Source organism: Anomalospiza imberbis, chromosome 1 (assembly GCF_031753505.1).
Source record: "Anomalospiza imberbis isolate Cuckoo-Finch-1a 21T00152 chromosome 1, ASM3175350v1, whole genome shotgun sequence".
NCBI lineage: Eukaryota > Metazoa > Chordata > Aves > Passeriformes > Viduidae > Anomalospiza > Anomalospiza imberbis.
The window spans coordinates 128141170-128285348 of record NC_089681.1 but is presented as its reverse complement, the minus strand read 5'-3'; the positions used below and the strand labels follow the sequence as shown (position 1 = coordinate 128285348).

Below are 144179 nucleotides of genomic sequence, written 5' to 3'. Positions count from 1 at the left end.
CTGCTACCTGTCTCCCTGATACCAAGAGCAAAACAATGAGTCCATCTCAGAAATTTCCCTGTGTCCTGGTTGAAAAAAAGGCTGTCCCCAGAACTTTAGGATGTTCTCTGAGTCAAGAACGCATCTGAAATATGTCCTCAGGGCTCACGCTGGAAGGGGAATACTGCTGATGGAAAATTCCTATTGAATCAGTTGCAAATATCTCTCTTTCCTCAAATAATTTTTGTTCTGACATACTCCAGTTGTGGACGAATCAATCCTAGTAATTCTAGGTGCAATCCTAGGGCAATTTCCATGCCTAGTAATCCTAGGTCAAAACGAAAGACTTTGTAATTTGCTTTATAGCTGTGTGGATAAGTGAAACAGTTGAGCTAGATGTCTGTATGTGCAGATGTTGAATAAATCTAAGAGCAAGAAGAATATTTTGCCTCTTGTTTTGGCACCAGCAAAGGATCTGCTGAGATGGAAGTGACGTATGTCCAGCAGTCCCCAGAGTGCCAAAAAAAGCTCTGGGTGGTCCATGAGGTTGATTTTCCTGAGAATGAGAGCTGAAGATGCCAAAAAAAAAAAAAAAGGTCAAGCAGAAGAGTTAAATCTGGCATGTCAACCTTTTCTACACTTTGAGACATTTTCTCATATTTCTTAATAGAAGTAAAGTTTAGGTCCCCCTTTGGCAGAAACAGGGATGGAATGTGGGTTCCCTCTATATTAAGAAGCTCTCACATGGCTCAGTCAGCATCTCCTGCACAAGGGGTTCCAGGTCTGACCCTGGCAAAAGGGTATGCTTTGTTCAGCCAAGGGATCAGCAGATCAGCTGGAGCCCTGAGAATCACTCACCATGAAAACCAAATGCTCTAGAGGTGAATTCATCCTCTTGGGCACAGCAGGATGTCACACCAGGACTGCTGCCCATGGTGTCTAACAATGTCATCCAGAGACTGGGTTCTCAGGGGAATGTGGGCACTCCCTTGGGTGAGACACCTTTGCCTGCAGAGCATGGGTTCCTCAGATGCCCTTTGCAGACTCCTACAGCCCATTTGGAAGGGGATGGGCATCCTTCCTTTGCCCCAGAACCAGCCCCAATGTGCCTAAGTTCCAGACACCTACATCCTCCTGTGCATCTCAGCATTCTGCAGTTGTTCCCTGCCTCACAGATCATGGTGAGTTCTTCTCTCTCCTTTCAGAGCTCTAGATCTTGCTCTTGCTCTTGCTCACTCTCTCAATGAAGGTGTTACCTGGGTGTTTTTTCAGAGCCTCCACGAGGAGGCTGTTTCCAAGCATTCTTCATGGCAGCTGTGTGACTTGAGACACCCAACAAATGTGAAATGGAACAGAAAAAACAGAAGCACTCATAGAATTTAAAAGAAAACAATGTCTTCAGGCAGAGCTCAAGCTAGGCCTGCCAGACAAAGTGCTTTCCAGCACGGAGAAAGTTTTTAGCCTTTGATCCCTGCTCATCAGCAGACTAACAACCTCCAGTTTTACTATGCCTATCAGTTGCTCCTAGTGATTCATCTTCAGTGTGAAAACTTACTGACTGCAGCTAGAAAAAAACCAATGGATTTCCTATATCCATCCAGCCAGTGATCTCTGCACAGAGCATTCAGTGGCTTCTTAAACCTTCCTTTTCCTGCTTGAATCTATGTTGGGTACTACTACTTCTTTGAGACGTAGGAGGGCAGCTAAGGAAATCATCCTGGGGACAAAGCTTGAAAATTGTCTATTTTGCTCTAACGGTTCAATACAGACTAGTGGTATGAAAGCCTGGGAATTCGAGCTAATACCCTCACTCATCTCTGACTCGCTTGGCTCCTGGTGTGCATTGATGTCAGAGGGAAGAGAACAAGAATCCAGCAACTCTCCATTTCAGTGATGCCATATCTAATCACAAATAGCACATATCAGAGGCAGAGACAAGCCTTGGGAATATGCTGGATCAGTCACCTGGTAAAATATAATGACTCACACAAGGCTGTACTTGGAGTATTTCTTCTGCTTAGTCCATTGCATATGCTGAGCATTTCTGTAATACATATGAGGTCTGATTTCCCTCACTCCTTACAAAGATTTTCACCTCCCAACAGTGAGTCTGTTCAGACATCACTCTTTGCTATGCCTCCTGAATCAAACTCAAGACTTCTCCTGAATATAGACAGCTGAGCAGATGACCAAGTCAATTTATATAGTGAAACTATTATGAAACTCCGAACCTTGTTGTACAGTGGATGATCATCCTTGTACTCAAGGGATGGGAGGAAAACTTTTCCCTTTTGTGAGCACTGTGAGTATGACTGCAAAGATTAGCATGAAAATTATTCCATTTGTAGCCCCTGGGATACAAATGGCATCATGCTATTACTTTCAGAATGCTACACTTTGACCTGTATATCTTTCTGTATAATGACTGCTTTCTTTTAACAAGTCAGGTGTCAATAATAGTTCCCAGACTTCACTAAAGATGAAGAAAAGATAGCATTTAACAAATCTGGTTCATTAATCTGGGAGCATACTTCTAAAAACATAAATTTCTTTTGCCTTCATTCTCTGATGTGTCCTTCCACCTTCTGCCAGGGACAACCCAACACTCAGGCATTCAGTTTCTCAGTGACTTTCAAGATTTATATCCGTATTAGCACCTCATTCCTGCCCTTCTGCTGTAGGATATGGCCTTTATAATTCTGATAATTCTGCTTTCTGCTTTTTTTTTTTTTTTTTTTTTTTTTCACAGGCATCTTATGGAAAACAGATTGAGGATTGATCTGGGTTAAGTTCATAATATTATGTTTTTTTTTTTTTGAAAATGGTTCTAATTCCTAACTTGGTTTCCAGCACCAAGCAGCAGTGAAGGTGAAGGGCGCATGTGGTGCGGCAGCAGTAACAAAGCACCTGGGAAGAAATAAGAGCACCCAGGGTAGAGAAGGGCCATGAACTTCTTAGTCTTTGTCACTAGGTGCAAAAACTAAAGAGTCAAATCTGGGGTTTGTGCCTGGATTGACAGAAAGAAATTAGGTTTTGCTCTTAGAGATGCAAGAGCCTGGATTGTTTCTATAATGAATGAACTGCTAAACTCCAGAGGATGTATAATCCACAGTTAAATATTTCTGGCATGGAAGAGACAGTAGGAAAGACATTTCAGACTAGTTTTTAGCCAATATTATTTAGGATGAGAGAATAAACTAACCTGTTTTTCAAAGAAAGTGTTCCAGAGCTTCTAGGGAAGAATAGCTTTTGTTTGTCAGAGAAAACCAGTATTTTATATAGATTTTCTTAAAATTACTTTCTTTTCATGATGATGATTGTCCATGAGTCTGTACATAATTGCACATGAGGCATGGTAATGAAAAGTTTAACCTTTCAACCAGCATTCCGGATTTACGAAGTCATTTAACCTCTCTAGGAAAGGGGGATGATTCATGCCTATTTGTATACATACATTATCTGACATGGAACTGCCAAGCACTGACTTTTCACCTGCCTAGGAGTTCCACAAAGCACCTTTGTGTCCATCCTGAAAAAGAAATCTTATTTAGATTTTGACATTCAGCATCAATTTCTCACTAAAATCTTGGTTTTTTTACCTTCAGAGTGCAAAATTCCAAGCATGACAGAAATTAACTTGAAGAGTGATATCTTTGTTCTGTTATTTTCTTGGTACCTGCAAAAAACAAAAGTGCAACTCTATTCTAAAGTCGAGAAAAAATGTTTTATTAAGGAAAAATTAATTTGCATATGAAATGGTTCAACTCTTAAATTCTGCATGAATTCTAAATGGAAATGGATGCATTTTATTTTAAACAAAGCAATGCTGCTTATATTTTCCTTTTCCTGAAAAATAACACTATCACACTGTTTAGAGCAATGCTACTGTAGATTGACATCTGACTTTACATAGGACAATTAATTTATAAAATTTAAGCCTGTCTCTTGAGGTATTACTGGAACAAGGCAGTAGATATCAACAGCTTGAATGGAGCCCTGCTAGCAAAAATCAGTATTGGGCAGTCTGAAAGGTGCAGTGAGCTGTGAATTAATGAGTGACCTACAGAAGGCTATGAGAGACTTTCATTTCTCAGTTTTCCTTACCTCAAAGAAAAGTTACCGGACCCTGCTCATTTGTTTCATGGAAAATTGGCTTGGTGGCTTCCTGATCTGCTCCCTTCCTTCCTCTGCTGCTTTCAACTTGCCTCAGGCTGGTAGTGAAAAGCCCTGTGCAAACACAGAGGATGGGTTAGGCTATGGTATCAGAAAAAAATGAGGGAGGGAGGGAGGGAGGGAGGGAGGGAGGGACAGAGAAGGGGCTGTCTCAAGGGTTTGAGGACTATTTCAGAAGCTGAAAATATCGCACAGACTGTGGGAGTGCCAGAAGAGTCTCCAATATCCTGAGCAAAACAATACACTGTAAAACAGGTAAACCATGACTACCTGCACTGATTCCTCAAGAAGTAAAAAGACCCCACAATAGCTGTTTCTGCCAAGGTGAAGTTTTTTTGGGTAGGTCATTAATTGAACTTCTCAACTTTGCTGTGAGTATATTTACGAATTCTGCAGACTGAGGAAAACTTGCAATTTACTTGGGGAAAATGGCAGATTTGTTATAAAACTTTATGTGGGTGATTTTCTCAGTGTTTATTCTGCTATTTAAAAAAAATAAAAAAAAAAAAAAAAAAAAGGAGGAAAACTTCCTTTCCTTTGTGTGTGAAGTTGGGAGGAAAAATGGCACTTGCTTTGTGATAGACTCAAAGGGGCTTACAAAATGAAGAATCAATAAAAATAATATGTTTTTAAAGTAATGTCTTTTAAACAAAAACAACTTCCAGGACTCATTTAATTGCAGAAGTATGCAAGTTACTGCAATCATCAGCTAGACATGAGAAGATCAAAATAAATCTCGAATATGGAGTCTAGACTCAGCTGCTCATCAAGAAATTTTTGGACACATGGTCTCAAGTCTGCTGTTTCTGTGGGCTGAGTTCATATCTCTGATGCCAACTTTCTCCTATCGCAGGCTGTCACATAAGTGAGTGAGTGAGGGACCTGTGCTGATGACAGGGCATGTCATCTCACATTCTCCTTTACATACACTAACATAGCAGACTTTTCAATTTTTGACACACAGTAATAACAGTTGCTTTCTGCACTGTCTTTTCCCTCCCTTGACATGACTGAATCAGTCTCCTGGGATCAAAGCTCAGCCATAACCTGCAGGAATGAGGCATCCTGGATCAAATCTTTAGGCCTTGAAAGACCTAAATTCAAGTTCTTTGCTCTCTGCCCAGTGGTGGGGAGAAGTGGCAGACGACAGGTGACTGCTACATAATTCATAAAGTGAAGGGAGTAGCATTTTTTCCCATCTCTCTCATGCTTCAAAAATAGGAATTCTTTGTCCTGCCAAACACATATATAAATAACCTTATCTGTGCTTTGCACAAATTCCTGTAGTCAGCTAAAATACATGATTATTTACTTATTTTTCCCCAATGTTCAATGGATGTTATATAGTCAAAGGAAAATATATTTTCAGGTGTCAATTATCATTGCCAAAAATTTGCATTTGTAAAACTAGAAAAAAAGTACTCAGTAGAGGATGTGAAAAAAACTCAAAAAATTCATATGAAGCACGCTGAAGATGGGGAAAAAGCAAGGGATTTGGTAAAATGTAAGAGACTCTCTGCAAATATTGACCCTGGAAATAACAGTGCTTCTGTGATGGGAATATCAGACAGTGAAAAGGAACAGGCTTGCCCATCACATTATGGCTTACAAGCTGGTCAACCTCTGCCTACAAAGTTGTTCTGAAAATGCCACCAATACAAATGTCCTTTGAGAGACAGGAGCCTGCTGTAAGCACCCTTGAGAAGATGAGCTTCAGGTGCCCAGATATCTCCAAGGTTCAGTGAGATGCAGACAGACACCTCATTTTAAAATTCACCATTTTGATCTTGAAACTTGACAAAGTTTATTAATTTTTTGCTCTTGAGTCACACTGTTATCCATCTGTAAGCCAGTAAGGCCTTCAACTTGTCATCTGGATAAAACTAGAGTGTATGCAGTTACAATAGCCAGGAAAGAGCTTACTTTAGTGGCATGTTTCTTTCTGCTCTGTGTCAGGGTATGTTTTGTGTTTACTGATTAAAGATAAATATTCAATATGAGCATTTTGAACATTTTCTCTTTTTTCTTTCTTTTTTTTTTTTAATTTTTAACTTTACCATGGTTGAAAATTACTTTCCTTCACACCCATATATCTCTGTGGTATGAAAATTTTGCTGTACATCAGAATTGTAAGCAATGCCCAAGACTCAGTTGGCATCTAACAGTGAGTGTTAAGATCTATAGTCTAGTGCAGAGGCAATGCAGACACACAGAAACTATTGCCTAAAGGTAATCACATGAAAAAGAACTGATTTTCACCTTTCCAGTTTAAAGCAGCTGTCCCTTTTCCTTATAAATATTTTCAACTTTCTCTAAGGTCTATGCCAATATTGTATTCACAGACATCCTTATTCTTCTTCTAAATGTGAGGATGCTTATTTTAAGAGGTTTGAAGCTGGAGACTGTAATGTGCATAAAATAATTTCTTATGCCAAAATATAAAATATATTTAGCTGGACAAATAGCAGCAGCAACCACTTCATTAAATACATCTTAGGTATACACACATACAAGCTTATACAAATTATTTATTCAACTAAATAAAACACCATATGTGTGGATACCTCTCTACCTCAACAAAGTATGGCAGGTTTCCATCTACCTTCTTTCTTTCTAGAAAAGAGCTAAGAAAGCTAAATTATAGGCTTTTGTAGCTGCAGAAAGAATGAAAAATCATCCAATATCAGTTGCCAGTAAAACAAAATAGAGATAAATGCAAGGCTTTCAGGTCCTTCAGACTGTGGGCGGGTGGAAAGGATCTGCCTCAGTGCTATGGACCTCATGAATCTGCCCCCCAGCCCCCACTAGATAGGAAGCTCACATGTTTTCAGCAGTTTTCTTTGGCTTTCTAATCATCTGTACCTGGTCCTGTTGCCAGTGCTGGAGAAGTGACATTTTAAATTTATAAATGTCACTTTAAAAATTGTTTTAAAGTGACATTTCTTTGTTTAAAAAAACAAAAAACTGTCCAAGATCTAAAGTTTTTACCTCCTATTTTTTATTTCTATATAACCTCCTGGGACAGCAGCATAGTTTTATAGTTTTTCAATGCTGTTGGCTGTAGTTAGGTACAACACAATTTAACTATGTAAAAACTGGAATAGGAGAGTTCATGCTGTGTTACCAGAGAACTGCCCTGCTACCTGCAGCCATGAAATGATTCCATGAGCAACAAGTAAGGTATGATGGTGGGGAGGGAAGAAGATTAGAAAGGAGACATCTGAGGAAAAAGAAAGATGTCAAACCGTTGTTACTGTTTATTTCAAATTTAAATATTTGCTGCTTTCAACGCTCCCTGAATTTCCTTATATCTCTGCAATTGCTGGTGGAGGGTGACACAATTTATTCACGTGAAGGGCATTTCTTGCAGTAACAGATGAGTGTTTACTAGAGGAAAAAAATGTGTCTGATGAAGATGATTTAATTGCAGCCTTTCAGTACCTTAAAGGACTCTACAAGAAAGACGGAGAGAGTCTACTTATACAAGAGTAGGTAGTGACAGGGCAAGGGGAAACAGCTTCAGACTGAAAGAGAATAGGTTTAGATTAGATTTATGGAAGAAATGCTTTACTGTGAGGATGGTGAAGCACCAGAACAGGCTGCCCAAAGAAGTTGTGGATACACCATCTCTGGCAACATTCAAGGCCAGGTTGGATGGGGCTTTGAGCAGCCTGGTCTAGTGAAAGGTGTCCCTGCCCATGGACAGGGGTTGGAACAGGATTATCTGTAAGGGCCAGCCTGGCCATTCTATGGCTTCCTCTCCCCAGGTTGGACTGCCAGCACCCTGTGCATTTAAACAGCAGGAAAATTAGCAACTCCTCCTAGAAGAGTGTTGAAGGACAGGAAGGGGTACTGGAAGAAGAAGAGAAAGGGTGACTGAACAGAGCACTATCCAGTGGGAAAACTGCCTGGCTTTGCCCATGGGAGCTGGGTTTTCATCCAGGACAGGAAAGTCAATTCTGCAAGAGATGGTGTTGCCAGTAAAACTGCTGCTGTTGTACCCAGTGTGCCACCCCTTTGCTTCATCAGCACAAGTGTCCTGAATTTCTTAGCTGTTCTGAGAGTGGAATTCCTGTAATAGCTATTCCTCTATATAGTCAGCATATTTGCTTTGTAATGCTGACAGCTGTAAACTGAACTTCTGCTGTTATTCTTGGCACATTTCCTCCTCCCTGAGGCACAACTCACTGTCCTAGAATTCAGAGGCTCTAATTGTCCCTGATTGACTTGTTTTTTATTGTGTTTAACAAGGATTTTTAAAAAAAAATCACAAAAAACAGTCTGAGTGAAAATGATCTTGTCCTGATAGAGCTCATGGTTGTAAGAGAAAGGACTGTATCTGAGTAGATTATGGTTATTAGCACTGTGCTTCAGAAGGGCCAATGTAGCAAGCTGCAGACTGGGAGGCAAGGTGCTTATGCAGAAAAATACCAAAGGGTAAAAATATTTCAGGAGAAATGCTAATTCCTATATGAAGCAATATCAAGGAGACAAAATAAGTCTCTCCTTCTGTGGAATAAAACTAGGAAAATGCCATAGTGGGGAATTGATAAGGACTGGATAAGGCATACCTGGAAAACCAGAAAAACCAAGAGAAATAAAAAGGGAAAACTGTGCTAGTAACTATAAATATCTATAGTTGATTACCACATGAAGGGGGTGAAATTTATTTCAAAGTGAAAACTGCAGAAGGGCATCAAGTAAAAACAATGTTGGCCAAATGCATTAAAAAATTAAATAACCTGCTATATTTTCATATTTTATGTGAAAGGGAGAGAAAATATTCATCAGGAAGAGGTTTAAACTGCTTAGAACCTATTAGATGTCACTTTCACAAAAATTTTGTTATTTAAACAGTTGAGGAACATTGAGGAGGAAAGTCCACACCAGGAGAGGGGAAAGATCAGATTAAAGACTGTTTAGGTGAGTGGGATATATTCAGACTGAAAGCACAAGATGAACATATCCTTGATTTCTTACAGACCTGGCCAAACCGTATGTGTTTGAATAATTATGATTTTTAACCAAAAAATGCATTTAGCAAAAAATAGTGAAGTCCCATAGAACACTGAGAAGGAGAAATACTATAAAGAGAAGAACTTTTTTAAAAAGTGGAAGAAATCTAGAGAATTACACCTTAGGCAGCTTAGATTTAGCACCCCTAAAGACTAAAAGAAATTACATATAAATAGCTGTAGAAATTATTTGAAATTTAGAAAATATAAACCTAAAAATGCGAAAAATATAATAATTTGGTATAGAAAAGAGATATACAAATTACCACATTACTGAACAATACAAAAATATGGTGAATATCTAGGCAGCCTATGGGGGTAGAGCAAGACAAAAATTCAGTTTAAATAGAGGCAGAGAAAACACGTGTTGGATTTTAGAACAAACTCGCAAATGATAAATATGTTTGGGTAGTATAATTTGCAGAATAGGTTGTAGAATTTGCAGCTGCAAAGTCCTGAAGAAGAAAACCATCTGCCTTTTCCTACAGAAAGTTTGCTTTCACACCTCCCAGCAGTGACCTTTGTTGTATGAGCAAGTTCCCACAGACTGCGCTTGCAAGGCCAGCTTTGATGGGTTGCCTCTGCCTGTGGTTGCTTAACTTTGAAATGGAAATAGATGTTTCATAGAGAATCTCTCAGACTTGAGTTGGCAATACTCAAACAGACCAACGCCCATTGGAAATGGTCTGGACAGAGGTGAGCCTGCTAGGGCTTCTGAATCTGCTCAGAGAAATTGCCCTTGTCTGTCCTACATCAAAAATGACCTGGCACCTCTATAGCTCTGCTTTGCATGTGTTGAACTTAGGGACAGTCCCAAGGGTGGTTTTTGCACATGAGAGCATTTCCTTTTTGTTCCTCAAACACTGCTATCAAAACGTACAAGTGTCGCACAGTTCATCTACACAGAAATGAGACTGACCTCAAGGTTAGGTGAATCAGTATGTCCTTTAGAAAACATTAAAGGGTTATGATTTCTGCTAGGTAAATATTCCTAACATGTACCAAATATAGAGGGCAATGGTTTTACTTTGACCTAGTTAAAAGAGGTACCTGAGATGCAAGAAGAAAATAATAGTTGAGCCTTGTCAGCAGATTTATATTTAATTGAGCTCCTCCAAGAGGGGCTAAAGCTGTGCAAGAGAGCAGCAGCATGACACATATACAGTGATCAGGTCCATGACAGCCTTGGCTGTCTGGAGAATGTGCCATTTGTGCACATGAAAAAAAGCTTTATTGGACCACCAGGCAAATTTTCATCTGAAAAATGGTCACATAAAAGTGGAGATTGGGAGGGAAGAGAAATCTCCCAACACAGCACATCTGACTGGAAGTGACTGAGACTCTGGCTGCTCAGTAAACCACATCTTAAAATCTCTTTTATTAAAAAAAGGCTAAAATCCCTCCTAAAATAAGGACTTTTTGCTTCATTTTTTTTCTAGGTAGCTGTTCCGAAATCTCACTGATCCCATGATCCACATCACTTTTGAAATTCTATCCTAAACTGACAGTATTTTGCTATTTCATTTCCTCTTTTCTAGCAATTTCATTGAATTTTCATGGTCAGGAAGGAGCCACATCCTGTCTCAAGCTTTGTTTTGCTCTTTATCTGAGGAAAGCACGTATCCTTCACTTTCAGAGCCATACACAGCATAATAATCCCTATGGTAATGCTTGAAGGAGCTGGCTTGACAAAACAGGACTGATGCTGCAGTGCCACTGAACGGGGTAGAGTGATGGTAGTACTTCTGGGGTCATTCAGCTTTTCCTGGAGGATGTTATGAGTGAAAAAGATTCACAATATGAGTGAATTTGGGCTGTGGTTAGGGATAAGGTTAGGGTCTTCCCTGAGACACCGGGATGAGGGGAGCCATCAGCAGTCCACATGCTGTAGCTGAAATCCAGTCAAGGACTTTTTGGCAGGAACTTGATCCAATATCCACATCCAGAGCAGCAGCTCTGTAATTCTCAGGAAATATGCAGGGTAGCTTTGGGTCAGTGACTGGCCAACATTATTAACAAAGACAAATCAGGACAGAGAAAAAATCACAGTTCTGTGTTGCTTCTACTTCTGGTTCATATTCTTTCATGGACAGGTAACAGCTGGGGAAAATTCAGCAAAGGAGAAATGTTGCATTTCTATGACTCTTGACCTTCCTGCAGATAGGACTTTTCCCTGTCACACTATCTGCATTGCTACAAGGTCTAGGCAGTCCCTTACCACATGGTTTTTCATTAAATAGTGAGGTCAGTCTTTCTATTACATCTCACTTATAACTCCGATAAAACTTGGATGTTTTCATCTCTACCTCTTGCCAGCAGCAATGTTTACATTTCCAAAACTTTAACACTTGGCTGCTAAAAATGCATTCCAAAATCTAGATGTAGATATCCACATAAATACAGGCTCAGTCACAGAGCTCTGACTTCAGAGGGCTGATATCTGAGAAAACCAGACCATTTTTGTTAGCAATGAGCACTGCATAGAGCAGCCTGATTTCTCTGAACACCTTTCCCAGTACATAGAAGACCATTGCTAAAGCAGTGAAAATATTATTCAAAAGACACAGGATAAATGTTACAGATCCTGGATTTTTAAACCCTCTCTTCAAACCAAAACTTAACCTTTATCTTAAAAAACTGACTCTTTGGACTCTTTGGACTCTTTGGACTGTACTCTTTGGACTAAGAGTACCAAGCGATATTTTTCTTATTGGATGTTTAAAGGGAGAATTAATATGTGGTTTTTATTCTTTTCTTTTAGCTCTTGGGAAAGAATAACACAATATATATACATGGAGAGAAAAAGCACAGCAATCTTTGCAAAGAGCAAAAACACAGAAATCTTTGCAGACCCATCATTTTTTCTCTTCAGGTATTTATTTTTGGTGATGTCTTATCTGGGTGACAGAAAACACAAATGACGAACAACAGCAAACAGTGCAGAGACTGGCAGTTGTCTGCATGAACTATGACAAGGTTTATGCAACCAGCTCTGGCTCATTTCTCAACCCATTATTCAAGAAGTGTTACACACTGAACCTGCGTGACTCTGATGACCAGCATGCATTCAGATCACCTCCAGGGACAGAGCACCAGGGCTGCAAGTCACCAGATCCAGGATGGCAGATAAGGAAGTCAGTCAAATTGTGCACTTAACCTTTCTGTGTGCTTCCAGTTCCTTGTGAATTAGAGGAAAATACAATAATTCTTCAGCAACTTGGGAATAAAACTGAATTAAAATTACCATACTCTTTTCTGTTGTGAGGAACCACAAAAGATAGGGTTTTTTTCTTTATTTATCTTTTATTTATTAAATAATATGTGTCCATCACTACAGAACATATTCCACTAGGGAATATACATAACCATTTTGAAAAGCTGAAAAGGCGGAGGAGAGATCTGGGCTGACCTACCAGAATCATAGTATAATTTAGGTTGGAAAAGATCTTTAAGGTCAGTAATTCCACTGTTAACTCAGCACTGCCAGATCTACCGCAAATCACATTATCTAATAATTCTCCCAAGAAAACATCCCTGAGATAAAATATCAGCAAAAATTTCCTATGGATTGCAGTTTGTAGACTGACAGCTGAAGAGAAAGCTCCCACAGATAAGTGCTGCAATATTCCAGGGAAGCATTTGGATGTTTGGATAACTACTTGATGAATAAGTGCAAGAATCTATCTGTATTTCCATCAGAAACCTGCTTTGTTTGGATGCAAATACAGTCCAAGCTGGACCCTAGCACACAGGATTGTAAACAGGCCAAGAACTGGATCCTGATGGGAAGCAAAATTTAGTATCATTCCATTCTTTAACAAATATAGATGTTCAGGAAAAAGGTCTGTAGGGTAACTAAGTCAAGCTTCTTCTTCAACATGTCTGGCATCTCCTCCTGTCAGGAAGTGTATGTTCTGTAGGCAACTGGCTGTTGAAGTGCATATCCTTGTGAACTATGTGCTTTGTCATTCTCAGGCCCACAGCCAACAGTAGCTTAACGCTGCTCTCGAGGTGAGTCTCCTCTCCATCTTTAACCTATAATACCTTCTTATCTATAGACTATTTCTAAAGATTTGTATGCTGGTACCAGCTTGAGAAGTTATAATATTTTCAGATTCTGCTCCCTTAAGCCAGCTGCAGTGTGAAATGCAAATACAACACAGTTAGCAATGGACTAACTGTTTGATCCCTATTTGCATGTCTGGCACAGTGGTCAAGGAGTGTCATTCCAAGAACAGCAGTATTTTCAGGCTTTGTCCCAGAGCTGTTCAGCACCCCTGAGGAGGTGGTGACACCAGATTTATAACATCCTATTAGTGTTAGCAGTAAACAGCGAGACCCACACAAATGCCCCAGAAAAGCAAAACAGAAAACTTGCTTCTGAAGTCCAACAGGTCAGGGGAAGGGATTCCACCCCTCTTCTTTCTCCTGATAAGACCCCATGTGAAGTACTGTGTCCAGCTCTGTGGTCATCACCACAGGAAAGATATGAATCTGTTGGAGCAAGTCTGGGGAAGGGTCACAAAAGTGGTCAGAGGGAAAGACTGAGAGAGTTGTAGTTGTTCAGCCTGGAAAAGGGAAGGTTCTGGGGAGACCTTACTGCAGCATTTCAATACTTAAAGGGGGCTTATAGGAGAGATGGAGAAATCTTATGGCCTGGGGTTCCCGGTGTCCATCTGACCCTGGCTGCCATAGGTGTCCCAGATAGCACTGGGCTGATAAGCACAACCTGTCCAGGTTCCTCAGGCTAGCTCCCAGCCACAGGCAATCTTAGCAAGCAGCTCAGCTCTTAGGTGAGATCAGCTCTTTGGTGAATTCAGCTCTTTAGTGATTTCAGCTCTTTGCTTGCTAAGTGCCACAGCAGACGCATAGGGAGAGAGACAGGAGAAGGCTGTATGAGGTTCTACAGCGGTGTCTTTATTGGCAGCTCCTGTGAAGGGTCTCAGTGACAGCTCTTCTGCTGAACCAGGCAGAAAGGGGGGTTTATATAGGGTACAGAGGTTTTGGAAATGGTCCAATAGTAAGGATCAAGGTGAATATGACCTATAGTCTTACAGAGAGATAACGAGGGTCCGAGGGTGGAAGAGGGGCTGCTTTGGTCCAGTCATCATGACTAGGCATTTCTTATCTTAGGCAAGTGACCGCCAGGGAGGCCTTGCAGGGCCTCTGGCTGCCACAAAGGCTTTTTTTAGCAGGGCCTGTTGCAATAACATAATGGGTTTAAGCTAAAATATGGTAAGTTTAGGCTAGCTCTAAGGAAGAAAATCTTCACAATGAGAGTGATGAGACACTGGAACATATTGCCCAGAGAAGTAGTGGATGCCTCTTCCCTGGAAGTGTTCAAGGTCAGGTTGATCTAGTTGTCCAGAGAAACTTCATCTAGCTGAAGATGTCCTTGACATCATTGCAAGAGAGTTGGACAAGACGACCTTTAGAAGTCCATTCCAACCCAAACTATTACATGATTCTGTGATAATGTCTGGGCCTAGAAAGAAGCACAGTACAGGCTTGGCCCATTAAAATTACTTTCCTTCAATAACAAACAGAAAAGTCATTTATGTATCCTTCCTGTTTTCTGCTCAAATCACTAATATAAAAAGTTGCTCACATGAATAACAGGCACCCAGTGGAACACCTCCGAGCTTCTCATTTTCTTTCTGCTCCCACTATAATTAAAATAAAACATTTGATCTTCTAGATAACACTTAGACTTGGTTTTCTGCTATGGTTTGATTGGATTCTTGAAAATTTTTTATCCCACTGTTGTACAGGTGTAAATCTATATATTACAATCTTTCAAATTAATAGTATAACCCTCTATGTTTGCACTAGATAGTGTCTTTTCTACAGCTGAAATGACATGAAAATATATGTGTAGAGAAAATAATATGAACTGTCAGTCATCTGCTAAGCAGAGAAAGCCCACAGACCTGTGGGCCTGGAGAATACTATGTGAAGAATGAAATACTAACTTTTGAGGTTGGAAGGAAGAATAGGTTCAATTTTATTGATGCATTTTCAGGTGCTGACTGATCACTGCTAAGCTTAAGCACATAAACATCACAGGCACAGGGAAGAGAGTCTAAAACAACTCTGTGAGATTGCCAGCTCTGTATTTCCTCCCAACCATCAAACACTTGATCAGCTCCTGACGCACAAGTTACTCCCTTCTTCCAAACCCCTCCAGGTATTGACTCACCATGAGGTGCAGAAAATCTGCCAAGGCAACTCCTGACACAGATAGTAAGTACCAGGATACATCACTGGGTTTGAGCAAATATTCTTTATGTCTTGAAAGATTTTTTAAATTTTTAATGCACTTGCACCATGGTGTGGAGTTAATGCATTGTTATTCTGTGTTCTCTATGTACCATCCAGGTTTGTCCTTCAACAGATCTATAATACCCCTAGCTGGTGTAACTGCATCTGAGAAGGTGAATGAAACTTCCTGGCCACCCCTTGTCGTGGATTTTTTAGATGACAGAATTACTCCAGCTTTACATTTTTTTCCTTTACAGAAAGGCTGTTCTTCTTTTCATAGTGCTTTTGCCAGGGAACCAGTTGGTCTCTGTTCACAAATTTTTTGTTCTGTACCTATGAGAATTTCAACAGCCAAAACAAACTTAAACATCTTAAGTCATCAGAAGGATCCTTTCCAAATACCTGGTGGGACTGAGCATGTAGTTCATGTTATAAAATGCTGGTGTAAAATGCTCATGCAGTCCAGCTCTCTCATACCTAAGTTAGTATGAACTGGACTGCAAGAACTGGTAGTTCCTTACTGGCCCAAGTTTGTAACAGAGAAGACTCCTAGCAGCTGCCAAACAAAAGCTGCGCTGGCATTGTGGCTATAGATCCTCTGACATGTATTTAGAAGTTTTATTTGTGGGAAGAATCACATGAGGGAGAAGAATGACCAGGACATGCCAGAGGGGAACCAGAGCTGGAGAAATAATGAATCATCTTAACAACACTGCCAATTCTTTGCCTGCTGCTTTCTGACACAAAGGGAGCAAGTTCAGCACTTGCAGCCCCCAAAAGAGCTGCATTTTGTAGCAGCAGTATTTCCCTTCAACAATGAACTTTTTATTCTGGAAAGGGGCACCTCCCTTATTGCCAGTTTAAATGATGATTCTTGTCTGACTCTGATCCCTTTTCCGAAAACCTAAAACATTTTCCTCCCATGAGGGGAGCAGCAATGACACCACTACATCTGACAGTCAAAACTCAAGTGCAGAATATAACCCATGCTCTGGATCCCAGATATTACAGCCAAATGTGTCATATCACTCTCTTAATTAAGTTTTTTTCAAAATTTATTTTGAAACTACTAAGGCTTCTCAATCTATTATTGACCTACCATTTCCCAGCAGGAGGCTGTTAAGGGTTCAACCCTGTTAAGGGTTGAATTTATGCAACAGGAAGAAATCTCTTAATCTCTAGTCTGTCCTTTCAAGAACAAATTAAAAGTACTACTGATAAGCTCCGGCTTATCTTGATGAAACATTTAGGAATATGGAGAGATATGTATTTCATCCATAACTATGTAGTAAAATTGTTTGCTTAAAAATTCTGCTTTTGGTCAGTTTGCTGCAACATCCAAACAGGTTAAGGTTAAAGAATAATTGTACCTGATTTTGAAATATGCTGTACAATAAATAGCCTTAATTTACAAAAGGGTTGGAATTCAAAGCCTTCTAGAAATTTGAGTGCTTTTAAGATGTCCTACTTTTTCTTACCCAAAAGTCTGGAAATGCATTTCTTCACAGATTTTCCTTATCTTATAAGCTTATAAGAATTGCTTATAATTTTATTTGCAGTGTTTTGTTCATGCTTCCTGTGCATCTGAAAGTCTGCCTTCTGGGATATAATCCCTTTACTAAAACAAAATTAGCATCTGAAATTGCTTTTTTCATTGCACTTTTTAGTCCTGTTTGACTGCACCACTGGCGTTTTCTCACAATCCTCCACTTTTAAATCCAAGGGAACAACAATTATCCTGTGCTCCAACAAACCCTTGTAAATGAGTTCAGGAGTGATGCCGTAGGTTCTACTCACACATATGGGAGCTTGGGCTCTTCCAAGGTGTGTAGTGCAGCACCCTCTAGTCCAGAAGGCAAGTCACAGTGCTCAACCCCATGGGCCAGCCTTCTCAGCAGTTTGGGGGTAAAGTATCCAGTAGGTCACCACTTACCCTACAAACCGAGAGCGTATGGACACTGTGTCCCAAAAGGACAAAACCATGATCAGAACCAGTGACAACAGCTGCGAGTTGAAGAGTTTAGAGTTCTTGTTTCTTTCTTTTTTTCTTTTAAAGGTAAAGCTAAGCATGGACTTCCGTCACCTCTGTCTTGGGTCACTGGTGAAATTCTCCAGTTTTCAGGTGTTGAAGCAGGCGAGTAGCTTTCCCTGCTGGTGGGTTATGGAAATAGATTACGGATCTGAAAGGTAAGTGATGCCCAGAGGAGAGTTTGCTACCAAGGCTTTGCTGACAGGTGCAGGTACAGAGCTTCTGTCTGAGCTCTGCAGGTGTTCTGCTAATTTTCAGAGGCTGCCTGATAGCTTACTTCTGCCTCATTCAACCTCATTTAATGCTGAAAAACATTTATCTCTATTTAACATAACTCCCAGTCTCTTTAACTTGACAGTGGTAATAGACACTCACCTGGCTAATCTTCATATAGGATTCCCAGTTTAGATTTTATTTAACTTCTATTTGTTCAAATACTTTCAAGAAACCTGAAGGAAATTTCCACTGAAATGCCCTTGTGAAAAATAAAATGTCATTTTTGAAAGATAAGCTACCCTTTTTTCGACTTTCAAACATCCTACATAACTCACACATGTCATCCAATGTAAATATGATACTGGAATAAGCAGAGAACAAAAGTTAAAAGGAAGCTAGGCAATAAAGTTTGCATCATAGAAAACATTTTTATATTTGCAAAATAAAAGGAAAAAAATAAAAATGAACTTCTGAAATTTCCTCTGAGAAAATGCATTAAAATCTGATCATCTTCACTTTTAACCTTGCTGTGAATAATGTCTGCTCTGGGTCAGCTTTGCAGTAGTGACCATCACTCACCCTCCTTTCGTCTGCCAACTGTTTCATTTCCTTTCTTGGATTCCACAACAGAGCTCGCATTTCTCATATCTCTGCTAGTCTTTCCCACATCTAAACACGTAATTTCCTCCCCTAACTCCCCCAGTCACCAACTCCTGGTAGATCACGTACTCTCTAAATAATAACTCTCGCTGATCTTGGCAAGCCATGTTGCTCTTCTGGCTCCTTTGAGTGCTCTCCAGAGCAAAACCGGGTGCAAAGCAACCAGGCTTGTACCAAAGCACTTTCCTATATTCTCTTTCCTATGTCCTGTGTTGCTGTAAAAATCAGTCTGTAAAATGTTAAGTTGTTCTCTATTATTTCAATAGTGGCCATGAAGTTTTTAGTTTTATAGAAGAAACAAGTATTTTAACCTGCTCTTTCCCTTTTGAAAATGGCTTCAATTTCATATTACTCTTTTCCTCTAATTAATTCCTTAAACTGTTAGGATATCACAAAGCAACATCCTCCGCATGTTTGCTAGAAACATGTTTTTGGGAGACCTATAAAAATTAAGTAGAAAAGTGATCCTAGACACAGGAAATGTAAGAAAGAACTGCCCAAGAATGCATTTCTATATGCTACCAAATAGGAATTAATTTGATATTCAACAAACAGCAAATTAATTTATATGACTGGAGTTTTTTGCCAGGATTCTGGAATGCCTGGGAGCTCTCACCAGAGCAGGGCACTGCTGTGGGAGGTACTGTGCAAACAAAGGGGGGAAAAAGACCTCTGAAAAACTAAGTCACACAATAAACCACGTGGGATCTGCATAGATGTAATTGCTGAAGTAAAACCACGCATTTTTCTGTCTGATTTTGTCAAAATATAATTCCAGCTGGTACAGAAGAATGTCTTCCTTCAAGGAAAGCAGACTCTTAAAGTACCGGGCATGAACTCATTAGGCAAAATATCTGGCTCCTCACAGTCCAGCCTGAACTGTGAAATCCAACAATTTATGTTTGCATTTTTGCCATGGCTATCAAGACGACATTATAAAATAAATCTAAAAGATAATTAAGTGGGATAGAAGGGCAGCACTGCTGTAGAAACAAATGTAGGAGTGACATCAAAAGGTAGTTGTGCTTAGTCATGAGACCAGACTCCTTACAGGACAAATGTGCTACCCTGGCTCGCAGCTATGACTTTTGGAGGCTGTGGTTCCCCACCTATCCAGCAATAATATTGACAGGAAATGAATGCCACGGATATTTGACAAACAGTATTAGGGGTTCCAGGTGAGGTATAATGCTGAGTATTTAAACAGCTTGGTCTGGGTTGGTGTGGATTACTGCTTATTTCCTTGAGACCCAGAGCTAGAAGTGGGTGCTTAGACCTTTCCTGTTCAGCAAATGAGAAGTTCCTCTTGATTTAGAGGAAGTTTTTTGGTAGAAACCGAATCTTTCTTAGCCTTTTTCCCTCTTTTTATTTTTCTGCCCTCTTTGGTACATGAGGATGCTGTACTCTAAATAGCTTTTTCCTGTAAAAAAGAAGAGATGAGAAAGGTCTTCTACATGTACAAGTCTATTAGGGGCTGAGCGCAAGTTATTTTGAAGGAGAAAACTTCACAAAAGCTTTGAATTCACAGGTTAACTCTCATTAGCTGTTAAAGCCTGTCCAGTTGGTAGACACAAATCAAGAATTTAAGCCATTTGCTCTTCTTTTTCTTTGTCCTTTAACAGATGACCCAACTGGAGTAAAAAACATAATAGCATAAATGTGTATAAAATAAGGAAGAAAGGGTAAAGAAAATTATTTTCTTCACACCTCCAGTGCAGACCATAATAGTACTCACAGCAATGACACTGTACAGTCCTGTACACTATCCGTTTCAGGCAACTTGTGGAGCTTGAAGCATGAAGCAAAACAGAGATGGGTTTGGAGATGCAAAAAATCCTCGGGCAAGATATTTCAGTTTCTGACATTCCTCATCATCTGAGATAAGCACTGAATCACTTTTTGTCTATCAAATGCTGACCATTTTACACACAGTTACTATCAATCAGTAGGAATTAATCAGCATTTTATTGTAGATCAATCATCACTGGAGATTTTATTCATATGTGTTCAATTAATCATTTTAACATGAAAATTGATTTAGTTTACAAGAAGATACCTGGAGCCTACTTGGGTAGGTGAGGTGATCAACTTTTCAAGAAGCAGGGGAAAATGAAGGGAAACACTAGGATCAGTTTGGGCAGATTATATTCATCCTCTGACTCCAGTAACAACACCATTTCATCCATGACCTGATTTCTGTATCAATAAATACATTCACTATTTTACTAAGTTTTATTTTAAAAATTCATTTGAGAAAAAAAATAGGACATTATTTGTGCGATCTTTATTGAGTTACTTGGGAATTAACTTATCATGGCAGTATTTCATTTGCCAGAATTCTTTGCTTAGGTTTTCATAATATGTCTTCCTGATTATTCAGGGAACACAGCTCAGATTTATGTATAATATAAGAAATCACTGAGAAAGTAGAATTTTAAATGCAATCAAGTTCTTAAAGCCCACAAAATCAAGAATCTTTTTACAAGCATTTTTTTACATAGATTGTTTTTCAACAGTTAAAATAATTACCTCCGCAAAGTGACCTGGACTCATGTAACCTAGTCTTCCAAACTGATTCATTTAAACCTCTCCCACTTCTCACAACTGACAGAGATTAAGCCTAAAGGTGCTGTGGCAGTGTAAGGTAATTAAAACCACAACACAAGATGACACCTTTCTTTCCATGGAATTGATCTAGCAATTGGCCTGGACATACTGCTGTAAAAACAGTTCTTTAGAGCATGAAGAGGAGTCCTCAAGTTAGCATAGGTGTCCTTACCACAGGGAAATGTGAATTACTTTGAATTACTTTGGCTGAATTACTTTGGCTATTTCTCTGCATTATGCAATGCCCAGTTAGAACAGATAAACAAGGATTACTTAGCAGCTGGAATTATTTAACCTATGGGATTTATTGCATCTGAAAAATGAAGTCAGTTCTCTGGAAGGAACAAGCAGTTACTTAGAAATACATGTGAAATATTTAGGGTGAAGTAATTCATCTGGAATGGAGAACATTTAATTTCTGTAATTTAGTCCTAGGTCTGTAACTGTACTTTTTTTCACAGGCAACTTCAGGAATTATTTTATTTGACTAGTAGTATGGGATCAAAACCTGAGAATATTTAAAAGAGGCTGGTGCTGCAAAAAGTCTGGTGCTAAAGCACAGCTGGGGCATCTGTGACCTACCCCACCAGCAGAGCATGCTGGTGTAACAGTACTGGCCCCAGAGGAGTAACACTGGAGAATCAGCCCAAGAAATTGTTATGAAAAGCAAAATTAAAGGGCACATACAAAATATTTTGTTCATTTGTGTTCTACAGCTTTCTGTATTCAAAATTTTGGTCCTCAGATTTCCAGCTAACCTAGGAGATTCTAAATTTTGCAGATATCTATATTTTTTCCTTCAAAGTCCTAAGTGAATAAAGATCCTTCAAACATGGTTAGAAGTAAACAAACATCTCTCTCATAACTACCCTGGTGAGATTTACTAAGTTGTCATTCTTTCATGTCTCATAATTATCTAGACATTGGCATTCTTAGAGCACATAAATGAGGAAGCCTTGCACACAAAGGGGCTATGGGAGATGGGAGATTAATCAGATGCTGGAATCTGACTGTAAAACTGGTTTCTTTTCTTTTGAAGAGGCAGAAATTTAGATGCCAAATACTTAAACTTTTCTCACAAAATGTTCCCTGCTGCAGGTTTGCAGGGTGGTTTTTTTTTTTTTTTTCTGTTTGTTTGTGGGGTTTTTTTTTTGCATTCCATTGGGATATAGATATGTTTAATAAAATTTTTCTCTTTCAATGAATACCGAATTATCAAATAATTTCAACAAGAAAGATTGGAAGGGATAGGCTGTACTGTGAGGCTACAGCATTTAAGAGGAATGTGTGTGTTTATAATATCTTAGCAGAGGAAAGAACTGACTCTGGGTTTTCACATCTATGCAAGGGCTGTAACCACTGAGCTGATGGCTGAAACAGTAGGAACAATATTATTTAGCACAAAGTTCCCTGCAAGGAAGAGCCTAGTGGGGGATTCCTTGCCAGAATGGCAGGCCAGTACTCTGCTAAGACTGAATTGTTTCCCACTGGCCCACTTGAAGACTGCTTTTCACTGGCTACCTTAAGTGTCAGCTGTGATAGATACTACCTGTTGTCTGTTAACCTTCCCCATGTACAATTTAGGGGCCTCAAGAATGCCATTGGAAGTTATGGGTTTCTGCACTTCAACTGTGATAAGGCTGAATAAGTATTCTTGAATTGATTTTTTCTTCTAGTGAATCATCTACAGCTAAGAATGAAGATTTTGAACATAGCTGAATCTTTCCTGTAGAATTGTAAGCTTCTGCTGGCACCCAGACCAGCACACATCATGATATTGGCACCCTGCTCCTGGCAGGAGGCTGCATGTAGACTCCCACAACAGCAACAACCAAGAGTGTTCCAATACTTGCCTGGCCCACGGCCATAATGTGTTTTTGTCATCTCTCTAGAAACTGTCTAAATTAGCTTCAAAATGTTCCCAGATTCTTTTTCCTGAGGAGCAGAAATCTGATAGCAACACTGAAGGACAAGACTCCCACAGGTTTCTGTACATCAGCCTGTCACAAGGCCCTTCAGCCAGAAGTATTTCTTTTTTGTCTTAAGCTTTTATGTGGCTGTCGGAGCATTGGTTGGTAGGGTGGTCAGGATGGACGGAGACGAGAGATCTCTGAAGTCAGGTCTTGGAACATGCAGTTTATTACAAAGGGCGTGGCTGCAGGGGCCCTGCTTGGAGCTCCGAGCCGCAGCTCGGAGCAGGTCCGAAAGAGCAAGAGAGAGAGAGACGCAAGAGCAAGAGAGGACAAGAGTGAGAGTAAGTGTAAGTGTAAGAGAGAGGAGTTCCCGTTACAATACAGTAAATCTTCTTCTGTGCTGAACATTCTAATTTTCACTAACCAATCTAGTACAAGATACAAATCCTATAGCATTTACCTACCGCCTATAAGAATCATGACATTGCCATACTGTGTTACATTTTAAACCCTAAAAACTACTCTTTGGACCCTTTCTACCAAGCTAGTAGGGTCTGCTTTGACCCTTGAACCTGTCTGCAAGCAGAGGGTATTGTTTCATCAAAAGGGGATTACCTTCAGCCAGCCATACCATTGTTTTCCAGTTGTTCAGTAACTAAGGCTTGGTATCTCAAAGCTTGCTTTCATTTCAATCTCACTTATAGTTTCTATATTCTCAAAATCTTTTGCCAGGCAATCATATTTGTAAGGCTTTCCTGTTTCATCTTCCCCAACAGTGGCCTTTTTACAGCTTGAAATAATGTTTTCTATCAGTTATAGAAAATATTATAATATCCTTATAAATGTTTATTTACTTGTTCAGTAAAATAGTGAGATCTGGGACTAAATGCTACAGATAAAAAGGAGATAGAAGTAGCATGCACAGAGATGCAGCTAATACCTCTAAGCAAATGTCATGTTCACAGTACTTGTGGTGAAATTGCATTAGCCAGAGCAGTGTCTTTTCTCTCATGTCCTCCCAATAATCACTGTTCCTTTCTAATCTGAAATTCTTCCTATCCTCTCATTCTCTCTATTAGTGACTCCATAGCTAGGCAGAGACTTTTCATTGACTAGGCACACACTTGGCAGAATATCTTCAGGTGGGATGTTTACAGATAAAATTAGATTAAAAAAATTAACTTACTCTAATGAAACATTTCCTTCTCTTTCTTTTTTCTTCGTTCAAGACAAGCATTCAAGAGGTTGAAGTGAAGAGGCAGCAAGGAAACATTCTGTTACCTATCCGTCTTTGGGGTATTCCTTGAGATAGTGTAGTTACTCAGAAAGTCAACAGTTCATGAAACTAAGAAAATGTAGCTTACATCTAGGAAAACACTCAGGCAGAATCTCAAGTCATATTGCAGGTATTTATCCAATTCAAAAGAAATCAAATTTTTTCCAAACAGTTCCTTGCATTTTAAGCCACCGAGTCACTAATTTCCTCATCAGCAGAAAAGCAGCTCCTATGTAAAATATGGCAAAAAAATCAGAAAATTTGCTAAAAAAGGGATCGCTACTACTATTTCACTAAGGATGTAGTGCAGGTTTTAGGTGGCCTATCCAGCTGACCAGTGCTAATCTGTAGCTGCTAAGGACCTTTTCACAGCAATACTGTGAACAGCACTTGATGTGAGCTGTCACGGACACTGAGCTGGGATTTTTAAGCAACTAAGCCTTGTGGAGTGCATGCATTACAGCCTAACAATGCTGTACCTTGCTAAGTGATGGGCAAAATTAGTCACTCACTATATGGTACTAACAGGTCATGCTCAAGGCTCTAGGTAAATTTTCATGGCCATGAAATATTTATTGGTCAGATTACTTGCATATGAGACAAATATCCATCACTTGAAAATAGGACTTTAATTTGTCTGGACAAAAAATAACCTCAAAGGCTCTAGGAGCTCTGAAGATAAACTCCTTAGTATTTCTAACAGGCTAGAAGAAGAAGAGGAAAAAATTCTGCCATGGTCTAATTAGAATCTTGCCTTTTTGATCCCCATTTTCAAGCTGTTGTTTTTCAGGACCCAGTGAATTTGCACTTTGGTCACATGGCATACATGCCTGTGTGCAAGCAGGGAGCTGTGGATGTTGTAATGAAGGGATCTCCTCATCAGGTTTTGGAGAGTGCAAAGCAGTCAGAAGAGGGGGATACTGCAGCAGCTGGGGCCAGTGCTTATTCAGGTGAGAAACAGCACATTTCAGAGTTGCTGATCTGGAAAGGAAGAATACAGCCCAGCCCAGACTCTGGAAGGTTTCCAAGTCCTTGCAGACTGATAGGGAGGCACAGCACATAAAGTATGTGTCTAGCTTAGGAACAGGAGGTTCTTGCTGTGTTATAATGTGCAGACTGGGTGTCACAGAAAACTGGCTTTCCTGAAAGATGAGGCAATTCATACTTTGAAGCAGTTCATCATTTATGAAGGATCACCTCTGATTGTAATGAGCAATGATATAAATTTACTTTTTTATTGATTTTCAAATTGAGTTATAGTTTGTATTTTTAAAAACTTCTTAGTCAACCTTATTGAGTATATTTTCCCATTCTATTTTCCAGTAATTAGTGAAATGAATCTGACTTCATCGTGGGGTATGACAGCCCTGTGTGGCCTGGAACCAGAATGGAATAAAAAGAGGAATTATATGGGGGACAAGGTAATGTCTGCTCCATAGTGAGCACATTCAGATTGTGTAGTTGTCCTGCAGAGCCACATGATTTCTCTGTCCAAATCCAGCCCAGCATGGTCCAAACCTTGTTTATAATAACACATGAGGTGATTGATCCCTTAGCCCAGTCTGCTGCTAAATCCCGGTGAAAAAAATGGTACCACGGGGGCTGAGCTTCACACCATTGTGACAGTGGGGGCTGGCAAATCTGACGGACATCAATTGTTTAAAGTGAGTTTATCTCCTTTCTGAGCCATGAAAATGTTTTCTCAAAACCAATTCCAGGCAACAATGATTTTACAGACAGAAATGCTGTGTTTATTGAGACTGTACATTATAACATTTTGAGGGAAATAAAAAAGAAAACGGACAGTCCCCAGGACAATTCAAAGAACTTTTTGAACTTGGAAAGATATCCTTGTTATGGTAACAAAAGAGTTATTTTATCTTTTTTCCTGGGTGTTATTTTTTAAGAACATTTCCTGGTTTTATTGTCATTGCTAACTGGTTTTCATTTTTTTACCAAACCTGTGGGAAGAATTATAAATACTGTCTATCAATAGTAAAAAGCAGTAAAAAAGAGCTGAGTTACAAGGGGTACAAGAGCGCAAAGCAAAATTTTAGGGAAGCAAACTAGTGGAGCAAAGCTAATACAGTTTTCTGAAGGATGCTGTCATCATATTTGGTTGCAACAGGGCATGCCTGAAATTAAAACTGATGAAGCAAATGGAAATATCAAATTAACTAAGAATGTTTGAAACCCAAATTCTATGGAATTCCCAAGAATCTCAGTAAGAGTATTGCCTCAAAAAAGACTGGAAAGTTAGAATTTTGGCTAATAAGAACATGTGGGATGCTTCTGGGTTAGTTTTACAGAACATCATAAAATAGTGGGCTATAAAACCAGCAGTGTATAATAACAGCTAACTGCAAACACTGTAAGCCACTCTTTCTGTTTTAACTTTAGAGGAAAATGTAATTTCAGAAATGAAGGAATCATCTATGTTTCTTCCAAATACCTCTAACTAGACAGTATTTTATGTAGTAAACTAAATGGGAGACAATAGCTTCTTTAGACTACAGTATGATAATAAACCTGAGTTTGAAAAAATAAATGCTTAGTCCTAAGATTATGACTTAGCAGGAATAGCCTGTTACCCATATTTAGCTTTCTAGAACCACTTTATGTGATTAGAAAAATGAATAGAAGGGAATTAATGTATACACTCCTAAATTCCTCAGTATAATTTGTGCTCTATACATCTGACAAATTTTAGGGACCAGTTCTTTTACAAAACATAAAATAAGCTGTTCATCTAAGTGGAAAAGAACAGTATTGTGTAACAAGAAAAACTGCTGATCAGTCTTAACTTTGGAAAATAGCATGGCTGTTCATGCAGCTTGTAAAAAGTTGGTGAGATTTTATTTTTTGAAACAGTTTTGATATACAGGAATGGGTCAATGTGTGAGAAGAATCCCACTGGTGTTTGCCTATGTCGAATATTACTACTGTGACTTTGCTTTCCATTATACAAGATTTCAAACCTTTGTGTTTAAAGAGAAAGAATCCAAATATTAAATGTGGAACAGAAAAATTATATGTAAGAAGAAAACAAAATATAAAATAAATTTGCATTGATATATAAAATATTTGGCTAAACAGACTATATGTATGTCCATCTTTCTTTTTGCAGATGGCCCAGCTTTGCCTTGCTCATGCTGTGGTCTGGCTGTACATGACTGTATTAATGCTAAAACCAGCTGCCTATTTGAGAGCTGGTTTTCTTGGCATTAGGTACCAGAACTAACCAAACTGAAGTTTCCCTGCTATCCCAGTCTTTCTGTTGTGTTTTAGGCAAATCAGTTAGGTCCTTTATGATCCAGCTTGCAAGCAATTTCCACTAAATTTGTGAAATGTGATCATGAAAGAGCTCCATTGTTCACAGGGCATGGTGAGTAGAACTGACAACTTATGACTTGGGAGACTGTGCCTTGAGGCTTAGCCATGTGCTGGGTGTTGAGATGCCCCCAGTTTTCCTGTTCATTTCCTAGCTTAAGTGCAGTGTCAAGAAAATGCAGCTTCACAATGTTTTTAAAGTCATGCAGGCCAGCAGCAGCCTTGGTGCTTTCATGCAAGGCTGGGGTGGTATCTCCAGGCTGAAAGCCCTGGGGGTACAACACAGAGATGGATGATATGGCTCTGCAGGATCTGGGCAGCTTCAGAAGCTGAAACAGTTTCTTTATGTTCACTTATCCACTCAGCTTTAGCCCCAATGCCCTAGATAAAGGGCACCTCTCTATAGATTAAGCATCTCTGATAAACGTTCACCGTGGACGTATAAGCACCCTGAAAGGACTCCCAGGCCTTGCCTTCAAAAAATGGAACACTGGGGCTTGCCTGTATTTCTTTGTGACTTCTCAGTCAAATGAACATACCAACTTTTCATCTACCAGGCTTCCAAAACTTCTCATTGATATGGAAATTATATATGTGCAAGGTATATAAAAATCTCTGACTTGGATTTGTCAAAGCATTACAAAAGAAACAAACTTTCTGTTAAGAAATATCAGTGTGTGTGAGACTGGCTGTTTAGTGAGAACATACTACTCCACACATTTTATAGGGCAGAAAGGAACAAAGCATTTTGTTTCTTTACATGAAGGATGTTTTGGTTAGACTTCATTACTCTTGTTCTTCTTGTACTAAAAATGATACATTATTTTACTAAAAATGTTACAAGAACATCTTGTTCTTCTTTTACTAAAGATGATACATTTCAATCTTATAAAAACAATATTCATTAAAATCTGATATTTATACTTTTATTTTTGTTCCAGGCCAGCAGTAAAAGAAAATATTTGGAACTTGGAGATTACCCAAAGGACAGAAATTTGGGGTTATAAGAAGCAGCACTGCCTACCAGGCCTGAATTTCACATGTATTGAGTGCTTTGATTGCTTCCAAACCAGTTCCTTACTGTGTGGCCTCTGTAGGAGAAATTCCATCAGTTCACCGTTTACTCATATATTGGTCATTCTCTACCATCAATGCATTTGTGAACTCCCTGCTGTTTTACCAGCATGACTGGATCCACATGAACCCAAATCTCTGGGCTTTCCCATAATCTGCTACAAGGCTACCCCATCAGCTTTCTGATTCAGTTGGTGCAGGGAACCAACGCAAGAACCATTTCACAACACATGAGGTGTATGTGTATTTTCCCACATTACTCCTCACCCATCCCAGCCACTAACCAAACATGAGGTGTAACAGAAGACATATTGTCAAACATATCTAAATGTGATAGATCATTCATCTTTCTTGTCTTTGCTGTAGGATTATAGCTGTCCTGTTTTTTCAGTAGTCAGTGAGTGAATTTAAGTCTCAGAGACTGATTGTGTTCCTTACAGATTTCCAAAATAAACAAAACCTCGAGCAACATATCTAGCAACTTAATTCTCTCTTTTGTGTTGAACATCAAAAAATATATATATGTATTTCCAGTTATATTGCAGTCTATGCCAAAAATGTTAGCAAAAAGTCAAGAAGTCAGTAGAAGAAGTTGTGTTGGATCATGACAGGGCCTAATTCAGTGCCACAGTTACATCCATTAGCTGAAAGGACCGATCTTGTGGGTGAAATGGCAGAGACTTTTGAGGGTTACCACGTGCTCTTCTCAGTCCCATTTCTGAGATTTAGTGACATAGTAGCAGAGTCAGACATAAGCACAGAGAAAGTAAAAATAACTACTCCCTAAGGACAAAAAATAAGAGATTAAAACCAGCCTGTTTATCCTGGTTGATCTTTCAGAAATATTTTAATGTAATTGCATCATTTTGAATAGAATGGTGATGGTTTTATTCAGTAGGTTTTCTGGATTGCCTTTTAATTGGATGAGAGGCACATATGAAATTCATCTTCAATCCCACCTTCCTCCATGAAACCATCACCCTTACTTTATACAGCACTGTAAAGCCTCTTGATGTGGTATCACTCCCTTAACTGAGCTGACAGACCAATCTGCCTCTTCAGTCTGCCTCCATCAATTCTCCTTCTCTTTCATGTATGCAAATACATGTCTATGGCATGAGGCATCAGTTGAGTTTTAGATCTCATGAAGAGGCCAAACAATAGCACTCAGATCTTTGAATATCTGCATATGCTTTTAGACAGTTCTGTTCATTTCAGGACTGCCGCTTAGATGCACTTGAAATTTCAGCTTTCTTCAAAAGAATCTGTTCTTCGTGTCCCAGCCTCAGACCACAAGCTCATTCCATACTGTGCATCAAGTAAACTTGGATATTAAAAATATTTTGGTCTTGGGTCTTACTGGAATTGGAAGTAGCAAGGCAAAGGCTGTATATTACAGGAATCCAAACTATTCAGTATGTCGACACTATTTGAAGAGACACGTGTGCGTCATGCTCTTGTTTGCAAGCTAATTAGATTGCTTGTTTTGAAAGATGGATTAATGAATTAATCACAGGGTGCGGTAGATGTTTTTTCTTGGCATTCTGAGACTGATTGAATATAAAGTGTTTTATTTTGTTCTGTGTATGATTCACTTCAGAACTCAAAAACACATAAAATAGAAATGTGAAAATGAGAACTGTGCTAAAAAATGAATATTATAATCACTTTGGCACAGTCAGTTTTCATTTATGTTATCTGGAAGTGTAGATAGTACCAGCAACCATCTGAAAGAGGGAACGATATGGGAGCTTTCTTGTTAAGAAATCAAAGCTGAATGGAAAAGGGTGTGGTTTTGATTGCTCAAAATATCAGACAAGTTTCTGGTTTGCAAATATGAAAACAGGAGTGGTTCACGTTTTGATGCTTTCTCATACTGCAGCATTTATGGAATTTATATTTTTTCTTTAGTCAAATCAATTAAATTTGGCAACTCCTAATATTGCAAAATTCACAGCCCCAAATTCACATTCAAAAGCAGAAGGCAGCAGAGACTGGGATCTGGTTAAGCCTCTGACCATTTCTGGCCAACTCACCAAGCTGGGCATTCATATGTGCACTTTCCACTTATTTTCCTGGTTTTCAGCTTTCCCATTCTAAACAACTGCCCACCTAATGGGTAGGATTATGCACATCATTTTCATGGTGATCCATCCTGCTGAGCACTGCATGGTGAGTTCCTGGCACTTGGCACACAAGAAAAGAAAGAGTCTTATGTTCAGCAATGCCAAGCCATGCGATTCTCAGCAGGACATTTAGCATGAACTATGAACCACCTGATCTTCAACCACTTTGAAAATGAAACATGGAGCCAGATTTTCAAAGGTATTTACCTTAATAAATAAAGATAGATATAAATGTCCAAGGACAGAGATAAGGTGCCCTAGACACTTTTTAAAAAGCTCCTGGGAAATTCTTGGGAACTCTATCAGTAGGGGTTAGAAAGCTATGCACTTACTAAAATCGCACATATCAAACCTTTGCAAATGCAATCTTTGTTTCCTGATCCCTTCTGTTTTCACCTTCAGCTATACAAACACTCTGTGCAGATACAGGACTGTGAAGTTCCTTCACCAACAACCTCCTTTTCATTCTTCTTCAGTACTAAAACTGAAGAAATGTAAGACCAAAGTAAAATCTGCAAAATCTGCATTACAAGTAAAGGGGACATTGTACACCCTAAACATAGCCCATAAAGTCATGCACTGAGTCAAGGCAGAGTCCCATACCTGTTGATTAGGAAAATAAGCATTTTTCTTGAATATTGAAGAACAGTTAAATGGAAATTAACTGTTAATTAATAAATGGAAGACTGAGTCCTAATTATGTATCAGAGCATGACTATACAAATATCTGAAAGAGACATTATCAAACCATAGTGAGTGAATGTTACCAATAACCCATACCACTGTTATAGTGGGTTAGATATGGGTTTAGTTATGCATTGCAATTTCTCTTCACATCTGCTTTGTTTGAAAGCAATAGAATAGAGAAAACTGTCATAATCATCCGCCTGTTCCAAAAGCCTCAAAATCATGCTTTAGCATGTTTTATGGAGCTCTCACTGCTGCTGAGATTTATTGCATCAGCTGGAAAACAAAATTGTCATTATTTTATGTTTTCAGTTGTCTGATGGTGAAAAACACTCCCTTTTAGGCTGTTGCTGAGTACAGTGATGCATTTCAAAACTCGATTAATACCTTATGCTCCCACCTGAGAGTCCACACAGCCGATTTTTTAATTTCTTTTGCTTTTTGTACATTAGCTAGTGTGTGATAGTGCTGCAGTATGACCACATGAACAACAAGTTTACAATGTAGCGCTCAAAGAATCTAAATCAACATTGTTCCTTGGAATAAAATATGCAGCTTTTATATGAGCGTACTGTACAGACAGACAGGGGGATGGATTTGCTGGAAGGGGCAGGGAAGAAGGGCTCTGTGATCAGCCTCCACATTCCAGCAGGCCAGGTGATGTGGTGGGAGCCCCTGCTCACTCCTCTCTCCCACTTCCCAAAGCCACTTCCCCATCCCCATCCGGAGTGATGCACCCAGGACTGTGTCCCTGCTCAGGCCCTGCTCCTCTTGCTCTGCACCTCTCAGCTCACATCCCTGGCAGTGAGCTCTCCTAGCTCTGCACGGCACTGGGACAGATGTCCTCCCCAAATCAAAGTCATACTTCTAGCATAGGCTGTGACTTGCACTGAGAATAGGGATTTCCCCAGGTAATGGCAATCCTAAGTGCCCTGGGTGCCCAGAAGTGTGGATGAACTCAGTTATATCCTTATTTTTTTCTGTTATGTCCTCAGAAAACTTATTTGCATTTCCAGCATTATGTTACTCTTCACTTGGAACTGTCACTCACATTCATAGAAAAAATTGGAGAGAAAGGAGCTCAGACCACGTGGCTAATAAGCACAGAGAACATGGTCAGGTCCTGTGGTCCCTGGCTTTTTTAAGAACATGGTGCAGGCAGAGACTGTTCAAGAGGGCAAAGGAGAAGGAAGTGCAATGAGTCAAAAAAGGCTCTCCCCTCCTCCTTCCAGGCCAGGATTCCTTAGCCAAGGAATGATCATTGCTGCACAACTTGCAAAAATGTCTCTTGTGATTAGGAGGGAGCATGCAAGAGCTGGAACTATTTTATTTTTCTCAGATTTACCTTTGTCAAATGCTTAAGGTATGTCCTACCTCTTTTCTCTCCAGAAAGCCATTTGAACTGTTTGTCAGTGGCTTCTTCACAGAGCTCAGGGTTTCAGCAATAAATAGTTTGAGGGCATTTTGAGGCTCTGAGATCTGAAGCTTCACCCTCTGCAGCTGAGACTCAGCATGCTCCTCCCTAACACTTTGTGGGATGAAATCAGAAAGCTATTTTGAGAAATCAGTTTTCTCAAAAATGAGAAAAAAAATAAAACCTCAAACTTCAATGCTACTAAGTGCTCACTGTCATATTTAAAGGCATATTTCTGTCTGTTTGGGATAGAAATACTGCAGGTGTCTGTACAAAAATGAGGCAATGAAGAGTTGGATAATTCTCTGTCAGCTTTATTGCAATTGTTTTGCAAATAATTTTTTTACTGTATATCTGGAGTTCAAGAGCAGCTTTCCATCTGCATTACTGCAGAGTACAGTCTGTAATTTTTTTCAGTCTCATATTAAATAAAAAAATGAAAAATTGAAAAATAAAAAGGAGGTGAACACTACTTCAGTGACCCATTTACTTTTTAGTAAACTTATTTTATTAGAACATATGTGATTCATACTGCACAGTTTTGTTTGAGTATTGCTTAGGTTAATTCACACTAGAAGGATGCAAAACTGCTCTTATGAAACCAGTTAAGGAACTCATTTTAATTGCCAGTACCAAAGGGGAACTTAGGTGTCTACTCATGTGTAATCTATTGGAAAGAATAGTATCCAAACTATCTGATTAATTTAAACCATACTAAATTCCTCCTTCAATATAAACTGATCTCTAATTATCTGAACATTGTTTTAGATTCTAAAAGAAGTCTTGACAAAGGTGGAAGGAACAAATCCTGAAAAAACCTAATCAAGGTTAAGTTGTCTTTAATATTAAAACAGATATTTCCCAGAGTTTTTGTAAACTAGGCTTCACAGCAATTTTAGTTCTAATCCTATTTAAAGACATATTGGAGTAAAGCAATGAGTTAGTTGCCCCACCAGATCAAGCAGTCACATCCAGCAACTCTGTGGGCACTGAAATGAAGTTTGGAAACTTTTTGATTAGCCTTTGTTTATTTGTTTGCACCCACTGATGAACACTGGCAAAGTAGATCTCAGGTAAAGCAGATGTGTGTGTTGCTGCAGGGGAACACTGCTCTGTGCAAGATCATGTTTCTGCCCTTAAGAGGAGGTTATTGAAGTCTTTGGATTCACTGTAGCTCTTGTTGAAATTGTGGTAGAGTCCCTCTGGCTGGCACAGTGGAAACTGTACAGGCTCCTTATGCTCCAGTGCAGCAGGCTGGATCCATAAGAGAGCAGTAAATACCATTTGTCATTACATTTTTTTCTCATTAGACTTCCCTCCCACTTTAAGAGGAAAAAAATAAAGTGGGGGGAAGACTTGTGAGTTGTGCTACTTTCTACTGGAGGCATTTCTATAAAGTATTATTTTTCAACATCAACTGAAAATCAAGATTCTCCTTGTTGAAAATTACTGTAATGATGGAAAGCTTCCTTCTGACTTGGTTGTGTGGTATGTTATTCACCCTCTACTCTTTTGACTCTTTAAATAGCTTTTATTAGTATAATCTAACCTCTTTATCTTGCTTCCCACATACAGGAAAAAAAATCTCATAGATAACAGTTTTCATATTTGTTTATTAGATACTATGAGTTTTATTAGTACATTTCACTCTAAGCCTTAAAAAATATAAACAGGCATTGCCATTTTAGAAAAGCTGGTGCAAACTTCCAGAGTAGTGCCTGACATCCAAAAAATCTCACGGAGCAAAACTATTGTAATTCAGCTGGTAGATATAGTAAAGTACTTAACATGTAGCTAATTCATTAAGGCCTTTCATGAGGATCTGGCCTGAGAAATAATAAGGCTTAAAATTCCTGTATGCTCACTAGATCAAAGTTTAGCCCCACCGAGTCAGACAGTGTGATGTGCTTTGAGTAGCAATTGCATTTAAAACCTTTCACACAACAGCAGTTAGGCACCTAATCTGATTTGTCTGGAAGAGCACCAGTTTTGTCCATTTACATCTGAAATTATGGTCAGTGCTGCCAGTACAAAGGGAACCTTCATTAAAAGTGACTTTTATTCCCACATAATAGATACAATGCTCTACATGTCACAGACTAGTCTTTAACTTGCCTGAACCATCTCTCTTTCATGAATAGCTCACACATGAGCCAGGAACATTCATTTCTCTGGAATTTATTTGGAAATCACAGCTCATGATCACAACAGTGGCTAATGCTTTTATGCTTCTTGTTTACATAGATTGCTTTTTAAATATCACTGCTGTTCATTAGGCTGTATATGATTAACACCCCTTCTCCTCAGCAATTAACCATTTTATCAGATAACAGACATTACTGTACAGGACCACCAGACACTGAAAAATGAGGCTTACTTCAACAGAAGCATGTATTTCTGTGCTAATTATTGTAAGTGATAGTCTTTCTTACTAGAAAGAAAATGAGGCAGATTTTGCTTTCAATAACACTGCTCTAAGTGCATAATAATTCTGGCACATCCACAGTGTGGTTCTTCCAGATTCACACAGTCATAGCTGGACTATATTTCTCTAGTAGAACAGAATTCTTGTCCCTGTGTGGGTCAGAACAGCTGCCCTCAGCCATATGGCTGACTGAAAGCTTCAGGATAGAATCTCTCACCTCTGATCTGAGACACGAGTTTTTAATATTTTTTTTTAACATGAGCCATTGTTTCTAAAAAATGCTTTTTTCTAAAAAACAGTTCCACGTTTTCTACCTCCTCAACTGATGAGAAGTGACAGAGAAACAGGAATGCTTCTCGTAATCAGAAATCTGACTCCAGGCATACAAGCTGAATTCATTGTCAAATTGTTAAAGCATGGAATTGTGAGAAAGACCTTTATTGGGGCAAATCAGTGTTAAAATGATATATGGTGAAATTCTGCTTGCCATCATGTAGCTATCAATAAAAATATTATGTGTTTCCACATGGATTTTTTTTTCTTTTCTCGTTTTGACATTTAAAGTTCCATTGAAATATAAAGATGAAGCCAATCTTCTACTCTGGAAATAATTTACAAAGCAAATCCTTGAGTACTGTCACAAGATGAAGAATCAGTGCAGATTTTCATTTTTATAATTTTTATACAGTTCTTTGCAAGACATCACTAAGAAATGATCTGGAATTATGGGTCACAATGAAAGTTAAAGAGCAAGCATGTTGCAATATAGTTTATTGAAATCTGCTTATTCCAGCAACTACTTTTCAGTGGCAGGTATGACTGTCCTGTGCAAATCACTAGTCAGGAGTTTCAGTGGCAGCTTGCCTATGCAAACCCAACTGATTATAATCACTGCTTCCCTCCTCTGCTGAAGAAATTTGCACTGTGACACACAATGCCAGATGCTGGACACTAGCTACTATAATAAAAGTTAATTTGCAGGATGGTATAGACTGTATTAATTTTCAATGTGGCAAAACACTAACAGCTGGCCCAACCTTGGGCCAGTGTTGTTTCATCAGCAAACTGAAAAAGGAAGTAAGTAATGAATCATATAAAGAGCTTTAGATGACAAGTGTTTAGATTAGTCAAAGTCACAGTAGGCTGAAGGGATGTTAGAGTAACCTAAGAACACAAAGCAGAGCAGCACAGTGATGGCTGAAATTCTTTGTGGCTTAAAGAAAAAAAAAAGGTGAAGGCATTTACCTGGAAATAAGGTACAATTTATGTAACAGCTTCTATAAGGAACTGAAAAAATCTTCCATGAATATTTCCTTTCCCTGCCCCACCTCCTCCAGAATACTCTATGGCCTGCTCACTATGAAACTCTGTGAAAATCATGGTTTACGTTATATTTCTGTATGATACTAGGTAGATAAGGGGTTAAAATCCAAGCCTGTGATATTTCACTATGTACTTTAACAGCAAGCCCTTAGGCTTTAAATTATGATTTTATGCAAGTGAAGAAACTGCCCATGGAGCAGAGTGGTCACTGCAGCACTCTGGTCCATCAAGACAGCTCTTGAGCCTCTGAACATGTTGGCATGAACAGATGAATGGCAAACTCTTTGATCCTTTCCAGCACAGGAGCAGGGTGTTACTTTACTCAAGGCTTGCAATTCTGGATCAAAAACAAGAGTGGAGCTGCTCTCAGATTTGGGGTTCTTTTTAAATTCTAGGTCCACTTTTGTATCCCATCCAAAGATACTCCTATGAAAGTTAAAGACACAGAGAGATAAGAAGTAATAGTACTTTCTCAAACACGATTCCAAAGATTTTATATATTATATAACCCATGGTGTTGCTGTTAAAAGACAGTCATTCTTTAAAGTTATAAATTGTGTTTAAATTGAACTTTGACTTCCTAAACAGGCTTATGTTTTTATAAGCCATGGTCAAAACATGAAACAAACACAGCCCTAAATGTTAGTGTTAGGTATGAAGATATTCAAAGGACATTTTGGGCTGCTGCTCTAAACAGCACAGCCAAAGTTCACAACCAGCAGGAAGGGATATGGGCAATGTCCACAGGTATTGTGCCGTGGCTCCCCCAGGGAGTTTATACTGGTCCCTTTTGGTTTGAAGGCTGGCTACCAAGAGGTTTGGCATGGGACAAGAACTCAAAACTGTGTCACTAGCTACCTGCAATTGTCTGCCACAGTGTCCTCATTCATCTGCACTGAGCAAGAGATTAAAATAAAAAGGGGTTTTGAGACCAAGAACCAGAAATGGAGTGATAGACAATGGCAAGCACAGACAACGGCTTTAACTGAAAATCTGACCGTGAGAGAAACATCAGTAAGGAAATCAGATCTTGACTAGTTTGCCTATCATGTTCCCTCTCCAAAATAGGTTTAAAGCACACATCTGAGTTATTCTAACTGAAAGCCAGTGTAATTTCAAACAAATAGCTTGTTACCCACACAAAAGCTATTCAGATAGTCCAACAAACAGGAGACCCAGCAGCAGACAATAAGCTAAACTAAGCACCCGTTTGAGAACAGCTCTTTCAAGAAAGCCAGCTAAGCTACAAAACTGCTGGGGATGATTAACATCAATGCAATTTATTGGCTTTCTTCAAATAAAGACCTCAGTGTAAGGAAATAATTGAATAGACAACTAAACTCTGTTAGAGTCATAATTAAGAAATTATAGGTTCCAGTACATGTATTGGTCTATGCAACTCATACAGGATAATGACAGAACAAGCTTTTTTTTTTTTTCCACAAAAAAACATTTTATTAACATTACTTATGAATTTATGTTTAGAAAATATTGTAAATGGAATTAACTGAAATTCAGACATGACTAAAATACAAAATATAAAAGAATGTGCAAAAGTATCACCATAGGCATAACCTACCATAAGAAATATAAAAGTGCCTCAAAAGAGGGATTACTCTTTTGTAGATGAAATTTGCAGAAACTTCTGCTGCTCTGCTTCAACAGCCACTGCATTACCACAAATATCAAAATCTTCTGCAGATGTAATCAGCATAGTTCCATTAAAATCAGTGAAACAATGCTGATTAATGCCATATGAGGTTCTGGAGTAATTTAGCAAAAATTTCAAATGTCATGAAAAAGTAATGCCTACATTTTTATTTTAATACTCAACTAGCTTATGCATTGCCTTTTCAGAGTGTTTATTAAGGCACCCCTATTCCAAATTCTCTTCCGTGGGATGAGCTGCATTTAATTTTATACTTCTTTCACTCTTATGAAGGCTTTTGAAAGCCTTTACTATGAACATTAACTATAAATGACAATCTATTTAAATGATAGGGCCAAAGAATGTAAATGGCAGGGCAGTAAACCTCTGAACACACTTGTGAAAAGTTCCATTTCTTTAGCAAGCAGAGGATGCAAAAAATTTAAAAATCCATGGTAGATTTTCAGTGTTGGACTCTCTTTAGTTATAATAACAGACATTTAATTTTTCAAATTTTCATTGATTTGCAACAGCTGAAATATTCTCCCAAGGTAGTAGTAACATTTCCCCCATAAAAACATGGAAATCTAAACAAGTCTTTCCAAAATATTATTGCAAAGACAACACAGCAGAAGAACCAAACTTAGGTTCATTCTTCGATTAAGTGCAGTTCCTTATAAAAAAGTAAATTGCATAAAAAGCAGCTCTGAAAGACAGAACTATGTCAGTATAAAACTTTGTGAAAAATATCTTACAAAAGAAGAAAGTGGAATCAACAAAAAGTGTTTCAAACATCAGCTTTAAGACTTCAGGTTATACATCTGAGATTTTTTTCTTCAGTTTTCTCACTGTTTTTCTGCGAGATACATTTGTTAGCTTGTTGATACTCAGTTTCTGATTTCCTGCTAACAAAACAAAGGAAGCAATTAGGGAAACTGAATGACAAAACTGTTACTACTTGTTATTGTTTGAGTTTTGTTCATGTTACACTGTTCACTGTCCAATAATAACAAACATACCAGAAACTGTAACATGTGTTCTGCATTCCCTATTGTCACACTGTAAGGTCACCAGTGTGTTCACCTTTGGCACTGGAATCCTACTTTGCTGCTCTTTTACTGAGCAGGCATCAAAGCCTTATCTAAGTGTCCTGCAGCTACAGCAGAATGGAACTAAATACACTGCCCCCCATTAAAAAAACAAACCCAACAACCAAACCAAAAAAAACCACACACAAACAAAAAACCTCAACCTATTCTTACATTTCTCTGAACAGTGGGGCAAAGGTTAAAATACAGCCAGTGCTTGTGGGAGATGTAAAGATAAAATTATTTGAGTTTCTGCACAAAACTCACAGAATCTGCAGAGTGGCCTAAGACGGTCAGAGCTAACACCAGACTTGTTTTCAAAGGCTGCATGAATTGTGTGAGAGCAATTCAGAAAACAAGTATTCTACAATCTTGACTAAAAATCTTTGTCTTTATGCTACCTATTTACCAGCACACAGAGCCACTGTGGCCAGTTCCCAATTCTTTTGCTGTAACCCCAATGCATTTGCTTTCTTTTCCAATATAAACTTTTAAAGATTAAATTAATCACAAACCTTTTCACTCAAAACATGATAGATCAGTTTAACAAACAGTTGTATATTTGCAGAGGGAAGGTCAACTGAATTCAGCTTGAGACTCCAAGAGGTAACATGAAAGCTGCTGAGGAGGAAATAATGGAAGCAGGAGAGGAGGAGTGGCTTAAGTTGCCTGAATTATTTGCTTAATGTTTCTGTGCACTCCCAAGCTATAGAAATGAATATGCATAGCACAACATTAATCAGCACTAATTATGCCCTTAACTTTGGTCTTCAGCTGTACCAAGCCTTACTGAACTGTGAAATCCGCAAGTTGAGGAAAAAGCTTGTAGCTGATACTTCACATGTGGCTATCTGGTGCTCTAGTTACAAGACAGACAGCATCTCCTTATATCTTTCTTCCACACAAAAAAAAAAAAAAAAAAAGTGAGGAAGAGAGAACCCCCAGGTCCCAGGTGAATCTGGCTGGGTGTGGGCAGGGGCAGTGTGGAGCTGAGATGCTGAAGAAGCAGTTTCCATCCTCCTCTCCCTGCACACTCCACACTTGAGCTTGGCCCGACCACTTCACAGGTAGTAATGGATGCAAATTAGATAATCACAAGCATCTCAGATAAACTTAACATACTATTACAGACTCTCTCATAATAGGATGGCAGAGACACACTCAGATGTGTCATCCACAGAAATATTACATGACTAACTGGCAGGCAATATTTTTATTTCTGAGGACTGTGCTCAGGGCACAATCCTTGCCCCAGCCCTGGATTTCCAGCCCAGAACTGAAGAATCATCTCCCAGCATCGGGCTTCTGACTATACAACTTCAATACTGAAGTACTCAGATCTTGTGCATATTATGTTTAAAAGAGAGCTGCTTCTTAGTTTTTCTTTTTCCCAAATGCAATGTACATGCCTGATATAGTCTTAAATATTTCTCCCATTAGTATCTATTTTTAAAATACTATGTGCAATGTCTACTTCCTAAGTTTTCTGGGTAACAACATACAATTATGCTTGTCTCTATCTCTCTCATTTCTTTTCATATCAAATTAGTTAAACTACAGTATTAAAACTTGCAGTAGCTGCAATATGACAGCAAATAAAAGCACAACTGTTTTGATTTAAAAGCACAGCCAGTAGCTGGTTTGAATAAAAGCATTAGGAAAAATCAATTATCATTCCAAGTTTTCTCCTCACAGCCAGAGAAACAGCTGACACAGCACAACTGATGAGGCAGAAATCTTTAGTAATAGGAATAGGAAATGTGAGTAGGCAACAGGGAATTGAGGAAGGATGGTAACTTCTGAAAATACAAAGGAAAAATGTAAATTGATTTCACAACTGACTTTAATCCTATTTAAAACTATCCAGAATGAAAGGATATCTTAATTAGTGGGCATGGAGATACTGAACAGTTTGAAGACTGATTCCTTGTGGACTCTAGAAAGCAGGCTTAGTCTATTTTGTGTGCCCTTCTCTACACTTCATTCGAATATGGTGTAACCACTTCACATCACACTGATCTTGCCAGAAGGATTTAGCATTGCCTTTCAATTTTCCCTGCCCCTGTAGCAAGCCAAGGTGTGTAAAAGAACCCTATGAACACTTGTTACTGTTATAAGAATTGCTTTAAATGCTTGTGACTGACAAAATAGAAAAAAACCAAAAAAAAAAAAAACCAAAACCAAAAGACCCTTACCATTTCTACAGACATTGTAGCAATCCATTTCAGTGACAAAGTTGTTGGCATTTCCACCACAGCCAGTATATCTGAACTCTTTACATGATTTAGTCTTGGTGTCATAGTAATAGCGAGGCACAGAAGAGGAACACAATCCTTCATCCTTTGGGCTATAACATAGCAAGGGGCCAGCTTGGGAAAAAAGGAAAAAGAAAAAAAAAAAAAAAAAAGGAGAGAGAGCAAGAAAAATTACATAAATGTAATCTCTGTACATGGCTTCTTAAAATTGATCCTGAAATAAATTTTGTGTCTAAACAGCTCTTTTTTCCCTTGAACTGACACTATTACTGATGACTTCAGAGATTTCTACATCTTATTCCTGGGAGCTGTGAATCTGAGAAAGCAACAGACTATCCTAGAAAACAGGATTAGATCCCACAAGTGAAATTCATCAGTTTTCCCCATTTGTGATGCTATACATATGACAGAGAAGATTTTTATTTATTCTGTATATATAGGAATATAGCAATAATTTCAGTGGAACAACCTTTACAGAGAAAAAAAAAAGGTACAACTTTGCTATAATTTTCCCAGCAAATTGTGCTTGCAGCAAAAAGCACAAATCCAACAACTTTCCTAAAGAGCATGTTTCTTTTTGCCTCAACAATTTTTTTTCTGCTCTAGCCCCTTTATCAACTCCTTGTATGTGCAACAGAAATAATTCAGCTTTCACCTAAGAAAATGCTGAAAAATCTGTCATCAGCCACAAATAAATGTCATCAAGCACTAATAACACCTAGGGCAGCGACAGTTTTTATACATTCTGGTAGATCTTCAAAGAGCCTATCCTGAACTAGATATTAACCTAATGTTCATGTCAAAACTTAGTTATAGTCACCTGCTCATAATTGCCACCAATCTTATTTAAAGCTCAAATGGAGAGACAGTGAAGAATCGCATAAGGCAAAACACTTCTGTTAGAAGCTGAGCTGTTGAGTGCCAAACACCTGAGCCGCCTACCACCATCTCTCTAAAATTCTCATCTGAATTTTAGAAAGGTGCTTCTGCTTTACATTACACTACCACTTCCCTGAATGTGACTGCCACAATCTCTGACACATCTTCCTCAACACAGATCTTCAACCTTATTATTTCTCTTCAAATACACCTGTACAGCTCTCTAGAAGACAAGAAATTAATTGGGTATAGCTGTGGGTCTATTTAAGATCTCAGCATTTTTGTTCTTCCAGTAACAGCTAAGACAAGATATTAAAATTAAAGTGGACAATATAAACATCTGCTTTACACAAGTCTTCAAAAATATCACTGCATGGGTATTCAGAGGAAAATATCAAATAAAGTATCATCTTCATATCACTTTCAAACCATCTATTTTATTAAAAATTTGGAACAACCATTACTTTTTTCTGGCAGGCAGTGGTCCACACAAGACTGCAAATCTCTGAAGTTGTTGCCATTTCCATAACAGCCACCATAGATGAATTCCTCACACCTCATCGAGCTCAAGTTAAAGGCATATCTTCTTAAATAACTCCTGCAAGGTCCTCCATCAGCCTCCATCCGGCATAATTTGGGCACTTCTGCAGAAAAAACAATTTCATCATCTGTAAAGCCGGCCCTTCATGCTTCACATACAGAACAACATGATCGTGTAAGCAAAACGGTATTACTTCAGTTGCAGGCAAGTCCCAGTTTGTCCCACGTGCTTTTTACTGGAGGAATCCAATGCATTAATTAGCGAGTAAGTGCAATATTCAATCACATTTAAAATACTAATAGATAAATTCCACACATCATCTCTGGGTCAACTCACTCTGCATATTCTGCTTAAAATTGACATCAGCAAGAAGCCGTAACAAGCAAGAGGGTCATCAGTTAGACTCGATCATCTTAAATGTCTTTTCCAACCTAAACAACTCTATGATTGTAAGATTCTGTGATATATCGGGTGGGTGCAAAGCGTCCCGCAAAGCCAAGCAGCCTCCCCCGTGTGTCCCCCCCAGGCCCCTGCCACCCCGGGGCACTGCCGGTCCCTGGACTCACTCTTGATGGTCCAGCAGCTCTTCTCGCAGTCGTCGAAGGTGAGGAAGTTGTTGGCGTTGCCGTAGCAGCCCCCGTAGGTGAACTCCTGGCAGCTCTGCGTGTGTCGGTCGTAGTACCAGCGCGGCACCAGGGCGCGGCAGGGCCCCTCGTCGGGGGGCAGCAGGCAGGCGCGCTGCTTTTCTGCGGAGATAGCAACCACCGGGGCTGAGGCCACCGCGCCGGCGGGGGCGGCCCCGGCCCCGCGGGGTCCCAGCGAGAGCCCGCTCCTACCTGTGAGAGGGCGCTGGGCCAGCGCGGCGCAGACCAGCGGCAGCAGCAGCGCGGGCAGCGGCAGGCGGCGGCCGGTGGCCATGGCGGGCGGGCGGCAGTGGGGTCCCGGGAGCGAGCGGCGCCTCCCCTCCGACGGCAGCGCTTTATATGCACCGAGGCGAGTTCCCAGGGCCGCCTCCTTGCTCGGGTGGTGGGAGGGGAAGGTCTGATTCAGCGGGGTAGTAGGTCGCCGCCGACCCGGCCGTCACCGGGGCGCGGAAGGCTGCGCGATACGGGAGTCCGGGGGCGCGGACAGCCCCCGCCCCGCCCCGCCGCGGGGAGCAGCGGGGGCCGGGCGGGGGGCGCCGCCGGGACTGCCTCCCCGCAGGGCTGCGCCGCCCATAGCCCAGGGGCCGCCGCCCCGGGGCTGCGGCGAGCTGGCTGGGGTCCACTCCCCGCCCCACTCACGTTACGGGATGATGCTCAAAGAACGTTTCCTGTAAATCACGGCGAAATCCGGGACAGGTCACTTAGCGAAAGCCTCCCTCTCTTCCCCCATCATCGTCACCTTCCTCCCCCGCCGAGGCCGCTCCCTATTCGGAAGCTCCGGGTAGAGGACGGCGGGATGCCGAAAATCAAACGCTGATCCTGCTGCAGGTCCTGATCCAGCCGGATGGAGTAGAGGCTGCTTAGCGAGTGCCGCCGAGACAGACGCGCGGCATTAGTTTATCTTCGTAGTTTAAAACGCTAATGAACTTGAGAAAATGAGGCATCGTCAGAGGGCTTGGACTCTGGCGAAACCTGAGAGACCGAATGGATAACAACTCTGGCAGTGCAAAGAGGGGTGGATTTCAGGAAATATCATGACCTGGTTTATTCTACAGATTGTAACCGCACCAGGCAATGAGGTGTGATCTGTGGGAGGAAGGGGTGAGCAGCAAACAGCATACTTTCCCTCTCTAATCTATTAGACACATTGCATTAATTAGTGTTTACCCCAGATCGAATATAGTAAGAGAGATAAGAGTGGCTGTATATTAGGCGTGTTCTCCATAGATAACGACAAACTAATCTGATCTCCTATTGTTCTTCTCTGCTCCCTTTACAGTGACATTGGGCCACAGTCCTGCAGGCAGGCACTGCCCTCGATGGGTTGCAATACAGGACCCTGGAAATCTGTGGCCTGCAGGAAAGAAAACACTGTCTATACGGGCTGTAAGCAGGAGGCACTTCAGAGCACCCTGATTACTTGAACTGACTTTCTCTCCATGGCTTCTGTGCTTTCCTTATGTCATGGAGGACTACAACCTAATTTCCTGACATAGTTTTATTTTTTATAAAGGCAAGAAAGGAGCAAGTCTAATCCCTACTCCACCTACATGACTTCTAAAAGGGTATGAATGGCACTTCTTTCCCTCCTTTTTCAGAACTCCTTTTTTCAGAATCTCCAGTAGCTAAAGTATAAGTGGGTGCTTTAATGACAAGAAAATAAACCCTGGTGCATCTTGAGTCATCACAATAGGATGTATCTGCCATGCTTTAGATTCTTATAGCTACAACGGTTACTAATGGGTGTCCTCATTTTTAGGGATTTTGTTCAGCATATTAGGCACAGCAGCTATATCAAAGCTTATGTCCCTCCAGAAGAAAAGAACCAACAAACAGAAAAAAAAAAAAAAAAAAAAACCACATACTTTTTCTATTTCCAAAAAAAAGCAAAAGGTCATCTTTCTAATATTGGGAAACTAAAGGTCATCTTTCTAATATTGGGAAACTAAAGTGGTTTTAATATGATGTCTTTAATATGTTGTCGTAGACTGATGTCCTTTAGTTTTCATCACATTTTTTGGAATTGCAAAGAAAGACATTTAAATACCACTTAAAACAATAGCAGGAAAGTGAATGCTGTAATGCAAACACCATTTTCAATATTTTCCATTTCCGCTGTGCACAGACACATAGAAATCAAAGTCTGATTTAAAGCCACCTATCCATCAATGCTGGTATTCAGCTTCTCCTTTGCTTTAACTTAGATCAGGTAAATATCTGTAAAAATATATGAACTACAGTAAAAGTTAACACGGTGAGTGATAGAAAGTCCATTACTGACTGCCATCTGCAGAGCTAGTCTTGTCAGCAGACAGGTCAGTGAAAGCTTTCCATTACAGAGCTCTGGGTACCAAATTCTTCCCACCCCAACCGTCTCAGTGGTGTGCCAGAGCCCACCTTCAGCTCACTCCTGCACCCTACACCTGCGACCACCACATCACATGCTCTCTGCCTCTCCACACCACAATGTTTCTGCTCCCACCAACAGCCCAGGCTGTTCTGAGACGCTGGCCAGCCAGCTCCTTCCACCTGTTTAGACTGGCCCACGACCAGCAGCTGGTGGAGTTTGGGAATGCAGCTGTCAGTGTAGGTTATGGGGGTGTGGAGAGTGTGTACCACCAGCTGGGGAGGGGAAGATAGTGGCCATAGGGAGAGGAAGAGAAACTGATTTTAGTGAACTGGCTGAAGTTAAACGAATACAAACACCAAGGGCACTATAGGAGCAGTGCTGGAGAAGATGTAAATCTTACATGCTGCTGACAGCTGCTTACATCTGGTAAGTAGGGAGAGGAGGAGAAAGAAGTGTGTTTAATGGAAAAAACAGAAGAGAAAAGAGGGAGGGCAAACTGCTTATAGAGATCTTTGAAGTGGCAGATAACAGAAGGACTGCAAGCCCATTTTAATGGCCTGTAGCTATGTTCAGTCTCAGGGGTCCTGAATTGTGCTTCCATTGCTATTGTAGGAAAGCAGATGCTAGGATGAGAGATGCTCGGTGCTGTACAAACATGCATGGAGGGACCACTTGGTCTCTAAACACTTAGAAACCTATTTGGGATCTAGACCTCAAAACCATATGCAACCACAGGAGAAGAATTTCCTAACTCCTTTCATCTTCTGAATGCATCCCTTCCCTTATGTTGAGTACTCCACCTCAACACCTGTCATAACTCCGTGTGTTCAGACACCCTTGTGCAAGCCAGGCACAATAACCCTCTTATGCAGTGTTGCAATTTAGCTTTGCAGACATACCTACCGAAAAGCTGCGCTGTCTGCCACTGATGGGCTGGCCACCTGTCGAGGCACTTTATATCGGGTTTCTTCCCTTCTTTACCTTAGTCCAGTTCATCTGTAGTTGTAAAGCACAAGTATTGAGGAATGTAGCCATGCACACCACCTGCTTCTGCCTTAGCAGCTGGGCAGAAGAACACAGAGCCCGAGGATGCTGGTGGCACAGAGCATGAGTCATTTCTATGGCCGGGAGGTGCATGAGGAGAAGGTGGTGGGGAGAAAGATCTCACTGCTGGGCCAAAAGCCCCAGCCGACCTCGCTGCTCTTGCCCCTCAGTGGAGTTGTAGAGGGTGAGGCCAGGGAGGTCAGCACAGGAGGGTCTTCCAGCTCCCGGCTCCTGCTGGGACGGCCGAACCTCCCTGTGCTGGCAGGGTCCGTGTCAACGCCCCGGCAGCGGGGCCGGGCCGGGCTCTAATCCCGTTAGGGAGGATTAGCGCGCAAGTTTAAAGGCCAGAGCGGCGCGGGGAAGGGGTGCAGGCGCACCGAAGAGGAAGCGGCCGCCGCCGAGCAGCGGGGCAACTCGGACGGCAGCGTGTGAGTGAGCCCGGGGGCGGGCCGGGGGCGGCCGTCCCACAGCCCCGCCACCGCCCGGGGGCTCCGGGCCCGGCGGCCTCGCAGCCCAGACGTAACCTTTTGTCCTCACTCCCTGCGCGCTTCGGTAGTGTAGACGATGCCAGCCATCAACATCGAGGACCTGAGCGAGAAGGACAAACTGAAAATGGAAGTGGAGCAGCTCCGGAAAGAAGTGAAGCTGGAAAGGCAGCCGGTGAGCGGGCGCGGAGAAGGGGCCCGGAGCTGCCCGGCGGGCGGCGGCGCCGGGTGTGGAGCGGGGAGCAAGCCCGTTCCTCCCCGGGCGGCGGGGCCGGGCGCGGCAGGGGCGGCGGGGCTGTGCGAGCCGCCCGTCTGTAGAGCCCCGGCTGTTTTGGGACGGCCGCGGTTTGCACCGACGGGTCCTGCCACTTCTTTGGGTCAGGGGCCGGGAACGGCGCTGTTGGCACAGCACCGTCAACACCGCGTAGGAGCGCCGGTCCTTCCCGGGGTGCCCGCGGAGCCCGGGGGAAGGAGCGCACCATCCCTGGGATAAAGCGCCCCGAGGGGCTGGCAGGAGCCTGCCCGCCGCGGCTGTTCCCCGTGGATTTGGCACCCCTTAACTTCCCCTCCCCGTGACTCCCTGGCGCCCGAGGCCGGCACAAGACCGCCTTGCCAGGCGAGGGAGGAGCACGTCGCGCTCTGTTCCCCTCTTCTGTATGCAGAACGCACTGGAACATGCTGGTGCTAAGGGAGGGGTGGTCCTCCCCTGGAAGCCAGGGGAGTCCTGTCGCGGCACTACACCCTGCCTTGGCCCGCAGCCGGCTCTCGGCCGCCCGCGCCCCCGCCCCGCTTCTCGTGCTGTGCCATGCCCGGGCGGGAGGCCAGGAGCCAAAGCACCGCCCGTGCCGAGCCGTGACCCATCCAGCCTTGTTCCACAGACATTTAGATATTTACACTGATTGTTCCTTCCCACGAGTATTTTCCCCTTAAAGGTTTATGGTTTTGTACATTTTCCATAGACGAAAGATGTCAAGAACTGATCTTGCTCCACGACGAAACTAATATTTTTTTTTAATTCTGCACACCAGTGGAGGCAAATTACACGTAAATAAACCCTTCAAGTTAGGACCAATAATACATTTGTATGTGGAAATTGGTAACATTAGTCATGTTGATTACATTGAAGGTCTATGTTTTAGCCCAGAAAATAAGAATGCCAGAGTTGTATTTTAGCTGTGAGTTAGGTATCAGTGATTGTAGATGTTATAGTATAGTCTAAAGCTCCAGCAGTATTGAGGGCTCAACATCCGACTAGTGCTGATGCCTGTATCATCTCTCAGAGATGATTCTTAGACAACTGAAATACACTCTGCAGGATATAAAGGTTTGGAAATAATAATAATTTTAAATACTTGTCTACATTTTTTGAATAAGCCAAAACCCTGATCACTTTAGGAAAATGGCTATTTTTCATTTTTCCTGTAGTGAAGTATACTTAATTTTACCAGTGCATTGTGACAGAAGTTTCCCTGTGAGAATGAAATCGGTGTTGTAGTTGCCACAGTCCCCTGGTACCTGTATGGGTGTTACAGGAATTGGGAAATGCAGAAACAACATTACTGTTGGTACCAAAATAAAAACGTAAGCCAAAATTTTCTTGACCCCCCACTAACAACTTTATGAAATAAAAAGGAATTGGCCTTTGGAATGAATAAAAATTTCTAAATGTGTATTTAAGCAGGCTTTTTTTTCTTTCTTATAAGTGAAAGTGATCCTGGCAGTGCTGACTGAAGTAAAACAAACCCTGGTCCTTTTTATACTTTGGCACGCAACTTTACTATGGTGTTGGGTGCTCCAATTTGAATGAACAAAGTTTGCAAGGCACGGAAGAACAAGACACATGTAATGGGATTTGTACATCCAGCTTCTTCTTTGCTCTAAGGCAGCTAGATCTTATTTTATGCACTGTTTAATTGGGAATTAACTCTGTTCTTTCTGATGGCTTAAAGCTTAATTTTGCACAGGCCATGCTCTGTCGTTTGTGATACAGCAAGTGAATTCATTGTTTCTCTTGTTGTAGTTTTACCTTTGAAATAAAATATAATTAACAGAAGAGGCAAGGGGCCTTAAATTAGAAATACTAATCATCTAGTGGCCTGGCCAGCAGCTGATTCCTGCTGCTGACTCTGCACAGCTGTACCACTGCAGGGCCTGCGGGTAGGAAGGGAGGAGATGGGGACAGAGCAGGAGCGTGTCCTCAGGCATGTCAGGTATTTGGGCATCTAGGGACAGTTTCTGCTGACACAGGGAGCAAGAGATGTGTGTGCACAAGGAAGCTCAGGAGCCCCAGACGTTCACTTGTGCACTCTCAGACTCCACAGACACCGCTACCACATGTGCTGCATGTGCTTCTGTGTCAGTGAACAGAAACTAAACACGCTTCTTCTTCATAGGTGGGTTCTGTGCAAGCTTATCTACATCAGCGCTAGTTTGGTATGAATGCTATTGGAAGTGTTATGGTCTCATTACACAATAGGCTCTTTTATTAACCATTGTTTGAAATAACCCCAGGTAACCAGTAAATAAATTGTCTTTCCTAGTTAGACTCTCATTCAAGGTGCATCATTGCTATAGCAGGACTGCAAAGTAAGAATTGGTATTACTACTGAAAAATCATTGCTGAGTATTTTGTTTGTGAAAAACACATAAAGCCATAAATACTTTGAAACTGAATTGAAAGTTACTGACCCTGAAATTATTGACCATAAGTCATGCTGGTGCTAAGGGAGAATGTGATCCACAGCTTAATAAAACTAGATTGGCTAATGACGAGCACAAGTTTAACTATGCAGCGACAGCTGTTCGGAGTGGCGTTTACATTCTCAGAGACACTCACATATTCTGTCAATATCAGGCTGTGGAAAGAGAGGAAGGAAACTGAGTATTCACGTGCTTAGTGTTCTTTGGCCAGCTATTTTATGCTTGGTGGGAAGGGCATGAGGGAGAATGTAAATTCACGGGTTTTCTCCTCTAATGAACATTTCCCACGACCGTAACGCAGCCACTCTTCTGTCCCTTCCCTCGAGGTGTCCAAGTGCTCCGAAGAGATCAAGAACTACATCGAGGAGCGGTCGGGAGAGGACCCGCTGGTGAAGGGGGTTCCCGAGGACAAGAACCCCTTCAAGGAGAAGGGAGGCTGTGTCATCGCTTAGGAGAAGGAACCCCGCGCCTGCCCCTGGAGCAGACATTCCTCCCGTAACCTAGGGAGTAACTAGCGTGTCCCCACCGCCGCCGGTCCGTGTCGAACGAGCACAGGAGCGGATTTCTTTTTATTTTCTACTTGCCCTTAGAAAAATACAGAAACCCACGCGAAAGCTGCCGAGCCCCGCGCCGGGCGCTGGGCAGGGCCGGCTGTGCCCCGCTCCCCGCCGTGGCCGGCCCGTGTCGCCACGCGGGGCCCGCTCGCCACCCGCTTGTCGGTCGCTTCCTGGCTGTTCGCTGGCATTAAAGAAACCTGCCCGTAACCCGAGAGCTGCCGTGACTTGCTGCAGGGGCGAGAGGAGCGGGAGGAGGGACGGGGCGGGGCGGGGGCTGCCGGGCTGCCCGGTCCGGCTGCCGGGGCACGGCGGCTGCCCCGGCCTTCGCCCGGCAGCGGGACCGGCGGCGGCCATGGCGCTGCGGGGCGGCGGGCGCTGGGCGCGCCTGGGCTCGGCGCTGCGCGGCCGCAGCTCGGGGCCGCGGCGCGCCGGGGACACCCCGCAGCACCGCGACTTGCGGGAGGCCCTCCGGAAGGTACCGAGCGGGGACCGGGGAGCGGCGGGACCGCGGGACACCCGGCCGCGCCGCCCCGAGTGGGGGAGCGAACCAGGGCAAGGGCAGCGAGCCGACAGGACGGATCGGGGTGTGCTTAAATAAGTAAACTCCCTTCTGGCAAGGCCAGAAACGGAACCGTGTGTTCCCTGCCTGCGTGTGACCCGCCGGGTGGCAGAGCCCTGCCCGGTGTGTGCTGCCCTGGGCGGAGCGGGGGCTCGGTCCTGCAGAGCAGAGCCCACCGGGCACTGTCCCTGTTCTAGAGGCGCACGATGGACACACAGTGGGAGCCTCCTGCAAAAATAATCATAAATCAAGAGGAAACGGGGCGCTTCTGGTAACACAGCGTGTAAATTGAATGGCAAATTGCAACCTGCAAGTAACAGTTGTGCTGGCAGTTTGTGTATTCCCGTCAGCGAGGTCAGTGTCACCTGCAGATCTCCGCGGTACTGTTCAGGGCACCTGCCAAAGGCAGAGAATCAGCCGGTTCGGCTGTCGGGAGCCCCGGTGTGGTGCCCGCTGCGAGGCCGAGCACCAGTGGGAAAGAGACATCCACCTTTAACCTATGAACTGCTGAGAAAAGTGCTGGAGTTCAGTACCTGCTGCAAGGGTCAGACACCATTATTGTGGTCACCACATAAGAGCAAACATACAATGGGTTCAGGAGAAGGGAATGTAAGGATTAGTCTCAAATTGTAGACAAGTTTCCAAATTCTAGCTGGTCATGCAGTGCTCTGCTGTAGTTTTTTTAAAAACAGTATGCTCTGGATTGCCAGGTACTTTCATGTGAGTTTGGAGCTAGGCTGTCCTATGAGTGCTTTTCAAAAGTTACTTGCAGAATCTTGTATTTCCCTGAATAAATTTAATTATTTCCAAATTTCATCTCTCCTCCAGTCCACTGTGGACAAAAGATAGTGGAATTACTTCTGAATGAAGTGATATTTATCTTAAATTTAATTATTTTAAACTTTCACACTTCCAGTGTTAAAATATCCCAAACCCAGTGTAATTAATCAGATTTTTCTATCACTGAGGTCTGTTATCACTGAATTTTGGGAGAAGGGGATGTATCTTCTGTCTTATAAAAAAGAAACCCGAGCAAGAAGGAAAAGAGATGCATGATCTGACACTTTCTTAGTAAATTAGTTTCATTACTCTACATTCCTGGACTCTTTGCAAAGCAGAAATAAGATGATACAGAAAGAACCAGAAGCTGGAAATGAATCCTTCTCCTTCACCTGGATTAAGAGTGTAGAATTCTGTAGCTAATACCATTGTGTCAAATTTGTGCTGTATCTATCTGGAGAGAGCCTTCATATATATGTGTATCTGCAGAGCTATCTGCTCAATGAACCTGTTCCCTCCACGCTGCTCCTCATTAGATGCCCAGGGACAACAACTGCATTAATAAAAAATTAGTGTCCTGAAATGCAGAGGACAATGCCAGACCTTGTGAAAGAGGTGATCTCCTGCCATCCATGACAAAGAAGCAGGTGATTTCAAGTCTCTCTTCTCTGTCCTGGGTAGGTTAAGGCACACACTGTTTTGTATCTCAAGTATTTGCAGCTATGTATTTATTGAGGACAGGGGAAGTAGCTGTATTAGTGTCTGCTAGTGCAGTGTTTGCTGCTCTGCTGTGTGACACAATGCTTTTTTTTAAATAAAACATTCCTCTCTCTTGTTTTTTTATGCCTGCCATGCCTACTGAAGTGCAGATAACAGTATGCTCTACCTTGCTGGGTTCAATGCAGATAATTACATCATGGGCTAAGAGGGAAGGTGATGCTACATTTATCACATAAAGCCCTATGATAATATATTGTAAAATAAATCACAGTAGGGAATATAAACCTGCTTTTTTCATTGTCCTCCATTTAAAAAACTGCTCATATAGAGCTTATTTTAGATTTGCTCTGATCATATTGGAAAAAAAGAAAAATCACTGTGTCAAATCCAGTCTGATGTTGTTCACACAAAACTTCTGGCAATCAGTGTTTGTTTTGTCTTAAGTTAAGCCTTTCCCCAGTGACTTTTGGATAAATTGAAAAGTGTCCCCAAAGTCTTTGGGAGAGAATGACCATTCAGTATCTGCAGCACATTTTAAGTATACCTGTTATATATTCTGGGGCACCCTTTCCAGTAGCTAAATCCAGATGCAAGTACCAGAGAAATCAGAAAAATGAGCAGTGCAATTCCATGAGTGAGAACTAGGTTTTTTGTTTGTTTGCATTAATTTTATTTTTTTAATTTTGTAGCATGCTTTAAATGATCGATAATGTCTCAATTGTTCTGAGCAGGATGAGGAAGAGACTCTTCTAATTCCAGGGGCTGTTTTTAGCAAGGGTATTGAAATAATCCTGTGAGTGGTTTCCTTTACAACTTTGTAGGTCACCACCCTTCCTCTTGGAAATTGAAAACTTAACTTTTCCTGAACTTGTTGAACAATGCTTGCAGTACACTGATATCCTACAGCTTGCTTCAGTAATTAGTATACCTGGTTGGAAGAAAAAAGGTTTAACTTATTCCATGTATGCATGTCTAACAATATTCATATACATATAGAATGTATATGGGCTGCCTATTTGTCTTTTTCCCTGGCATTAGTAGTAAGAAACTTTGGGAAATGGTGAAATTTGACATATATTTTGCTAGAGTTGCATGAATTTTCCCCATGACAATGAGACTCTACCAAAGGACACTACTATATCGTTTACCACACTTGGCTTATATGTAATGATTTTCTGTTTATTAATATATATCTATATATTTTTGCAGAAGTTAATGTATCTTCATATTAGAACATGTAGAATCTGAATTTAATATTGACATTAACTTTCTGGTAAAATTTCTATACATTTTCCATCAAAAAATACTACTAGCGCCCTACCAAGAAGTGCTTTCAAATCAGTGTGGGAGAACAGGACAGGAAAAAAAAAAAGATGTTCAGTTTATTTAAGCAAGCTCTGTAAAAAGCTTTTTCTCATAATAGGAAAAATGTCACTTTCTGTACAAATGCTTCAGTGTGTAGCAAAAGTGCAATTAAGGCAATTTTGTAATCAGCGCTCCTATTTGTTACTTTGTGTCAGAGTAGAGCTGACATTGAGATTGAGTTGTTGTGTCCTAACACTGGATTTTTTCTTCCTCCCTCATATCAATGTTAGAACAAATTGCCACTGTGTCTAGTTAGACTTCTCAGTGAACAGTTTTTAATAGAACTATGCCTAGTGGATATTTTTATGTCTCAAATCTAGCTATTATATTTCTTTATCATTGCCACATTTGATTAGGCAATACAGTTATGCATTTATGACAACTAAAATTGTGTCTTAATAAGCATTTTATGACTGAGCAAAAAACTGGGGTTGATACAGGTTTTGTCTGACAGTTCAGGTGTGATAGTGTGGGCTGCATTGAGAGAACTTGTTTTGTTTCTCCAGGGATGTAACCCAGAGTCAGAAGGAGGACTCAAACCCCAACATGCCAGCCTCTGGTGGACATTACGCTCTATCTCATGAGCATCTCTGTGTTGAAAGTATGATTTGCAGGAGTAAGAAAAGATGGTCACTTGCTCAGTCCTGTATCTTTCATAACTCGATACAAGTAGCCTGGATACTATTCCAGTGGCCAGAGCTCCCTGTCATCCAACAGGCTTGTTCCAGATCAGTGCCTAGATTGGCACAGTACACATTTTTGGTCTTGTAGTTCTACCCTGTTTAAAAGCATCTGCCCTCAGATCCTAGGAGTAGCTGTGCCGTCAGCACTCGCATTCTCACAAATTTTGGGATCCTCCCTTTTCTGCCATACTCTTGGGTAGGGCAGTTGAAGTTGTTGTATTTGTGAGTGAGCAGGGACTGCCAAGACACTGAGGTCTGCACCGGAGGGATTAGTCTTTGCAACTGTCTTTGGAAAAATGACATAAGGAGGGAGAAGGTGTTGGCTGGGATCATGTGTGTTCCTTCCCAGCTGGAGCTGCCTTGTAGCCTCTCATTCCTCAGGAAATGGTTGAGCAGGGCTCAGCTCCAGGGTGGTGGGCTGAACCTTTCATTTTCTTAGTATGGTGATGATGTGTGCCCTCTCTGCTTCAGCAATGAGGCAGCCAGCAGCTACATAGGGTGGAGGGCAGAAGGTTCTTCTGCACTCCCTGGTGAACTTGTAGCATTTTAAGATTTCAGTAGGTGCTGGCAAAAACTTTGTAGTTGATTCAGGGTTTGAATTTTGTGGTTTCCCAAAATAAAAACTGTAGCCAAATGTATGGGACCAAAAGATAATCAGTATTCAAATTTCTGAGTAATCAGCCTTGCTTTATCTATTAGGTTTGTTGCAAGGAACTGTGTTGCAGTGAAAAGGAAGAAACACAATGATTTAAACAGAAGCATGTCTAGATACTGACAAATGAATAGACCAGGCACACACATACTTATAAAGTGCATGCTTTCTTTCCATGGAAAATCAGATTTTGTAAAAATACATGAGGACAGGTATGCCTTATTACACAATGAGAAACTGCCAATTCTTACATTTTATAGGGTTTTTCCCTCCACTATTTTTTTTTCTCTCAGAAAGGGAAAATTGCATTTAGTAACTGTTTGTTTCTGTATTTGGTGATCACTGCAGTCTTTGGTACCCAGTGCAGTAGCAGATTGCAGATTACTTTGTTGCCTATGGCACAGCTTAATTGAAGGTATGAAAAGGAATTGTTGTGCTCTGATTAATCAGTTTTAACTGCATGTATTTCCCATTTAAGCCTTATTTTTCCAGCTATTAGGAAAATTTTCTGGTTTTTTTCCTTATATAAGCCTACTCAATATTGGTAAAATCCGTTGGAAGCTTCTCTGGAAGGTCACTTCTGGCCAGAGCTATGTGCAACAGCATTAGAGAAACCCACTTTTTTTTTCTTCTCAGTGATACATTCCAGCTGGCTTGAAGTGTCCTCTTCATCCAGCAGGTTTTTTTCTTTGTGTGGGGTACACCTTGTCCTGCAGGCACCAAGTAGAATCATTGGCTTCTACATATGACATGTATGAAAAGCTGGGGAAATCAAATGTTTGAAAAACTTCAGTCAAAATTATTTCATTTTTGTTCTTTATTTTAATTATCAGAATATTTTACTTCTTGGACTTTTTTTCTGCCACGTTTTTCACAGGGTCACAAAATGGATGTCTACTGTTAAACTGATCTTTTTCAGTTCAACCCCATATCATCATGGAAAATGTTTTCTTGGCTTGTTTCCAGAAACAGTCTGATGACAGCTCAGGGTACAAAAGTTTCCATATCATCATTGAGGCCCAGCCTCAAATCCCATATGCAAATAGGGAAAATTTTTCATTGACAATTCTTGTAGCTGATCAGTTGCCCAGGTGTGTCACAGGGTATATTTGGCTGGGTAGCTAGCTGGGAATATTGAGTAAGAGATGCATATTTTATCCAAATGCCAAATCTTCTATATTGTGGGCAAGAGGAGACTTGTCTGTGAAGCAGAGAAGGGTTTTGGCAGCATCTGGAACATCTGCTATCTTGACATGACCTCTTGCATAGCAGTGAGTTATATTTTACATAGTTCTCCTAGGTGAGCTCCTAACTTATAATAATGTATGTTTTTATAGGACGAGTTAGGGCTATCCCCCTTGTTTCAATTAGTATGAGAAAACCCCCAAAACCAATAAAAAAATCCTAAACAACCCCCAAAAAACCCCACCCACAAAGAAAACAATCCCCAGAAAACTGCCCTGCAAAACTTCCTGAAGACCTTTGCCCTGTACTGGTGGTGCATCCTGAAAGAGGAAGCAGTAGGCTGCAGCTTCACTCTCTAGGTTACTGCAGACCACAGGCAAGCTTGTAATAATGGATTTTGCTTGCCAGAAGAAAATGCATTAAATAACTTTGTATGAGCAGGCAAGGTTAGCACTGCAGAGAACATTTTCTGGCTGCTGTGTGGTTAAGTAATAGTTGTTTAATGGGGTTATTTTTAGCCTGTTGTGGTGTTTAAGTCACATACTGCCTCTGCTTCTGCACCCATTGTCATCACAGACTGAATGATTGCTTCTTCTGCTGGGGCACCGAGCCTGTCAGGTCAGGCTCTCCACCACCCTGCTGGGTGATCCAGGCACGTGGGCAGCTCCTAGCTTCTTCTAGGGTCTCCTTGCCTGTGTCATGGGGTTGGAAGCACAGCACTGCCATCGATCCTGCCAGTACTGGAGGGACTTCATAAATGCAGGAGGGACAGCAGGACATGGATTTGCCTACTCCGTGCCCTAGACATGCTCATCAGTGAGCTGCCATGACAGAAGCTCAGTCTCTCCACAGCCTCTCTAGTAGGGAGCAGCTACAAGGAGCTGACCTGCTTCTCTCACACACCTATATTCTCACTAGTTCTGTCCTGAATGTGTTTCCACACCTCAGTCTCCTTCACTAGGGCCTTTCGCTACCTTTCTGAAGAATATTACTGGCAAAGGATTGTCCATCAAACTTTATTTAGGGCTTTGGAAGAGTCTTGAGAGAGTCAAGGAGGGCTGTGACCTCCAAGTCCAGGAGTGAGAAGAAATGAATAATATATTCTGAAAAACTCATTCAGGTGTGCTTGACATTCATGCCTTGGGGGAACCAAGATGGAGATCGACATGTGGGAAGTGGGCAGCTGCTCTTTGGACTTAGGACTTTTTTCTTCCACATGTTTTTCACAGGGTCATGAAATGGATGTCTACTTTTAAATGGAACTTTTTCAGTTCAATCCATATCATCATGGAAAGCCTTCCCTAGGTCCTCCTGGGGACCACCTGAGAAGATCTACACAGGCTGCACATGTGGCCAGTCAGGAGCTTGCCAGTGGGGTCCTGGCTGTCTTGCACCCCTGGGGTGGGTTTTGGTGTCCAGGTTTGGTAGCACCAATGTGTGGCCCATGGGATTGCCCACCTCAGCTTTGCCTTGCATCGTCCTGAAGTACTACCTTGACCTCAACATGGTGTTGCTACAATGCTGAGTTGTCTCACTGTGCAGTCATTGCTCCTTGTGGTTTTGATTAAAACTGAAGGACAAATGTTGTTTTGAAGGCTGTTAATTATTTGCTTTATTTATTGCTGATGTAGAAACCAAAGGAATCTCTGGTCTATTACCTCTTGTTCAAGTCATTGTTGCGTTAACGTCTAGGTATAACTGCTCAAGAGCTGTCATTAGGGGTTTGTTGTTTATTTATTTGCTTTTTATATTAAAGATCCTATTATCTGTGTCATCTTTGCTTATTATATTAATAGAGCTAAGTTCAGTTGCTGTAACTTGATTTAAAGAGAAAAAAATGCTGTTTCTAACATAATATGGAAGTTATGTCATAAAATCATAGAATCATAGAATGGTTTGGATTGGATTGGACCTTAAATATCATCTATTTGCAGCCCCCTGGCCATGAGCAGGGATGCTGGTCACTAGATTAGGTTTCTCAAGGCCCGTTTCAACCTGACCTTGAGCACTTCCAGGGACAAGACATCCACAACTTCTCTGGGCAATATATTCCAGTGTTTTACCACCCTCTGAGTAAAGAATTTCTTCCTAACATCTAATCTAATCCTGGCTCCACAGACTCCATTTAATCTTCTTAATAAAAAATACCTTTTTCTTAGACATTTTTTCTTCTCTAGTAATTTAGTCTAATCTCAGCTGAGGTATAACTCACAGGAAGCTGTAGTAAAAAAATATATAATTTTTAAAGAATTCAGTTTATTATTTTAAAATTCATCATCTTGCTAATAGTGTGCTGAAACTTTACACTGTGTAGTCTTACAAGGGGTACTTAAAAGAGGTATTGTGTGGAACTGGTGTGGTCTTTAATTTCTGAACTGCATGATAGAAGGTAAACATCCTGGTGAATAAAGAAAAGTAATCTTTAATTGTTATAAAGGACATCTGTACATACTTTTCGTACCTAAATTAATTCAAGTACAGGTTCTGCTGTTGTAGAATGCATTTATTTTAGAATGCAGAATTAAATGGCAATTGCTAATGTTTCTAGGTAGTTGCTGATACATTATCAGCACAAAATACTGAGTATCAGCCTAATATATTTTTGTTTCTTTTCTCATTTAAATAATATACTAAGTTTCAGTGGAAAATAGTCGAAACTATGGCAGTGATTTGGGAGAATATTTTCATTGCTCTTTTCTGAAGAAAAATTAAAATTGCCTGTTTCTAAAAAAATCTGAATTTATGTCTCTGTCCCCTCTCCAACCCTGCCATGGCATTTCCCCAGTCCTAGGCAGGAAGCTACAGGTGCTGTTTTTACAAAACTTTGTCAAGATAGTTTCTAATGAAAACACTTATTTTTCTTACCATCATTCAACATGAAGTAGCTTTATTGGCTTGATCCATTTCCGACTGGGCAAGTATTCAGAGTGTTTTTAATAATTCACAGCTGATAACAGCCCTGAGGCCATTTTTTGGAGGCTTCCCAGAGAGCAGCCTGAGCTCATGCTGGGATGCAGGCTAAACCAAGGCTGCCTCCAGAGTCTAGTCCTTTAAGTTTGCATCTTTAGTGTTTGGAAAAGTAGCCTGAGAAAAACACCAGTTCCGTACATAAGACTTACTGTGCCCAGTATACCACAACAAAAAGTAACAGTTTTTGTTGTGGTATACTGGTACTTCAGCAGGTGGGAAAGTTATATGGCTCCTTAATCAACATTACATGGCAAATGACATTGAGATTTGGCAAGCTAGATCAGGTGGAAAGTTTTCTTTTGTGGCTGGGAGTATCTGTCAGATGACATCTGTAGTAAGCAGTGCTAAATATTTCTACTGCTAGAGGTTTTAGATCTTGTTATAGTTGGTATCCTGGTGATGGAAGTCTAAATGCTGGCATCCATGATTTCTATGTTTCTCATGATAAAGCATATATAAATAAGCAGACCAGCTGCTCACATACTGCTGAAAGCTTGCTTCTGTATAATTGCCGAACACTGCATGGGTACTTTAGGGTTTAATTTAAGGTGCCTACATAATATTTGCCTGCAGTTCAAGTGTAAAATATTTTTCTGGGGGCACAAATGTGAGGAAATAGCTAAAGCCAAGGGAAGGGACAAATCAGATGGGTAAGCACAAAGCATTATTTGACCTGTCTTCAGCAAGGTTTTAAGCAAATGTTTAATTTTGTGATCATTCAGTCACTGCTGGCTTGACCCTTTAAAAATACCCCTCCTTGTCTCTATTAGATTTTTAAGAAGGGATGACAATACCCAGTAATCAGTGCTGAAGCACCAGCCAGTTGAGGAGTACTGTACTTCTTCAGGAATTTGGCTTATGTTTTTATGAGGTTGTACAAGGGAAGCTGTTCCTGCAAAACCATAGTGAATGGTCCAATAGCTAAGAAGAGACTGTGGCTATCAGTATCTGGACTGTGATTTAAAAAAAAAAAAATTCTTTAAAGACATATACAAGTTATGGTTTGTGCAATGAGGTTGTCATTGGGGGTTTAATTGTTGTGTCATGCAAGGAAGGTCTTGTTTTACTCAAATCTCAGCTGGTAATAAGTCAGTTCTGTTAAGCAATTTGAGTTTTACTCAAATACACAGGAGCAAACCTGCAGAAATCATGGCTTAGTCATTCAGAATGTTCTTAACTTCAAAGGTAGCTTTGTATGTAGGCTACAAAAAACTTGGCCCAGTACCATCTACAACACCATCTAAAACTCTGTATTAGTGTATTCACCACATATTTTTGCCAAGATCCATCCAAATACTGGAATAAATTTTTGTATGCTCTTTCGGGTATTCCCCTGGGTGTTATCCAATGAGCATTGCCATTACAGCCAAAAAGGTGTTTCAGCACCTTCAACACTGAGGGTCGGCATCTTAGGATCTGAGCATATGGGATATGGCAGTACAGAAGAGAAATGTGAGCTCTCCTAGATAGGGTTCTGCCAAGTGTTTTTTTATTATTGATTATTAGGCCTGTGTTAATCAATATAACAGTGGGAGAGAGATATAATTGCTGAATGAGTTGAACATTCAGTATATGAATTTCTCAGAATTTGGTGAGAAACGTGAAAAAGTGATTTTCCTATTACCAGCATTCAAGTATGCTTATTTCTGTGGCCAACTGGTAGGCTGAAAGCAGCCATATATGGGCTGAAATTCTCCAAAGAATGTGCAATAAATACATAGTTTGGAAGAAGGTTTTGCAGGGCCTCAAGAACACCACAGTCATGGAGGGAGAGGATTCTATTTCCAGCTCAAGAACTAGTTAGCACCACAGGACTTGTTTATTTAGTGGGGAAAGAAGACTAAAGAGGAGTAAGTTCTTGAAATAACAAATTCTCTCTTCATGAAACAGCATAGTAATTAAATCATGGTCACAGGTTAAAGCGTTACCTTTCTGTTGAGAACTGGTGTTTTTTTTGGTAGGGTTTGGTTTGGGGGGAGGATGTTTTGCATTTGGACCCCCTCGTGAGGCTGACTGAGGTATGTGGTGCCCTTGGCTGCATGGCAGAAGCAGCTTGTGGGAAGGCCTGGTTTGGGCTGCAGAGGTGGGTAGAGGTGAGCGCGACCCAGCTGTATCATGGTGGCTGGTAGGCAGCAAGAACACAGCTGCAGGCTGCCCCCTTTGATCCTTTCCCAAGGCCATGGAAATCTGGGACTTTGTAGAGAGAAACATCCAGCTCTTGTGCCCTGAAATGTGAAAGTGTTGCTGCATGTAGTGGCTGTACTGCAGATGTATTTTGCTTGCAAAGGGAAGGGAACGATGCAGCCTGAACAGAGTAAGGACTGTAGTTGGGCAGCTTAGGCCACTGACTTTTGGAAGGTGTGCAACACTAGCAATAGCACAGTCAAGAGTTGCTCAGGGACTAGATTTGGAATATTATCAATTCTGGAAGAAGGTCATACTTTTCCAGTACATGTTCTGTCAGACTTGTGGGGAAGTCTAAATACAGATATGCCCCAAACAGCACCAACTTCCTTGAGAGTGTTTCAGGAAAAATGAAAGGAAATTAATCTATTCTACTTGACTTTCTTGGTACTGTGAATGGTCATCAAGAACAGATCAACCTTTTTTTGCCAAGGTTCTTTTGAGAATAATCCAGATTTCCCTTCCTGTCACTTTCCAGAAACTCTACCCAAAAAGGTAATAATGGGGGAAACATCCATTTTCATAGACCTTGGAGATACTACTGTTCTAGTAGTAATTGCTAAAAGAATTATTTACATTTGCCTCATTACATTTGTTGTAATAGTTTTGGGTGAGTGGAAAATAAGGATATCCAACAGGAAGTAAGAGAATTAGTGGGCTTTTCCTTGTATATTTTTTTCTTTTTCTTTTTGAATTACAGTTTTTAGGTGAAAGTAGTCAAAAGTTTTTGTGTAGGATCCCTGTGTTTATAACTTGTATAATTTGTTTTCCAAATCTAGATCATTGACAAGGAGATTAATCCCTTTGTGGATAAGTGGGAAGAAGAAGGACAGTTCCCAGCACATAAAGTGTTTAAAATTCTGGGACAGGCTGGATTCCTTGGTGTGGATAAGCCAACAGGTAGGCAAGTGTATAACTCCTGACTATTAATAATAATAATAGACTCAATAGATTAATTCACTTTTGCCCCAGGTCAATGCATGGGTTGGAATTCAGTGCAAAGTTTGCTTATATCCCTCAGTCACATACATGCTGGTTACCAACTCTGCAAATACACAATATAACATTGTTGATATACTTAAGTTGATAGTCTTCTAAATACAAATGTTAAAACCTGTATGACAGTTATTTTTAAATTAGGGAAATAAACATCACAGCAATTTTCAACATAAAATCTGTATAAGAACTTTTCTTCTACATCCGGATACATATGAAAGAATCCAGATCTTCATTAAATAAACCACAATTTGTAGGCATTGGAAGCATTTTAAGATTTGGCATATTGTACTTCCTGAACGTGCGACCTCTCCATCGTTTCAAAGGATGAGGACAGGGTGGCCTTTAGGCCATTATCCCCTAGATTGTCTTTTAAATGCATTATTCCAGCCCACAGAAGCCTGAACAGAACAGGACGGTGATGACACAGAGAGCAAGTTTTTGTGTGTATGTTTATATATGTGGGTGACACAAAAAGTCCAGAGTAAAATGAAGTATTTCTGCTTTTCAGCTAAGATACATGTCTTTATTTTTTTGTTTGTTTCTATGTAATATAATATGTACTTATTTTATTTTCAAATGCTGCTGTTACATGTTCAAGTCAGAATTCTCAGTAATTTTTTTACCCCCATTTTCCTACATTCAGAGCAGCCCAGAGTATTTGAACAATTAACTGCAGATAATTTTCTACATGGGGCAGCTCACACAACCTCAGCTAAGCCACACCACATCATGATGTTGCTAAGGCACAGGGTTCTGTGCAACAAATTATGTCTTTTCATCACTTAATTTCAGAGGAAATACTCCCTCTTGAAATGAACTCATATTCTTATATTATAATGTGGAATGTTGTCCCACAGCTGTTCAGCTGCTAGATCTCAGAGAGCTGTTGGGCTGTGATTGTCTGACAAATCCAATTAGGTCTGAGCTGCTATTTCTTTACAGAAATGCTGACAGTTCAAGATTATGCTTAAGATCTATTTAAAGGACAAGTAGGATTATTGGAGGAGAGAGAAAACCACTTCTACTTTCTGCTATAATTGTTTGATAGGCAGATTTGAATTGCATCTCAGTGGGTCTCCTTCATTGCTGATATTCATGTTGGTTGTAATAAAGGGGTATTGCATGTCATCCAGATTTCAGTTCTGCCTTCTTATATTCATCTCAAGGCATGCAGAGGCTTCAGCTGGGGTAAGGAACCTCAATGCTGAAGGTGCTGCACATAAAACATTACAGAGGTGGGAACTTAATATAATGCTCACAAAATAGCTGGACAAGAAATAACTGGAGTGAAATCCAGTGAAGAAGGGACTTGTGGAGGTAAAGGTGGCACAGAAGGTTGCATGCAAGTATTACACTTGTCATAGTCATGTTTAAGACTATTTTAACTTTGGCTTTGATGTTTGTATGCTGTTAATGTAATTTGTTTGCCCTCAGCAGCTACATTTTATAAAATGTATAAAAATTGATAAAATCCTCAGCAACCTGTGATCCATCTCAGTTCAGTATTGTTGGGCACAGAAAGTGCACCAGCTCATTGGAAGATGCTGTCTTTGCAGCATTCAGTTGTGCAACAGGATGTCACCAGATCCAGCTTTGCTCAGTAATGGTGTAATGCCACCAGGTGCATCCTGAAAGTCCTGAAACTTTCTCCTGCTGGTAAGTCAAAGTAAGGTGTGTAACAGCACAGTCTCAATTGCACAACTCAGGCAAAGCCTGAAATTCTTTGTCTTCTATGCTTCTACAAAGGGCTTAGGCTTGTTATATGATTAGTGTATACTGTAAAATAAAATTAAAAGATCCACTTTTATACTCTGCTTAGCCACTTCTGTTATTTAGTTGCTGTTTGCAGAGGAAGAGAAGTCTTATGAGATTTGAAGAAGCCAAGAGCAGCCAGGAACTTTGGAGGGGTGTTGCAGGAGGTCTGAAGAAGGGAGGTTAAATTGATTTGAGGAGAATAATTGCAATGCAGAGCACTTATGAGTTAACAGTCTGCCCTACTTTCTCTTTCACAAACCAAAATTATGTTGCATCTCTTCAAATCCAGATCATAAGACATTCTCTTTAAAGAACACTGATTTTTTAAAAGTTAATTCACTTTAGTAATAGTTACAATTTTGAAATACAAGTTTTATTGAATTTGTTTTCCAAGATCATTCTGTCAAGTATGGAGGGTTTTTTCCCCCAGAAATAATTTTGAAGCTTTCTGATTGGGCAGAAATGGGTTACAAACTTGTTTTGCTTAGATAGAAGGAAACATCTGTTGGATTTCAGATTTGTTGAAAGTGGACTTTTTCCTGTGTAAACACCATTGCCTTCATGAACAATGACCTGCTTCATGGGAGTCAGATTTTTAAAAGAACGTGCCTTACATATGTCCTTTATCACTGGAAACTTTCTCTGTGTGGAGAACTGATTTGGGGCACTATTTGTATTGCAAAAGCTCCTTTAATTCCCACTGTATGCAGTTGCAGGCTACTTGACAAAGCTTTTCCTGTATATTTTTTCACAGTTGTTTACACAGTAGTTGGTTCTAGTGAATATTGGCTGTAGTTTAGGATGCTCATTGGAGGTCATGTAAACACTGTGGGCAAAGCTCAGACATGCACCCATAATTGGAGAATTTTTAAGATCATCAGTAGATTTAACTTACTGTCTAGTCAGTTCTCTGCCAGAGAAAAAGTCTTCTCTTTGAACCATTTCTCTCCTCTGGTATTCTTTACATGACTCGTATAAAGTGCATATGTTAGTTTTCCTTAGGAAAAAGTTTGTGTCCAGTTACATTGCAAGATTCTTCCTACTAGTAAAATACATGATGAAAAATGAAGATTATTTATGCATAAAAAGTGTCTTTTTTGCTTTATGCAAAATGTGTTTTGCCGAATTACTTCATTCAGGATTTAGAAGGAAAAAACAACATCCCTATATACTTATTATTCTTCATTTTTGTTTACTGTGTATTTCTTCAAAAATTATAAAATTCTGAGCTATTGAGCTACTGCCAGTCCTAAAACTAAGGGCAGAGAATATTCGGGCAGGTAGCAGAAATATTTAACCAGTCTTGGTAGTTTGCTATGGTCTGTTTTGCTAAGGGAAGTGGGCAAGACATATTCTTTGAACTGGTCTATGTGCAGATTAGATGAGATACTGGATTAAAAGTGGAAAATATCTGTGTGGTTGTTTGTGATCTTATGGTTTTTGAATCAAAGCCTTGGCTGTTGCTAAATTTTAGGATGTATTGCCAAAAATGCAGGCTCCAAATGTACTGAGTGCCTGCATATGCCAATGCAGACGATTAAAAGTTGTTTTATCAGCTGATGTAAAAGCACAGGAATCCTGTAAAGGATGGGAGAGAAGGGTTTGTGGGAGGGCAATGTTTTCTCTCCTGCATATTCACATGGCATCACTGTGAAACATGAGTGATAATGATGCCTGCTCTGGGTATTTCATTAGTGTTTACACTGGCAGTACCGTAGGAATATTTAGTGGAATGCGTTGGCATCTAGAAATAATTATGACAAGTTTGTCCAAATATTAACCTTCATTTATTGCTGTCAGATACCTAGCAGTGAACATAGAAAATATGTTCTTATAAATTTCAGGAAAATTAAGTAACTGTGGCACGATTTGCACAAGGATGGGAAAGTGTAGTTCAGTACATTGTCTATCCCCTTCCTCTATGGGGGAAATATCCCATATTTCTGGGGTACAAATACCAGATTCGGGACTGGAGAAAGTAATAATCAGTACCTTCTTGTCACTTCAGACAGAGAAGCATCTAATAAAACAAAAATAATGTTTCAAGTGATTGCACGGCAATTGGAAAATTATACAATACCTTTCCTTCAGAAAGCCTGTTTATTACAAGTGTCTCTGTGTTGAGTGTGGAGAGGGATTATAGATCTATACTATCCTCTAAGGTTAATTCTGTTGTTTTCTTTGCAAGTATACATTTCTCTGGTAAAATGAGACCTTTGTGAGAGTTTGGGCATGGAGAGTCACTTGGAAAGGGTGCATGGGGTTATTTTTTCCCTTTTCTGTAATACTAGGCCTTGTTAATGTACAGAATGAGCCTAAAAGAACCTGGGAGGAGCAATAACTAGAAAAGGATTTAGAAGTTCAGGTGAAACAGGATTTGATGGTAACTTAGAAAGTAAATGGAAGATGTTTAGGTACTTCTGTGGGTAGAACTAGGAGGGATATATTTGTCAGAAGTGAATTAATTTACTCCAAAATGTTCCTATAAGGCAGTAGTGGACCAGCTGCAGTGCTTGTTCTTGGTTTAGTAGATTTAAGTATAGTCATCTGAATTGACTGCTTGATCTTGTTTCCACTTAAAAAAGAGTGCAATAATCATTAAAAATAGTAGTTGCACTCTAAAGGTTTGCAAGAGAAGCCTTTGGGCCATGTTTTCAGACACCAATGAAGTGATAAATCAGCACTCTCAAGTGTTTACCAGCTATAATTTATACCCGTTTTGCAATCAAGAAATAATTTTGATAGGCCTCCAAAAAACAGTAGACCAAATCAGTCACTGCTTTATTTGAATCAATTTGATGACAAAATTTGTGATGTGTGGCAGAGGTTTGGAGACCTTAATCAGATCAGTATAAGCAATTTCAGGTGCTTATTAGACCTTCTAATTTGGCAGATTGGATTGAAATCTCAGGAAAACAGGGTTTTGTATGTGTGTATACACCTGAATTCTGTGTAGTTGAGACTTTTTTCCCCTCCTCCAGTGTTGTGAAATACTGACTATTCAAGTCCCATCTAGTATCTTGCAAGTGCATGATGAAATCCAGTTGAAAATAGTAAGTGGGGGGACAGTTTGCTGCATTTCACACATCATCAGGTATTTCTGATCAGGCAGCACTTGAGTTCATCTTTGGTTTTTCTTTAGCTGTGAACCTGACTTGAGAAAGGGTTGTGCTTCTTTTCTTCATGGCTGGTTGGGAAATGCAGTGGTCCCTCGGTGAACAGCTTGTTCAGCTATTGATAGCAGCCAGCAGAGAACTGGCTTACTGAAGGACACCCAGTCTTTGCAGAAGAGATAATCTTCCTCTGATAGAGGGATCAGATTAGTTCCTGGGATTCTGATTTTGTGCTTCAGATAAGGCAAATCCTCACACCTGTGGCTTGTAATGCAGAACACAGCAGTATTTCATGCAGTTCAGGTGTGCTGATAACAATATCTTAGGGGTCAGATTTAGGAATTTCTGAAATCTGGTATGTGTACAGGTTATGTCAAAATTATATTGATAAGATAATTTAAAATGTCTCCTTCCTAGGGAAAGTTAGAAGCAACTAACTGGGAGAAAATGCGCACTTATGTATGTGCAATTAATGCTTGAGCTCTTGACACACATTTCTCTCACAGCAGACCTGCCATGCCAAATTCACTTCTGTGAATCACAGGCTTTGCACAAACTGTCAGACCCACGTGGCGTCTTGAATCTGACTTGGAGCACTTAGAATCTGAGATGAGAGTGTTGTAAGCAGCTGTCACTGTTCTGTCCCTGTTCTGCACCTGTTCTATTCTGATTGTGCAGAAGAGTCTGTCCTCTACTGTGCTTGACTTTCCTCCAGAGAACAGTTAAAGAAACATATTAAAGAACATATTAAAGAAATATGAAATAATATAGCAACTGAAAATAATATAGGGATTGAGACATTATCAAGTAAGACATACTGTTCAGGAAGTTTTTATTAGAGGAGTCTGACATACTGTTCAGGAAGTTTTTATTAGAGGAGTCTTGTTTATTCTTTACTTCTGTACATCAAAGAGCAAGACTGTCTCTTGACAAAGCTTGGCCAATAAATGAGATTATACTAAAATAACCTGGGTATTACAAATATGCCTATTTACATATAACTGTCTTTTCCCAGTCTCAAGATTCTTGACATCTGTCATATACATAAATGACATAATTTAAAAGCTTTCTGAAAGTAAAAATGCACCTCTTACATGTCAGTGCGCATCTGAAGTGTGGACCAACTGTGAGAGACATAGTGATAAGAAAAGTGTTCTTCCAATCAACAGAATTGTACTTAATTGAAATTTAACTGAAGTTTTCTGTTTTACAGAAAAAGTTTTGAAGTAGGACCTCAGTGTCCAGGTTTTTCTCTGGTTGTTTTTGTTTTATTTCTTAAGCAGACGCATGGGAGGCCATTTGTGATAAACAAAGTACTTCTTGCAGGACAATCTATTTCCTGAAGAATGTGTCTGTTTGTTCTCTTTGTGCCTTTCCTGGGTGGTCTAGAATTGCTGATTTCTGTTATCTCTAGTGCAGTAGCTATAGTTTTCCATAAGACTAAAAACCCAGTCTGTGGTCTTGCCTGCCCTGGGAGATATCTTCAGTGCTGGAGCCAGGAATGTGGCATGACTCTGGAAGAGAGCAGAACTTCTTGTGTGGGACTTTTGGAACAACATGACCTGTGTACGTGCACTTCCCTTGAGCCTGAGAACTGGCAGAAAATAGGCACTTGCCCAGAGCCTCAACCACTTGCAAAGCAGCTTCACTTCTACACCTGAAAGAGGGAACAAAGACAGAATTAATGCAAATTTTCCATGAATGTGTATCGCAGGGGAAGGTATCTGAGTTTTTTGTGGTGTCATTGAATGCTTTAAAATTCTTTGAAGGCGACTTTAGTCAGCATGTCTTCTGTTTCCTATACTGTGTGTCAGAGGAAATGAATGGGACTGTTCTTACCCCTACTTTATTATTCAAGATCAGGGGTCTCTCAAGAGAGCAGAAGATCAGTGAGTAATAAGCCTTCTGAAAGCATTTTTTTTTCCTTTTTACATTATGTATCACCTGTGAAACTCGTTCCACAGAAATCACAAGGAGCAAAGTTTAACAGAATCCAGAGAATGTTAAATAAATGTACAGATGGTGGCACCATCCACAGTTACTACAGGGAGAGTAATTGTATTTCTGATCATCAGCTGCTCACTTAGCAGGCGAATACATAATTTCACAGCTTCTTGTACTCTGGCCTCACCAACTCCCATCTGAATAGTACATCTAGCACTCCTCTGTGTGCTGGAGTCTAAGCCTGACAAAAACATTCACAATACATATTTTGACTTGTTCAGGATCTTTCCACAGCCCAAGAAAGGAAGCCTTTAAGTAGTCACAGAACCATAAAGTTTGGAAAAGACCTCTTAGATCATCAAGTCCAACCATTAACCCAAAACTGCCAAGGTAATTTTTGTACTTTTCTCCATCTTTGTATGTTGGAATGGCTGTGAACATGTATTTTGCGGGTCAGTACTATCCATATTTATTTTCTAAATCTTACCAACTGTTTTCAGCCACCTCTATCTACTTATGTTTCCCACTGAGCCTCATCTCTTTCTTCTTGCTTTTTTTCCCTCTTGAGAGAATTCTGGTTGGTCCTTGTGTAGCTTCCCTAACAACTTCTATTTGCTGCTTCTATTTTAACTGACTTTGAAAGGACTGAAGGCAATAAAAATATTTTGCAAAAAAGTAATGAAAAAAGCCTCTGAATCCATTTTTCTGGTTTTTTGGGCATTGTTTGTTTGCTTTTTGATAGAATAATGAGGGGCTCTTTCCCCCCCACCCCCCCTTTTTTTTCCCCAAAAGCGATAGCATGAGAGCAATTTGCTCTTGTGTAGCTGGTGTAAAAGTGCTGTTAGTTCAGTTTGTCACTCAAAGCTGGTCAGGAAATTCTTTCCAGTGTGTCCAGATGCTTCCTGTGCACAAGGCTGCTGTCATACTTGGCACATGATTAAAAAAAATTCACACTGAAGCTGTTTTTTATTTTGCTTTTAACCAGGTCCTTTGGCACCATGGAGGGAGGACAGTTTTTTTTTTTTGCTGGTTGGACAATCACACTATGCTTGAGGTTGTTTGGAAGAACAAAAAGGAACCATGTAAAATTTCCATTTATTTATTTTAAAGCCTTACACTAATTCATATTCTACACATGTCAGGTTCTGCAGTATTAAAAGAAAATAGTTATGGCAGCTGATACTTGTAGCAGTGCTGCATTTCAGAAGAGATTTTGGCATCTTTGTATTCCAGGGGATATTTGAGCTGATCATGATGCATCCTCTGACCTCTGTGTGGATTGTATTATTCTTTTACATGCTTCTTCATGGGAAAAGTTGTGTAAGCTGTATGTTCCGGTTGTTCCTGTAAAACCTGTGGGCTGCTGGACCCATAAAGGAAACAATTATGCACTTTTTACCTTTGGACAAGTCTCACCTGTACTCCCTGGCACCACACTAATGAGATGCCCAGATAAAGTTGGTTCTCTCAAGAATAAAGGCAGTTTCCTGCATTTTTACCCTATGTCCTTACAACACAATGTTGGGAATCCCTTCCTCTATCTCTGCCCAGGTTGAAACTGTGTGTCATCAGATCCCATAACCCCAGAGGAGGATGTGGAAAGAGAAGAATACAAGAGGAAACAAACACCAGGAGGAAAATTCTTTACATACAACTCATTTTGACAGGAAATGTTTTGCTCCTTCTGGCAGAACTTTGTAACAATTTTCAAGATACTAATTTCACTTTATCCCATTTTTGCATTTATTTCTGAGAATAAACTGAGAATCCAGTTTCTTCTCTCCTAGAAGATAGATGAGTATTTTCATCTTTGAAAAGTTTGCTTCATCATCAGTTTAGAGTCACCAGCAGATCTTTAATGCACTTGAAAGATGCTATAAGATCTGCTGGATGGTACATTTAAAACTGGAGGAATCCTTAGTTTTGGAGGTGCCCACTGAACATGCTTCTGCAAACTGACTGTGCAAGAACTGGCCTGGCCTGTAAAGTCATTGCATTGTGTAACCCATAAGCAGCTCCAGGGATTTCAGAGGATCATCTTTGAGATGGATCAGAATCTGGCCACTGTACAGATTCTGTGGTGCAGCCTGCTAAATTAGGGAAGGGAGGGAAAATATCCATTTTCTGTTAGGAAACTGGAAAAACAGTGGAAGATAGTGAATTGGATTTTCTCTAAAGATATTTTTCAAGTAGTTTAGTTAGGTGTCTGAAACATAAAACATGTAAATGCAGAGGATTAGAAAAATCTTCCAACTTTGATCTTGCAAAGGGTTTGACAGGTTTTAATTGCTCCCAGGTTTCAGACAACGGACTTTGAAACAATCTAAGATGCAAAACCTAAAATTATGACATTATAGGAGATTTTTACCTTTGCAGCAACCACTGTCTAGATCTATAGCATAGTGTGGTTTCTGCAAGGAAAAATGCACAGCAAAATGGGTAAGGTGGAGGGGGGGACACATTCTATGTTGTACCTTGTGCCTGCATGATGAGCATTCCGGAGGCATCCTCAGGTCTTCTGTCATAGTTTCTAGCTGTCTGGGATTCATGCTGAGTTCTGTGGATTGGCTGTCCAGCATGGCTTTAAAATATTTTGCCCGGATTTTGGTAGATCTGTGTTTGTGGTTTGCACAGTCTTCCACAGGTGGATTTAGTCAGGAGAAGCTGAATAGAGAGTGGGTACATGGACATGGCTGGGAGATCTGGGGCTTGAACATGCTCCCTTCTCCTACCACTCCAGCAAGCTCTGTAATTAGCTTGTCTGTAATGAAAGGTGGAAAAAACCTCCAGCAGAGACTTTGCATGTCCTGATGAGAGATGAAGCAGCACATGTGAAGGGTGGTGGTCTCTCACAGTGGCTACCATCATCTCCTTTCCTGTCATTTGAATGAAGACACTGGTAGTGCTTGAAAGAAAAAAATAGCTGATATTTTAAAATAATTTTCCCTTCATTTCACTATTTTATTTATTCAATGGGTAATTGTGAGCTGTATTCTGTAAATGCCTCCACATGCTGAATGATCTAATTTTCCATGTGGGAGTACAGAATAAACTTTAGAACACAAAAGGTTGCATGGAAAGGTGGCATTAATTATACAAAATTACCATCAGAAGGCAGATTATTGTACAGAACATTCTTTTTAACATTATGAAACAGCTTTTAATTTAATACTAAGTTTGAACTGACAACACTCAAAAAATAATCACAAAGCTTTGGAGTTTAATTTCTTGTAAGAGAGTATCCTTAAAGGTAGTTGTTGAGGCATACTAAGTAAGTTTGGGGGAAAGGAAGTTTAAATATAAGTTCTGCTGAACAATAATAAAGGGATTGAAATCATTAATCTCTGGTCATAACAGAGCTTGGTGAGAAAAGGTGAAATGGAACAATACCGAAGTTCTTCTCTGAGTCCCAAATATGAGAGTAGCCTTGCAGAGAACAGCACTGCAGTTGGGCGTACTGGTGGATGAAAAGTTGGACATGACCTGGCAAGTGTGCACTCATAGCCCAGAAAGCCAAAAGTGTCCTGGGCTGCATAGAAAGCAATGTGGCCAGCAGGTCAAGGAAGGTGACTGTGCCCCTCTCCTCTGCCCTTGCGAGACCCCACCCGCAGTGCTGCATCCAGCCCTGGGGTCCTCAGCACAGGAAAGATTTGAGCCTGTTGGAGGGAGTCCAGAGGAGGGTCGTGAAGATGATCACAAGGACAGAGCACCTCTCCTGTGAGGAAAGGCTGAGAGGGATGGTGTTGTTCAGCCTGGAGAAGACTCCAGAGAGACCTTGTTGCCATCTTTCAGTACCTTAAGGGAGTTTTTAAGAAAGGTGGGGACGAGCTCTTTGGCAAGGCCTGTAAGGAAAAGATCTTTTATAATCAAGGTGCTGAAGCTCTGGAACAGATTGCTCAGAGAGGTGGTAGATGTCCCTTCTGTAGAACATTCAAGGTCAGATTAGAGAGAGGTCTGATCTAGTTGAAGGAGTCCATACTCAGCACAGGAGGGGTTGAACTAGATGATGTTTAAAGGTCAAGCCAAAACATTCTATGATCCTGCATAGTTAATTTCACAGGCACACAAATGTAAACAAAAGCTTGCAAAGAAAAGGATTGTCATTTATTTGATGCATTGTTTAAAAAGAAATAAGAAAATTAGGCAGCAAATAAGAGGAAAAATCAAAATATAACATGCCCACCAATTTGTCTGTGGCTAAAGCTGCAAAATATGAAATAGACAGTGATGAAGTAAGACTTGTGTTTTGCAATTATCCCTGGCTTTGGAGCAGTACAAGCCCTTACATGTTTCCTTTTTATCTCTAATTATGCCAACTTATTAAAAAAACTCAAAAAACCCACAAAAACCCCAAAAAACAACAGCAACAACAAAAAAAACCTAAATCAAACAAACCACCAACCTGTTCCAAGAGCTACACTTATGGGGTTATTAGAGGCCATCAGTGTAACCAGGTCCATGATGCTGGGTGGATGGTGGGTGCCCAGCTGGAGCCAGGCTTCACAGCTGGGAGCTGAAATGCAGAGATGGCAAAATCTGGAGCAGAGTCAGAATATAAACCCTAAACTTGGGAGTTTAGGTGCTGTGATGAATGTGGGAGACAGGAGATTTCTGATCAGGGTGGTTTGTGCTTGCTCTTGGACAATCCTGAGGGAGTTACTGTAGTCCAAGATTTGAAAGATCCCAACATACGAACCTTGTGGAGAAGTGTTTACCTCCAGCATCTCCCAACATCCCTGCTCAGCTTTCAACCACCCTTCCCACTCTTGTCTGTGATGTTTTTGAGTCAAAGTTGTTTGGTTTTTTTGTTGTGAGAGTGGTAAATTTCAGAAAATAGGTGAATGTTTTAAGAAGACAGTAGAAAATATTCTTGCTGTTAGGTATCATGCTGTGAAACCGCTTGCAGGGATGGTTTTATTTCAGCTGAATCTGGAGAATCTGAGGAATACCACAAATACATTTTTAATGGTCAGCTGCAATTTTAATAAGTAACAGATTGCAACCAATCAGGGCATAATTTAGAGTGAAAAATATCTCAATGATATGAAGTCATTCTAAAGCACAGGGCCAGATGAAAACACCCACGTTCAACACAGGCTTTGAACTCACTATGGTTGTGAAGCTGGTTAATAAAAAGCACAATCAAAACTGGAGGGATTCTAGTCAAGATTGGTTTTAACTTGATCCTCTGTGAAAACTGTATGTCAACATGCATCTTCTTCATGCAACAGTATTTTCAACACTCGGGTTGCTGGCTGAGACTTGGATAATTGAATATAGCATCCCTGTTGCTTGCCTGTGTCTTTTTAGCTGCTATGGGGCAAATATCACCTTTCTTTAAATAACCTCTGTGTAATAAAATGCCTGAGTACTAGTTATTGGGTTTTGGCTCTATTGAACATCAATGAGAACTGGGGACATATTTGCAATTTTAGTTTTTTGAAAACTGAGATTGTAATGAGAGAAAGGAAATAATGTGATAAATATGCTTCCTCTTTGTTTGCCTCCTTAGAACATCTTTCCTTGCTGGTTTCTAATAAAGCCTTCAAACTACCTGGAACCATGTAACCAGATCGGCCAGTCTGTGCTGGGTGTGTCTCTGCTGCAGACCTGCCTGTCTCCCAGAATGACTGCACTGTTGCAATGCACAGCAAGGGAATGGTGAGACAGGTGGCAAGTACTGCTTGCAGAGATTTTAGAGGCAGCATTCTCACTGACTTTAATAAGGCCTGGATTAGAGGGCAGGAGACATCTAATGCAACTTCTCTGTAATAAAGGGAAGCTCCCTGAGCCATTCATGGAGATGTCACCCAGGGGAAGGGCAGATGTCACCATGCCCCCTTTCTTATCCAGAACAGAACAGTTTTTAAAGTTTGGGCAGAGGGATACCTGTGATGAAATAACACCAATTCTGCCTGGTCTGCAGCAGTGGTCTTTGGAAGCAGGTGGGGGGACACTGAAAGCTGTTTTTATGAAGTTGTGATATGGTTTGGGTTGGTTTCTGAAAAAAAACTCTTACTTTATTAAGAGCTCAGTTTCCTTTAATACTTTGGCATATTACGAAGCTTAGCCAGATTAATTTGAGGTCCCAAAGATAACCAGTTCCTGAGTGTCTGAGAAAGTCCTTAATGGGTGAGAGGAGAGAGACAAGAATGTGTGCCACCAAGAAAAGAAATGTGGTGTGAGCTGAAGCTGCCTGCTCCCTTGGCCCAGCTGGGGCAGCTGCATTTGGAGCTGCTTACCCCATACACCCCAGCCATTCTCCTGGCTGCAGCCTGAGGGCCTGGAGTGGGGAGCTGGTGGTGCAAAGCCTGAGGCAGAACAGGGGGAGCAGAGCACCTGGACAGGATTTCCCTCTACATGATGGCAAAAAATACCACAATTGAATTATTTTTTGTTTGCTGGGTCACCAGGCAGAGTAGTGATCATTACTGATGCCATAAATATTTATAGAAAAAAAATTCCATTCCATATTCCACTTTCACTGAGGTATTTATCCTCACTGTTTCTCTGTTTGTTGTCAGGTTACCCACCTGATTCATTTTTCATCACTCTACACTTGTGGCCTAATGCAATGTTGCATATATTCAGGTATTCGTGAGAAGAATTACTATACTGTTTTTGCAGGAGTCCTTTTTTAATATATATTTTGCATGCTGGTGATAGAGTGTTTCTGTATTGCTTTGAGATGGTACATTATTATTGTTGAGTGTATTTTGTTCTTCTTTTGGATTTATTATCAAAGCCTTCACTGCTTTGGTTTTTCTAAGAAAATCTTTATAAATCCATTTTTAAAGCTGTGCCTTGTGTTTACACGTATTTTACACAGTCTTGATACGTTGAAGAAAAATCAGGGGTCAAGCAGAAGCTCACAGATCCAAATAATGAGTTCTAGTAAATGCTTTTAAATCCTTTGTGCACTGGGAGTAGGGCACAGAGACACCTCTCCTGATGCTTATTTTCACTTATTCCTTCAATATTTAATTAGCCTGGCTTACTCACTAATTCTCAGTGAGTTTTGAAAATATTTAATTTGAAACTAATTAGACCAGTTCCTTGGCTATTAATTACCCAAAACTGCAGATGGTAGAGATCAGTCCATGTGAAGACACTGGGTGCAGTTTTATGTCAAGGCTGAATCTCAGGTGTGGCTGAGCAGACTTAGGCAAATCTCTCCAGCTTTCTCTGTACCCCTTTTGTCCTTTGGAAGAGGGAACAGGGGAATGGCATAACAACCTCAGTGTTGTGCTGGGCATTTGTCCTGCAGGGAGAACCAGGTCAGCCCCAAGCAGTGGTGTTCAGTCATGTCTGAAACATGAGTCAGAGTGCAAGGCATGTTGCTGGTGCAGAGATGTGCATACCACCTGTGTGTCTTCTGGTAAATGCATGTTTGTGAGTGCATATGCACATTGTGACACATCACAGAGTCACAGAATGTCTCGAGTCAGAAGGGACCCACAAGTACCATAGGGTTCAGCTCCCTGCCCCTCTCAGGACTATTTGAAACTAAACCCTAAGAGCATCATCCAGACATATGCATTTTCCAGTCTTTAAATTAATGAACAATTTTTATTTTGCCATAATTTTAAAGGGTGAAATAGTTGTACTGCTTGTGGAGCATTGTATTTTTCTGAGGCTCTTTCCTGACTGAATTTACAGATATGGAAGTCTGTACAGGAGGTCTTGTTTTTCAGAGGTTCAATGTCCTGAAGTAGACATACTGCTAGTTGGAGATGCTAATTTGTTAATATTCTCAAGTAAGGTGTCTTTTAGTCTCTAATCTAGAGTTTATGCAGTATACATCATTGGCTGGGAAAGTGGCGGTTAATTTGTTTAAAACTGTAGAAACAACAGAGCCCTTTTCCTAGCACATGCCATGTCTAGGCATGTGTCTAGACAATAATATAAAAAATAAACTTAGAGCAGTTTTTAATTTTTTAACTCACCTTAGTTTCCTATGATTTGTTTTTCCCAAATACAAAATACTGAAAAAATACCATTTAATATGCTGCTGGAGAGAAGTAATGTATTTTACCTAGTTTAATTTGGTCTGTGATCTTGATTTATTTTTTTACCCATCTGTTATTCAGCTAGGAAGACATTTTTGAGAGGTCTTCTTGTTTGACTGTTGGGATAACTTTGCTGTGATGCTGGACTGCTTCTGTCAGTGAAAGACCTAAGTTCAGTAAGTAGCACTGAACCATATTCTGCTGTAAGAGTTTTGCAGTTATCCTTTGTATTTGAGCAGAATTTAATCCCATTCTTTATTTTAAATATTTGTTTTCTTCTTTCTCTTTGCTACAAGGCTGCTTTTCTTTCTGCATCTGTTTACCACTGGTGTTGCAGAGGTCATCACTGTAATTACCAGTGAAAGCTCAAAAAAGAAGAAATCAATCTTTTCTGTGTTTCAGGGAATTTTCATCTACAACTCTTAGGACAAAAACTAAATTAACTGCATATTTTACTAACATTGAGGACAGATTTAGAATGGAAGCTGGGCATGTCTTGGCCTGAAAGTTTTGGCAAATTAATGAGGCCAAAGAAGAAATTAAGAAAGCTCAAAGGATTGATCTGTAGGAACAATTTAAGAGCTCTCTAGTTGAGCTATGGAGTGATTAAAGTCATGTGATTACAATGTAAGTGTCTGGCATAACAAGGAAATGAGGACCTGTTTAGGACAGTGGAAGAAAATGAGAAATATAGACTGAAAAGCTGCCAGAAAATGAAATGCTGAGATTATTTTCACCAAAAGTTGGGAACCTCACTGGTGAAGCAATACCAGCTGTATTGATGGAGAAGATAAGCAGCTGGGACTCAGTCCTCTGGGACCTTCTGTAGAGGTTCTTGGCTCTCTTTCTCATATCCTCAAGTCTTTAATCATCATTAAGAACATCTTTATAGATAAGACAGATATAAATAAATCTCTTTTCAGTGAACAGTGCAAGAGTATGAATAATGGAAAAAAATCAAGTTGGTATTGCTAGTAGGCAGTTTGACTTCAGAATCAACATACATTTGTTCAGAAAAAGTGTTTATTAAACAATTTCAAGCACATTTATAAGTTTGTTGTCTATTAGCAAACAGGCAAAAATACCATTTCTGACTGCAAATTATTTGCTATACATATTTCAACCACATATATATTCATTTTTTTAAAGATTTTTATTCTGTGTCTGTGTAAAATAAACCTGGCTTATATCATCATTGAAAGATGTGAAAAATGTTAAGTCATTTATCATGCTAATGAGAAAATAATCTCAACTGTAAACAGAAAAAGATAAGTAAGGAAACCATCAGTCTTCAGCTTTCATGCTGCTCCCTCTAGACAGCTTGTTAAGTCACATTGAAGTTAGAGTGTATGCCATGGAAAGACTTCTAAAGCAAATTTTGGGGAACAAACCAGCAAAATTGGTGTGATTTTGTTCATGTCTTTTGTTATTCTGTCATGTAAGAGACCCAGATAGAGTATTAAACAGACAAATATGAAACTTCTCTATAGAGTTTGGGCTTGGGACAGGAGGTTTTCATACACATCTAGTTTGGTTTTATATTATTCAGACATATTATTGTTGGGATTGGTGACACTCATTAAAGAGTGTGTAGAATGGCCATTAGAATTAGAAAAAAGGGGGCTTTAAAGTGGAAGCATTCTTTTGTGCCACAAAGGTTCTTAAAGAGCTGGTGTAAATTTTACAAATTGATTTTAAAAGTATCCTTCTCATAGTTAAAAGTGGGGACCCACTGTGTTGTGCAGGGAGGTATCATAACCAGTGAAGTACACTGTGGTATAATTTAAAATAATCTGCCACCTTTTAGCACTGGTTATTTCATAACTCTTCTGTTGCTTCAGGCAATTGTAATTGGGGATGAGGAAACAAACAGCCAGAGACAAATTATGCTTAGTCTGGAATAGCAGCAGAGCTGTTGGCAGCACCACAGTGTGATGGCCGTGGCTGCTCCAGGAGTCAGAAACCCTTCTCCTGCTGATTTCTGCTTGCAGATGGGGCAGTGGTTCACACTTAGGGATAGTCTGTTATCTTCAAACCAGTCCTCACCGTGGGATAAGGAAAATGAGAGTCCCAGATGGTAAAAGTTCCAAACCTTTACCTGTTTGGGGCTGCAGTCTCTGTAGAGCTGTGAGCCCTCACCCAGTTGTTAGGTTTGTCCTGTACATGCCCATTTCCATGGAGGCCATTCTTATACCAGACAAGATTATGGCATGGCAATAAAAGCACCTTGGTCTGTTAAAGCTGAATTCCTCTGACTGGAGCTGGGTTGTTTCTCCAGTCTCTACCTGCCTCCAAAGAAGCTTTTTCTTACTGTTTGCTTTTTCCAGGAGGAATCTCCAGTTAAACACATACCTAGTTGGTTGTGAGGATTCACATTTCCTTCTGCTCCTTGCTTCATTGAATTAGGTATAAAAACAAAATACTTTTATTGTTAAACTTCCTTCTCCCTTGTTTTTTGCAATGGTGAGCATCACTCTCCCCAGATGTCTGCCTTCCTTTCCATGCACTTCCCTGAAATTGTTCCTCCATTGTCTTAGCTTCAGGGTTTCTTTTTTTTTTTTCTCCTTTGGCTTCTTTGAGACTGCGATAAAATCCCATAACTTGTGTATCAAGAGACTTACTCTTTATACTTGTGTTAGTTATCTTGCAGCATCTACTTTGTCATTGAGACCAAAAACATCACAATAGTAAATAGCAGGCTATTTCTAAATGACTTTGTCCTTCCACACCATCCTCCTCCATGACTTTAACTAGTTTTTTAAATCCTGCTGTCATCATTAAGGGGAAAAATTTCTTCTTTTCAGTAAGTAGTAACATATTTTAAAAGAAATTTCATAGTACAATACCATGGCTTTTTTGCCTCACTGGCCATTTATTTTGAAGATGTATAAAATTGCTTCTGTGCTTATGCAAGGAGATAAGAAAATGAAGGTAGATAAATGGGCAAGTGAGAGATAAGAAATACAACTGTTTAGCCTGTCTCTTCCTTAGCAGGGAAGACCTGATAGCAGGTAGTGCCTTGTATTTCTAAGTGAAATCTGATCATCCAGACATGGGGAGGCAGCAAGGCAGTGTGGGGAGGTGAGGGCTTTTTGCTTAGTAGTTGGCAGAGCACAGCACTGTGGCTGTTGTTGACAGCAGTTGAGAAACTTAGCTAGAGGTCAGATTAAAAAAAAAAAAAAATTGAGTCAACCGGGAAACATTTGCAATAATTAAATTCCAATATGATTAGTTTTTATATAACCTTGTTGCAGCACATTCTCCGTTGCTGGCAGGCTAAACAAAGAGGTCTTCTGATCCTGCTGTAAAATCTGTATGAACGTGGTTTTGATTCTTCCATCTTTTCTGTGTTTGTAATCAACAAAACAATCAGATCAATAATGCCCATTCATCTTGCTAAGATATTCCAGAAACATCCTGAATGTGGGATAAAGACGATAAATCTTCATTAGCATAAGAAACAGGACTGAGTGAAGCACAGTGCCCAAAGCTGCATTTACACTGATAAAGACTTTTCATTGAGGTAGAAATTAGGGAGCACTTTCACCCCAGGTTAGAATAGAAAACACAAACTGGAGGATGGGATTTGTCTGAAGACACATCTTAGCCCTGGAAAACTGGCATGGAAGGATACGCTGAGAGATGAAAACCAAACAAAAATCATATCAAGGTTTGTTGTTAGATTACTCAAGCATATTCATCTTCAAATAAGAGTAACCAGTTTCTTATATCTCTTTGTTCCAACACCAAGTAAACAAACAAGTAAAACTTGCTAATTCTTCTCTTTTGCTTAAAGTTTTCTGCAAGCCTAAAGTTTTCTGGAAGCTGACAGGCTGCACACACTTTTTCAGCTGCAGGGCAAGATTAAACAGAACTCCAACAGCGCTAACCACTCCAACACCAAGTCAGAAGCCAGCCAAATCTCACAGAGTAAATTGCAAGTGGAAGACATTTTCCAGTGGTAAAACATTAGTGTGGGTAACCTCCGTCTGCAGCAGCAAAGCTTCCAAACAGCAATTTCCCTAAAATGGTAAAAGGCTGGGGTTTCTTTTGTGGGATTTTTCTGTTTCTTTCCATGGCAATGCTTCTAACACGTAAGAAAAATCTGTGCAACAGGAATATGTATCTAGTCTTTCATGTAAACCTCCTTAAAATGCAGCGAATAGTGACATGATTTGAAAATGTAATTTCTAAGGTCTGTCTTTTAGCATGCTATTTAGATGAATTTATATTTGCTGCATTTTTCATGTCTTAGTTAATTGCTCTCATACTTTATCGGTGCTACTCCAAAATTTAGAAAACAAGATTAACCACATTTTGAGAGAGATTTCAAACAAGAAACAATTCTTTATGGATGCTTAGTGGTGTAAGAAAAACAGAAGCTCACTCATTACAGTTATACCACGTTTGCATAAATGAGTAAAATAAATAAGCTCTTTATTTTTCCTTTGCTTCTGCATTGGAGTTTTTTTAGATAGAAGATATGCAATAATTCATGTTTTACTTGTTTTATGTCACTTGACTTGAAGTGATGAGGCTGTAGCCTAGAAGATGCTGTGATCTTTTCCAGACAGAAAAGCTTATCTCACTTCCTCCTCCCTTTGTTGTTGTTGTTGTTGTTGTTTTTTGGTTGGTTGGTTGTTTGGTTTGGTATGGTTTTTTTTAATGGAAAGAGAATTCCAGCTTTACAAGTAAGGAATTGTTCATGTAAGTATTCATTGTTTCAACGATGTATAGCATTGTCTTAAAGCTTATTGCTAATTTTTAGTGTTCAATATTCGATGAACAATGTATTTGTCCTTTCCTCAACTATTTTAAACATAGGGTGAGAGTTTAGCATAAATTGATGTCTGTGGTGTGGGCTTTCTCATTCTTTATGGTTCTGTAGAATGATGTAGTTGGGAAAAAGGAGGCACAGTCACTGCTGCTTTGCTCACCATTAATTTGCTGTTGCCAGAATCACTCAGTTTGGGACTACCTGGTGCTGAGAGTTGCTATGCACTGGATTAATCATAATGACTTAGCAAATAGTTCTTAAGGAGGAAAAGGACTATAATAATGCAGCACCGAAAGGATGTGCAGTATGCTCAGGATCATGAAGCTTATAAATTGTAATATATTTATTACAATTTTGTCCGAGACACAGCAGAAGCTTCAGAATGGGTCACATTACAGATGCTTATATATCACTTTGTTTCTTCAGCATCTCACTCTGCACTTTGATCATGCTGATGAAAAAAATTTCTTTGCACCCTTGAACAGCTGTCCTGCCTCTTGGGCAGCTTATAAAGATAGTCTGAGCCAGTGTGGGCTTGCTGTCTCCACCAGACTAAGGGTATTCAGAGATGTTGAACGTGCTGTATTTTTGCATGACTGTGAGATACAAGATGTGTGCCGGAAATACATTTTAAGCCAGAACCACTCCAGGACAGACATCTGCACACCTGCTGCCTCTTCTGTGCAGCATGGAAAGCCCACAGTGTCTCAGCTGCAGGGGAACTCCAAGGGTCCAGCAGAAATGGGCTCTTTGTGTGTCATCAGGATGATCCCTGCAGCCTCAGCCTCCTCCCTTGTCATGTGCTGCCCATAAATGAGAAAACTAATTTAGCCCAGCACCTCTTTAGGGTGCCTCTGAAATACTGGAAAGCTTATCAGCAAAGTCTTTGGAGATGTTGTTTAAAAGTAACAAGGAGGTGATGGAAAATATTTCTCTATCTGAACAGAAATGTCCAGGAGATCACATGAAACAAAGGATTCGTCAGCAATCTTACTTACAGTGGCTGCACAGTGAGATGGCTAACTGTGATAAAAGGTGCCTATGCTAATAAAATGATCCTCAGTTCCCTTTCTTACAGGCCTGTGCTGCCCACTGTGGTCTCATGGCCACAGAAGCCTGCGGTGATAGATGGTTGCATGTGAAAATTAGGCAAATAGTTTGTGACTATTGAGTGTCCTTCTAAAATAGTCCCTCTTATGAGATTGAAAGTTATGTAACTAAAAAACATGACAAGGAGCCTTAATATATTAAAATAATTTTCTGATTATGTGTTTTGTTTCTGGAGATTCTTACACTACTTGCCAATAAATTGCATGGTATTTTATTTTTTATTTCAGATGTTTCAGTTATTCATTTAGAAACAGTACACATAACACTGTATAAACCAGGTGTCTGATGGATGGTTGCAAGTGCTCTAAAAATTCTTTGCAATTAGATGGATCTAATGGAAAGTCCTTCATACAAGACCAATTAAAAAAATTAGTATTAATATGTAGTTTTGACAGAAGCTTTTTCCTGCATGAAAAGGCTACTTTTCCCTCCCCCATCATCCCCACTTTTTGTTTACAGGTAGATGTGTGGTAAAGATAGGAAAAGTATGATGACTCTGGGAAGTCGTGTCCTTGGGAGTGGAAGATGGAGGGGACTCCAGCTGCCCTAGTTTGTTGTTGTTTGTTTTAATTTGAAAGGAAGGTGTGTTGTTAGCTAGAGTATTGAGCCATGAAGCTAATAATTCAGGTATTACCCAATACTTCTAAGATTATTTTTTAAATATCTCCTGGAATAATTTCTGAATTTACATTAGGAAGGTGGAGTTTTTTTCCCTCAATAAAATTGTTTTGCTTCTTTTATTTTAAAATATAAATATTTTAAGTTCAGTTTCAGGGAAACCCCATAACAATACAATACATGTGTTGATTTCATGTAATTTGCCTTTCAGAATTTCTTGAAGAAAGCAATGAAGTTTAATTCCTTTACAGATTTACTATGTGACCACATATTCAGTATGTTGAATATGAAATACACATTTATTGCTATGTAACTCTAGAGTGATATTTTGAGAACAAGAATTTGAAATAAAATTTTTTGTGTAGCTACTTATAAAAAACTAAATTACTGAGATGAGTAGTGAACCCTTCTTGGGTTCCTGAATGGTCTGTAAATATTCACAACTGGCAGAGGTCTGACTTTAGTCTTAAGTGTTTAAATAGCAAGTGCTGCCAATGCATCCTTACTGTAGACTTTAATTTGCTATGGCTAAATCTGTATTCTATTTCTGTTGTAAAAAATTACAGCTAAACTGTATAGTAAAAGGCTTCTTAACTACTGGGTGCATGAATTCTTAGGATCATTAATTATAATTCAGGTGGGATTGGGAAGCAGGGCAGGTGACAGGGATATTCTGGGGAGGAGGTTTTGTTATTTTTCTGAACTCATCTCAGTCTTCTACAGTTGTCTTTAGCCATGTCATTGTTCCCTTTTGCCCCCGATTAATCCCTAGGTCTCTTATGGACCCCAGTGTGTCACACTGGCAATTGTGTAATAGGCACTTTGATGTGATTTTAATTGCAAACTGTATTATAATTTTATCTAGTCTGCAGCAGGGTGCTGTTATTCCCCCTTGGAGCAACCTGCTTTTCATTGGTTTGCGAGCTGATTTGTTACTGATTTCAGAACCAAATCTGCAAGAAGAAAAAGATAATTCTGATCAATAATAATTTCTTGGAGGAGACAACATTGTGTGATGAAATGCTTATAGAAATAATATAACACTCTGAGTAGAAGGTTCTTTTGAAAAAAATAATCTTGAATGGGGAATTTTATTTGTGGTATGCTTGCACTATACTGAAAATACTTTAATTTTTGGCCAGTAGCACATACAAGGCACACCTCCAATATCAGCATAAATAAAATAGTAGAGTAGCATATTTCACACTGGAGATAGCAGTTCAGATCAGAATCCTGTTGTGTCAACTCTTCTACAAACAGAGAGGAATAATCTGTTTCATGATACGGTCTGGCTGACAAATCTTAAGGACAAGAATGCACACACAATCATAGGCAAAAATGAGAAATGAGCCAGGTATTTGCAGCTCTAGAATACGGTTTAAAACATTCATCCACATTTCTTAAACCAAATAAAAGTTGTCAATGAAATTTTTTCTCCAATAAAATTATCAAGAATAGAGAAAGCATGGAAATGTATCAGTTTTACTGAAATATTGACTTTATTGGAGAAAATGAAGGGAAAGGCATTGTTCTGACATTGCAAAAATGCTTTCATTTTTACCCCAGAAGTGGTTTTTATTGTGATCTTTCCTTTGTGTGTCTTTGCAAAAAACTAAGGTCACCTGACAGAAGCATACAATTTAATGTTTTAAAAATACTCAGATTGTTTCATTTTTGACTTTTGCTCCCCCCGTTTGAGATCAAACCCATTGCCTTTCCTGGAAAACTGCAAATTTGAGTTTTGTCTCAAAGAGCTCACCATAATTCATTTTAATGATCTAGAAATACTCTTTATTGCTTTGCTTTTGCTAACAGAAAGCAGTTTCAAAACCAGTCATGTTTCTCAACAATCACAAACACAGAAGATGGTCTCCTCTGGTTTCTGCTGTACTTGGGAGCTGAAACCTCTGGAGATGCTCCAGCAGCACGATGGGCTGTCCCACAGAGTGAGTGGTTGGGGGCTGCCAGAGAAGAGGAGCTGCGGAACTGGTGGCCCCAGCCCTGCCCACGCTGAAGTCTGTGTCAGCGTGCTGATGCAGATGTTGCCAGCTGAACAGAATTTATAAACGAGGAAATTACCTAAAGACAGAGGGTGTGCTTCTGGCTGCAGCATTACTTGATGGATGTCTCTTTAATAATCTGTTGGCTGTGGCTGTGCTGGGACTATGCTGACCTGCAATGTGGCAGGCATTCTAGGATGGCATGTTATCTTTCACTCAGTATCTGGCCCAATATCTCAAGGACTTAAGAAGTCAGCCACTGGAAATTGATTTACTCCTATAAGTCTGTGCCGACGAGGAATTCCTGTGGAAACCTCCTGCAGTACACTTCTGTTCCAAGTTTGCTGTTACTGAACTAAAACCCCTGTGCTTGCCAGACTAGCTCCAGAGCATGTCCAAAGTTTATTTCATTATTCACTGCATGCATGCTGAAATTATTTTTGGGGTTTTTTAAAGTTATTGAAAATTAACATTTTTAAATTTCTTCCCTGATGCCCAAAATGTCAGTTCTCAATTTATAATTCCATTTGTAGATTGCAATTTTTGGAAAGTATGATCTAGTAAAATTTATGTCTTTGGGTGTGACATATTGTCTAAAGTTTTCATGTCAGACTAATGTGAATTTCCAACAAGCTATTTATTAGCTTGGACTGGAATAAAAAGATCTTCTAGGGAAGAAAATTAAACACAGCTTTCAGCTGATATATATTTAGCCTTTGTATTAAACCTTAGCATAGAAATTTTAATAAGTAGCAAATGTAATAAATCTGTGATCCTTAAATCACTTAGTATTGCTTCTCAGTTTAATTATTTATTTATTTAGAACTCAGAAGAAACAGAATGATGTTTTTAATATTGACTGTATATCCTGCTACCTTAAAGACATGAAAGTAATTGGATGCCTCAAAGAAATGAAAGCAGTAAGTCTGCTTTTTCTCATAGAGTGCTACAAAACCGAGTACAGTGACTCCTTTTCATCCAGCTTTTTAAAACTCTTTACAAATGTACAAACTTGTATTCAGTCCTGTTACTCATCTCTTCTCTCTGTTGTGCTTAAACCAGGGTATGTTCTTTGGGGTATCTCTGTTAGTTACCCGTTGATAAGTCAATTCCCTTTTTCTTTCCCTGTGGACCTATGTATGGTTCAATGTCTGTGCATTACTCTATATTCCTTATAACATCTATTTGTGCATTCATACTTAAGATCCTACTGGAAGAAAATTTGCCATGATGCAGAGTAACATAAACTTTTTGTAGGAATTTGTGGTGGTTCATGTGAGAGGAGGAGTCCTGAATAGAAGCACCAGCATCACATAAAGGTGATGTACCTGCTTCATCCTTGTACAGTTGTGGGACTACTTATTACCTGTTCAATGTGAACAAATATGTTAAAGATAGCAGAGCAGCTGTTCAGACATTTTCTTGGGAGGAAGAGCTCATTTTACATGGGGCTCCCAGATGCTGATGACAGATTTTAGTGCCTCTGAGGGCTGACTTATGGTTGTGTCAGGAGGACTTCAGTGGACACACATTGTTGAAGGATTTGATGCAAGTGGCTTGATCATCAGAAGGGTGGCCACCTTTAAGCTGGAGAGAACCAGCAATCACTGCTGGATACTTGAGCATCCACAAGCAAAGCTTACAGCAGGCTGGTAGCCTGCTGGTAGCAATGCGTGTGCTCGATGTATGTAAGGAAGCTGGCAGCTGTTGCTGGTTGACTGATCTCAAGCATCAGGCAGGTTGTAAAGGTGATATCCTTGAAATTCATTCTATGATTTGTTTATGAGCTTGCCCAAAGAGAATCCTGATGAGAAGTAACATGGCTTTTCCACTGAAGCTCAGGAAGGGTGATATTCAGCCTTTATACTTCTTGACTTCATTTTTCTGTGTGTTTGGTGTTTATTTCATTTTCTTTATGCTGTGGCATTTAGTTTGACTGACATTTTCAAATGTACAAATGTACAATAACTGAGATCTGTGCTCTTTGACCTTCAAGAAAAGGCTGTAAGCTGTTTTGATTAAATTCCAATTCTTTGGAACAGATGTTGGATCAGAGCTGAGTGGGGGGGGAAATAAGCTCCATCTAAAACTCCTGGCAGAAGACAACTGAGGAGTCTGTGACCAGGGCTTGCTTAAAGTTTTTCTCTGGCTTGGAGCTAATGCAATAGCTGGTGCCTGCGGCTGTGTGCACTTTGAACATTCTTTTTCCTCTTCTCTTTTTTGGCTACTGCATCTTTTACATTGTTAATGTTTCTTATGTTGCCATGTGTACATTTTATTCTATTGTACTGGGCAGCTTAGCTTTTCCTTCCCCATAACATTGTTTGTACACGATTTTGGGGGTTTGTGTGATATCGTTTTTAAGAACTGTGATAACCTTCTGAATTTGAAGTTTTATGCAAATATGATTTCTAACTCAATGTCACTGGGTGATTCTGCATAACCACTTAGAAAAGGAGGAAAACTGTACAAATTTTTGAGGGATGTTTTAGAAATCAGAGGGTAGCAAGTGCAGGTGTTGGCAACTTGATGATTTAGAATATACTGCTCTGGCTTTTTAAAGTGTCCTATACAGCTTTGACCCCTTTTTAAAGGTGTCCATGCTGTCCCTAGCTGGGGCCAGGTCTGTGTGGTGCATTTATCTGCTCAGTGGCAGGAACTGCCAAGTTCCTATGTGGTATTTTGTGCTGGTGTTATAGGAGAGTTTTTATCCTTAACCTGTGTGAGAAGTTTCTCCTTTATTTTATAGTGTAGATCTGTCTTAATCTAAAACAGTCCTATACAGACAAAATCACCTTATTTGTCTCAGTAAATTTAGTTTCTGTTGTGGCAACTGTGATGACATCTGTAGCAAGAAGGAACAGAATACAGAATACAGTACAGAATAATACAGAATACAGAAGGAGTTTTGCAGGAACACATTTTGCATTGTTAATTGCTCTTGGGATTGTACTTGTGCTGCTAACCATGAGTGCTTGAAAAGTAATAAGGAACCAATCCATATTTTTCCTTTTCCAAGGGCTACTATATCATGAGCAATACTAAAAGTTTGGTTAGCAGAGTAAGTCCTTACCTGTCTTGAAATTATTGGATTAAATGGTATCTGTGAGAGAGCAAGTACTGAAAGGTGACTGCAATCTTTCTAGGATCAACCAAATAAAATCATGAAGCACTAAAATTTTTCCTGGTTTGGGACAAAATTTCATTCAAACTGGGGGAGTTTGGTCTCTCTTACTAAGGTAATCTGTTAAAAAGAACTTTGCATCTGTTACAATGGTTTGTTTATTTGTGTCTGGAGTTTTTTTCTTTGTAGGTTTTTTAATTTGTTATTTGTTTTGATTTTTTTGTGAATTGTTCTGAGGGGAAAAATAGCCCAAAAAAACTTATGTCTTAATCTTAACAAGACTAAAGTGGACTCATAGTTTTCCTGTTACTCTTAATGAGAGGTTTTTTCCTCTATACTCAGCCAGAAGCAAATAACCAAGAAGGCAGGAGATGTTTTCTGAAATTCATCAGTCTCAACTTTTCATAATGGGTTTATGGGAAATTGCACAAGACAGAGAGTACACCCTTGGTAATTCTTTAAATTCCTTCAATATAAAGCAGAGGAAAGGAATTAGGATATGGATTTCTGTACTGTCCTACCTGATGCAGTTATGTAGACTCAAGATTCTTTGTACTTCTCTGGAGCTGAAATTATTGAACCATATGGCAGGTAAATAAGGTTTGAACAATTAAATTTTGCTTCTGTTGATTTAAAATTGTAGGCAATTAGCTTTGTCATCCTAGCGTCAAATATAGTAGTCTCTCAGACCTATCTTCAAACTGGGATTGGATTCATGTTTTAATTGTCTGTGACAAATATGAAAGCACATATTTGATTTTTTTTCTTGCACTGAGGTAAATGCCCAAAGTAGAAATAATACTAAGTGATTTTCTTTGGTGTAGATACACGTCATTGAAACTTTGGAAAGTACGTAAACAAACAAGATAAATTATATAAATATAAGCATTTAAAATGGAGTTCTGGATACGTTCTGCATTGTGTTATCACCATTCCTTTATCCAGGCTCACTTACATTCTTAAAACACTCTGAGGACCACCTGTTTCACCTTGCTTCAATTCACTTACAGACCCTTTTCACCACAGATATTGTCATTCTCACTAACAGCTACTAGATGGGGTTCAGAAGCAAATTCCAAATAGAGACACTTGTAAACTCTCACGAATTTTTGACTAGAGACTTCAAGCCTGTCTCATCATGGAACAGAGTAATTTTTGAACAGGGATCTTGAACAAGTGGCAAGAAATGCTCTGGTGTTCACAAAAGTAAAATGATTATATGAAAGACTTCAGCTTCTCATCTGCCTTTATGACTCCTTTTTCATAGACTTTGCCTTTGCTTTTCCAACTGGTCTTCTCAGCAGTGCTTCTGTTTTGACATGTTGCAACTGGAGATCATGTCTTGCTCTTTTATTTGTAGTTTTGGGCATCATCTGTACCGTCTGCCCTAAATTCATATGTAAAACTCCTGATACCCTAAATTGTTAGATTTGGTAGAAAGTACACTTGCATCTTTTAAAAAACAATGTTTTTTAAGATTCACTGTGTTCTTTTGGATTCCTGCTCCACTGCCTGGATCTACAAATGTGACATGTAAAAATTTGCTGGTCTGTATAAAATAAGGTTTTGTGGGTTGGGAGTGTTCAAATAATGTGAGGGTGGTGATTAGTAGAAAAGCAGAGAGCCAATTTAAAGGAACAGGTTAATGTACTGACCATGGTGTGGTGGGTTCATCTTGGCCAACCACTAACTCACTCCCCCTCTTCAACAGGACAGGGCAGAAAATAGAATGCCAAGGCCTGGCTGTCGAGGAAAGTCAGGGAGACTGGCCACCAGTTACCATCACAGTAAAAGCAGACTTGGCTGGGGGAAAATTACTTTAATTTCCTGCCAGTTAAAGTAGATTTGTGTAGTGAGAAGCAAAGGCAAATTAAAACAAGATGTTCCAACATCCTCTCCCCCTTCTTCCTAGGTTCATCTTCATTCTTCATTCCTGACTCATCTACCTCAGTCCCCAGCCCAAGTGGCACAGCAGGATGGGGATGGGAGGTTGTAGTCAGTCCATAGGACATCCTCTCTGCTCTTCCTTCCTCCTCACACTTTTTCCTTCCTGCAGCTTGGGTCCTGCCCATGGGCTGCAGTGCAGAATCTTTATTTATTTGTATGTTTCTGTGCTCTCTGCTTTGGGCCTTATATTTCAATTGCTTTGTAAAAGAACTTGAAATCCGACAATGGATAAGATATTGTTTTAGGCCATTTAACAGCTTGAAGTTGTGCTATTATCATCAAAACTGTAACAATTTGAATATAGCTGAGTTGCCTCTTTCTACCTGTTTTCAGCTATAAAAGCAAAAGCGCATTAGACTTTCTGCCTAGTTTAATCTACTTTGTGCTTTGCTCTTTTAATTTTCTTGCAAATTAAAAATGGTAATGTAGCCAAACTATTCTCTAAAGGTCCCTCATCTCATTTTGAAGTAAAATGAAATATTTACCTACCCCAGAAATGTTTTACATGTGAATATTTAAATATAGTTTGTTATTCTTGATGTGGAGTTTTTTTGGTGTGGGTTTTTTGCTGTTTATTTTTTGAGATTTTGTGTGTGTGTCTGTTTGTTTGTATGTTTTGTAAAGCAATCAAGTCTGGAATTGATTTCGTTTCTTTCACTGTGGATTTTTCACCAAAAATTTCACCTAAATTTTCACTCCTGTGTTGGGCATGGTGTTTACTCTTCTGAATTAAAATTTAAATGACCTATTGGCATTAAATCATAGTACAGATACTTCCAGGAAGTGGTGTTTGTTGATGAGATTGATGAATACAAACCTACTACCACCAGCATATTGCCTTTTTTGCATATAAGAGTTATTCTAAAAAGTCCTTCCCTCTTCCAAAAAGAGTTATTCCCAAGTTCTGTTCCAAATAAAAGTGGAACATTAATGTCATAAAACTTTTACCATCATCACTGAAGCAGATGAAAATAAGACTGGTTGGTGGTTTTGTCTCGGATTAAGAGATGAGTCCCATGACATGCTGGGAAATGTGCTCAGACCAGACCCAAAATTGCTGCCTGGAGTGCTGGCAGTGGGTCTGCCAGCACCAGGCTGCCACTAGGAACTGAGGAAAAAAAGAAATTTCTTTGGTGCTTGTAGCCAGCACTGCCTACTGATGCTGTGTGTGACACCACTGGCAGCCTGGCTCAGTGTGGAGGGACAATTCTCCAAAGAGATGGGACACAACTGTGTTTAGCCACAGCCTAAGTTACCTGAATTACCAGGGATAAAATGGCACAGACAGCACTTACAAATCAATCTCCACCTTGATCAAGTATTCGGGGCTCAAAAAGACATTCCCTATCATTGTCCATCAAATCACTGACATTTCTCCATAAAACTTCAGCTTCTTGGCTCCTGGAACAGAACTGATGAAAGTTTAGGTGTGGTCTGATTAATGGTTTTACCATTTGCTTCTGCCCTTCCTGCCTGCATCTGTGGTTCTCTCTTGCATTATCTATCCCCAGATTATAAAACGTTGGTATTTTATCATCTCTTCGCCTGGCAGGACTTCCCTCTCCACCTCCAGCTCCCAAAGTTTCATTCTGCTCCTTTACTCCCTTTGGTCAGAAATTTTTTCATTGTTACCCCTTTAAAAGTTGTACTGCTTAGTAACTTATCTCAAATGAGTGCAAGAAGAGTCTGTTATGTGGTAATATACAACGGAAAAAGTGGTATGGACAAAGAATGTCTCTAAGCTGTATACTTGGATGAAGTAGCCCTTCTTTGAGTCAGTTTTGCGCATAACATTCCTCCTGGGAAGTTATTTTGGCTAAATCAAGAAACTAATATTTTGGTCTGTGAAATTTAAGTGAAAGATGGGAATATAACTGCCTGGTAGACAAACCTAAAGATAAAATCAGTAATAACAATAGTTGGGCAATAAAATAATTGACTGATTTAAAATTAAAAAAAAAATCTAATGAAAAGAATTTGTGAGGTGCCAGAACTGAGGTTGTCTATTATAACTCTGCTATAGCTCCATACCAAATTAGCAAAACCTCTCATGCCAGATATCATTAAATAGTCTTGCCTTTATGTGTACATAGATTCAGAGCATTTATTTATTGATGGGGGCTGTGTAAAGGCAAGAAAATTAGATTATCTGTTATGTTAAACACATTTCCATATTGCTGATATGTTTCCTTATACTGCTTAATCTCCCAGTAGGGGCTTTAATTTTATGTGTATTTTTAAGAAACATTCTTTTCAAGCAAAAGTTTGAAAAAGTAACAGTTTTTTTTTAATTCTGTCAGTCTAGACTATTCAGTATGACCTAAGGAGAAATGGTTTTTGGAAACTGAACTTTATGCTTAGCCTTTCCTATTGTGTTTTTCCTTTCAGCAAAGAAAGGATGCACAAAGATAGTTTTTGTGGGTTTAGGAAACAGATGATAGCATGCAAAGCCCAATGTTTATATGCACTGTGGTGTTTTGACCTTTATTTAATGGTGTTTTTTGAAAACTTCAGAGCAGGTCAGTGAAGAGTGTACTCAGTGTTTGCGGCCAGCAAGTGAAAACAGACGAGGGTCATCTGCCCCTTATTGTGTGTGTGAGGCGTGAGGGTTTGTATCTATTTATTTGAAATTTTCTTAGCTGGTCTTCAAAGGATCTAAAAGAAAAAAAAAAAGAGGCAGCATTATCTAATCAAAGCTGCTCAGTCAACAAATGACGTCAGGTAGTAACCTTAACCTTCACTTTCTCACCATATTTCCTTTGGACTATAAGCTATTTTATACAGCTAAAAATTACCTCATCCATCATAGCAATGTAGCCTTTTTCTGTGCTTCACTGTGTAGTGGGTTTATCAGCACTGGGCATGGGAATGAGGTGAAGAATAATTTCTTCTTTAATTGAATTTGCAGATTGGAATGCTGGGGGGAGAGGGGCAGCAATGGGCTGTGCTGACACCAGGCCAGCACCCCAGGTTGTCAGCTCCCTGGGAACAGAGTGCTTTAATCACTGCACAGACCGAGTGCAGGGTATGAAATAAATGCAGTCAGTACTGCAGTTGTGTCTAACATGAATTTTGAGCTACAGCAGTAATCTAGAATAGAAACACGACCTGCGTGTGGTCATGCTCCGTGCTGACTTGACTGCTGTGTCTGAGAAAGATGATTGCATTGTGTGATGAGAGCGGCTGTCAGGAGTTATCATGGGGAAATAAAAGCACTTATTACCTTGTGGTGTGATTTGTTCATATGACCTTGCTGTTGGAAAGAATAATTTTACCTTCTGGTATCATTTACAACAGCATATCACTTCTTCCTTCTGTTTCCAGTAAAAGTAATGAGGCTACTTAGGATATTCAGAAGTGACCTGATGTGCACATCGATAATTAGAGCAGGTGTCATTCTCAGTTCAATTCTCAGTATTGTAGAGAATAATGTGGTATTGCTTTTGTGAAAGGGAGCTGGTAATTATCAAATACTTAAAAATTAGCAGTTAAATTGCAGTTTGCAAGTCCTTGCAGTAGCAACATCTTTTTTGTTGTTGTTGTTCTTCCTGTTGCTTATGCCAGTCTAGAGTATGAAAATCACAGATTTGTTTTTTCCTCAGAATATGGCGGCATGGGTTTGGACTTCTCCTATAATATTGCAGTGGCAGAAGAGCTGGGAAATATCCGTTGTGGAGGTATTCCCATGGCTATTGGAGTGCAAGCTGGCATGGCTACCCCTGCTCTTACAAGGTAATTTTCAGAAAGTTTGGTTTAGCCTAAAACCCAATTGTCATGAGTAGAAAAAAACAATACTGTGTAGATTTACTGTCTAGTTGCTACTCAGTAATGCCCGAGGAAAGAACCTGTTTTCTATTTCTCTCAGTTTGCTTTAGAGGAGAAAATACTTTCTCATTTTTTTTAAAATGCTAGAGTTATATTAATTATATGTTAAAACATAAACCTTGTTGAGTAGTAGATAATATGTTTACAAACACAAAACCTTGGTAGCACAACCAATTAAAAAAATGTAATTCCAGAATCCAATTTTTCATGTCTGTCTTTTTTATGATATCCCAGTGCAGTAATACTCAAGATGCATTTAGTTGTAATGATTAGGATCAGTCTAATTCTGCTTTATAATTTACTTGCTCTTTTTCCAGCTTTGCAAGGTGTCAGTCCTAAAGTTGTAGCACAAATATCATGCTTCCTAAACATGCCCATTCTAGGCAATTAATAATTTTTCTTTTTCTCATCCACTATGTCGGTGTTCCCGTTTGAATCACTTACTATCATTCAGGCTCCTACATTTTCTTAATCCGATTTGTGGTTTTTTTCTCCCTCTATAAAAGTGACAGTTACCAACTTCTTAATGTAGGAGTTTTGCAGATACTTTGTGTCATAACAGCAGTTCTTAAAACTAGAGAGGGGCAACTGGGTGATCCAGCAGTTTGCCCCTGGAATATGGATACACCTAAAATTCTGGAAGATGAGGGTGGGAATTAAATTCTAATAATTATGTTGAAATTGGGAATTTCTCTGAACTAAACAGATATAGAAGAAGTGAAGTTTTACTCAGAAGAACATTTTAGGGATTTTTTTATAATTTTCAGGGTGTTGTTGACTTTTTTTTTCCCATTCTGAATGGAAGCGCCTGTAAATCTACTGTAAAGTCTGGAATATAAGCTTCATTCCCTTGACATCTGCTTATCCTGCTGTATGTGTGACTTCAGAGGCCTCATCTACAACAAATTTTTCTTAAAGTTTTCTTCTTCTTTGTGTAATGCACCAAAAGCTTGCTAAATGCATGGAGTTCAGTATGTCTCTTGCAACAGTGGCTTAGCTATAGTCCAACTGAGAAAAAGAATAGTATTTTAAAAGACTTCAGACAGTACTACCTTGCCCCCATGACAGCCCTTTATTCAGGGGTTTAAAGAAAATCTGTGGGTAAAAGAAAATGGGATTTTGTTCCATTGCAGTTTTTTGGCCTTCTGTTACTCTGTTCTGGTGTAGTAAAACAGTGAAGTTATGCATATTTGTGTTAGTGAGATCCTAAAGTGGAAGTTCATGGAAAAGAAGAGTGAAATTGTTGCTAACTTGATGAAATCTTTAATTGAATTTGTATCTGCATTGTTGAATTTTTCCTCCACTTCTGAGCCAATCCCACTGGCTATTTATACAGTACAATGCCCTGACCCCCCAACATGTAAAAGTGAAATTTGGTAATGAAAAGAGAAAGCTACTGGAAATTTTGCCTGCGTGCATTTTTACCTCATGCTGTGTATTGGGAAGACCCCACCACCCCCAGGACTGCTTGTCCTGGGTCGTGGATTCAAATGGCACCCATGTCCTGGATGGTTTCTTTAAAAGTATCTGTGTACTGTGGGGATTCTAAACACATTCATAGAGATAAGTCAGATTTTGCATCTTGATTATGCATTGTTGCACAAATCAAACAATAATGTGGGAATCAACCATCAACCCCTAAAAAAGCCTCTCTAGCTCTTTGTTGGCTTTCATAACTGTGGGCTTTGTTCAGCATTCATTTAGCACATGTTGAGTATACCTACAAACTAACTCCATGAATGTGATTCCTGTAATTCCCAGAGTCCCCTAAGTGAAGCAGTAATACTTTCTAAATTTAAGAACTAAAAAGAAAATGTTTTGTCCACAGTGATCTGACCTTCGGAACATAACTTTCTGCCAGGTCTTTCAAATGCATTCAGATATAATACTGCCCTTGCTTGCTTACAAATAGAATGGAGAAAGTAGCCCCTAGCTGAAGCAGTGAATGATATGCATTTCCCAGAACTTATAGATATACCTGAAGAGTGTCACATCTGTAGTGATACCAGGTCAGTTTAGAGCTGCTTATCTCAGCAGTAATTAGTGAACTTCCCCCCCCCCCCCCATGTTGTTCATAGGCAAATAGTAAGGATAATGATTATTATTTAGTGGGAAGAGAGTGCTTTTCTATTTCATCACTGATTCTTTCTCCACCCTTGTTAACAGCATAGCTGGGAATTAATATAAAAAAAGTTGGTTTTACTATCTGATTTATTGTTTGCTGTAAAGAAGAAAAGCTGCAGCTGACAATTAGAAAATATAAACAGAACTGTGTGGATCACAGAAGTGTTACATCTCTATTTTGCCATGGTTTTACTTTCCTTTTACCCTCTAATTACAAGATTGTATACCACTGGAATTTCTGTCTTTGTTTTCATGACATTCCACCAATGTTAGTTACAAAGTATGGAGCAAGAAAAGATGAACGACTTTCATGCAAGTCAGTGTGTCAGAATCTCACAGTTGGGACTTTTGTGTTGCATAGGATCAACAAGATTCATTGACTGTAGACTTGTGTGTGTGTGTGGATACTCAAATGCATAGAAATATATTTTTTGGTGATGCTAAGGCTGCACAGCTAATCACATGGGAAACTATCCTCTGGGGTATGGCCCCAACCAGAAGGCAGACATGGTCGGGTCTGTCTTGAGTCCAGAGCTTGATCTCCCTGAAAACAGAGTTTTCTAATTCTGGAGCTGTAAAACTAGAAAGAAGTGGGTATTGCATTTATGCAAACCTGAGATTTTTCTGGGATGCATTTAAGATGGGTAGAATTTTACAAAAGTGACATATTTTTAACATGAAAGCTAGCAGCTGAGCAAGAAGCTAGTTGTCTCCTGCAAGGCATGGAGACCCACCATCTTCTGAAGATAGTGTTGCCCAACTAATTTTTTTTTTCTTTTTTTTTTTTTTTTGATTGCAAAATAGCATCTTCTACAACCACATTTTTGGAAAGAACTGAACTGTTTTCTGGAACTCAAAACAAAGAAAGACATCAAACCACAAATATTATTCTAAGCAAAGTTCTTGCTATGAAAATCCTTTGTTGAAATGCTAAAGGTTAGCAAAGTTTCAAGCATTAGAAAGCATTGCCAAAAATCGCCACTATCTGCTCTCATAATCTGATTATCCTTGTTGTTGGTTGGGCTGTTTGGGGTTTTGTTTGACTGATGAATGTGCAGCTAGCCATACATGATCACGCCCCATGGAAAATTAAAAAATAAAGTATGCTGCCTAACAGACATGGGAACTTTTTTCCAGTATGCCAGAGGAAGGAGTAGGCCCTCCAAACTTGTTTCTTGTATTTATTTGGGATTGCTGCTGGGATTTTCAGCAGGGACAGGACTAGGAATTGAGTCCTTGTGCGCACCCAGTGGAAGTGGCTGCCAGATGCCACTCTGTTCTCTGTCTGTCCCATGGCCTTTTTGCCAGGGTTAGTTGGAGGGGATGACTTAGTCTTAGCTTGAATGGCACCACTCCTTTGCAAGTACTGGGACAAGGTTTAGAAGGAGGCCTCAGTGAGCCTAAGGAGGCGAGTGGTGATGATGACCTGGGAAGCCTCACAACAAAGAGGAGGCTGAGGAGGGGCTTGAATTTATGGATTCCTGGACATGTAAGACATTTCATGACCCAAGGAATTTTTCAGTCACACAAGAAAGAGAACTAGACCATGAACTCACCATTCACCCTGCAAAGAAGAAATCAGTGAATTTTAATTAGGACAAAATCAAGCATGAAATGAGATGTAGCATATTTTGAATGGATACAGTCTTCTAAACAACAGCATGTGCCTCTTAACTGAATTTAAATACAGCCAAGTGAAATTTTTGTGTTAAAATACCATCAACAGTTTGCTGTTTCCTTTTTTATTTTTTTGGCGATAAAAGAACAGCTGGAAGAAGCATTAATGGATTTTACTGCATGATTTAGATGTAGATGTGAAATATAAATAATTTAAATACAGGTATTTGCAGATGGCGGCCATCACATGTCAAAAGTTTTCAGTCACCACTAAAACCTGGCAAAGAGATGGTGCAAAAGTCAGAAGATAAACAGAGAGCAGGTCCTCCATCCTCGTGGCTGCAGAGTAGTGCAGGAGTTATGTTTATTTACGTCTGGAACTTTTAAAGCAACAGTCATGAAGATAGATTTTGGGTATCTAGACCACACATTTCTGTGGGAGTAAGATGCCTGAATACTTTTTAAAGCTTCTTTGAAACGATTGTGACTGCACTTCTGGTGAAGAATGAATCACAGCTTTGGAGGGTATCTATTCTATCTTTTGGCTCTGGGACAGTTTTTACCTAGTCATAGGAAAATTGATCTCTGTCTGGGTAGAACAAAGTTTGTAACTAACTTCTGAATAAAATTTACCTCCATAGGGTTTTAATATTCTATCTTTTCTGTTATATAGCAATATTTTGTTATGTTGTTATATGTTTATTGTTATATTGCAGGTTTGGTTCTCATGAGTTGAAAAAACAGTTCCTCATACCAACTATAGCTGGTGATTTTGTGGCTTGCTTGGGAATCAGTGAAGCTGGAGCTGGGTCAGATGTTGCAAGTAAGTAGATCTAGCAAACTCAGTTTTAGGCAGCCTGGTGTTTTAATGGACAGGATCTGTTTTTCCTGACCCTTCACTTTGCCCTTGTCCTTTGTAAGAAACAAAAGGAAGGAAAGTCTGGTGTGGTGAGGGCAAACAGTAACATTCCAGGAACACAACACATACTTCTCATGCATCCAAAAGCAATCAATTTTAACATTTCTGTCAGGTGAATCAATGAAGTAACCTTGAATAGGCTGAGCACAACAGATTAATGCAGCTTTTATGCTGGCCCCAGTTTTCTTCTAGTGCTGTCCTACTCTGTCCAGGCTCATCGCTGTCAGGAGCACTCCACACCTCATCAGCTGCACAGCCACCTCCAGTCGTGCAGCTCTAGATGTTCTGACAGGGAACATAACCTGTTCAGCTGGACTAGAACTTGGGCTGCCTTGACAATGACCTGTCCACTGAATGGGGGAAAGCTACAGAGCCTCTCTGTTCTGAAAATGACAGCATCACTTTCACAATGATTTCCTCTTGTTCGTCCTTATTTCACCTCAGCTCCTTCTGTCGTTCCTGTGAAGCAAAAATATCTCTCAATTGGTGATTGCTTTATTCAGAGCTAATGAAGAATTTGCAATGTCCAGTCTTTTATCTTTATGATGTAGTTACTTTGCATGCAACTGTTTTTCTTGGTTTAGTGCAAGAATGTGTTTAGGAACCAGGACAAATGAAACTATTATTCTGAAGTGCCTGAGGCTGTAGAAAATTTTAAAAATTAAATCAAAAAAGACACAGTAGAAAAAGAAAATATGTTTCCTTTGATGATGAATCGTGGACTTCATGGAAAAGGGAGTGATAAGTGATTACTTTTAGAGGTTTAGTTGGTGGACAGAGCATGGCCAAGTTGAACCCATTGTGTTCTTACAAATTACTGAGATATCTTCCTGCAGACAAACTTGCCAAGTATGACAGACATTTCTTATCTGAGGAGTCCTATATTCATCTCCGTGACCAAACTCCTGTTGTTTTTTCAAGGCAAATAGATAAACATCCAGTGCTCAAGAAAGGATGCAGCACATAGATTTCAAGAACATTAATGTGGATAATGAGATAATGGGACTAAATCTTTCTGCATAATTTATTGCTTTTTTCCTTTCTGGGTTAATTGAATTTGTTCATAAGAAAAATTCCATAATTTTAGTAGACTTGTTTTTTAAAGAGTACTTATTAATAATGTTTAATTATTATAAGTAATAAATATAAAAATATTAAATGTCAATATCATTTAAACAACATTATTGCTTATTATAATTTAAATATTATTAAGATTTAAATAATAAACCTTATAATTGCACTTATTAATTTATTTATTAAAGTAATTATAAATTTTAATTTTGTTAATGTAATAAATACAACATAATTTATTTTAATAAATGCCTCTCTAGTTTAATTAGGAAAATTGTCAGAACCCAGTATGTCCCTTGGACACTCTTGGATGTTCCGGGCCCAGGTCAAAAGCATCTGAGACCCTGGAATGCAGCCACAGACCCCTGTGGCTTTGAACCTGATCCATGGTACAATTTACCAACTTTGCAGGAAGAACAAGAAATCACAAAAGTTTAGATATTATAGTAGAAGTAGTCACAAAGTGAAAGGAAGAGTTTTTGAGTGCTGTACAGGGGGGTTTTAGGCCTTGTACAGAGGGGTCAGAGTTTTGTACATGGGGGTCAGAAGTTCTAAGATGGAGGGACTTGGGTGTGCCCTGTCCTCTTTCCTTCTTCTTCCTAACCTCCATGTTCTTGGTGATGTTGGCATTCACAGATTGGTTTAGAGTAGAAAGTCACTATTCAATATAGGTGATGGGCATTGGGGAAAAACTATAAACATTTAACACGTAATGTATGATATAAAAGAGAGCACCAGCGCCCTGGGTGTCAGAGTGTGCCCTTGCCTGACTGCTGAACGGACCGCAGCAGCTCAGGGAGAAATCTTTTAGATAACATACAATAAACTACCTTGAGACCAGACGACTGAAGACTACTGAGTCTTTCTTTGGAGACACGGGTTGGAGGAGAGACTTTTCCACCTTTCCAGCTCACCCCAATCAGGGGGTGAGTTCCTATAGAAAAATATCAGAAAATTCTAAATAAGAATTTACTTTTTTTTGGATGCAGTGTTCCAGATAGTAAGTAACATAAATATTCCTTCAACAGCATCTTGTTTATCATCTAGTTAAAGTGGTGTGATACACTTAGATGAATGCAGTTAAAAACCAATTTGGAATCAAAGAGGATTATCTACTGAACCTATGCTGCAGCTTGGAGACACACTGCAGGATGAAATGAAAATACTTTTTCCCCTGTCCTGGAAGATTTGATCCATGATATAAATGCCAAATCCAGCTTACAGTGCTTCTGAAGGGCAATTAAATCGACAACTTAGGTATGAGCAACAATAGTTTGTGTTCTGAGTTGCACCATTCTGCACCATCTCCAGATGGCCCAGCTGTAAAGCAGACTGAAGTGTGTGAAACTGCACTTGGTGCTTCCTTCTGTTACTGATGCTATTGGGATGTTTGTCTCCCTAAGAGGAGTGAAGGGGCATAGCAGCTGTTCACATGTGATAGTTGGGGACGTGCTTCTGCCATGTGAGCCAGTATATTTTAAACTGAAGAATGACACAGAGTAAGATATCTCTAACATTTTTCCCTGCAGTTCCAAAATTGCTGAAGGTGATATGAGCACAGAAGACAAAAACAATGTTTACATGAGAACTGAAATGTGCCTTAAACTAATTTATTCAGAATTCAACATAATAAAAAGGACTGTGTATATTAGTCTAATACAAAATTCATGTCAATTTGAAGGAACACCTGTCTGCTTTCAAGTGTAGTTGGTCTATATTGTCCACAGTAGTAACCATGTGCACCAAAACTAGCACAGAGTTGGCTTGAGAAGAAAAAGCAGAACAGTACAGATGGTATAGAAAGTGTCTTTAATTTCATTATTCTGGTACTACATAGCATAAACATTTGTGTCAGTTTGAATGATATTGTCTCATTCCATCTCACTCCGATTCCACAGTTTATTGAATGTCGTCTGTGGGTATATACAAGAACACATCATGGAAAACACATCCACTTTCTTCAGGTTATGTTCAGGTATCTGCAGCTAGTAACACTGTTCATGTCTACCTCAACATAAATATCTTGCTCCATTTTGTCTCAGTGGAATCCAGCCTTTCTGCCTTTCTGGATTGAGGTTGTCTTTTCTGAGCATAAACCCCCAGAATTTCACATAGTGTCTACAATGGCACAAATACATTTCCAACCCTGGTAGAAGTATTACTCTCCAATACATGATGTTACACAACAGCTTGCAGACTTGTAAATCCTGTGATTAGCTGTGGATCATCCTCTTTTACCAGTTTGCTATTGAAACATTGCAGGACTTAGCAATCACTTTTACTACTTTGTGTCTGAGTGCTTGTATTTGCCGTGTTGAATTTAAACATTTGAGATCATTCCTTTCTTGCTGGGCCATACTTCAGTTGTCTGAGTTGGTGATGTCTCCCAAGTTTGTGTCACAGACAAATTTAATTAATGTATTCTTATCCTTTTAAAGATCATTAATGCAAATATTCAGTAGGTTTTGTCCAGAGGCTGATATCCAAGGAGGGGCTTAACTAGAACTCTCCCTGCACATCAGAACTTCTTGTCATGTAACCTGATGCAATTTCTGCTTTGCCAAGTTCCTTATGCACGTTTCCACTTTTGTCCTAATTCTTATATTTTCAAATTTTAACTCATAGTTACCTAGTAGTGTTAATTTCACTTGCTTGGGTCCAATAGGATTTTTTCTCTAGAAAATCCTATTTCATAATAAATCAGGTTGGGTTTAAATAAGATACCATGGGTAAATTGAATTCTTTTTTATTTCCAAAAGTATTTTGAGGTTGTGCAGACTGCCAAAAACAGCAACCTCTGTTTTCACTAATTTCAGTTGCTATACAGTCTTTCTTGTTTTGCTTTGTCAACCAAATTGTGAAACTGTAATCTCCTGTGAAATTTTTTAAGTATCCTCTATATGAATTATTTTTTTTCCTATCCTCTTTTCATTACTGTGGTTGAAACAGTTTTGTTTGCCACCACAATCTTCTTTGATTTTGTTGATTTTCATCAAGAAGATTTAACTTCAACTTGCTCCAGTACTTATATTCTAACCTCCAAATTGTAGCTTACTTTCATGATTAATCTTGTTCATTTCCTGCAAGTAATTTCCTGATTTTTGAAGTGATTATTCATTCGGTTAGACATGAAGGTGTTTTTTTTAAAGTTTTGGGTTGTCTTTTTTTTCCTGTGCTGATGATGTAAATTTCAGATATGTGTTTTTCATATTTTACTTTAAGGATGTGTGTTGCCTATCTTTGATTGTAATACTGACCTTAAGAGTTGAAGCCAGCCTCACCTTTAGTCAAATCTGTTTAAGTGCATGGCTGGACTCGAGTGCAGTGGAGAAGAAAATTGAAGCTTGAGTAGGTGTGATGTGAACAGTGATGTGACCAGCCCTGGCTGCTTGTATGACATCAGCTGTGTCATTCACCTCTGGTGATGCCTTGTGCTCTTCCCTAGAAGGACTCCTCAGAGAATGCTGGTTGTAAGAGTCAGTGGTGTGTGCCTGCAAAAATGAGTTATGGAGCACCCACTGAAGTAGCCTTTTCCCAGAGATATGCTCTGTCAGGGAAAATAATTAGCCAAATATTCCAAATTATCTTCATAGCCATATTCCTGAGTCTACTTGACCATAGTAAATTGTTAATTAGGTTTTCAAAGCCTGCTATATTTTAAACATATTATATATTATATATTTATTTGACCATCTTTATTAATAATCTCTAATTAAAGAGAATCAATTATTTACAAGATCATTTAGAGTAGTTGTTTCTCAAATGTTTGAAGCAAACTGTGAACAATTGAATCTGGAGTACTTGAACATTCCCATTAGTAAGGCATTTGTTCTTTAATCTGTGTTTGGGTGGTTAGGCCCCTGTGACGCCATGCCTGCAAGAACTATTTACATTTGTGGCAACATCACAGTGCTCATTGTTCCTTTGCAGACCTTCTATGGTACTTCTATCTAATCTCTTCAGTAGCTGTTCTATAACAGAGGGATTTGTGATGTAAATCGCTGTGTATGCTCCCATCCTACCATTTCAGTACAGTCATACTTCTTATTCCAGCTCTTGTGTGTTCTTCATTTATTTTTTAGTCTCTGTGTATATGAATGTCCAAAGTCTGTGTCCATGTATTATGAGTGCCAGTACTTAAGCTTCTTGGCATTCATTATTATGCAGATTTCATATTGAGTCCCTTGGACAGATTTGCCAGTCTTTTTATTGGATGAATTCCTCTGTGTCTGCTGGTTTTATCCACATGATTACCATCTCCTTCCCTTGTTTACTTTCCTTTGGCCATAGCTATATCCCATGCTTCCTTATTTTATATCTTATATAATTTTGTCCCATCATTTTTCTCCTGTGCCTTCATTAACAATACAAATTTTCAGCCATGCTGACCTCAGTCCCAGTTTATCTCCTAAATGAAGATCAGATACTTGGGTTTGCTTTTGGTTTATGTTTAGAGCCCTAGGGAAGAACATGCATGTGCAGACTGAGGTGATTGTGTATGAAAGTGTAACCAGATGACTTAAACATGCCTGCCCACTCCACTTGGTGTCTGACTCTTACCCTCCAAGATCTATGGATCTCTCCCCTCTATGATCCCCCTTCAGTGGATGGTCTCGTATGGATTTCATAGTCTTGTTAGATTCACAGGTGCTATTGGAAGTGCGGTTGGGTTCTCTTATACCATCACCTGCTTACAGCTATTGGAGAGTCTTCATCAACTGGGGTTCTCATCAGAGAAGTTCAATTGCAGGGAAAAGAAGGGAGCCCTTTGGAAGCTCTGCTGGAGGATAAATAATAATTAATTATTCTCTCTGGCTGTCTGTTGCAGCTAGGGCTGTTTGCAGCATGATGTGAACTGTTGCAGATGAAAATAAGATTGGTTTTTGCCAGGGTGTTTAATAGCAGGTGTTTAGAACTCTTTCATGTCCAGATACTCAGTGCATTCAGATTTGGCCTTCAGTAGTTTAGCGGCTTTGAACGTATTGCAGCACGGTGACCAAGAGCATGCAGGAAGTGCATGTTGGTTTATGTTTATGCATTCACAGATTCCAAGGCCTGTGTTTGTTTAAGTCATGACTCTGGAATTAATGGCCTCCTCAGGACTAAGGTACACAGTAAGTGAAACCCTTAATAGATCACCTCACAGTGAAATGCTTCTCTCCCAAGTTTTTGACCACCACATTTACTGAGGAAGTTTTCTTCTCTCATCCACTGGGATAAAGACTCCATCTAAAGGAATATGGGAGAAGTGGGCCTGTTTCCCTGGCTTGCCTTCCAAGAGTTTTCCAGACTGTTTTGCCTTATGGCCTGGAAGGGTTATAGGACGGGGGTGTGAGGAAGAACCAAATAGTTTTGTGTCTGAGAGCAAGGCAGTGACCCTGCCCATCATACCTGGACCAATATATCCCTCCTTCACAAGCATAACCCTTCATTTTCTGTGTTTTGAAATAGATATCAAGACAACGGCTGTGAGAAAGGGCGATGAATATGTCATAAATGGTGGTAAGATGTGGATCACGTCCGGGAGCCAGGCAGACTGGATGTGCCTCCTGGCAAACACCAGCGAAGGACCTCCCCATCTAAATAAATCTCTCATATGTCTGCCAATGAATCTACCTGGTAATAACACAGAACTCTTTGTTTGCTCATTTGATTTTATTGGTGCTTTTTATATGCCTAATACAAGAAGGAAAGGTGTTTAACCAAAAATATATTTAGAGAAATTGTTCAGATACATTTTCATGGCAATGATTCATAACCATATGAAAGTAAAATGATAAAGAGTTCAGAGATTTCAAACTTGGGAAATACCTCTCAAGCCTGGTGGGCTTGCTGAAGAGAATTGCAGGCATATTCAGAGTGTTTCATGGCTGTGCTGTGCAAAGGGATCCTTTCACCAAGGCACTACTACCAGTTAAATTATAAAAACTGTCTAAGAGTTAAATGTGGGCTGGAGTGAAAGATTCAAATATCCTGGAAGCAGGGATTTAGTTTTGAATAAGACTAGAAATTCAGGTGAAGACATGGAAGAAATACTTCCTGAGCTAAGTACTTTCAGCTACCACTGAAACTGGTAGCCATCCACACAGTGTCTGTTCCTGAGCAATCTCCAGACCTTGCAGAATGCACGAGTGCTATATGCATGAAGAACATAATCCAGAGAGGATGCAGTTAAAATTGTGCTGGTGGGGATTTTTTGCAGTTTTGACACCTGTTCAAAAGTTTTTAAACCTTTTCAGTTTTGACTCATTTTAATGTTTAAAAAATGCAACATATTAATTTATGCACTGTATAATATATAGTATATTTAAAACTTAATTTTTAATTAATGTTCATTTTATGCAAATAAACCATTTAATACAATTTAGTAGTTATTAAATCTAGAATAATGTATATTAATGTATTTATAGACAAGATATTTATACTCAGGGCTCTTTTGTTCATTCAATTCAGAGTATTTTACACACAAAGCATGTGCCGTTATTGGCATTTCACATGTAGGAACACCACCATAGCAGTGAAGTGAACGTCTCTATGTTCACTTAATGGATTAGAACAAAGCCCAGGTCTCCAGTGTTGCAAAAGAGGATGATGACGACTTCTTAAGGGAATGTCTTTTAAGTGAATTTAAGCGTGGAGTAAGTCAAGCAAGTGAGTTGCCTTGGGAATCAAGCAGGCTCTGAGTGAACTGAGTGAACCTCTGCTCATGCAAGACAGGCTTGCAAGAATGCAAGAATGGGAGCTCATGGAAGACAGATCTGAGCTGCTTCACTAGTAGTGAACTTCATCCTTATTGAGAAGTGATGAGCAAACATGTAACTTGCAGCCAGAATTGCTCTGAATTTCCAGGTAAATTCACTTCTCAGCCATCTGCTGATAAATGCATGAAGTCCTTCTTGTGATTTTTCATGGAAGGGTCAAAATGCAAATACAGTACTTCTTCTCTGAGATCAATCTTCCTAAAACAACAAAGCAGCTGACCCAGAGTTGGTGGCAGATAAAATACACAGAAATTGACTTAGAGGTTTTCAGCTACTTGGCTTATTCCAAAAAGACACGAGTTGTCATAGCTCTAGGAGAGGGGAGATGTTGGGTCTCACAGCCTACACACAGACCTTCATTACCTGCATTAAATAGATGTAGAGCAGAAAAATTGTCTGAGACACCTTGTTCTGATCTGCAGAAGTGTAGAAGTCTTCCTAGGAACAAAATTTGTGCTCCTCAAAATGCATGTTTTAATTCTTCTGTGACGATACACATATTTATCTCCAAAGGGGTCACAGTACCAAGATTCATGACCTTTTGAAATGAAGTACTAAGACTGTTGATTGTGCTCTGTGGGTGAGTCATATCAGAAGCGAGATTTTTCAGGAAGCTCATCTGACTTGATACATCCTAAGGATGTCTGTCTGCTAAAGATTGTGCTCCATGGAGGGCGGCAGACCAAGGCTGTACGGGAAGCGTCTGGAGGACATCACAGAATGATGCACTCTCAAGCGTCTGTGGATGTATGTGTGTCAAAGCTCAAAAACAACTCCAATGGAGAGCAAATGTGTTATATCTGACTCACCTCTGCAGGCACCAGCCTATATGGCTGGCTAAGGAAGGATCTGTGGTGTATTTTTGCTAAAAATCTAAGTTGTTTTATATTTATATAGTGTGGTGTGAAAAAAAAAAGAAAGAGAGAAAAAGATTCCAAGTCTGAAAATGAATTATTAATTTCAACAATAGATAGTTTATTGGATAGACAAAGTAGGATTTGTTTCTTCTAAATATACATTCTAATCTGGGCTGAAGCAAATCATGGTCTAGATTTGACAGACACTGCTGAATACATCTCTCATAAAGGAAGTTTGGATAACAGCACAATGGATCCACAATAGATATCCAAATTAGGTGAATACTTCTCATACAATAACAATGTCATAAAAAAGCAGCTGAATTTTTCATATAATGAAAGAGAATCTAACAAGTTGCAAAATGTCTGTATGCAAGGTATATAGACAAATGGCTTGCAGCCCTGATATGGTAACCATTTTGTCCTCTGCTTTGTCCTCTGAGTCCTCAGATAGCTTTAGGGGAGATTGCAAGGAGGAGTTAATAAGGAGAAGAGCAACCATGAAAAGAGAAAGAGCGTGTTTCTTGGATTGCAATTTAAAATGTGTCTGTTTCCATTTGTAATGGCACTAAATGGTGTCAGGAGACAGCAACTGCCTTTATCTCAAGATAGAATATAGGAAATAAAAGAGATCATCAGAAGGCTGGAGGAATGGGAGAAAATGAAAAATCAAAGACACTTGGGAAGAACTGCCCAGGCAGAAAAATAGCAATCCATCTCAATGATACTGGTTCAAGTAGCGCAAATGGCTGTTACAGTGATTTTAGTAAGTCGGGTGCTTGGCCTTGTTAAATTCAGATTTGTGAGTTATTGTGTGTAATTTTTCTAATACAGATGAAAACCAGGAGTTATCTGGGCCAATAATTTCTACTTCTGCTGGTAATTTTTCATTTGTAGTACCCCTTAGGAAGAGAAGGAATATAATTACATGAAGGGAGATTTTTATGCCCCCATAGTGGCCAAAGAGATGATTATGTATGATTGTCTTCCACAATGTAAAGCATGTGCTAGCCTCAGAAGAGACTGATGCAGCTTGGTCTCCTCGTGGGTGAGAACCATGAATTAAGAGCAAGTGAAGCTGGTAGGGCATGAAAAAGGGGGATGCTGCTGGACCCAGGAAAATTTACAACACAACCCAATATGGAAGAATTACAGGTAGAAATCATCAGCACATTTAGCTCACTAACCAAGCCTGTAAGAGCTTTCTTCAATAGTGGTTGCTGTATGTGGATCTGGGAAGTAAACAATGGGATTGATTTAGCAATATAATAATTGCTAAACGTTTAAACCACGCACTAATAAGAGCAGTAAGTGCATCTACATATGGCTGAGGAGCAGTGGTTGCATAAAGCCAGTTGGCTTTAGACCATACATGATCTCTGCTACTCACAAGAAAACCAAATAGCAGTATTCCAATGGGAAACAATGTTCCAGATTTCATCTGGGCTTCTAAGTTTCCCAGTGTGTGGTTATTTAGCTCTGTTTTTAATATGGAAACAAACCACAAATGCTTTTTTGGCTGACTGAGTACAAATTGCTGGATAATTTTCATTTCAAAAGTCAAGAGTTTTTATACCTCTGTCCTGATTTTATTCCTGCATTGATCGTGTATCAAAGCAAGTCTTCCTAATACATAATCTGTTTACAGATTGGTTGGTGGAGAAAAAAATCTTGAGTGGAATTTGTGGAAGTCTATGTGAACATTGTCCTCAGAGAAGTCTTGGCATTTGTAAATACTGTCAGTATTTCATCTCTGTGAAGAGATGAAAATTTCCATAACCTTAATTAGTGCAGCCTGAGAAAGTAAATTTGAAGGAAATGACTGCCAACTTCTTCTGCCTACAAAACCAAAGTAATTTTAATATATCTAAAGGCCTCCTGTGAGTAAAGGGTGAGATGTCTGTATTAGTTCAGAAAGAGATGTTTTCTGAAAGCTGTGAAGAATAGCAAGATACGAACAAGTACAGAAGGACCAGAACAATCTCTGTGGTGACCAACCAGTTTCTACTGAGCCATGCCAGGGAGTAGTAGAGGATTAAAAAAGAATAAAGAGGAAAATAACAACAAAATACCTCCTCATCACAAAGCTGGTTGGAATAGCATGTATGTGAGTAGTAAAAAGCTTTGGTTTTCTGGCAAAGATACATATGCTGAGTTGGAGGACTGTTTTGCTGCACATACAGACTTGTCAGATGTAATTAACTTGTTATGCACAAATCCTTATGCCTGCTTGTTGTCCTCCTTTTGCTTTTGAAACATTCTTGACTTTCATCCTGAATATTTGAATTAGTTCCAGATCAACAGGGAGATAAAAGCTGAAAACAGGAGAAATGCCACAAGAAAACAGTGGATGCCTGTTAAACTCTCATGGCATAGGGGTTAGCTATGCTTGCATCTGAACAACAGCAAGGAAGAACTTGTATCTATGAAAAAACAAACAACAGGAAGAAGTCCTGCCCAGAGTGATGAGGTAGCTGAACCCTCATGTGGCCAGACCTGAATGAACCAGGTTCATCTTCAACAGACCAATGCACGTGGGGTTAGAGTCAGTGCTGTGTAGAGAGGTCTGTGGAGAAGCAAACAAACATACACACATGAAAACTTAGAGTGAACACTGTACCAGAAAAAATCAGCGTAGGCTAGGAAGGGGAGGATAAATGAAGAGAGGGAAGAAAGAGGATTTCCAGGAGAAATACTCTTAGCTTCAGCTTAAAATATAGCTTTGTTTTTGTTCTTACTGAATATTTGTGTACTTTTTCATAGCAGTGCGGGCACTCAGCAAATATTGCCAAATTGAATGTCAGCATTTTATTATAATGCTAAAGAAAAATCAAACATAAACAAATAAATATTGCATTAACAATAATATTGTTTGAAGATCTGTGTGGAGCCAGATTATTACGACTAGTAAATATCCGTTATTTGGGGACATAATGAAAAGTGGGACTTTTACATTTAAAGTTTCTGATTTGCTGGTTTAGTAAAGTGGAAAACCCTTTTAAAATAGGATTTGGGCCATTTTACTCCAGAATACTATTATGTTTTTCCTAAAGGTAGGTTTCACTCTTGTCTTGGAACATACATGCACATCTGCAGACTTTTCTTTCTGAAAACAGTGTATTTATTCATAGTGCTTCTATTGTTTGTGGCCTTTCTCATACGCCTTTCTCTTCAGGCATTCATGTTGCTAAAAAGATAGACAAACTAGGCATGAGGTCATCGGACACAGCTCAGATCTTTTTTGAAGATGTAAGAGTCCCCTGCAAGAACCTCATCGGTGAGGAAGGAAAGGGTTTTACATACCAGATGTTGCAATTCCAAGAAGAGCGGCTGTGGGGAGTAGCCACTGGTAAGTCATCGTTCGTGCTTCTGCAGCCAGGCAGGGACACAGGGGTCACTCTTTGCATGACTAACAGCACTTTTCTTTTCTTGTAAGTTGCAGTGACCTTTTAGGATCTGTTTTTTAAATCCATCATAGCCTGGATACAGACGATATCCCCTTTCTGTAGAAAAATTCCTTTTTTTTGTAGAAAAATCTGAATCAGAAAATAGTTTGTGAGCCATTGCAGAGGCTCTTTTTGCCTTGTTTCTTTTTCTTGGTGCTACTCTGCTGATAAGAAAATATGGCATCATGTTATGTCTATTACAAATATAGTGCAAAGGCTATCAAAATATCAGCATGAAATAGAAGGATGCTGACTTTTCCTGTAGTACAGTGCATTATGGTGCTGATCATGGATTTTAGAAAATTAACTTATTAGCTGCGTAAAGTTAAGTGGCTTGTGCAGGATGTCAGAGCTTTGTTTTCAGATGTTTTAGCTCTGTACACTTTGGACATAAGTGGTACATTAATTTCCCTGAAATTATGTCGTCACAGAATTTATGTTACTCAGAACTCAGGCTGTACTCAAATCCATGTATTTGGGTTACATGGATTCTTGATATTCCAGAAACTGGATCCAAGTCTGAATTGTCTACTTTCAGCCTGCAAACTTTCTCCCTACCCCTCAGTGTTTGGTTCTTCAAGTTAAATAAAATGTGGTTCACTGTAAGAAGACTGGTCCTCTTTAGATTCCAGGGTTGTCTAAGTAATGTCACTGTATTCATGCTCCTGTGCATTCCCTGTCTGTCACTGTCTGTGTGTGGCTGGGGAATTGAGTATTCTAAGAAGTGGTGTTTTGATTCAGTGAACAAATAAAAAAGGCTCTCACTGCTTTGGGTTCATCCCAGACCAAATATTTTGGAGTTCAAATGCCTTTAAAAAAATCGTTTATTGAGACAAAGTTCTTAGTTCAGCTTGAGATAAATAGTACATGTGAGAGTAGTTTTAGCAAAGGACAGGAGGTTACACTTGCCAAGGATGTCACTGCAGACTCAGGCAAGCAGGAGTTGTGATCCTACCACTGCTTCTGCTTTAATTGAGGTGTATACAGACTGCAAGGATGTGCATTGTGCATTTTTATGCTCAGTTTGAAGTCTAAATTAAACAAACCATAAGAAGCTCTGGGCTGCAGCGAGGCTCCCCAGGCAGCAGAGCAGCCGGCAGCATTAGTCATGCCCCAGGCAAAAGTGACGCGCGCTGACAGCATCAATACACAAAGCCGGACAGGTTAGATCACTCCTGCTAAAACCACGGGCAGCTCGGTACTGTCCAGTCTTGCACAACTGCCTGGCTGTCGCTGTGCTCTGCCAGGAACTAAAACACCAGGTTTCAATTCCTTTTTTTGTCCAAAACAACGCAGCAGGAGCAGGTGGACCCTTGCCCTGGATGAGCAGCCTGGGAAGGGCATTTCTCCTTGCCTGCTATGGCCGGGCAGGGGCCAGCAGGGAGGAAGAGTCCAGGAGCTCACCAAGGAGAGGGAGCTGCCTTCTGCAGTGGCTACTGTGTAAACCTTGCTGGACCCCTTGGGTTTGCTTTTTTTCAACTATCTGATACATAAAACTATCTGATGCATAAAAGCACTGGCAGCAGGGACAAGACCCATGGTTTGGGCCAAGCTGCAAACTTCAGAGATCTCCAATTGTAAACAAGAAAAGGAGTAACCGGTGTTCAGAAGGGAGCCCAGTACTCGATGGGTGCAGTTTGTTGTATCACAGCATCTAGAGGTGTTAACTTCCAGTCCTGCAAATGGTTTCGCATATGCTCAACCATGACTGCTCAGGTGAAGGCTCAGATGTGCAAAACTAAGTGCCTTCAATACTTTTGGGATTAGGTCTGCATGTTTAATCCTGGTCTTCACTTCTACCCCTCAGTAGGACATTTCTGTTCCTTCCCAGTTCGTGACTGTGACATTGAAAATCATCAGTCTGCTTTTAAATGCTTTAGGGACCGGTCCTGGGATCCTCACTTTCACTGTTTCCTTTAACTTGGAAAAGGCAGTTGACTGCCATTCTTGTCTGATTTTCCTTTCTGGGTGTTATTTTTTTGTGTTTGGGGGTTTTTTTTGTTCTGTTTCTCTTTGTTTGGTGGGGGGTTTATGTATTGTTAGTTTCAAGTATCACATGCTCTAGACTTCTTTTTGTTTATTAATTATCTGCTTTGTGGCCAGTATCTTTCTTCTTTTTTTTTTTTTTTTTTTTTTTTTTTGTTGTTGTTGTTTTGGGTTTTTTTGTTTTTGTTTTTTTTTTTTTTTTAATCTATTTTCAGTCAAACAGGTTTAAAATACAAAGGGAAAACTAACTTCCTGGAATTGCAAAATTTGCTCCCAGGTGTGGTCTCTTCTTCTGAGTGACATATCATCAAAGGCATTGGTCAAAGTCACTGTGTTTCTTGCTTCATTGGAAGAAAAAAGGTGCCACGTGTCTCCCGTGTTGTGACACTTGGTAAACACTTTGAGGGCCTGTTGCACTGATCACAGGAAAAGAATGTTTCTATGGCAAAAAAAGCAAACAGTTGTGAATTGCTTAGCTCAGAGACAAAGAGGGAGTTCAGTGTGCATGTGAGAGCAGAATGGCACTTTTCTAATGACATCTATTTGCTCCTGCAACTTCAGTTTTATGAGCACCATTGAGTCATGGCCAGCAAACAGGATGACAGATCCTTTTGCATGGGCAACACACATCCTTAAGAATCAGATTGCTCAGCTTAGAGCTCACTGTTTGTTTCATTAGAGAGTGATCAGTCACAACCTAAGAAAAATATATTAATTCCTTTTCTTTTGAGAGGGAACAGCAACAAGACAAAGTGTCTTTACAGTGAGCAGAAATTTCAAGTGGAATAATATAAGTTGGATGGAGATACGAGGAAAAGATTATTCTGCATTTGGCAACTTCAAGGGCTTTCACAATTCTCAGCTGTGTGGTAGGCCACGCATTGCTTAGGCTGCCCTAGAGTGACATTTCCTGCATGTGCTGTCAGTTGAAACCCATGGGGCTAAGTTTGTCTGAGGATGTGGGGAACATTGTATAAGAAAAGGAAACAAATACACAGAAAAAGAGGGGGGGTTCCCTTTTATGAATGGCATTTCTCTGAATTCATATGACTGGCAAAGTGTTGTGTGCTGTTATCTTGTTGAACATGGCTGTCGGCTGTCATGGTATTCATGATGTGCTGCATTTTGGTGCTGTTTGCTACATAGCCAAGCTTTGCCACGTTAGAGCTGTGCTCAGAGCTCTGACTACCTGACATCAACATCACAGAATGGTTTGGGAAGGGACCTTTATATTTCATCACATCCAACCCCTCCACCATAGGCAGGGACACATTTCACTAAACCAGGTTGCTCAAAGCCCATCCATCCTGGCCTTGAACATGTCCAGGGAATGGATGTTTCTTGGGGCACCCACAACTTCTCTGGGCAACATGTTCCAGTGTCTCACCACTCTCATAAGGAATTTCTTAGAATCATAAGACAGTAGAATGGTTTGGGTTGGAAGGGACCCTAAAGATCATGTAGTTCCAGTTCCAAAATATTCTTCCTTTTGTTCAATCTAAATCTACATTCTTTCAATTTAAAACCAGTCCCCCCTTGTCCTGATACTACAGGGTCTGGTAAAAACCACGGCTGAACCCAGGATGCAACAATAAACTCTGTCCCCATCTTTCTTATAAGCTCCCTTTATATACCAAAAGGCTGCAACAAGGCCTCCCCAGAGCCTGCACTGCTCTAGGATGAACAACCCCAACACTCTTAGCCTGTCCTCATGGGAGAGGTGCTCCAGCCCTTTAATCTTGTTCAGGACCCTCCTCTGGACCCACTGCAACAGATCAATGGCTTTTTTGTATTGTGGGCTCCAGAGCTGGATGCAGTATTCCAGATGGAGTCTTGAGAGAACAGAGTAGAGGGAGAGAATCATGACCCTTGACCCGATGGCCTCTTTTGAGGCAGCCCAGGACAGTCCTTAAATTCTTCTGTTTGTTTCTGTGTGCAAATGATAGTTTCTGAAATAAGAAGAAGGGAAGTAATGGCAGCAAAGGAAATAGGAGGATGGATCAGCAGGGGCAGGAAGGCAGCAGTGAATTGGACAGGTGGACACTGTAAGAGCAGTTTTCCCAGAACCCCAGTCTGAGCCGTGATGTGTGGTGACAGCCTGAGCAGAGTTTGGCCAAAGTCCCTTCATGATCTTTAGAACTTTTGCAAGCAGGACCTAAACAGTTTCTGCCCTGTTTCTTCCCACCTGATCTTGCTCCTGCCTCCTCTTTGCTGTTTCCCATCCCTCTTTCCCTGGTGCTGGATGCTGGGAACCACACAAGCCATGCTGGAGCACCTTGCACTGAAGACCAACACAAGATTAATTCCTTATCTTTATCCCTTCCACCTCCCTTCTGCTCTCCTAGCACTGGCATTTGCTGTTTAGTTTCCCACCCAGCAGCTCAGACTTTGCTGTATTCTTCCCAGATTTCAGTCTGAGGGAAAGAGACAAGTGGTACCTGGATACTCCTTGCTCTTTGTTTACATTTCTCAAGCTGGAGACCATAGACATACAAGTAAAAGAGTTGCTGTTATACACGCTAGTGTTGTGTGACATTGTCCTTTGGAAGGACAGTATTTCTATTCAAGAGATGTTCCTGAAAACAGAAATTTATTTTTCTGTCCAGAAAGTCAGAATTTGGGTAACAGCATAGTGTGTTAACACAGAACAAATGAGGACATTACTGTGTATGCTCTTCTGAAAAATAAGCATTGAGGTTAGTTGTATAAGAAAGGAGGGGACAATATTTAGGTAATGAGAAAAGCTGAATGTGGAGACATCATGTGAAAAGTGGTGCTCTGTGGAAGTGATGGTGAATGATCATGGCAGGGGGAATTGGTGGGATGCAGAGTCTACACAGGAGAGCAGTACAGAGATGAAATTTAAATAGCAGTAATCTTGAAAACAAAGCAAAAAGGTACATGGAACCACACCAGGCTCCTGAAAGGGACTATCATGTGAGTAACTGTCAGGTAGGAAAAGGGATTTCATAATAGTCCAAGGCTTGGGTTTATTTTGCATTTCATATTCAAAGTTTTGTGGTTTAGACTTTAAATGCAAATGGATGTGGATATGCACATTTTGAAAAGAGAAAATATGGCCCTTCTCATACAGATAGATTTATGAAATCATGTCCTGCTGCTTGTCATAGCAACATGAGTCCATATTTGCCAAACAAAATTCTCCACACAGTCTGTATCTGCTGTTATCCCAAGCTACACTGCAAGAGACTGATAGCTTAGTCATTCACTTCAAGGCTGATTTGCCTCAGAAAAGAAACTTTTCCCTTTTTTTTCTTGTTTAAAGTGGTATATGTCTCAGTTTGCACAAAAAGCAGCAGCAAACTAGCTCTGCTTTAAGGCATCATTTGCTGCCCCTTTAACCTGTTTTACAGCAGTATCCTATTTTCATTCTGTTTCCATTAGGAGAATTATTTAATTTTTTTTTTTTTAAGTGGATGTGAATTTTTTCTTCTCTATGCTGGGATCACAGACTGCAGATGCAATAAGCAGTCTATTTGTGTTCCTTGATCTCAGAACAGGTTTCTGCCTTCTCTCTGAAGGCTTCCTTCAATTTACATTTCTGCAGCCTTCCTCACCAAGCTCACTACACTGTCAACCTTCAGATTTTTTTTCCAGGATTTTAACAAACCTTCAGGGCACAGGTAGCATGGAAAGTAGGAGTTGCTACAAGCTTTTGCTAGGGCCCTAAATGAGACACTAAACATAATGTTTACCACATCATGTTGGTACCGCTTTCTGTGCTCTCCCTCTTTCCTACCCACTTCTCTTCCCTCTCATCCAGGTTTTGGCAGTTTAAGGCTCAAGTGAGATCGATGTCTTCAAGGTACAAGGAAGTACCAGACTTTTCTCAGAATTGAAGCTTCACCCCAAACTGAGTGTACAGAACAGTTTCCTTTAAAAAACCTAATGTGTTGGTTGTACAATGTGAAAAAACCTTATTTTTCAACAAGAAGCTAAACAGATCTGGCTAAAATGATGACTTGTTCTGTGCTTTGTTTCTTCCAGCCCTGACACCAATGGAAACTATTATACAAGAAACTATTGACTACACAGGGCAGCGGAAGGTGTTTGGCCAGCCTGTCCTGCACAACCAAACCGTGCACTTCCGCCTGGCCGAGCTGGCAACCGAAGTGGAGCTCCTGCGCTCGCTGCTGCACCGCTCTGTGGGTGAGCTCCCACATCTACCTCCCAGATGTGCTTCTCTTCATGCAAAAACCCTTGTCAGGCTAAAGGAACAGGGAGAGGTGACTTCCAGAGTGACTGCTTTTTTATCTCTTCTTTTTTTATTAGCTCTCTATGTAGAAGGCAACGATGTGACAAAATTTGCTTCCATGGCTAAGCTAAAGGCAGGTCGTCTGACCCGTGAAGTGACTGATAGCTGTCTCCAGTTTTGGGGAGGAATGGGATTCACCAGTGAAGTTCTCGTGAGCAGGTTTTACAGGTAAGGGAGTGATGAAAATACAAAGTGGCTTCAACTGAAATTTAGCCTCTTAAATGTTCTGTTAAACAATCACCTACTTGAAAAGAGTCTCACCAGTGTGAATAGTCTTGTTCCGCTTCATTGCATGTCACTGAAGTGGGTTGTGGATGCAAGGACACCCAGTGTAATTAACTTTGGGTAGACATGTGTCAGAACTTGCTAGTCTTTTGCCAAATCTTGGCTTTGCGTTACAGTTGTGGAGTTTGAACTGCCCACAGGTTAGCTTAAATATCAAATGAAAGAGGAAAACTCGGTATTTTCATGATGGTCCTCTGGTATCTGCCACAGAGTAGAAAAAAGAGGGGGGAAATTGAGAGCTACCAACCAGTGACTTTTTTTTCTCTTTGCTTTTTGTGCTTGTAATCTTGATTACAAGAACAGAATTAAATCCAGAAGCTTTCTTCTAAAATGAATGAAAATCAGCTTTATCTTTTTCCACAGATATGAGTGAAACTGGAGTTCCCCACTTGGCTTCTGCAGTAGTCTGTTCTGATAGCAGTCTCCACCTGTTTAGTCACACTAGATACCATGTGAGACATACAAGAGATGTAATTGCTTCCAGAAAGTTGTTATATCATTAAAATGGTACAGAGGCCTTTTTGCAAATTAATTGAAGTCCCTTCAAATATTAGTCTCTATCTACTTAGAGCAAAATTCTCCTTAAGGAAACAGTTTTTTTGGTATCTGGCCTCAGCATCTTATATTCTATAGAAAGACCAAAATTGACCTTGGATTCACTTGCAGTAACAGTTTTCTGTTCAGTTGTTACACAGACAATACCTAATCCAAAGTTAGCCAAATCAGTGGTTCAGTTAGTTGAAAGTTTTGGTAAATGTGTCTGCAAAAAGTGAGAGCAGAACAATTGAGAAAACCTGCAAAAATCTTGTTTCTTCTTAGGTAGGTTGAGTTACTTTTTTCTATTTTTAATAGCATTTTATGAACAAGAATGCTATTCCAGTAAGCCAAGAGATCCTCAATATTTTTGACTCCTGAAATTTTTCTTATAAAGGTACAGACTGCTTTATGATAGTGGTTTTAAGCCAGCCGTCAATATGATGGTTTTCCTTAGTTATTTTTTTCACAGCCTTATTTAAACAACTAATGGTCACTGGTGATGGAGATGTTGAGAGCTACTGCAGTACGCACTCTGAAAAAAAATGAATCCCTGTCTTTACAGCACTTACTGTAAATTATGTAGTCTGTACAGATTAATGTATACATGCTTTTACATAGCTTTGTTTAAGATTTCCTAGCCCAGTATAGCAGTGCTAACTGAGAGCAGGGCTTTTCTGTTTGGATTTCAGAGTGGTTTCCAAGTATACTAGCACAGTCACATTTTTCCTTAGAAGAAATTCAGAGTGTTTCCTGTGGGTGTACACAGCCAGCTGGCTAAAGAAATGTATCTTTCTACCTCTAAAACAAGCACTGTCAGAAATGAGGCTAAAGACTGTGATATTTATACTCTGAAATTTTCTATGAATCAGTAAAATCCCACCATTGAGTAACCAAAGGTCCAGGAAAGGACAAGGAGAGTTTTACCTAAATAAATGATTACACGTTCAAGATAGAATCTTGTTAATCTGTAACAATAAGCAAAGCAGCAACTTCCCTAAAGCCGTTCTTTTTAGTACAGCAGTCTGAGTAACCATTCACGTCACTGTGATGTTTGTCCAGTAGCAGCAGTATAATTGCACAGCAGGACATCTAGTCCTAATGTACAAACATTTTTGTAGCATAATCTTTATGAAGTTCCCAAAGAGATGTAGGTTAGTCTTTGACACATTGGGCTGTTACTCACTCCTTAAAGAACATACAGCACAATGCATAGTTAGTGCATGAAGTCTCTGAATTTTAGTTGTTAGGGTCAGTTAGAGATCATAAACAGAAACAGCACAGAACTGTTTGCCAAAATATTTTATTCATATCTGTCATTTAATCAGTAACGTTTTAAACTTTGTAGAACAACTGGCATTTTTTAAGTACCTATTCTCTAAAAAGCATGAAGAGAGCTGCTTCACCATGTACGTATCTATACTGGGTTGATTTTATATATGTAAATGTCTTGCTTGTACAGATTCTAATAAGGAGAATAGGTTTTAAAAAAAAAGCCAATATAAAACCCATAAGGAGTGAACTTTCCGGACTGTACCCTAATAGCAGGATTCTGGAGAAGGAAAGAACTAGCCTGGAGTCATTCTTGTTTATTTTTCTCTCCTCTGTCTGAAAGGCCTTAAAGACATTGAGACTTGGCAAAAATCCATTATTGAACAAACCCATCATCTATATGAACAACCCAGGTTATAAGAGATAGAGGAATGAAACCTTTTAGTATCAAGTTTTTTGCATTTTTTCAGATTTCATGAGTTGTAAAAAATTTCAGGTAGTGAGCCATATATTTTAATAGTAATTATGTGCACTTCAATTGTTATAGGAAGACCTTATGAGGTCTTCTTAAAAGAGTTTGGTTTGTCAGGTTCATTTTTAATTAAGATTGTTATTAACTGCTAAACACCATGTCTAACTGCTCCCAGTCCTTACAAGTTTTTCTCTTGTGGGCTGTGATGGGGAGAGTGCTCTCATTTCTTTATTTGCTACATTGTAAAAGAAAGCAGTAGTGAAAAACACTGACTACTCATGTGAAATAGAAGTGTAAATAGCATTGCAAATGCATAGCTGTAGAAGAAACACATTTTCATCTTTCTCCTCAACTGTCATATGGTTATTGCAAAATGAAGGTGTATTTGTAATTGAGAATAGTTAAAAAACAAACTTCTGTATAATTTAAAATTATTTTTTAATAAGTAATGTATTTCTGTCTAGATTTTTTTCCTTTGCGTGTTTAAAATGTTAGTTCAAATACTTCATTCAGTTTCATTTTTTATTTCATTTTTTACAGTTTCATTCTTTGCAAAGCATGTCTAAACTTGAGTGAGTCCAGATAACTGGGGAGTTTAATCAGTTTATTTCAATATAGTAATTTATGGTTGTACCAAACAAAATGAAACCTAACCATTTCTGCTGACAAAACCAATTTGCTTTGAAGTCTGAAGCTAACTGCTGAGACAAGACTTAATACCAATTCCTGTCATCTGTGAAACAAAATTTGGTTTCCACCTTTTTCTGCAGAGGCATTGAGACAGATGCCTGTCTACCACTTTGTTTGACTTTTATGAGTACCTTGAGAAGGAATTTAGGAGATGAAGCACATGACATCTACCTTTAGGACAGCAAATCAAGGCATGTAACTGTACAGTGATGACTTTAGAACTATTCTTGACTCTCTGCTTTATGCTCAGAGCAGGCCAAGGTGATGCCCATTCCCTCATTTTGGCCTTCAGAATGTCCCTGAGGGGGAAGGAACAGGGTCATGGGAACTGGCAGGCACGGCTGTGGGCTGTGCCAGCCTGGTCAGAGGCCTGCTGCACTGAGTGGCACCACCTCAAACTCTTCTCTCTAGAACAAAGCCACCTTCAGATTCTGCTTAATTTGGACAGCCTATAGGTAATCTAGCTGAGTCTGAAGATGGAAGATGTCACAAAATATTGTGGCTTGAGGGTTCATCAGTATCTTTTCTTTTTTGGAGAAAATTCTTGCCAGTAATAAAACCTTGAAATAGTTAAAACCTAAAATAGTGAGTTATGAGAAAAAAGGGTAAAGGTTTTGTAATCAAGTGCAGTTTGTGCTGAAAAGAAGCAGTGTATAAATGGCCAGGGAAGCAGTGATACTCTGAGCCATGTAAACCTTGGTAAGGTTTTTTACCAATGGCCTTCTAACCAGGGAAGCAGAGAGCAGCATCTCTGAGGGACTGCTGCCATAATGCCAGACTATTAGGGGAAACCAGGGCTAAAATCACAAAAACTCACCTTCTTCCCCTTGTCTAACTGGCACTGATCACTGCCAGAAAAGGAAAAAAAAAATTCTTGGTTTATTTTGGCAGGAAGTTTGAAGTTTTGTGAAGACACCTGCATCATAGATAGTGCAGCAGATTCCTCTCAGCTTGTTTGAGAGCAGAAAAGGCTTCAATTCAATTCCATATGGTTTTCCAGAGGAAAATGTAGTTGTAGAGCAGCTCCCAGCGCAGGCCCAGCTTCTCAGCTGTAGGTAATAAATGGTACTGGAAGGCACAACTGCAAACACAATCACATTTTACCAGCTTGAAGCTACAGACAGATTTAGAGTGCCATGAGCTGCATATAGTACATTACAAGGTCTAAAACTTTGCTTGTGCTGTGAATGGGTACCTGTCCCTGCATTATGGCTGGGGAAATCACATACAAGGGAGAGCTCAGACTGGAAGAAGGACCAGCCCCGATTTTCAGGAAAACTGAGACCAAAAGTTTTAGGGGCAGGGTAATAGACATGGCTTAGCTTGTGCTAAGGTCCAAATGTCACTCAGGGTGCAGAGGGGTCAACACCAGACAACAAAGGAGTGTTAAACTGCAGTCTATTTTGGATGACACTATTCAGAAAGACATTTTCATGCCATAAATTAGAGGGTTCCTAATCATCAGAACAACTTTGTTATCTCATATCCTTCAAATTAGGGTAGTCTAAGATTAAAGGGAGCTTGATTTTTCTCCTTCAAGCAATGTTTGACACATTTCTGAAGGCTGTATGACATGGCTTCTATGGAGATGGGGAACACCATTTGATAGCGTGGAGGGTTTTTTTTTTCCCTGTTGCTACCTAACTAGAAGCTATTAATCACCTGGATTGAGTTCGGTGGGTGGGAATGGCTCCTCACCCTCCCTCCTTAGTGTAGTTTTTTTAACGTGACATTGAATAATTTTTTGCTTTTATTCATTAAAACATGGATTAATTTTTTTATTCATTAAAAAAATTGATTAATTACCGTTTATGTATCTTGATTTGGTTGAGTGAAGTCTTATAATCTACAGTGAGTATTTCAGACACTTGGGATTTCCTGAATGTAAGGAAACTCTTCGCAGGGAATGTTTTAGGGGAACAGGACATAATAGTTGGATTTTTCTCCTTCCTCAGGTTAACTCCCACTCTCTAGAGAAAACAGCATTCTATGACATTCAACATGTAGCTAGAGGTTTGCTCCCTCAAAATGACACCTTTACAAACTGCCTGGTGTGCTGCAGGCTGGTTCCTCATGGTCCTTGGTCTGGGGGAAGCCACCACAGGTTGATGCTCACCTCAGCAGGGCTGCAGGTAGTTCAGGATGTGCTGCTTTGTCATATGGCAACAAAACGGTGATGCAGAAATCAAAAGCAAAATGTTATTGTGCCAGATTAAAAGCCTTTACAGCAGTAGCCTGACAATGTCCCTTACAAAAGCAATCAAATTCCAATAATTATATATATTGAAATATTTATGTGCTGTATTAATAATGCATTCTTGGTATAAGATAAGTGTGAGCCATAAGCATACATTAAATAACTGATAGAGAAGCTGACTTCATTATGTGCTCTTTCCCAGCTTCCTTACAGAGTTTCTGGCAAGATAGTTAATCCCGTGGTTTTGTCTTCTTATGATGAAAGCAAGTTTCATTCCCAGAAGAGGGCTGCTGGATTAAAATAATTTGTGTCTTCTGTCATCTTAATCCATTTACATTAGGGGGAAACCTTATGTCATGTCTCCCCAGAGGAGAGATCAGCACCGGGCTGTAGATTCTGTAAGAAATATTCTTTATCTCACCCATAGAGACAAAAATATAATCAGCAAATTTGTAAAGATACACACAAGCACAAAACGTACAAAAGGTGTTCTGGTTTTTTGAGATCTGTCTTTATATGTGACAGCCTGACTTGTCTGTCACACACACCACCAAAGCCAGATCTTAGTACTGACTACTTATAATTTCATATGAACAAGCCCCATGTGTCCAGGATTCCTGCTGCAGAGAGAGGATTTCTATTGACATCACCGAGGAGTTCTGAGGATTAGTTATTTGCTGTTGACACAGTGAAGATGCCAAATGCTGAGCACTAGCAGCGGCTTTCTGCAGCTTGACGAAGCAGATAGCACCGCAGCACTAAGAACAAGCAACCTACCACTGTTCCAGGTCTGCTGCCTTCAGCAAAGCCCATAGGAAGGGGGTGAAACTTCAGGTTACTAAGTAGAGGTAATTTAGAATTGTTCTGGTAGTTTTATTGGTGGTGTTTTTTTCTTCTCCCCTGAGGTAAAATATTTGTGAGTAAAGTTGCTCGAGGCTGCAGTAGTTAGCACTCTGGCTAGCACAGGGAACTTAGGCAAAACTGTTAGGGATGACTTAGTGACAGTTATGGCAGGTTTTAAATGAGCGTGATTAGAAATATCAAATAAAGAGTAAATATTCTTGAAGCAGCCATTAATTTTTAAAGCACAGAAGCTCTATAATACTATATGAAACCACACCAGAATACTATACAACACTACTTGTAATATCATACTATGTAACATTAAGCTAGTATATAATGCTAATAAGGCTTTTACCAGATCTTACATAGCCATTAGGAAAACCTGGATTGGTTAAAAACCTTGAATGGAAATTGTACCATTTCAGTGCAATTCTCCAATACCTCATGTGCTGGTCGACTCTTTTACCACACTTAAGCAAATTCAACTGCTGCAATGCTTTTTGCTGCTGGCCCTAGAAAAGCTCCCTCCCCTCCTACAGTTCAACTGCAGCTTAGGCACCCACAGGTTTGGGACAGGGCCAGCAGGGGTGTTGTGGGAAGCATCACAGACCAGCTGCCCAGGAGCCAGTGGCACGTGGTTTTCATATGCAATGTGTAAGTAGTTCTGGGAAAGCTGTCCAGCACAGCACCATCAGAACAGCATGCAAATGTCTAAATCTACCCTTTATATTTCTGCAGGGACTTGAGATTGATGTCAATAGGAGGTGGCACAGACGAAACCATGCTTTCCATCATATGCAAATACATGGACATACTTCCCAGAAAGTGATGCATCTGCACTCTTCCTTGAAAATTAAGAAAGCAAGAGCATGACTTGCGCTGCACACTGAAGGTGACAAGCAGCCAGTACGCTTCGAGCAGAAAACAGATCAGTAATTTTGCCATCAGAATGCACATAAAGGTCTTTCACCGTTACCACTCTGTGTTTTCCAGTGTCAAATTTCTGTTGATATGAAGCACTCTGAAAGCTTGCAGCCTCCTGAATTCCATTTTTTCAGTGAGTTACCTAAGTTTTCCAATGACCCTGGCTAAGCACACGGAAAAAAATATGTTCTTTAATCAAGCTTTCTGTACACTTCACAGCATCTAAGCTGACGATTATGAAACAGAACTTCCATATGAATGGAAGCTATGTAGCTTCATCTCATTTCAGTATAGTTTTGCTTTCAAGATGAACAATTATGGTACAAAATATTCCCTGCCATAATGAAACCCCAGAACAGTGCCTTACCTTCCCTATCTTTCACATTTAGCAAGCAATCATTAAAATTAGCTCTGTCATCTTTGCCAAATCCGTATCAATTTGTACTCCACTCTGTCATGGACTTTTGGTAATGGGAGTAATGTTAAATTTTTACTTGTAGAATTCTACAAACAACTGTTTAAGTGTATCTGAAGCTTGCAAAGGCCTGAACTTCAGCAGCAATGTACCATGTTGTGTGCATAATTATTAAGAAAAATATTAAAAATAAACACATTAATATGAAAACTGTGCATAATTACTTAAAGTCTTCCTAAAAAAAGCCATTTAAGCTGGAAGACGCAGCCAGTATTATTGATTAAAACAATAAAAATTGCCCCCTCAATACAGCACCATTTCAAAAAAATATACTGGTATTCTACAGTAGAAAAAAAAGTGTATAAACAACACTAGCTAGGATAATACTACAGGACACTTTATTTGTAAATTCATAACTGGTCATTAATGGTAACACATCATACAGTATTTATAAAAAAGTTTTTCAAAAATTGTAGATACAATTTCAGTATCTAGCAAACTTAAAATTTTTTTGAATGTTAAACTTGTCAACATAATAGCCTCAATGATTAGAAACTACTTGGCGAGCCAAAACTAAGTCTTCAAAATAAACTACCTTAATGTGACTGCATCATAATATGCTTTAATATAAAATTCAAAATATCTGCTTGTATTTCAGACATCATGCACTGTAGATTTAGGGACTATCACTAATTGAAAAGTAAACATACTAATGGTAAAAGTTCAAGTGATTCAATTGAATCATTTCAGTTTTAAATACTTTAAATATAAAGAAAACATTTGTACTGTGCCCATATTGGTTGGTCCCAATGATGAAAGGCATTTGCTTAAAACAGTAGATGTGTAAACATGATCTGTCACATTTAAATTAAAAATTAAAAATCCAGTTTTAAGTAACTTCTTGCCAAAACATGCAGTTAAAGTTACTTAAACATTATCAGATCTAACCACAAAAGTAATTTTTGGGGGTACCACTATTACATTTGCTAGCTTCAGGCCAGCCTTTAAAACTCCACAGGTAAGATCTATTTAGAAAGATCCACATATTCTTTGTGCTCTTGTAACTGAAAGTACTATATGCCTGAAACTGGAGCTCTAATTTAGAGCATGGCCCAGAATGAAAAGCAGAATGAAAAAGAAAGCCTCAAAATTCTGCAATTACTTCATTTTCAAATAACCACTGTTCTTTGAATTTTTTCAATCAATTCTAAAAACTATTTTCCCCTAAAAAATTCATCCCACTATGCTAGCTGTTTCTGCATATTTACAAATAATCCCCCAAAAACAGGGGATGATGGAAAAACTCTAATACATTAAGAAAACTATATATAACTTCGCATTAATTGTTAATGCAATTTACAACAATTTCACTGTTTTATCCACAAAATGTGCCACTTGCAATCAATGTCTTCATTAACTAAGACTACAGTTGAAATTATACAATGTAAACCAGAGGTAACATGCATCACCTCAGTTTAATAATCCAGTATATTACAAAAAAAACAAATAATGAAAAGAGCATCATGTAGCACAATAGCTTTGTCTGGCTTCCTCTGGAGAGTGTTCTCAGTCTGCCCATAGTTGCACCTAGCAGTCCACCCGTAGAGTCAAAATCATTCTCCTACATTTAAAAAAAGAAACAACCAAGCAAACAAAAGAGCAAAAAATACGTTATTCTGAGAAAGAAATACCCTTACAGCTCACTAAATATAGTTTTCTCTGTTTTTTCAAAGTTTGCAAAACTAAAATTATTTTAGAGGCAAAAATTAACCATGGAAAACTTTCACCCATTTATCCACTGTTATTATTACCTCAAGGCAAAGCAAAATATAAGCAAAAAAGGCGTTTCTGACTCCCTTATTTTTTGCTTCCTTTTTCTATTCCTGAATACAATTATACATAGAAGTACCTTTTTAATGACATTTGCTGACTGAAAACCTATACTCCTATCTGAAGCATAATGATCTTGGTTGTGCCTTAAGAAAAATGTAATTGCACATCTTATCTTTTTGAACAGAAATACTGATACTGCTGACAAGTCAGTCACATGTTACAGTCAACAATAAGCTGTCAACATTTTAATACCAATGTTCATACTAAAAGACAGGATGCTTTACATTATTAACTTCTAATCCTGACCTACATTTAAAGAAAGCTAGTTATTCAATACTTACCATTTCTGATAACATTTTATTTTGGTTTTTAACTTCTGTTCCAATTTCAATGGAAAGCTATAAAAACAAACAAACAAACAAAACCCAGAAAATTATTAAATATGAATAATCAGTTAATACATAGACTAGAGAACCCAGTCGAAAATACATGACTAGCAGTTTCCCCAGTGAAAGCAATACCTGATATTTTCAAAAACCAAAATAACATGCACAGTATTCTATCAATAACCCTTAAGGAAATAAAAGATTTTTAATCTGAATCGATGAGTCTAAAGACTTACAGGAAGTACCTGATGCTCCTCTTCCCCTTTTCCAGATAATGTCATACTTGAATTATTGCCCAGACTTTAAAAAACTCAAGATCTAGTCAAGTCTGAAGTAGCAATTACCCATTTCCTGGAACAACTGTCAAAAGTACTGGCAAACAGTAGAGAGAACTATGAGCATTGGTTTGACTTAAAGTGTTGCTGGAGTTGACACTTGTAACCTAGAAACACATCTCTTTTGACAAGTTGCTGCTGTGCTATAAGGAGGACGTTCTTCAGTGAACTTGTGTAGCCCTTCTCTGCTTTGTGTCACAGAACAGAAGGAGGAAAGCTGCACAATAGCCAGTCCTGAGACAGTGACCAGGGCCAACAACAGCCTGGGCAGAAGCCTGAGACAGGTCCCAGGTCAAGCCAGAAAGTGAAGTCAGGTTAGGGTTGGAACCAGAGAGGTATGACACCGGGCTCAGCTGGAGCTGCAACACAGCTGCAACATCACAAAGGTGGGAGCCAGCCAGAAGAGCCTTGGCTTAAAGCAGCTCTGGAGTTAAACAGGGGAGAACCGACACTGAGCCCGACTCCTGCCAGCCATTACTCTGTTATCAGCACACTGGCCTTGAACAACCTGCTCAACTCCTGGGATGGAGGAAAGTGCACTCCAGGCCCCCATGCTTTGGATTAGCCAAAACCCCTTTGTTTTCACACGTCAAAACTTGAATCTCATTATATCGTACTGATGCATTTCAATCAAGAGTGAAACTGATTTTACATGAGGCTTCTTGGAAGATTATATGAAGGCTATTCCATATGCCAAGATTATCCCATTGCACTAAAAGATACAACTCCAGAAAGAGCTCCTTGGGGAACCATGAACTGCTCTGTTGACATACATGGATTTTGCAATGTAACATACCACAGCAGGAGACAAGAAATTAAATTTGATAACAACAGTCAAAGCTTTTTTTTACCCTTAACTTGTTCCAAATTCTTATTCTAAACCTGTTTAATTTCTCTTTGAAACTAAACCAATTTTAAGCAACAGTATTAGCAGTAAGACTTCGAGTGAGTTCAGGCCTAAAAATTCACTGGAATGTGCTTTATAATACTTTAAACTTTTAAGAACAAGAAATCCACACAACATTAATCTCAGTGCTGTCTTTCAGTTAGACTTGTTTGAAAGAAGTCCTCAATCTCTGAAAGGAATCAGAATCATAAGAACACCAAACTTTTCCTTCAGAGGATATTAGCATGCTATTTCTAAGAGCTGTTTTCACATCACAATTTTTTTGACTGAAACTCCCATTTCCCATTCCCCTGCACCACTGAGGGTTAAGTACAGAAAACTGGGAGTGAAGTTGAGCCCAGGAAAAAGGGAAAGGTAGTGACAAGGCATTCTTTTATTTCTCATTACCCTACTGATTGGACTGTCAATAAATTGATTTCCCCAAGTCATGATGGCAATGGTGAGTGATCTCTCCCTGCCCTTATATCGATGCATGAACCTATTATTGTGCTTTTTCCTTCCTTGTCCATCCACCTGAGGAGTGATAGAGCAGCTTTGGCGGTCACCTGACATCCAACCAGGTTAACACATCACAGTTGTAAATGCCTGTTTTAAACTAAGTCTACTGCTTCCCTGATTCAAGAAACTGTACTTACTGACTGTGGCGCCACCGCCGCAGTTAAACACGTACCGATTTAATGGCGCTGACTTTTGTACGCAGACTTTCCGTTAACCTGTCGTTCTCTTCTTCGTAAACGCTGTAGCCACTGTTGGTATAGCCATAGCTCCCTGCAGCTGCTCCATCACCTGTAAACACAACAGTCTGTAGGCACGCTTCCTGCAGAACTGCTTGCATAAACATCCAACCTCTCTTCAGAAACAGCACACAGCTGGGTGGCCTCCACTGCAACCCAGAGGGAGCTGTCCGTCTGACAGAGGAAAGGACTGAAGACCTAAGCACTGTCAAATGCCCACTTCTTAATGATACACTTCCTCATACCTCTCTCAATTCACTAAGAAGTGTTCCCAGGACTTGTTTTAGTTCATGAAAATACTACTGCATAATGCAAATCTGAAGTGTAGAAGAAAATCTAGGGTAGTGTCAGACACACCTGGTTTAGCCCTAAATACTTTCTAGGAGGAAGCTCCAGAGCTCAGTCATACATTTCAGAGGTGTAAACATCTCCTGAGCTTGACAGTGTCGTCACAGCACCCACGTCGTTGCAGAACATGACGTGGGAGTTCAAGGTTTCCTTCTAGTCATCAACATGACTGCTGGCTGAAAAATGAGGCCTAAACTGCTCAAAGCACTCAGCAGGAACTCTGCAAGGATTTTTCAATTTGCACCAGATTTTATCTGTAATAAATTTATAACAGTTGGAATTCTTGGTTTTTTATTCCCTAAACATGGCAGGAAAACATAGAGAAGTACTTAAAAAAACCCAAAAGAACAATTTCTGAATTTGGAAAGGACTTGACAGAAGAACAACAAATCTGCCAATCCATGGGAACATGGCTCAAACATGGTATTAGAACAACTAAACAACAGCACAACTAAATGGGGCAAGACTATTTACAAGAGCATGTAGTGGTACAAGGGAAACGGGTTCAAATTGAAAGACAGTACGTTTAAATGCAATATTAGAAAAGAATGCTTTACTATGAGGGTGGTGAGGCACTGCAACAGGCTGCCCAAAGAAGTTGTGGATGCCCCGTCCCTGGAACTGTTCGAAGACAGGCTGGAGAGGCCTCTGAGCAACATGGTCTAGAGGAAGGTGTCACGGAATCGGGGGGGGAGGGGTGGACCTAGATGGTCTCTGAAGTCACCTCCAAACCAAATCGTATGATTCTATGACAAAACACAAACCCTAGCGCTGCTCCGTAAATCCAGCTAGGCCAGAAGGAGAGGCAGAGGCAGGGGTGACGGCCTTTCCCCGCCAAAGCCCCCGAGCCCTGCCACAACCCTGCACCCAGGGCACAGCTCCCCTCACGCCTCCCGCGCCCCCAGCCCTGACAGGGGCCGGGCCCCGACCACGTCGAGGCCCTGCCCGGCCCCGCCGCCGCGCTTACCCAGCCCCGCGCGCCTCATGGCTCTGCCCCAAGCTGCCGCGGGAGGAGAGGGACGGGGAAGAGGAGGAAGAGGAGGAAGAGGAGGAAGAGGAGGCTGAGGAGGAAGAGGAGGCTGAGGAGGCTGAGGAGGAGGCCGGGAGCGCAGGCACACGGCGGCGTTGGGCGCGGCAGCCCCGCACCCTTCACCCGCGAGCGCCACGACAGCGCTGCGCGCGCGGCCCGCTGGGTGCGCGCCCGGGGCGCGACGGAGCCGCGCGGGGGCTGCTGGGGGCTGTAGTCCCGGCCGAGGGCCGTAACAGAATGCCAAGAAAATGAAAATTAAGTGCGAAGAGGAGCTTTTCACTTTTTTTTTTTTTTTTTTTTTTTTCTTTTTCCCTCCACTGTTTAGAAGTAACAAGCGTGCCACTTCAGCATACAGAAACTTAGACTGGAAACTTGAAAATTACATTATTATTGAATGATTTAAATTTTGTTTTCAAAGATAATTTCTCCTTCGTTCTTTAACCCCTTGCAATGCTTGAGCACATATGGGTTTTTTAGCTTATGTGAAAAATGTGTCTCACTCTACACTAGTGAATTGAACTTATTTGCCAGGATGATACCAGAAGGATTTATCAGTACTCCAATGTAAAGCAAACACCACTGAGTTCATTCAGAATTTTCTATTTCAGGTGGTGTCCACTGGACTAAAGAAGCTGAACTGCCTTTCCAACTACGACAGGCTGCCTTTTCATTAATTGCTCTGGTGTTTGTCTTCTGGTAGGAACTAGGACTCTCAGTATTGGACCAGCACCTACTTGCGTTGTCCAAGGTATATAAACACAGACCACAGCTCCTTCTTCAGTGAGCTTGCAGTACACCAGGAGGCTTCACCTAGGCAGGCAGAGTTGTAGAAGGAAGAATGAAAGAGTTCTGGTCAATAAGAAGGCCCATGGCATCCTGCTGACCTCCTTGTAATTGCTGTAAGACATCCCAAGTCTCCAGTGAATAAACGCACAAACACTTGGCAGCATTTCTTTTCTCTGCATTTGTGGAAATGCATTTGAGACCTTAGTCATGTATCTGTCCAAGTTCCGGACAGATGTTGAGAAGTTGCTGGTTTATTTACTTCTTTGTCACCCTTGGATGCCTACGTCTCCACAACATTACAAAATTAAAGTTAGTTAATGCAGAAAATTACTATTTATTTAACTTTTGATAATTTAAGCAGTTTATCCAAAATTTCAAGTACAGCATCATTTGCTCATCTAAAACAGAAGAGAAGGCCAAGGAGAAGAAATGAGCTGCAGAGCTGTCCCCTGTAGTGCTCACTGTGAAGCTAATCTCCATGGGATTCTGTCTGGAACTCAGCAATTCTTACAGGAATTTGCTAGCTGCCATTATTGATAACCTGAGACTTGATTTACGGCAGTTCAGGGAAGTGTGTCAGTTGTTTCAAAGATGGGAAAAGTGCTATCACCAGGTTGAAGCTCAAAGATTTAGCCCTTTGAGGTAAAACCATCTGAAGTTCACAGATGGGCCCATTTTTTACCTTGCTGGGGTAAAGAGGTCTCTTAAAGGATTATCTGCTTAGAGCAGCAAAATTGAGCAGTTGCAAAATGAACAGATTCTGAGAAAACCTTCTTCCTGAGTGCTTCAGATTTGAACTAGGGCTCTATTAGGAGCAATGTCCTCATCATCACAATTTTTGAAGAAGGGCTAATGTGACAATCTATACAACAAGTAATCAGAAAGTTAAAACTGAAGTTTTAGGAAATGTCTTTTCATAGCAGCTAGCCTGACTCTCTCTCTTTGTTAGGTGTAATTTTATTTCTATTTTTGTCTTCATACATTATCCAAGAAAATTATCTCATTTGGTGACATTGCTATATAAGATTTGTCTTTACAGTATTTGCATATTATGTGTCACCTTCTTCTTTCCCATGACTCATCTTCAATTTTTCAGTAAACATGGGTTTATACATAACTAGGTAAAATGTATATCTCTCGACAAGGATTATAGTTATAATTCATGTTAAGGGGCTCATTTTTCATTTTTACTTACATTTTCTGTAAAATAAAATCCCAATTAACCACACGTAAGGTGTTCACAACTCACAGTGTATATATATATAATCTCCTTATGATGTTGTGAAATAACATCTTGAGTCTCTGTGTGATTTATAAATATCACATGTAATTCTACAGTTTCTTACAGCAAAGCATGAAAATGATACTGACATGATTAATGTTTCAAATCCATTTTAGTCATACTGAATTTATGGTTTTTCATACACTGGAAGTACCTCATAGGAAAGTTAATTCTGTAGATCTGGCATTACAATCAGGAAATCATGATTCCATCTCACAGCAGAGGCTGCACGCAGAGGTCAACTGGGTGTCATTAACATTTGCTATGTTTATGCTACATTTTCATGGAACAGCTTGTATTCATGTTAACCATTCCACAGAACACATCTGTGAAATAAATACAATTTTTCTGTTGATGTGATTAACTGTACTGCTGCTGGCTTTCTGGCCCATTCCCTGGCAGCTCCCTGCATGGAGACTGTGCCCTGAACTCCTCAGCCTTGCAAACCAGCTGTGCATGGGTAGCTAGCAGGTGTGGCTGCAGCTGTTCTGTGGCATCTCCAGTTCTTCCTGCCAGGAAGCCTAAATGAGTAGTCAGCAAGTGGTTTTAAATGAGAGACTCATCAGTGTTTGGTTTACCAGTGGCAACACACAGGAAGAGAAAAAGCATGTTAAAAATAAATAAATAAAGCCTACAAGCTAACCTGTCTTGTCAATGCTTTTACAGTCTTTTAGCAGTAGCCTGATGCAGGTGTGTCATTGTCAGAGACCCTGCTGAGGCAATGTACATGTCAGTCTCTTTTCCCCAAAATATTAGTGAACAATTTACTCATTAAAAAACAGAAATTATGTCTTTTATAAGAAGAGCATTCCACATGTCCTACCAGCTGTCCTATCACTGCGACCACTTTTACTGACTCTTTACTGACTTCTACTGGTTCTCTTTACTGACTCAAATTAAACTAGATGGATACATTTATATAGCAAACAGCCCACAGATTTTATTAGTGGATTACTCCATGACTCCACTGCAAAAGCAATAAAAAGGAAAAAAACAACCCACAGAGAATCTGATTATCTGATTCGAACATCCTGTAAAATCAGTCTTCCAACATACAACTGAAAACCCATGACTCTTGCTAACATGATATAATAATGACATGATTTTAATCAAATAAATAAATAAGTAACAAGAATTTCAGTGGTTTTACACATTTAGAAACAGGTTTTTACACTCTTCATTATTAACTTACTACTTTCAACAATTATAGATTGTGAAAACAGCCTCTCTAGTCACAGGCATCATTAGCAAGTTGAAAAGCAGATATCACACAATATAATGTTTAGTATCAAATATTTCAATCAATGTTTTGTTAAGCAGTAAGCTTCAATTATTAAAAAAAACTACTTGGCAATTAAGCTTTGATCCATTGTGCAATTAAGTAACAGCTGATTTTTCTTAATAAAACTAAGACATTATTGACAGAGAAGCAGCACAAGACAACAGACTATTTTAGTTAGCCTCAATATCTTCAAAAAGGAGTAATGTCAGCATATTTCGTCAGTATCCTTGTCAATTAATATCTTGGTTTGTTCTAAGACTATTTAGCAAATGAGAACTCTCAAAATTCTCTGTTCCAACAAACCCAGTCAAATAACTTAGGACTTTGCTCCCATGTTGTTAAGCTGACAAAACTGATAGTGGGCTTAGTATGTCACGAACCTTGTTCTTCCTGGTTGTATTCTCCAAATAATGCCATCAAGAAAACCAAATACTGTGTGAAACTACACATTCTGTAAGACTTCAAATGGCTGAAGGAGTCTGCTGCTCATTGCCATCCAGATTGAAAAGAATTAACCATCCAAGTCACCAGAGGAATAGTGTGTGCAGTTGTCACAAATTCTTTAATCATGAGACCATATGTAAATCACTGCAAGTACCAACAAACCTGTTGTTTTCACCCATCATGATGATTCAAAACTTTATTAAATACTGCCAAAGAGAACCATGGCTATTTCTGGTCTTAAAGCAATTCCACCACAGCTGGCACCTTCCTTCTGGAATAAGGTTTGGACGCATTTAATCTCATTTTGTATTCTAAGTAATTTTTTTTATTATTATGTTATTTTAATAAGAAAGTTATCAAGTATCTGCCTAAATAGCCTTTTTTGTCTCTAGAAGATAACCAAGAACATATCTACCTGGACAAGATTCTGAGAACTCCTGTAATCTTTTATAAAACCATGTTGCTGGGAATCAGAGGAGCTTCCTTGAATATATGTAATTGAATATATGTATTTATCCCTGCCTAGTCATCCTAAGCCTTTCCATACAAAAGTTCAAAAGATCATTAGCACTTTGTAGCTATAAAGACTTCCTATCTCATAGCTTTGCATATGTGTATGATTACAGGTTGAAAAATCACATAAACCTATCATAACATTTTACAACTCAGTAAATATGCTTAGAGCAAAATTTCCAGTTTGTATTTATATAAAGATGTGATGGAACACTTTCCACACTATTTTCTTGTTCCCGATTTCAGTACCATCTCCATTTTACAGTCACAATAGAGGTCCCTCAGGAAGCTTGGTTTTTCAGACACACATCAGCAGCGAAGAACCACCTGGGGGAAAGAGGAACAATATCTGTAGTTGCATCAGCAGAAAGTGTCTAGTGAGAAAGTATGGTCTTTTTCACCTTAACAACACTTTTAAAATTTGTAGCAGTGAAGGCATCTTTCTTCTCACTTTGATATAAGTTGTATTAAGGAAGTATTGAGCTTTATATTAGCTCATGCACCATATAATTGAATTATAATTATTTTTTACCCAGTTGCAAAATACTGTGATTGTTCTTATTCTCTCCTTCAGTTGCTTTTTAGTATTGTAAACTGCTCTGACTCCTGTTTGATTCTGCAGGGAACACACCCAGAAATCTCTGCTGTATTTTTATAAATTTCTTGTCAGTGCTGTTAAATTACATCAAAATAAAGAAGAGAGGTTATGGATACAACTGCTGTCTCCCTCCTAAATTTCATTACATAGGGCTAGAATCAAAATTTACTAAAGTCATGGAGAATTTTTGTATTGACTTTGGATCAGGCTATAAATTTTTGTTAAAAAAAACCACCTCTACTGATTATTTATCTCCCAAGTAGTGTATGCCGTGTAATCTATGAATAATTCCAGTTATGATTTCTTTCTCTAATATTAAGGTACCATTTCTGATGTCAGCTTTCACTGGGTAATAATATCAGCTGAGTGAGTGATAAGAATTCAGAGCCATGGCAGAAGCCTGAGCATTAATAACTGTAATGTCTAAAGAGGAGGACTAATAAATTTAAAATAAAAAGTGGAAGTCAAAGTAATTTTTCATTTCAGTAGAAAAAATGAATGGAGCACAAAGTCCCAATCCTCCATAAGATGCAATTAAATAGTAATTTGATGATTTGTGTTGTTTATTTTGACCTTTCAAATATGTGAGAAAGGCTTTCACCAGTTAAAGCAGAGAATTCAATAGAAACAGAGACTTTGAGCACGATGAGTTTCAGTGAAGGGAGTGCTATTTTGCAGACTTGCAGAGCATTTTCCTGTGGGATATTTTTCAAGACAAATGGAGCAGACATCATGCTTGTTTTTTATTTGTCCTGCAAGGCAGAACTGAGAACATGAATCAAGATTCTATTGGAGCTAGCTTTGTTCTACTATTGTGTTTGACCACTGAAGAATTACTTAAGAAGGAATAAACAAACCATCATGTACTTCCTCCCTAAGAGAACTCTCTTTAGTCTCCTCACGAGTCAACAAATTATGCACAAACCATTTTATTTGATGACTAATTAGAGAAGCTAATGCCTGAACATAAATCTGCAAAAGCTCTTGCAAGCCATCTGTTTTCCAGAAAGACCATTATAAGCAAATTGCCCATTCAAAGCACCTTTATAAAGATCATTTTCTTAGGCTGCTGCATGGACTGCAGCAGCTGGGTTAATTACCTGTGCTGGACAGAGCACAGTGCTAATGGGAAGATGTGACTTCCTGTCCCGTGGTGGCTCATTCTGAGTTTTCTTGTGTGTTTCTGCATAGCCCTACACTGGGCCACAAGAATACATATTTAATTTCTGTATTTATATTGTTTGTTTGATGCAGTGTAGCAAACTGGAAGTGTAACATTGTTCTCCACAAAGATGCATCAATGCACTTCTAAGAGAAAGCTATTTTAACTTACTGAAAATCTGAGCACAATATCTAACTTCAAATGAAATTTTAAAAGAAATTACATCATTTTTTATGGCATGGGGTCAAAGCCTGAAGTAATTATAGTGCAGAAATAATCACTATGTTTCAGAATTAAAAGTCATAGGTTCTCTTCATGGTTTTCTGTAAATGTAGCTAAAATCAAAATTAGGTTCTATTTTATGCTACATCCATGAAAAACGATTCCATCTCCTGCAGACCATTCACTAACAGAAGTAATATTTACTTGAAAATAACTTGAAAAGTCATCATCACTTGTGTGGTCAAAAAGGACATGATTTATGAGTTCAAATTAAATTATATTCTACACATCTATGCCACCACATGCAAACCATCTACATTGACACCAGCTGTACTCAGAAACCCATACTTGGACAATAACCACTATCCTCTGTCACTTTAGGGACCGTGTTAGGCTAAAGGTCTGGAGATGGGGTCAAAGGTTTCTACCCCAGTTAGCCCCAGTTCAAGTGCACAATACCTGCATCCTATTGTGAATGGCTTGAGGTCCACCAGCCCATATCCAGTGGTGGGTTGCCCCTTGGTTCAAGGTCCACCAGCTGGTGCTTTGTTATGGGTTGGGTCCTGGCTTACAGCTCAAAGTCTACTGTGCTGCTCCTCTGTCTTTTACTCTCACTGCTGGCCTTGTCCTGCTGGAACTCCATTCCCTGCTGTTTGATGTGTGACAAATTAAGCATGACACTTAAACACTTTTTCCTTCCCTTTTATGCTTTTCTAAGGAGACCTTATTCAGTTTGTCCACCCTAGTTAACACCATTTGATATCCCTGCTGCTCAGATAAGCCTTGAGTAATCTGTATTTCTTCATAGCTGAGTAAATATAAGTTGGTATTTTTGAATCTTTTTACCTAGAATCCAACTATTTAACTGGACACTCTTATCCAAGTCTCTTCCCTGAAATCCTGAATCAGAGGAGTCAGGCTGGTGGTTTATAGAGAATATCTTTTCCTGGAAGGATGGAGAGGACACTAGACACAACAAACTCTACTCAGAGTGATGTTTCTGAGTTGACTCCAAATGCTAATTGCTTGTACTGTTGGAAATTGACAGAGTTAAAATACAAATATTAGTTTACTAGAGCAATGCTGAATGTCTATATACTCCACTGGTGTAAAAGAAAATGTAGACAGCATATCTGAATTTCATATTCATGAATCATTAGTCATAAAGATAATTTTTCTTTAAATGAGATTACTAGAATAACCTAATTCATTAAAAGTTGTTATTCAATATGACTGCCTTTTAAGTTATGTATTCCATATATGTGTAAAAGCTATGCTTTAGGAATTACTAAATGAAGTATACTAGTACCCCTGCTAGAATCCTTATTTCCTGTCAGGATACATGGTCATGGATCTGGCTTCAAAATTTCCTCTGATGGCTTCCTGCTCACTGGTGTCAGCAGTATAAACTTTACACCACATTCCTCTTTCATAGGTCAGCATAGATCACAGATCACAGCAAAAGTAGGGATGATTCTGGCCACATGATCATGTTTTACAAGATGCAGTTTTCTGTATCTTGACAAATCATGACCAATGACAATGTGACTGAGTGTATATTAATCACAGAATATCCTGAATTAAAAGGGTCCCACAAGGACAGGCCCCACAAGGACAAGGATTCACAAGAATTACACCACACGCCTGAGAACATTGTCCAAATGCATTGTCCAAATTGTTGCAGGCCTTTCTCAGAGACTACAGTTCTTAAGAAATTAGTAACAGAAAGAAGCCTGGAAAAACCAGCAAAACCAGACAGCAAAAAAGGCAGGTCTGAGGCACCTGGTTCTTGTGCCTAGCATTTGCTTGGCACATACAGGTCAGCTCATCCTGTTCCAGATGTCAGACAGGAGGACTGGAGCCACTGCTGGTGCGCAGTTTGATGTACGTGTGACATATCCAGCATGTGTCATGCGTGTGCAAGTCAATGTGTGTGCGCACGTGGCACCGAATCCACCTCTCTCGGATATGACTCACGGTCTTCATTAATCATAGGAAATACAAAATATCCTCGGCCAAGTCTCCAAAAAAAACCTTGGTGACCCGCCAGGAGAGCAGGTCTGGCTCTAATTCTAGGTTTGTGCCTCCTAACATGGTGGTACATGAGAAGTGAGACTCCCACATTCTGCTGCTGGGAAAGGGCAGGATTTCCTCATTTCTCTTGCAGCACAAAGTGAAATGACAGCTCAGAAAATGTTCCTAGAAAGTGATATGCAGGATGGAGAGGGAAGATGATTAGATTCTAAGCTTGCAAGATAAATTCTGGGATGGAGCCAAAAACATCTCTGTTCCTCTTTTTCCCTGTCACTAAAATGTTAATTTCTTGCCAACCATGTTAAGAGATTTATTTAATAATTTTTACTAATATGCTCTAATGCCTTGAAATGGGGCTTAATAAAGAAAAGTGTTATTCATAGTCAGTGAAAGAATAATGTCCACTATTTGTGTTGCAGCAGAAACAATTACCTGATCTATTATGGAGATCTATAGGGAGACATAATTCCTTCCTCAGAGTCAGTGGGAGAGGAATGACCCTTTTTTGCATTACAATAGAGTCAGATGATATGGTTCATCTTGTATGATTTTAGAAAGGCACAGCAGCTCTCCTAGATGCCTTAAAACTTATGACCTCTGGAGTATTCTATCCTACTGCGAGCATTAAATTTATGCCATATTTTAGCAACAAGGAAGCCATTTGGAGGAAAAAACATACAGAAATGCAAACTGAATAGAAATACATGAATATAATGTAGTATATAAAATATATATTTTATATAAAAGTCTTTATAATAAAGTATAATTTTTTTTTTGCTAGAAATAACATAAATTTGATAAAAGAAACTATAGCTTTGTTTTGATGTTGTTGTACCCTTATTCCCAGTTTTATGGAAAAGACACAGAATGTGCACACAAGTTTGCAAAATCATGTTCACACACATCACCAAACAGCCATATGTGGATATTCTCAGTTCAGTCAGGGAGAAAAAGAAAAGGTTTTCTAACCAGGCGAGAGCCTGGGAGACATTTGGGAAAGAATGTAAATAATTGTCTAATCTCTCTTGTTGTTCACATTGTTTGTAGATATGTTCTGCCACCATGCGTCATTCACTGCACACCAATGGTGTGAGATGTTTTTACTCTAGGACCAATGAAATTAGTTTGCACGATGTTCCCTATAAATAGAGCGGTGCATTTGAAATAAAGGGGAGTTCATTCTCTAGCCTTTGACTTGGAGTCATTCTCGTTACCGTCCTGCTCAACAGCGACAGCCATATGCAAAGAGCTTTTGTGTGAGGCTCTTCAAGGTCATGTTTTATAATGGAATAGATACAAATTCTGTGTGTGCACTTACTGGTAATACGAATCTATTCTTAGGAATCACATAATTTATGGAGCAAAAGCTCATTTTAGGAATTATAAAGAAATATTTGATATCAATCACCCTTTAACAAATTAATAAGAATTTTTGAAAATTTAGATGAAGACAGTTAAAAATAAGCAGATTTGTTCTATTGTATACTATGAATTGTTTTTTCAAAGCTTTCTCCTGACCTTTCCTGCATCCCCCACCCAGTGATTGTCACAAAGAGGAAATTCATCTCTCCCTTATGGCACTGCCAACAGGGAGGGAAGCAGCCAGCAGCATTCCGAAGGATCCCTGCACCCTGATGTGCTGACAGGTGCAGGGGTTTCTACAGGAGGAGAACTGAAGACAGAAGAGCTGCACATTTCTCTGGTGTTTCCGGTTGAGCTTCTTCAGCATCAGCTGCTCACGTGCTCATGACAAGGCTGCTGGGATGAGCATACCTGTTGTTTCCAGTTTTGGCCAAGTCAGGCAGCAGCCTTGGTGCTGATCCCAAGGAACAGAGAGAGAAGGAAGGGGCAAGAGAGGGACCTTGGGAGGTGCCTGACATGTAGTTTACTCCAAGCTTCCCTGTGAGCAATGAAGAATAAGGCCAGAAGCCTTTTCAAATTCAACAGCAATTAGCTAGGGCTTGTGTTCAAATGGATTCAGGGGCAGAATGCAGTGTCCAGTGTCACTCGGGGCTCCTGAGATAAGACTCCTGTCCTGGAGAAGTGATGAGGAAGAAGGGAGCGGGACCTCCTTAGACTAGAAGAAAATACGTGGAGGGGTGGAAATTACTTAAATGCTTGTGCATGGTTAGTACAAATACAAGTGCAAGGAAGTTATGGAAATTTGTAGATGGTCTGAGGGAGCTGAGATATTCAACTCTTCCTACCCAGCAGAATTTTCAAAAGATTTTTAATCCTGCTGAACACTCACACGTAAAGGATGTGAATATTGTAGGCAGCTGAAAATGAGAGTATGTTCCTTTAGAGGTGTCTTTTGCTAAGAGTTTAATTAGATGAGTTGTTACATCTTTGATGTTTTTCGATGAACTGGTTTGTACAAAATTGGTTTTCAGGCATCTCTTATATGAATTTAGATAGTAATCAATTCTAGCCAAGGCTTTTAAAATAGTACAACTCACTGCCTTCAATCATTTAAGAGCTCTTTTTTTCCTAAGACTCTGGAGAATATTACCTTGAAGTCCAATAAAACTGTTTACACATACTGTGAACCATCAACAAAACAATTAAACCTCTTTCTAGGAGACCATAATGCACTGACAGTTAAGATTTTATTTAATGGAATACTAACGAGTATTTTAAATGACATTTAATGGATTTGAAAATATTATTTTCTTTCCACAGCTGAATTATTAGTAGGTTTGTACTGAGTTGCAGGGTATAATTATTATTTTTACATCAGTAATGCCTTGGTAACCTCAATTAGCAGGAGATCAGAAGCCACGCTCTGAATCTTTCACAGAAATGCAGTTGTCAGCTATGTAAATGACTTTATAAATATGTCCCAAAAATGGAAATGGTTTATGCAAATTAACCTGAACCACAGTGTACAAGTTTGGAAGTACAAGAAATAACTTGGTGGTGTTGGGAAGCATTGAAAAGCATGACTTGGAGAATCAACTGAGTTCCACCAGAGGCAGGAAAGGAGACCTTGCTAACATTTTCAGGAGTGCCAAGGATGGAGAAGGACTTCTCTTCTACTCAACCTTTTTTCTTGTAAAGTATTTTTTTCATTCTCAGAGCATTTCCTCTCATTTAAAAAAAAATCACACTTCTAAATATATCCTCAATTATTGGAAAAACCCTACTGCAAATGGAAATAGACTTAAAATTAATAACATTAATGTTTCATGCTCCTTAGTGGTAGCTGGTTCTTATAAAGATTTGGAAAGAAATATAATAATCCTTGAAACCTTTCACTTTGAATTATTTGAAATATGTTAGACTGGCAAAAAGAAATGTAAATTTTTTTTCTTCCTTCAAAAGTCCTAAATATTTTGCTAATATTTGCTATTTTATCTATTCTATTAAAGACTTAGCATGAGTGTCTGCTCTGAATTTGCTTTAGTCATTGTTTATTAATTTCTCACATACTGTCATGTGAGATGTTGTTACTCAATGTCTTTCAGTAGGTTTATCTCACTAAAATCTGCAATTGTTGATCCTTGGACAGTTTTTATTGAGACTGCGTTATACAACTTGGGTGGAATTTCTTACCCAAAAGGTATTAAGACCTTAAAGAGCACAGAATTTTGATCCTGAAATGAAAAAAATAGCTGAAAGAGGATCCAAAAAAGGATAAGAAAGATGTCTGATGTGAAGCAGATTCAGGTATTAGGTTTTAACTTGTACATATGTAATAGTATAGATGAAATTATACACTTTCCTCAATTCTAACAAACACGTTTCTCCTCTGTGAGGAATAGAGGACTCTGTCCTAGATGCTTTCTAGAAAAATTTACTCATTCTTTTAAACTATTGATTCAGAAAAGCTGAGAACTTTGTTAAATGAGTTATAGTTTCTGTCAAGATACATAAAAATAGCAAACCATAGCTAGTTAAGAAGTTGACAATTACAGTAGTCTTGTTAAGCCAGTGCTGCTTAATAGTTATTATTTCATAAAATATTTGTCTTCTACCTTTTTTGTGAGCATTTTAAAGAAGTTGTCAGTTCACTGTTAAAATGTCATGCTGATGCATTCCTGATCTTCAATATGAAAAGTTCCCAGATAAGCTGAGATATTACATCAAGTACTACAAATTATTGGTAATGTTAAATTTGCCTAAGTATCGAAAATTAGAAGGGACCTCTGGAGGTCAGTTGGCCCAACCCCATGCTCAAACAGACTCACAGCCAGAAGGCTGCCAGGACAATGTCCAGAAGGGTACTGAATGTCTCCAAGGATGGGGATAATGTATTGATTATCTTGTGTCTCTTAATGACTCTTACAAGCACTCTGAAAGCAGGCTTAGCGTTTTTGAGAAAGCTTCAAGGACACTTTTGACTACTTGAGAGCTATGAAATACACATTGATTAGACTGCTGTACAGAGGGGTTGCCTGAGAGTCTGGGCTGAGAATCCTGGAATCTCAAGTGAACACACTGGAATGGTTCAGTTATGTCTGAAGTTTAATATTTGCCTCCTACTGTGTTTCATATGTTTCACTGGGAGAAATCTGCTGAGGAATTTCATAAGAAGTTCTGTTTTTTATTTGAGTTTCAATCAAACCAGCCTTTT

General features: G+C 39.7%; 4 protein-coding genes across 5 annotated transcripts; 2 read left to right on the top strand and 2 right to left on the bottom strand.

The window, feature by feature from the left end:
• Nucleotides 1-37468: 37468 nt before the first annotated feature.
• Nucleotides 37469-44082, bottom strand: TFPI2 (tissue factor pathway inhibitor 2). 2 transcript variants are annotated; one of them, XM_068210880.1, is made up of 5 exons: nt 43756-44082; nt 43486-43665; nt 42843-43022; nt 41440-41613; nt 37469-39058 (listed from the first exon to the last, which is right to left on the bottom strand). In XM_068210880.1, the coding sequence occupies exons 1-5, from the start codon at nt 43835-43837 to the stop codon at nt 38970-38972; spliced, it is 705 nt and encodes a 234-aa protein (XP_068066981.1). In that variant the 5' UTR covers nt 43838-44082; the 3' UTR covers nt 37469-38969. The 2 variants fall into 2 exon arrangements, with proteins under 2 accessions (XP_068066981.1, XP_068066973.1); XM_068210872.1 differs by having other exon boundaries at nt 37469-39061; nt 43756-44073.
• A 3212-nt stretch (nt 44083-47294) lies between these two features.
• LOC137486029 (guanine nucleotide-binding protein G(I)/G(S)/G(O) subunit gamma-11) lies at nt 47295-50911 on the top strand. The gene is made up of 2 exons (XM_068210907.1): nt 47295-47617; nt 50469-50911. The coding sequence occupies exons 1-2, from the start codon at nt 47522-47524 to the stop codon at nt 50592-50594; spliced, it is 222 nt and encodes a 73-aa protein (XP_068067008.1). The 5' UTR covers nt 47295-47521; the 3' UTR covers nt 50595-50911.
• A 103-nt stretch (nt 50912-51014) lies between these two features.
• On the top strand, nt 51015-125917 carry LOC137486008 (probable acyl-CoA dehydrogenase 6). Its single transcript, XM_068210860.1, has 9 exons — nt 51015-51174; nt 62577-62697; nt 94796-94925; nt 99476-99582; nt 106201-106368; nt 111543-111716; nt 117808-117969; nt 118093-118243; nt 125107-125917. The coding sequence occupies exons 1-9, from the start codon at nt 51052-51054 to the stop codon at nt 125195-125197; spliced, it is 1227 nt and encodes a 408-aa protein (XP_068066961.1). The 5' UTR covers nt 51015-51051; the 3' UTR covers nt 125198-125917.
• Nucleotides 125918-127163: 1246 nt separating this feature from the next.
• BET1 (Bet1 golgi vesicular membrane trafficking protein) lies at nt 127164-131371 on the bottom strand. The gene is made up of 4 exons (XM_068210893.1): nt 131218-131371; nt 129839-129954; nt 127882-127938; nt 127164-127328 (listed from the first exon to the last, which is right to left on the bottom strand). The coding sequence occupies exons 1-4, from the start codon at nt 131234-131236 to the stop codon at nt 127173-127175; spliced, it is 348 nt and encodes a 115-aa protein (XP_068066994.1). The 5' UTR covers nt 131237-131371; the 3' UTR covers nt 127164-127172.
• Nucleotides 131372-144179: the final 12808 nt, after the last annotated feature.

Excerpts from the sequence above, each read along its gene's own strand:
- TFPI2 (XM_068210872.1), bottom strand. The coding sequence starts at position 43,837 with ATGGCCACCGGCCGCCGCCTGCCGCTGCCCGCGCTGCTGCTGCCGCTG. Across the intron at positions 41,614-42,842 it reads CCACTGCCTGCCAGAAAAAA|CTGGCCCCTTGCTATGTTAT; the intron begins GTAATGGTTGTT and ends TTTTTTCCCAAG. Across the intron at positions 39,062-41,439 it reads CTACAATGTCTGTAGAAATG|CAGGAAATCAGAAACTGAGT; the intron begins GTAAGGGTCTTT and ends TTGTTTTGTTAG.
- LOC137486029 (XM_068210907.1), top strand. The coding sequence starts at position 47,522 with ATGCCAGCCATCAACATCGAGGACCTGAGCGAGAAGGACAAACTGAAA. Across the intron at positions 47,618-50,468 it reads TGAAGCTGGAAAGGCAGCCG|GTGTCCAAGTGCTCCGAAGA; the intron begins GTGAGCGGGCGC and ends CCTTCCCTCGAG.
- LOC137486008 (XM_068210860.1), top strand. The coding sequence starts at position 51,052 with ATGGCGCTGCGGGGCGGCGGGCGCTGGGCGCGCCTGGGCTCGGCGCTG. Across the intron at positions 51,175-62,576 it reads TGCGGGAGGCCCTCCGGAAG|ATCATTGACAAGGAGATTAA; the intron begins GTACCGAGCGGG and ends TTCCAAATCTAG. Across the intron at positions 62,698-94,795 it reads TGGTGTGGATAAGCCAACAG|AATATGGCGGCATGGGTTTG; the intron begins GTAGGCAAGTGT and ends TTTTTTCCTCAG.
- BET1 (XM_068210893.1), bottom strand. Across the intron at positions 127,939-129,838 it reads AAGTCAGCGCCATTAAATCG|CTTTCCATTGAAATTGGAAC; the intron begins GTACGTGTTTAA and ends TTGTTTTTATAG. Across the intron at positions 127,329-127,881 it reads ATAAAATGTTATCAGAAATG|GAGAATGATTTTGACTCTAC; the intron begins GTAAGTATTGAA and ends TTTTAAATGTAG.